Source organism: Saccopteryx leptura, chromosome 3 (genome assembly GCF_036850995.1).
Source record: "Saccopteryx leptura isolate mSacLep1 chromosome 3, mSacLep1_pri_phased_curated, whole genome shotgun sequence".
In the NCBI taxonomy this organism is placed as follows: Eukaryota; Metazoa; Chordata; class Mammalia; order Chiroptera; family Emballonuridae; genus Saccopteryx; species Saccopteryx leptura.
The window spans coordinates 279,762,098-279,871,330 of record NC_089505.1 but is presented as its reverse complement, the minus strand read 5'-3'; the positions used below and the strand labels follow the sequence as shown (position 1 = coordinate 279,871,330).

General features: G+C 39.9%; 2 protein-coding genes across 10 annotated transcripts; one reads left to right on the top strand and one right to left on the bottom strand.

Annotated features, from left to right (window-relative positions):
• Nucleotides 1-10,666: 10,666 nt before the first annotated feature.
• HEATR5B (HEAT repeat containing 5B) lies at nt 10,667-97,951 on the bottom strand. 5 transcript variants are annotated; one of them, XM_066378512.1, is made up of 36 exons: nt 97,875-97,951; nt 96,877-97,024; nt 92,627-92,838; nt 88,480-88,588; nt 85,386-85,535; nt 83,510-83,681; nt 80,836-80,993; nt 79,637-79,886; nt 77,571-77,726; nt 75,479-75,729; nt 73,662-73,773; nt 72,367-72,519; nt 70,831-70,930; nt 70,216-70,325; nt 68,468-68,631; nt 67,254-67,429; nt 64,310-64,415; nt 62,608-62,798; nt 61,071-61,230; nt 57,473-57,662; nt 54,365-54,534; nt 46,852-46,996; nt 44,929-45,168; nt 44,208-44,459; nt 42,415-42,596; nt 40,010-40,078; nt 33,939-34,118; nt 30,680-30,917; nt 29,077-29,331; nt 25,720-25,847; nt 24,325-24,469; nt 23,404-23,670; nt 21,777-22,001; nt 17,218-17,369; nt 15,856-16,069; nt 10,667-11,407 (listed from the first exon to the last, which is right to left on the bottom strand). In XM_066378512.1, the coding sequence occupies exons 2-36, from the start codon at nt 97,000-97,002 to the stop codon at nt 11,103-11,105; spliced, it is 6,213 nt and encodes a 2,070-aa protein (XP_066234609.1). In that variant the 5' UTR covers nt 97,003-97,024; nt 97,875-97,951; the 3' UTR covers nt 10,667-11,102. The 5 variants fall into 5 exon arrangements, with proteins under 5 accessions (XP_066234609.1, XP_066234607.1, XP_066234608.1 ...); XM_066378510.1 differs by having other exon boundaries at nt 17,218-17,393; nt 97,875-97,947; XM_066378511.1 differs by lacking the exon at nt 97,875-97,951 and adding an exon at nt 97,796-97,850 and having other exon boundaries at nt 17,218-17,393.
• An 89-nt stretch (nt 97,952-98,040) lies between these two features.
• On the top strand, nt 98,041-108,675 carry GPATCH11 (G-patch domain containing 11). 5 transcript variants are annotated; one of them, XM_066378504.1, is made up of 10 exons: nt 98,092-98,177; nt 98,822-98,924; nt 100,291-100,362; nt 100,747-100,973; nt 101,780-101,821; nt 104,211-104,331; nt 104,459-104,549; nt 106,048-106,164; nt 107,076-107,157; nt 108,515-108,675. In XM_066378504.1, the coding sequence occupies exons 3-10, from the start codon at nt 100,316-100,318 to the stop codon at nt 108,568-108,570; spliced, it is 783 nt and encodes a 260-aa protein (XP_066234601.1). In that variant the 5' UTR covers nt 98,092-98,177; nt 98,822-98,924; nt 100,291-100,315; the 3' UTR covers nt 108,571-108,675. The 5 variants fall into 5 exon arrangements, with proteins under 5 accessions (XP_066234600.1, XP_066234604.1, XP_066234602.1 ...); XM_066378503.1 differs by lacking the exon at nt 98,822-98,924 and having other exon boundaries at nt 98,041-98,160; XM_066378507.1 differs by lacking the exon at nt 98,822-98,924 and having other exon boundaries at nt 98,041-98,177.
• The last annotated feature ends 558 nt before the right edge of the window (nt 108,676-109,233 follow it).

Here is a 109,233-nt window from a genome sequence, read left to right as displayed (position 1 = left end):
CGCAGTGGATAAAGTACTGTCTCAGTGTGCCAAAGTCCTGGGTTCAATTCCTGGTCAGGGCACATAAGAGAAGCAACCAATGAGTGCACAGCTAAATGGAATAGTTAAGTAGAACAGTGAGTTCTACTTACCCCCCCTCATCCCTCCCTCTCTCCCAAATCAATAAAAAAATTCAAATTTAAAATTTTCATTTTACTTAATCTATTGAAATAAATTTAAGCAAAATTTAATTTTGAAATAAAAATTGATTTTAATATTGTAGTGGCCGAGCCTGACCAGGCAGTGGTGCAGTGGATAGAGCATCAGACTAGGACGCAGAGGACCCAGGTTTGAAACCCCGAGGTTGCTGGCTTGAGCATGGACTCATCCAGCTTGAGCGTGGGGTCACTGGCTTGAGCGTGGGATCATAGACATGATCCCATGATCACTAGCTTGAGCCAAAGGTCACTGGCTTGAAACCTAAGGTCGCTGGCTTGAGCAAGGGGTCACTTGCTCTGCTGTAGCCCCCCAATGAAGGCACATAGGAGAATGCAATCAATAAACAACTAAGAAGCTTTAACGAAGAATTGATGCTTCTCACCTCTCTCTCTTCCTGTCTGTCCCTATCTGTCCCTCTCTCTGACTCTGTCATGCACACAAAAAATATTGTAGTGGTTGATATTTAGAGAAATAAATATTTAATATCTAAAATCAGGATTACTTTAACAAATCTAAACATCTAACACAGGGGGATAGGGCAACAGCTCTGAAGCTTAGCAAGACTTCTCTTCGAAAATTGGTGGCGAACAATTTAAGATTCTGTTTCTGAAAGCAAAGATAAAGCAATTATGAACATATTCTTTTCATTTCTCCCCATTCCACCCCTTGCTTCTTAACTTTGTCTTTTAAAATTCCAAATGAATGAAAGCTCTATTCAACAGGTTGTTTTCTTTTTCTTATTTTTTCTTAAAATAACCATGGTGCCCCCATTTCTAAGGCAGGAACTAAATTTCAAACAATGAACTTGTGGGGTGGGGAAAGAGAACATTGGTAGAAGCTGGCTATTCTTGCCACCTATGCAAGACAGATATTCATTTCCATGTGGAATCTCTTCTCCGCAGCAAACACCCAACTCCATGCTCAGAAGAGCAATCCTCGACTCCTGTCTGATCGTCCTTTAACTCCTGTCTGACAGTCCTTTAACATAAATTAAGTCAGTTCTCAAAAGAATTCAAACATGGCACTTTAAAAAAATAAATAAACATGGCATGTCTGGGGGGAGAAGGTGGGAATCTGGGCTTTGTGCCAGAAAAGCAAGAAAAATGCATCAGGTTAAGGAGTTTCAGTACTTTTTTTTTTTTTTTTTTTTTCTGAAGCTAGAAACGGGAGAGACAGACAGACTCCCGCATGCGCCCGACTGGGAGTGGGGGCGATGCTCTGCCCCTCCGGGGCGTTGCTCTGCGCTACCAGAGCCACTCTAGCGCCTGGGGCAGAGGCCAAGGAGCCATCCCCAGCGCCTGGGCCATCTTTGCTCCAATGGAGCCTCGGCTGCAGGAGGGGAAGAGAGAGACAGAGGAAGGAGAGTGGGAGGGGTGGAGAAGCAGATGGGCGCTTCTCCTGTGTGCACTGGCCGGGAATCGAACCCAGGACTTCTGCACGCCAGGCCGACGCTCTACCACTGAGCCAAATGGCCAGGGCCTCAGTACATTTTTGTTTTAATTTTTGGAGACCCCTGTTTCCTTAACTTTTTTAAAACAAGATTTACCTTATTTTGCCTGTACTGCATTTCCCTCCTTCTCTGCAGTCCCTCAATATCCTACTATTTGTTGTTCAATTCATGTTAATTTTAGCACTTGTTCTCTGTAATGGAAAATTCTACCATTATCCCTGTTATCTCTGTTCCCAGATTTCCCCCCAGCTGCAGGACATGAGGTAACAAGAGGAGTGGTTTGAATCAGCTCACAAACACTTTCACATGAACTCATAATGTGTAATATTATAATCAATGAGTATTCAAGCCTAAGGTGCCAATACATATATTTATAGGAGAAAAGATAAATGAAATAATACAGTTTTTAGTATATGGCAATGACCAAGTTAATGCTGCAACATTTTAATGAGAATATTATCAGATTAAATGTGAAGGAAAAGTATAATTTAGCTAGAAGGCGGCAGAATGGAGCTTTTTAGGCAAACTTCAAACACCTTAGAAAGAAAAGTACATAGTGCATTTGATACCTTGAAAGAAGTCCAGCATACATAGCTAACGATAAAAACAATAGGAAAGTAACAATTATTATTTTTATAGCCATTATTTACTGAGCATTTACTCAATTAAAATAATGCATTTTATATGCATTAATTGGGTCCTAACGATGCCCCGTGAAGTAAGTCTTCCCATGAGGTAAATACTAATCTGGCTAGTTGGCTAAGCAGTAGAATGTCAGCCCTGTGTGTGGAATGGAAGTCCTGGGTTCGATTCCAGGTCAGGGCACATAGGAGAAGTGTCCATCTATTTCTCCATCCTTCCCCTTTCTCCCTCTCTCTTTTGCTCTCTCTCTCTCTACCTCCACCTTTCCCACAGCCATGGCTAAATGGTTAGAGCAATTTGGCCCCAGGCATTGAGGATGGCTCCATAGCCTCACCTCAGGTGCTGAAATAGCTCAGCTGCTGAGCAACAGAGCAGCAGTCCCAGATGAGCAAAGCATCGCCCCCTAGTAGGCTTGCCAGGTGGATCCTGGTTAGGGCGCATGCAGCAGTCTCTCTGCCTTCCAGCCTCCTTGCCTCCCTGCCTCCCCTCCTCTCACTTCATAAAAGAAAAGAAAAAAATAATACTAACATTACCTTCATTTGACGAATAGGGACCATAGGACCAGACGAAATAAAACGAGGAGGTGAAGTAGAGAGGAGCCAAATGATGCAGGCACTTGAAGGTTACCTTAAGGAATTTAGTCTTTATAATAAGGTAACCAACCGAAGATTTTTCAGCAAGGTATCACATTTGAATATGTAAACATCATTTCAGTTTCTGTGTGGGAAATACAGTACTAGTAGACATTTCTAAATTGTTTTCTAAAGGTCAGGAACTATTGTAAGGTCCTTTGCAAGTATTGTCACTTAATTTACAGCTACTATGTAAAATAAGTATTACTACTGTTCCCATTAAAAAAAATTTAATTCTTTTTATTTCAGTGACAGGAGGGGAGGCAGAGACAGACTCCCGCATGCCCCCCAACCAGGATCCACCTGGCAAGCCCTCTAGGGGGTGATGCTCTGCCCATCTGGGGCACTTGCTCTGTTGTAACTGGAGCCATTTTTTAGCACCTGTGGCAGAGGCCAACTCACTCTAATCGAGCCATGGCTGCAGGAGGGGAGGGGGGAGAAAGAGAGAGCAAGAGAGAGAGAAAGAGGAAGGGTGGAGAAGCAGATGGGTGCTTCTCCTGTATGCCCTGATGGGGAATTGAACCCGGGACATCCACATGCCAGGCCAACGCTGTATGACTGAGCAAACCAGTCAGGGCCACTATTGTTGCCATTTTACAGATGCTGAAGCAGGCACAAAGAAGACAAGTGACTTTCCCAAGGTTATACAGCTTTAAATGACAGAGCCAGGCTCCAACCGAGGCAAAATGACCCTACCATGCACACCAACCACTTTGTATTTGGATTAGGATTGGCATAATGGCAATAATAACACATGGAGGGATTTGAGCAGATATGTAGGAAACATGGTGATGCACTAACAGCAAGGGAACCAGTTGGAGAGTCATGGATGAAGCTAAGGCTTCCATATGGCTACCCAAAAGGATAAGAGTTGCATTTTTTACTAGAAGATCATGAGTTGAGAGGCAGATGTTAGATAAGGAGGTGAAAAGTTTAATTGTAAATTGAGTTTGAGGATCTTCTGAGACAACTACAACTAATGGTGGGTAGCCACAGATGCAAGTCTGAAGAGAAGAGCGGCTAGGGCTCCAGACAGCCCTATGAAGGAACCCTTGCCTAGTATTCTCTATCACACCACACTGCATACTATTCCTTCCTACTTATCACAAACCGGGGGTTATTTTCTCTCTCTCTCCAGGCAGAATGTTAACATATCATAGCAGATGTTTTGCTTGACTATTCACTATTGTGGTCCCAATGCCTGGCACACAGTAGCTGTCCCATAAATAACTGTCCAATGAATAAGAGACAGCATTAGAGCATCTTATCACAAAGTCTTTGACAAACAGGAATTCAAGTTCTCCTTGTATGTGTCCAGTGACAAGGAATACACTATTGTAAGGCAATCCTTTTAAAATAACTCTTAGAAAAGTCTTCTTTCACCCTGGCTGATTGGCTCAGTGGTAGAGTGTTGGCCCAGTGTGTGGAAGTCCTGGGTTCGATTCCCAGCCAGGGCACACAGGAAAAGCGCCCATTTGTTTCTCCGCCCTTCCCCGTTTCCTTCCTCTCTTTTTCTCTCTTCCCTTCCCACAGCCAAGGCTCTATTGGAGCAAAGTTGGCCTGGGTGCTGAGAATGGCTCCATGGCCTCCCCCTCAGGCACTAGAATGGCCCTGGTTGCAATGGAGCAACACCTCACATGGACAGAGCATCACCCCTAGTGGGCATGCTGGGTGAATCCCAGTCAGGCATAATGTGAGAGTCTATCTCTCTGCCTCCCTGCTTCTCACATCAGAAAATTACAATAAATAAATAGAAAGCGAAAGAAAGAAAAAAAGAAAGAAAGAAAGAAAGAGAGAGAGAGAGAGAGAGAGAATGAGAGAAAGAAAGTTTTCTTTCAAGTTTGATTGCAAACCACTTATCTGAAACATTGATCTATTGGTGCAGTCTGCTAACTGGTCCTCCTACCTGGAGATTAATGATCAGATTGCCACTTTTTACCCTCAGTTTCTCTATATTACTTCTTAGATACACACCAGTTTGTCCTTGACATGTGGTGTTAAATGGTGATCCTCTAACTCTCTCAGCAGACCCCTACACACACACACTGAGTTCCCACACTATGTAGATTAGGACTGTCACCTTTCTTATTTTAAGTAAGTATATTTTTACTAAAAAAACAGGCCAACTATTAAAGTTTTTCTACTAGCTTGATAATGATTTACAGCAGGGGTCCCCAAACTACGGGCCCGCGGGCCACATGCGGCCCCCTGAAGCCATTTATCCGGCCCCCGCTGCACTTCCGGAAGGAGCACCTCTTTCATTGGTGGTCAGTGAGAGGAGCATAGTTCCCCTTGAAATACTGGTCAGTTTGTTGATTTAAATTTACTTGTTCTTTATTTTAAATATTGTATTTGTTCCCGTTTTGTTTTTTTACTTTAAAATAAGATATGTGCAGTGTGCATAGGGATTTGCTCATAGTTTTTTTTTATAGTCTGGCCCTCCAGTGGTCTGAGGGACAGTGAACTGGCCCCCTGTGTAAAAAGTTTGCGGACCCCTGATTTACAGTCTACTAAAATGCCATTTTAAAAAAAAAGTTGGGGTATATCAAAATATTCGTGGTGATTAAGGGCCCTCTCAGGCATTTTCTTAGAATTTTGAAAACAATGAGCCAGTTTCGTTTCACATTTATTATTTCAAAATGCATCACTTTCTAAGATTCAGCAATGTGTGTCAAAATTTTTTATAACCGTTTTAAGGAACTAACCCAGGAAATAATCTGCAACATTTCCTCTTTAAAAAGTCAAATGCAGCATTATTCATTAAAATATAAAATCTGGAAATCCAGTACCCAAGCATAGAGTAATGGGTAAGTTGATGAATGGTACACCCACCATGAAGTAGCCATCGAAAAAATGAAAGAAGGAAGAGATTTAGAGAGGATAAGTAACCTTAAAAGTTGGAAAAGTAAAGCCCTGGCCGGTTGGCTCAGCGGTAGAGCGTCGGCCTAGCGTGCGGAGGACCCGGGTTCGATTCCCGGCCAGGGCACATAGGAGAAGCGCCCATTTGCTTCTCCACCCCTCCGCTGCGCCTTCCTCTCTGTCTCTCTCTTCCCCTCCCGCAGCCAAGGCTCCATTGGAGCAAAGATGGCCCGGGCGCTGGGGATGGCTCTGTGGCCTCTGCCCCAGGCGCTAGAGTGGCTCTGGTCGCAACATGGCGACGCCCAGGAGGGTCGCAACATGGCGACACCCAGGATGGGCAGATCATCGCCCCCTGGTGGGCAGAGCGCCGCCCCATGGTGGGCGTGCCGGGTGGATCCCGGTCGGGCGCATGCGGGAGTCTGTCTGACTGTCTCTCCCTGTTTCCAGCTTCAGAAAAATGCAAAAATGCAAAAAAAAAAAAAAAAAAAAAAAAAAAAAAAAAGTTGGAAAAGTAAAATAAGCTCACTTCAATCTTTCTGGATTCTTTTTATTTATTTTTATTTATTTATATTTTTTACAGAGACAGAGAATCAGAGAAATGGATAGATAGGGACAAACAGGGACGCAGAGAGATGAGAAGCATCAATCATCAGTTTTTCGTTGTGACACCTTAGTTGTTCATTGATTGCTTTCTCATATGTGCCTTGACCAAGGGCCTTCAGCAGACCGAGTAACCCTTGCTCGAGCCAGCGACCTTGGGTCCAAGCTGGTGAGCTTTGCTCAAGCCAGATGAGCCTGCGCTCAAGCTGGCAACCTCGGGGTCTCGAACCTGGTTCCTTCGGCATCCCAGTCTGACGCTCTATCCACTGCGCCATCGCCTGGTCAGGCTGGATTCTTTTGACTCAGTTGAAAGTCAAGGAGGAAAAGGACAAACAGAAGAATATGTGTATAAGGAAAACAATGCCTGAAATGAAAACCTCTGAGTTCTGATAGCGCAAAAAAAAAAAAAAAAAAAAAAAAAAGACCGATGATTGTAGATAGGGGACCAGGCTGTGAATAAGATCTCCTGAGACAAGAAACAATAATTGTACAGGTCACTTCAGCATGCCTGGTTCTCACATTTGTTTAGTGACAGCAAAAAACAGTTCAGGGTAATTTTTCTAAGTTACGATTAAGACACACAGTTTCCATTTACTTGAGTAAAAGTTCGTGAAGTCCATAAATAATAATTTCAAAAGCTTTTAGAATTATAAATGGGTTTGTTATGATTAAATTAGGTTTTTAAAAGAATCCATCTCATGGAAAGCATTAAGGCAAGAAATGTATTTATAGTTGTGCTCTAGCCATTTCTGGCATCAACCTAAAAATTTCAATTAAGAGTGAAGAAAATGTGAGGCACAGTAATTCATATAATTAAATGCATTTTGAAAACTGGGCTAATTATATCCATCCTTCGGCACTGTTTGAATGAAAGAAAATAAGGGATATAAAGTTCTAGCACAGTGCCTGACGCAACAGAAATGGCAGCTCTTCTTAAAAGTGAAAACCTGCAATATTTCAACTGCTGCCTGGATTTCATGTATTTTATACAGTGATTGCAATTTTATATACATGTAAAAACTACTTATCAGACTAAATAATACAATGTGTCAATATTAAAGGATTGACTAGAGCCATTCCCTTAAAAAAGAAAAAGGCAGGACAAATTGATTGACATACATACTTTTTAGAATTGCAAAAGATCGTTTAAGAGAGAACACCTAGTAAATGTTCCTCTTATTTTATAGATGGGCAAACTGAAGCCCCCAAAAGGGTTAGGTTGTCCAAAGTTCTGGCTGATGGCAGCACCTATTTAGAACAGGGAAACTTGATTTCAGCACTTCCTTCTCTCCAATTAAATTGAGAATTCAAATGTACTATAATATCAATTAACAAGAATTTGGAAAGCAAATAGAGGATACTTTCTCTTATAATATTAAAATTGTTCAGATCAAGCTTCTGAAAGAATCCATGGATTATCATGATGCTTCTCCTTTTAGATTCTTGATACTGGATGTTCTTAGTAAAATAAACAGGATTACCTGGGTTGAGAAAATTTCCTAGGTTGGGCAACAAAATAAATTAAAAATATTTAGTTCTTTAAACAAATCTTTTATATGTAGATATAATCATAAAAAATTAGAAGCTAAGTTGTAAATGGTGCAGAAGAATTTAGAGAAATTATAAAGATGTATTGAGAGAGGGGGAAGAAAGGAAGAAAAAGACTGAGGGAGAGAGGGAGAAGAAAAATGGCAGAACCATTGCTAATGCATGATCCAGCCTCCTGCAAAATGTGAAACAAAACATCTACTGCAAAGTGTGAAATTATGGAAAAAGCCTGGGAGGTACCAAGAACAACAGAAAATAGCCAAGACAGAAATAAACATACTTTATGAATAGGTGAGTGAGAGCCCTGGCCAGTTGGCACAGTGGTAGAGCGTTGGCCCAGTGTGTGGAAGTCCTTGGTTCAATTCCGGGTCAGAGCACACAGGAGAAGCAACCATCTGCTTCTGCACCTCTCCCCCTCTCCTCTCACTCTTCCTTTCCCACAAGCTATGGCTCAAATAGTCTGAGCAATTTAGCTCCAGGCGCTGAGGATGGTTCCATGGCCTCATCTCAGGCGCTAAAGTAGATCCATTGCTGAGCAACAGAGCAACGGCCCTAGATAGACAGAGCATCACCCAGTAGGGGGCTTGCTGGGAGGTATGCGGGAGTCCTGTCTCTCTGCTTCCCCACCTCTCACTTAATAAAAAATATAATAGGTGAGTGAAAAGGGGTAGGTCTGCAAGAAACAGAATGGGAAAACAGTCTGGCAGTTCCCTAAAAGTTGAAAAGAGTTACTACTGAGTAGGCAAGGCCACTCCTAGATACATACCCAAAAGACATAAAAATGTATGTCTACCCAAAATCCTGTAAACAATAGTTCACAGCAGCATTATTTATAACAGGCAAAGGGTGAAAACAACCTAAATGTTCAACTGTTGAATGGATAAACATAATATGGCATTCACACACTGGGATATTATCCAGCAACAAAAAGGGATGACGTACTGATGTATGGTACTACATAGATGAACCTTAAAAATATTGGGTTAACACAAGAGCCAATCACAAAAGACCATATATAATTTCATTTATATGAAATGTTCACAGTAGAACCAATAGAGACAAAAAGTCCATTAGTTCCGCCCTTGCCGGTTAACTCTGTGAAGAGTGTCGGATGTGCATCAAAGTTGCCGTTTCGATCACGGGTCAGGGCACACACAGGAACAGCTCATTGTTTCTGACTCTCTCTCCCTCTCTCTGTCTTTCTTCTCTATTCCCCTTCCTCCTCTCTCTCACTAAAATCAATAAATCTGGTGTGAATAGAAAAAAAAAAAAGTCCATTAGTGGTAACATCAGGTTAAGGAGAAATGGAAAGGTTGTGAAGTGACAGCTCACCGGTACGCATTTCTTTATGGGGCAATGAAAATGTTCCAAATTGTTTCTGGTGAGGGTGGTATTACTCTGTGTATATACTAAAAATCACTGACTTGTGCATTTCAATGAGGATTATATCTCAATAAAACTGGTATCTGCTCCCCAAAAGAAAATCCCTCCAAAACACAAGGAGAATAACGTTTAAAAAACAAATCTGAAATAAAAACTAACCCTGTAGAAATAAACACCAATGAGAAAATCGGTAAGGGAAAGCAACTGTCTGAGGTCTAAAAGACTGAATAAGGAAGAAAGGCTGCCAATTGGTGAGAATCTGAGAGAATGCATAGAAGGTGGCAGATAATAAATGAGTATACATTTAAATTTTTTTAAATTATTTATTTATTTATTCATTTTAGAGAGGAGAGAGAGAGGGAGAGAGAGAGACAGAGAGCAAGAGAGGAGAGAGAGACAGGGGGGAGGAGCTGGAAGCATCAACTCCCATATGTGCCTTGAGCAGGCAAGCCCAGGGTTTCGAACCGGCGACCTCAGCATTTCCAGGTTGATGCATTATCCACTGAGCCACCACAGGTCAGGCAAGTATACATTTAGAATGTTCAGAAAGGTGACTTGCTTTTGATAACATAGTCAATGTAACACTGGTCAAACTTGGTGTTTATAAACTATGCTAAACACTGTGGCAAACACTGATTTTATCAATCATCTATGTGATGTGGTAAAATTCCCACTGCATTTGAGACAGCATGACTATAACTATGACTATTTCATTTTTCTATGCCCTGCAGCACTTAGCTTGATGCTGTATACACAGTAGGCACTCAATAAATATTTGATGAATGAAATTAACCATCGTAGCCAGAGCTCTGTAATTGAAAAACATAACTGAGGCCAAATTTTATCCATTAGAAAAAGGCAGAATATTATTCCACGTTTGAAATATTTTAATGGATTTTAAATAAAAGTTTTGATTTCGTTAACAACTAAAATATAATATATAAAGCATAATTTACTAATCTAATATCAAAGTAGAAAGACATCAGAAGGTTAAGGCCTGACCAGGCGGTGGCGCAGTGGATAGAGCATCGGACTGGGATGTGGAGGACCCAGGTTCAAGACCCCGAGGTCACCAGCTTGAGTGCGGGCTCATCTGGTTTGAGCAGAGCTCACCAGCTTGTACCCAAGGTCGCTGGCTTGAGCAAGGGGTTACTAGGTCTGCTGAAGGCCCATGGTCAAGGCACATATGAGAAAGCAATCAATGAACAACTAAGGTGTCGCAATGAAAGACTGATGATTGATGCTTCTCATTTCTCTCCATTCCTGTCTGTCCCTATCTATCCCTCTCTCTCTGTCTCTGAAAAAAAAAAAAAAAAAGGCAGGACATCTTGAGAAATGCTAAGAAAATGTGACTTTATTCATATTATATATACCACAAAACAGACATTTTACATTATTTTTCTAACTTCAAAATTTAAATTCTCCTGTTTACAATCAAATTTTACCTGACAGATGCTGAATACTGACCTATTTCGTCTGACAGTATCAGTAAGCAGCCCAACTACATGAAACAATTATTTTTTAGCATTTAAATTTAAAAGACTGGCTCAGTGTTTAAAAAATAAATTAATAAAAGAGAAATACTACTAGGAGAAAAATGGAAGCACATTCACCAGATGATTAAAAAAAATCAATCCTTCAAAACCAGGAAGTGACATGAGCATTATTTCACTTAACCTTCCTGGAAGCAACATACAAGTAAAATAAAACCTATAGCCTAGAATGATACAGTGGCTATCACTAATCAGCTTCATGTTGACAATATAAATAACAATAAATGGAAGAGCAGATTAAAAAAAACTTGTTTTTAGTTTAATTGTCGGTGCAGAATGCACGGTAGGGGCTGGCTGCCTGGTGGCTGCTTTAGCTTTGCTGGCTTGGCTTGCTCGAACAGCTGTTTCCAAACGTACTTTCAACTCGGGAGCCGCTCCCATTACTGTCTTGAAAGCATGTGGATACAAAGGTCCAATATGCATTAAATTCTGGAGTGCAAACTCATGAAGATCTTTCGAAGCTGTGTTTGCTGAGGCAAAAGAATTTTCATCCAGCAGGTAAGAGATCAAAGTGGGAACTAAAAGAGCAAGCAACTGGACTCCTGCAAAGAACAAGGTTAGTCTGAAGGTGGTCACAAATCTAAACATCACAGTAAATTTTATTTTTAAAAGTAGGCACAGTAGTCTCAATTACTATAAAATACAAGTAAACATTCATAATCTACTTTAGATCTCAATGATCACTCATAATTAGTATATATTAACTAAATGTCAAAGCTATGTTAGAGGTGGAAATCAGGCTTAAGATAATATATTTTACATGTATTGTTTTATTTAAAAAATAATGTTTAAAAGGTTAAAAAGAAATAAATCCTTTACATTTGCCACCTGGTAGATTGTATTTTAAGAGTAAGATTATGAAATATGGTATTTAAGGGTACTCCAAAATAGGGTAGTAGGAGCATGGAACAGAAACCTGAATAGCATCTTTTTTACTATTATTTAACTAAAACAAGGTATTTTCTTCTTTTTAAAATGGGAATACAACTCTTTCTCATTTCATGATCCCCAATGCCCACAGTAAATGAGGGAAGAAAATCTTTCAAAAATAAAGGAATACACATACTACTTAGGGTTAAAAAACAAGAACCCATGTCTGGCTGACATAAATTCCAAGTCCTAAAAAAAAAGATTTATTGGAGGCTTCATCCCCTTTACTAGTCTCTTTATCTTGCCATATTAACAACTCCATCCTGGAACATAAATTTCATAAAAGCTGATAGTTTTCTAAAAAACATATGTAATAATGTATTTATGTAATCTTATAATCAACATTGAGAATAATTTTTCCACCTTTAATTTACGTTAATTTTTATAGAATGGCAATAGATGAAGTTTAGTCAAGTCTGTCGGGGAACAGGAAACATCTGATGCAGAATGTGGGATGTAACACTCACTGATGTCATCGAAGAGAGTGATAACAATCACTGGGGCCTGTCCAGAACCCCAACCCCACTCTGGCCCTGAACTTCCCTTTTCCCTGTAATAATTTTTTTCTCCATAACATCTATTCATTTCTGCATCTTACTATTATATCTACATCTAAAATATAGTTATAACCACTTTTACCCCTATATAAAATTAGACATGTCTACACAATACATATATATAAATTTTATGTCTATATATGTATAAAATAGATACAGACACATTTAAGAGGGGAAGGTGCTCGCTGTCTGCTTTCCCACTAGAATGTGCACTCCATGAGAGCAAGGACCATTCTGTGTTTTATTTCATGCTGAATCATCAATGTCTAGCACAGCACCTAGAAAATGGTAAGGTGCTCAATAACTATTTGTTGAAAGAGTGAACAAACACATATACACCCTTACCCTTGGAAACTACTCAGAAGTTTGTGTGTGTGTGTGTGTGTGTGTGTGTGTGTGTTTTACAGAGACAGAGAGAGTCAGAGAGAGGGATAGATAGGGATAGATACGGACAGACAGGAACGGAGAGAGATGAGAAGCATCAATCATTAGTTTTTCGTTGCGACACCTTAGTTGTTCAGATTGCTTTCTCATATGTGCTTTGATCGTGGGGCTACAGCAGACCGAGTAACCCCTTGCGCAAGCCAGAGTCCTTGGACTTAAGCTGGTGAGCTTTGCTCAAACCAGATAAGCCTACGTTTAAGCTGGTGACCTCAGAGTCTCGAACCTGGGTCCTCTGCGTCCCAGTCTGACGCTCCATCCACTGCACCACAGCCTGGTCAGGCTACTCAGAAGTTTTTAACTAACTGAATGTTTTTCCATGTTAAAATTTCAGAAGAAAGAAGATAAGCTGGTATTTTAAAAGTCCCAAGTAAATTCTCCAGCTGGCCGGGTTCAACTCATGTTCCCTCCCAAAGAAAAATAACAGAACTGTATAAGAACCAGCTTTCATAATGAAAATATAATATATAAATTATTGAATATATATGTGCTTACTAAAGTAAAAGAGGTTTTCAACAGTAGGTTGAAAGCAGGTTTTAGTTTTAACAGTTAAAATATAATTAATTGGAAAACATCTATTATAAATTACTTAAGTATGCATCAAGTCTCTGGAAATATGCCAAACATTTTAGGGAATACATAATTCATCTATACCTAATGTTTTTATTACCTAGTTGAAAAGCATACATATATTTAACACACAGGATAATTAGAGCACTACATGCTCAAATTCTATAGATAGCATTTGAGACAATAGAAATAGAGTTCATTAAAAGACTCACAAAGCTGAGTAATACTTTAGGATTTTATAGTTTTAGTGATTATTTTAAAATAACAAGGCCATAATAGAAAGTTGATTATAACTGCCAAGGAAATAGTAGGAAGGAAAAAAATCAGAGTGGGCTCAATGACCTGTCAACACTTGAAGAAATAAGACCTGATGCAGGTTTCGTAGAGTTACATAAAAAAGAAGAGAACCCCTGAGGAGAGTGAAACAGAATAAACACTACATAGAGATTAAAATAAGCAGTGAGAAAATTGGACTGGTCTGGTTAGTCAGTACACACACTGGGGAAGAGATAGAAGTTTAGAAAACCAATCTAAAATGTTTTAACTTGATGCAGTAATACAAGAGGAAATTACTCAAAAGTTTTAAATAAGGGAGAGAAAAAAATTTAGATATACTGATGGGAATATCTGCCAGTAAACTATTAATAATTATTTATTTACAAGAATAGGGGGCAGTTTCTCTTGAACCCTAGAGAAGTTTCAAAAAGAGGTAGGTTTTGAAAAATAGATTGGCCTGGCCTGTGGTGGCACAATGCATAAATCCTCAACCTGAAATGCTGAGGTTGCTGATTCAAAACCCTGGGATTGCCCGGTCAAAGCACATACAGCAAGCAACAAGCAAGCAATCAACAGCTAAAGTGAAGCAACTAACATGTCGCTCTCCCCACGCTCTCACTCCTCTCTCTGTAAAATCAACAAATAAAATATTTTTTAAAAAAGGAAACTAGATTGAATAAAGATAATAAAGAAGAGTTAATAATCAAGTCTAATTCAATATTTTTAGTTTGTAATCTTGGTCAAGTTGGGTAAAATATCACTCACAGACTGTTCCTATGGATACTGTAAAGTTAAAAATAAAAATTAACATTTGAAAATACTGAAAAAAACACACCAAGTTCAGTGATAAAACAAATTTAGCGATAGAGACAGCGGGACAGATAGAAACAGACAGGCAGGAAGGGAGAGAGATGAGAAGCATCAGTTCTTCATTGCAGCACCTTAGTTGTTCATTGATTGCTTTCTCATATGTGCCTTGACCGGGGTGCTACAGCTGAGCCAGTGACCCCTTGCTCAAGCCAGTGACTTTGGGCTCAAGCCAGTGAATTTGGGCTTCAAGCCAGCAACCTCTGGGTTCAAGCCAGTGACCTTGGGGTTTCGAACCTGGGTTCTCCATATCCCAGTCTGACATTCTATCCACTTGCCACCGCCTGGTCAGGCTGATAAAACAAATTTGAAAGCTGAAAATTTAACCTCTTGAGTCATATTACTGTATTTTATATAACTACATAATAAGCATCATCAAGGTTTCTTCATTTTTTTAATGAACTGCTTCATTCAGAATACTAATGTTTTTGTTTTTTTGTTTTTTTGTATTTTTCTGAAGCTAGAAACCGGGAGAGACAGTCAGATAGAATCCCGCATGCGCCCGACTGGGATCCACCTGGCACGCCCACCAGGGGGCGATGCTCTGCCCACCAGGGGGCGATGCTCTGCCCCTCCGGGGCGTCGCTCTGCTGCAACCAGAGCCACTCTAGCGCCTGGGGCAGAGGCCAAGGAGCCATCCCCAGCACCCGGGCCATCTTTGCTCCAATAGAGCCTCGGCTGTGGGAGGGGAAGAGAGAGACAGAGAGGAAGGAGAGGGGGAGGGGTGGAGAAGCAGATGGGCGCTTCTCCTGTGTGCCTTGGCCGGGAATCGAACCCGGGACTTCTGCACGCCAGGCCGACACTCTACCACTGAGACAACCGGCCAGGGCCCAGAATACTAATGTTTTATACTACAGAAAGACCGTTAAGAGGTACAGGAAGCAATTATTTCAAAAACTTTAAATATATGTTAATTCATTTATTTATTTGATAGCATCTTCATAATGAATGCTATCATATTCCATTAATATTTACTTTTTACTTTTAGTTAATGTATAGTAAATATTTACCAGTTACCCTTGGTTTTTGCATAGTATTAGCCTTAGATTTAGTTTTACTGTTGCAATGGCCTGTGTTTACTATCATATAAGATTCATATATAATACAGATCTTCATTTAAAAATTTTTTTTATTTATTCATTTTAGAGAGGAGGGAGAGAGAGAAAGAGAGAGAGAGAAGGGGGAGGAGCAGGAAGCATCAACTCCCATATGTGCCTTGACTAGGCAAGCCCAGGGTTTTGAACCGGCAACCTCAGTGTTTCCAGGTTGACGTTTTATCCACTGCGCTACCACAGGTCAGGCAACAGATCTTCATTTTAGACAAGTGGCTTTTAAAAGAAAATACTTACTGTTCTGTTCTTCCCCAAGAGCAACCAGTGTTTCGAGAACTTTGATTCCTTCTTGAACAGCTAAAAGTTCTGTGGTACTGGCTGGTCTGTTTCTTTCAACAGCTTTTAGCTTTTCAACCACTATTGGAGCTAATGAATGGATATAGGGAGTTGACAGGGCACGATTGGAATGCTGGAAGACTGAGAGGAGAAGCTGGTAACATTTGGCTTGAACCTAATAAGAAAATCATTGTATTACTTAACACGTGTGATAGTGCTTACTTGCTGTACAATCACATTGCATTTCAATATATCCTGAAAAGATGTGACACTGCAGAATGAAAACAGAAATGCAAAACAAATGATTGCCATTTACTACTTGTAGAAATGAAGTAGAAAAATGAAACTTCTAATAAGCTAATTAAATATAAGTAACTGAAAATTAAATAAGTACTAACAGGTTAACTGCCAAATTACCATGCTTATATAATCTGTATATTAATGTGAAAGAAGCTAAAAACCAGAAATTTTAATTGGTTTTTAATTCTTTCTTTAATGTACAATTGTCTCTTCCACTTTAACCTACTTAATAAGAAGACGAATATTTGAATGATGTCAAACAAAGCTATAAAAATACATTGCTTAGACACCACAAGTCCATTTGAATTCCCTGAAAATGACTGCTTATGCCAATTTAAGGTTTCCAGGCCTGGAAAGTAAGGTCTCATTGACTCCATTTAGATTAGAAAGACTTCCTATTAATTAAAAAAAAGAAAAGAAAGGAAGTTCCATTAACATGGACAAATAGTGGAATCAAACTCTTTCAGCACTTTGGTAGAAGAGAAGTTTCAAACCTTGCTGAAAATAAATACCCAGGGGATTTTTTCAAACACAGATTTCTGATTCAGGAACACAGTAATAAAGTTTAGGATCATGTTATTGAACCGATTTTTTTTCAGATGTATAGCAGGTTTGAGAAACATGAGTTTAGACTTTGACCTTGTGAAACCATAAAACTTATTTTCTGGAAAAACTAGAGTTTCCAATTGGTTCATTAAAACATGCAATAAAATAAATTTCTCTTTTAATGTCCTTGGTGTCATTAAGTAAACAGTAAGAAGTATAATCATAGACTCATGTAAAGTTTCTACCAATATAAGCCATGGTTAACCAAACATATTAGATATTGGAGAATTTTTGCATATGTAAATAAACATACACATAAGTCCTCTTCCCTAGTGCTTCTATTTGAGTGCTTCTATTTAAAAGCCACAGAGCAAATACTTAGGTTTTCATTTGCTATATCATACATTTTAACGAATCAATCTGAAATTTTACTGAAAAAGCGGATTTCCCTTTATCTTTGTTTTAAGAACAACTTACCCAGGGGTCACATGAATTTAATGCGTTTTTAAATCTGTTCATGCAGCCATTCTGTAATGACTGGACTCCAATGATTTCACTGCTGGCAGACCACAGGAAGAGTGCAATTGCCGTTAGCATGCTTACTTCGTCAGGCAGAGGCTTGGAATCTTCTGAAATAGATGAATAATGAAGTACTGAAATAAATGAAAAATGAAAGCAATGTGCTCTCTCTAAAATGCTTTGGAAGTTCAATCTTGAACAATGACACTCTCTCCCCCACCAGCATTTATAGCAGCTACGCCTCAATCTAATACAGTCCATAAAACACTTTCTGTAGAATGCATCTACTACTGAGAAATAGGGGCTACTTTATTACAGGTTCTATATTTAGGTTTTCTTTCCTTGTTTTTCTGGATGATTCAATAGTAATTTTAAAAAATTCAGGCATAAATCTTAATAAAAACTCTAATATGAAAAGTTTATTTAAATATGCAAGATAACATGGAAATATAAAATTACTTAAAAGTCATTTAACTTTTTTGGAGTTTAGATTAACCAAACATTTCCAAATATTCTCCTTCCAACAGAGTTAAATGATTTTGGTAAGATATTCTAAGTAATTAAAAAATCCAGAGTAGGCTTTTCTTAGTCATATACCCTCCTCTTTAGTAAATGTAAAACATATAAATTCTATAGAACTGTAAATAAAAAAAATCTTGTACAATTTCCTGAAGACAGTATTCCCACAATTTTAAAGAATTTCTTATAATTACAACAATTTATTCAGGAATAAATATAATGAATCCTAATGAAAATATAGTATATAATTAGAAGTATAGGAAATAGTACATTCATTATAAAGAACAATATAACTAAGCATATAAAATAAGAGACAAACTATTTTGTGTTACCATTTCTTTCACAGATAAATTTGTCAACATTCTATATATGTGAATTTGGGCTAATCTGACAACTGCATATACCCAATGATTATCAGTACTTTATCAGAATTATAAACATATATATTTCTTTTTTTTAATTTTTATTTATTCATTTTAGAGAAGAGAGAGAGAGAAGGGGGGCAGGAGCAGGAAGCATCAACTCCCATATGTGCCTTGACCGGGCAGGCCCAAGGTTTTGAACCAGCAACCTCAGCATTCCAGGTCGATGCTTTATCCACTACGCCACCACAGGTCAGGGTAAACATATATATTTCAAACATTATTTCATAATAAGGGTGCAATACAATAGTCAAGAGGTCTATTAATTTAATGTAAATAAAAGGAGGGCAAAAAGAGACTTTGCTTAGAGTGTGGGAGACACGATGTGGTTAGAGATGGAGTTATACTGCCTGACCTGTGGTGGTGAAGTGGATGAATTGTCTTTACCAAGCCACAGTCGCAGAGCTCCAGGGGAAAGCAACCTGGTCTCATCTCTCCAGGCAGAGGAGAACAGAAGCTCCATCCCCACACATGCTGCAGATGGCTTTTCCAGTCTACCTGAATCATTACCAGCTAGAAGCAGTGGTCATTAGGACTTGGACGTGAGCTGCAAAGTGTAGAATTGTGACAACAATTCCAGTTCCATGCAAACTTTTCCTGGATGTGGACCTTTCCTGGACTCCTGCTCCTTGTGACAGCTCCTAACAGACTGAACTGGGGTTGGGTTGCATTTTTCAGGGATTTGGCATGGTGTTGGGGCCAACATGGACTTGGTGAACATGTTAAGGACACTACTCTTTTATGGATTCTTGCTGTATTGGCCAAGAGTTTGCTTAAAGGCTTTAATCACTGTAAAAAATATATATATAGAAGCCTGGATAAAGAAGATGTGGCACATATACACCATGGTATACTATTCAGCCATAAGAAATGATGACATCGGATCACTTACAACAAAATGGTGGGATCTTGATAACATTATATGGAGTGAAATAAGTAAATCAGAAAAAAACAAGAACTACAGGATTCCATACATTGGTGGGATATAAAAACAAGACTAAGAGCCCTGGTTGGTTGGCTCAGTGGTAGAGCGTCGGCCTGGCGTGCAGAAGTCCCAGGTTTGATTCCCGGCCAGGGCACACAGGAGAAGTGCCCATCTGCTTCTCCACCCCTCCCCCTCTCTTTCCTCTCTCTCTCTCTCTCTTCCCCTCCCGCAGCGAGGCTCCATTGGAGCAAAGATGGCCCGGGCGCTGGGGATGGCTTCTTGGCCTCTGCCCCAGGCGCTAGAGTGGCTCTGGTCGCGACAGAGCGACGCCCCAGAGGGGCAGAGCATTGCCCCCTGGTGGGCAGAGCGTTGCCCCCTGGTGGGCGTGCCGGGTGGATCCCGGTTGGGTGCATGCGGGAGTCTGTCTGACTGTCTCTCCCCGTTTCCAGCTTCGGAAAAATACAAAAAACAAACAAACAAAAAAAAAACCGAGACTAAGAGACATGGACAAGAGTGTGGTGGTTACGGGGGTGGGGGTGGGGGTTGGGGGGAGGGAACAAGGGAGAGGGGGAGGGAGAGGGGCACAGGGAAAACTAGATAGAAGGTGACGGAGGACAGTCTGACTTTGGGTGATGGGTATGCAGCAGAATTGAATGACAAGATAACCTGGACATGTTTTCTTTGAATATACATACCCTGATTTATTGATGTCACCCCATTAAAATAAAAATTTATTTATAAAAAAAAAAAAAAAAAAAAAAAAGAGAGATGGCGTTATACTGAGTTGTATACTTGAAATCTGTATGGTTTGGCGAACCATGTCACCCACCAAATTAAAAAATAAATTTTAAAAATAATTTAGCCTGACCGGTGGTGGCTCAGTGAACAGAGCCTTGGCCTGGGATGCTGCAGTCTCAGGTTTGAACCACTAAAGTCACTGGGCTCCTCTGGCGTGAGTGCTGGCTCACCAGCTTGAATGCAGGCTCACCAACTTAAACAGTGGATCATAGACATGATCCCATGTTTGCTGGCATGATCCCAAAGGTCACTAGCTTGAAGCCCAAGGTCGCTGGCTTGAGCAAGGGGTCACTTGCTCTCCTGTAGCCCCCTAGTCAAGGCATGTGTGAGGAGCAATCAATGAACAACTAAGTGCCACAACTATAAGTTGAGGCTTCTCATCTCTCTCGCTTCCTGTCTCTCTCTCAAAAAAAAAATAAATAAATAAAATATGGTCTGACCTGTGATGGCGCAGTGGGATAAAGCGTCGACCTGGAACACTGAGATTGCCAGTTCGAAACCTTGGGCTTGCCTGGTCAAGGCACATATGGGAGTTGATGCTTCCTGCTCCTCCCCCTTCTCTCTCTTTCTCTCTCTATCTCTCTCTTCTCTCTCCCCTCTCTCTAAAAATCAATAAATAAAATATTTTATAAAAAAATAAAAAAATAAAATTTAAATGAAAATACAATAACCTTAGCCATACATGTTTAAAAAACCCAAAAGTGAAATGAGAATAATCTCTAATTCAGAGTTTGGAACATTTCAAGCAATTTTTTTTTTTTTTCAGAGACAGAGAGAGAGTCAGATTGAAGGATAGACAGGGACAGACAGACAGAAAGGGAGAGAGATGAGAAGCATCAATCAGTTTTTCGTTGCGCATTGCGACACCTTAGTTGTTCATTGATTGCTTTCTCATATGTGCCTTGACCGTGGGCCCTCAGCAGACCAAGTAACCCCTTGCTTGAGCCAGCGACCTTGGGTCCAAGCTGGTGAGCTTTTTTTTTTTTCTATTTTTTTTTTTTTTTTCATTTTTCTGAAGCTGGAAACAGGAAGAGACAGTCAGACAGACTCCCGCATGCGCCCGACCGGGATCCACCCGGCACGCCCACCAGGGGCGACGCTCTGCCCACCAGGGGGCGATGCTCTGCCCATCCTGGGCGTCGCCATGTTGCGACCAGAGCCACTCTAGCGCCTGAGGCAGAGGCCACAGAGCCATGCCCAGCATCCGGGCCATCCTTGCTCCAAAGGAGCTTTGGCTGCGGGAGGGGAAGAGAGAGACAGAGAGGAAAGCAAGGCGGAGGGGTGGAGAAGCAAATGGGCACTTCTCCTGTGTGCCCTGGCCGGGAATTGAACCCGGGTCCTCCGCACGCTAGGCCGACGCTCTACCGCTGAGCCAACCGGCCAGGGCGTGAGTTTTTTTTTGCTCAAACCAGATGAGCCTGCATTCAAGCTGGCGACCTCGGGGTCTCGAACCTGGGTCTTCAGCATCCCAGTCCGATGCTCTATCCACTGCACCACCGCCTGGTCAGGCTCAAGCAACTTTTTATCAGAAAATTAACATTTTATTTTAAAATTGTGACTTCAGTAACAGTGATAATACAAGATAGTCTGCTACATCTTGGAGCCATAAAGTAAGGAAGTGCTCAAGAAATAATGGGTTATGTCAAACCTCCCAAAACATATTTAAGTTCTAAGAGCATTTAGAGTCAGTATCCAAAAAAGCATACTAACGTTCATACCTGAAAGATATGACTGAACACCTCTGAGTTAACTCAGTATTATATAGCAGTTTTTTTACAAGCTCATTCAATTAATTAGTTATTAGGGAACAGATACCCTATAGGTTAAAAGTTTTAAAATTCTGATTATTTTACCTGGTTGTGAATATTCCAAGATGCATGCAAGGGTGCTACGTATGAGAGCTGTCCATTGCTTTTGAGTATCCTCAGTTTTGGCCATTGAAAGTGTCACAATATTTTTAATCCCTTGAAGAGCTGCACTAACTGGTGGAGAAACCTGATTATCTGCAGACTTTATTGCTGTGTCTTTCAATATTCTTGCAATTAAAAACAGAATCGTGGGCAGGACTGTCATACATCCTGAAATAACAAATCAGGTTACCTTGTAGCTACTTTAGCTCACATATTACAGTTGTTTAAATTGTTTATATTTTTTTACAATTGACTGTAGTTTAATATTATTTCTTTTCCTTGTTTTTATATAAAATTTATTGCATTACTATGACTATAGTTCAAAGCTTGAAAAAGAAAGTAAAAAAAAATGGCAAATTATTACAAAGAAGACAGAATATTTTCTTTTTTCAACTAGCCTTATTTTTTATTTCCAAAATTTATCTATTTAATATGTCAGATCCTTCATTATAAAAATGAGAAAGGAAGATAGAAAAACAGAAAGAGAACACAACTATATACATACTTTGAGAAATATCTAAGTAACCTAGTGAATCTTATAGCAATTCTAAGACATGTAATCACTCTTCAGTATACAAAAGTCAGCCTAACCATGCCAGGTAAATGAGAAACAGACTATATAGTTAAACAAAGAAAAAATGACAGAATCCATGAATTTGTAGCTGAAAGAGCTTCAAGGTCATGGAATTCAACCTTCCACTTAATAAAAGATCCCTTCTCCCATTCTGTCATTGTAGTCTTCCTGCAAGGCCCTGCAAAGCTCCACTGACAGAAAATCATTTTTTCAATCTGTGGGCTTATGTTGAACTGAAATTTACCCTTATGTCTTCTGATACAGTATTTCTACCTCCTAGATAAATAGAGGAAAGGCTGGTTTCCATTCAGGAGTTCTTCAGGAATCTGCAGACAGCTATTATCTTTTTAGCTACAATTTCTTCACTCCTTAGAGTTGGTTGTCACTCTCCACTGACATTATTTAGTTTGTCAATGTTACTCAAGAGTGGCAACCAGATTAGAAACGGAAGGATTTAGTAATTCTACCTTGTACACCTGAAAACAGTATCTTGGGTTTTAGGTTTTAAAATCTCTATAGCAGGGGTTGGGAAGCTTTTTGGCTGAGAGAGCCATGAACGCCACATATTTTAAAATGTAATTCCGTGAGAGCCATACAACAACCTGTGTACATTAGGCATTATCCAATAAAAATTTGGTGTTGTCCCGGAGGACAGCTGTGATTGGCTCCAGCCACCCGCAACCAAGAACAAGAGCGGTAGGAAAGGAATGAATTGTAATACATGAGAATGTTTTATATTTTTAACGTTATTATTTTTCTTATTAAAGATCTGTCTGCGAGCCAGATGCAGCCATCAAAAGAGCCACATCTGGCTCGCGAGCCATAGGTTCCTGACCCCTGCTCTATAGGTTCCTAAAGATAAACCCTTAAAGAAAAACTTCTTTCACACTTGAGATTTAAGAGGAAAGTAAGTCATAATGGCACTGGAAATAAAAAGCAAGTTCATCTTGGTTTACTGTAATATAATGCATTTCCAAAGAATGATCAATACTGTACCAGCAGGTGAACAAAGGGACGGTAAGTCAGAGAGTATGGTAACAGTGGCTGCCACCAAACGAGCACTTTCTTCTGACAGTCGAGTTTTAGTGGCCATGTGACTTGGGGAGTCTGACATCTTGGTGCTGAGATGTGGCATGTGCCGTACTAAAATGAACATCAACAGCTCCATGGTTGCAAACACAAGAGATTTTCCAGGAATAAGACCACCACTGTCACCTCCTTCTCCTAACACAGGACAGGACTGTTTTTCCATGTCATCTTCATCTTGAGTAAAAGAAAATTTGGTAAAATTATCAGAAAAAAAAATGAAAGAAAGAAAGAAAACAAGATAAAACATACACAATAAGTGTATTTGAGAAATTCTTTCAAAAGAATTTATAACCAAATGTCTAACTGATATGTCTTTCTCAGAATAATTCTCTGCCTTATTAGAATTGTTTATTGACCTCTCCTTAAAAGTAAAGGACAATCCATTTTTACTTGGCATAATTTTATTAGAAATTTTTATTAGAAAAGTACTTCATAATAGCAATAACACATATATTAAGTTCAACCCTACGAAGTTGACACTTTGATGGTGAAAAATAGTTGACTATCAGCAATTGCATTTGGTTCTCGCTAATGAAAGCAAAGTCAATTGTAGATCTTCTCAATGTTTGATTAACTTATTTTATTTAAAAAAGTTTTTGGCATAGCCTGGACTGGATAGCTCAGTTGGTTAGAGCTCTGCCCCAAAGCAGAGGTTGCTGGTTCAGTCCCAGGTCAGGGCATATACAGGAACAGATTGATGTTCCTGTCACTCTCTCTCTCCCCCTTCCTATCTAAAATCAATCAATAAATATTTCCTGGCATTAATAGTTTAAAAGTTAGAGTACAAATAAGATCTACATCAAAGTTAGTGTAATTTCTAGTGCTTACTTAGAGTGTTTCTTTTTTCTTGCAAATAATCCTGAGCAGCTCTCACTATCTGTTGTACAACTCCAGTAACCAGCAGCTGGACAGATGGTGGATTCCAGGTCAGTAAAAGGCGGTGCAAAACATTCAGCAACTCAACACCAATCAGCTGTTATAAATTAATATAGATAAATTTAATTAATTTTACTTTCAAAGGATAAATTTATATTATTAAAATCTAAGAGCCTGACCAGGCAGTGGCGCAGTGGATAGAGCATCACACTGGGATGTGGAAGACCCAGGTTTGAAACCCCGAGGTCACCGGCTTGAGCGAGGGATCATAGACATGACCCCATGGTCACTAGCTTGAGCCTAAAGGTTGCTGGCTCAAAGCCCAAGGTCGCTGGCTTGAGCAAGTGGTTACTCACCCTGCTGCAGGTCAAGGCACATATGAGAAAGCAACCAATGAACAACTAAGGAGACTAAAGAGCCAGAACAAGAATTGATGCCTCTCATCTCTCTCCCTTCCTGTCTGTCCCTATTGATCCCTCTCTCTGACTCCCTCTCTGTCTCTATCAAAAAAAGAAATCTAAGAAAGTATACATGTAAAAATAAATGAATTTGGTAGCTAAAATTAGTATATAGGACTATGTAAACAAATAAAAACATTATTACAATCTTGAGAAATTTTCCCATTTTATCCCAACATACTTCCAGTCAACAAATTACTTTGTTATTTATATATTGAAATAATTTTTATATTAAAAAATTATCAGCCTGACCAGGCAGTGGCGCAGTGGATAGAGCGTCGGACTGGGAATGTGGAGGACCCAGGTTCAAGACCCTGAGATCGCCAGCTTGAGTATGAGCTCATCTGGTTTGAGCAAGGCTCATCAGCTTGAGCCCAAGGTCTGCTGTAGCCCCCTGGTCAAAGCACATATGAGAAATCAATCAATGAACAACTAAGGCACGGCAACAAAGAATTGATGTTTCTCATCTCTCTCCCTTCCTGTCTGTCTGTCCCTATCTGTCCCTCTCTCTCTCTCTCTCCCACAAGAAAAAAAAAACTGCATTAGGTGAGACATAAAACTTCTTCAAACATTTTTAAAAAACATAATTTATTTAACAGCCTTATAAATTACTTTAGCCCTTTATTAGTAGAATCATAAACTGGGGCTGAGGTTAGTTATCCTTTAAATTTTCACTTTTAATTGTTTGCTGATGAACAAATCAAAGAAGGTATAGTGACTATCTCTAGTCTAGTAGTGCCTGGTCATACCACATTCAGTACAGGGTCTCAGATAAAGCCAAAATCCTGAGTAATTACTATAATATTTCATATGTGAGAAAATTCTTTTAAGATAAATATGATAAAAACAAAGCACACAATTAATGATCCACTATAGAAATAGACTGTACCTGATCTTCTGCAATATGGATGCGGGCATAAGGAGAATCTAGCAAGGTATGTAAGGCCTGTAGACATGCTGTAACATGTTCAATAGGCTCCTCAGGCCTGGGGGAACAAAGGAACTGTATACTCACACCTGCGACGTACCAAAAAAAAAAATGAGTTTATTAATATAAAACATGGTTGCTTTGATACTAATATTTTTTCTATTTCAATTTCTTCCTTACAAATTAAGATTATTAATGCCTTGGCCCTGGCCGGTTGGCTCAGTGGTAGAGCGTTGGCCTGGCGTGCAGAAGTCCCGGGTTCGATTCCCGGCCAGGGCACACAGGAGAAGTGCCCATCTGCTTCTCCACCCCTCCCCCCCTCCTTCCTCTCTGTCTCTCTCTTCTCCTCCTGCAGCGAGGCTTCATTGGAGCAAAGTTGGCCCGGGCGCTGGGGATGGCTCTGTGGCCTCTGCCTCAGGTGCTAGAGTGGCTCTGGTCGCAACATGGCGACACCCAGGATGGGCAGAGCATCGCCCCCTGGTGGGCAGAGCATCGCCCCATGGTGGGCGTGCCGGGTGGATCCCGGTCGGGCACATGCGGGAGTCTGTCTGACTGTCTCTCCCTGTTTCCAGCTTCAGAAAAATACAAAAAAAAAAAAAAAAAGATTATTAATGCCTTAAAGTAGAGTTCAAAATGGTTTGCAAAATAAGTAGCCAAACTTCACATAGACTGTAGCTTTTCAATTAGGTTACTAATCAAATTGAAAAGGTGAGGGGTGAGAGTTCTAAGGTCATCAGGCTGATTAAGAAAATATTTCATTTTTGATTTTTAGGACAAAAATAATACATTAATAATAAATTTATGAAAACTATAAAATTACTTTAAATTCAATAGTAGCCAAAAAATTATTCATACCTACACAGTCAGCAAGCTACAGAGGCACAATGGATATCATGGATAACAATGCTCTTGGCCCTGGCCTGTTGGCTCAGTGGTAGAGCGCCGGCCTGGTGTGTGGATGTTTTGGGTTTGATTCCTGGCCAGGGCACACAGGAGGCGTGCCTATCTGCTTCTCCACCCCTCCCCCTCTCTTCTCCCTTTAACTCTCTCTTCCCCTCCTGCAGCCAAAGCTCCACTGGAGCAAAGTTGGCCAGGGCACTGAGGATGGCTCTATGGCCTCCGCCTCAGGCATTGGAATGGTTCCGGTTGCAACAGAGCAATGCCCCAGACAGTCTGAGCATCGCCCCCCCAGTGGGTGTGCCGGATGGATCGCCATCCGGAGCATGCAGGAGTCTGTCTCTCTGCCTCCCTGCTTCTCACTTCAGAAAAATGAAAACAACAAAAACAAAAAACAAATTGCTCTTTTTTTTTTTTTTTTTTTTTTTAATTTTTTAATTTTTCCGAAGCTGGAAATGGGGAGGCAGTCAGACTCCCGCATGCGCCCGCCCGGGATCCACCCGGCATGCCCACCAGGGGGGGATGCTCTGCCCCTCTGGGGCGTCGCTCTGTTGCATTCAGAGCCATTCTAGCGCCTGAGGCAGAGGCCACAGAGCCATCCTCAGCGCCTGGGCCATCTTTGCTCCAAATGGAGCCTCGGCTGCGGGAGGGGAAGAGAGAGACAGAGAGGAAGGAGAGGGGGAGGGGTGGAGGAGCAGATGGGCGCTTCTCCTGTGTGCCCTGGCCAGGAATCGAACCCGGGACTCCTGCACGCCAGGCCGATGCTCTACCGCTGAGCCAACTGGCCAGGGCCAACAAATTGCTCTTAATTTGCATAAAGATAATGTCACTGTTTTGGTAGTCTATCATATTTTCATTTATGAGATCTACTGACAATAAATACCACAATCTCACATTACTGATTGTGCTCCTTTTCCCTCCCAGAAAATATAAGATGGCTAAGAGCTTCATTAGAATGTATAACATTACTAAGCAATTATAAATTAAGACTTATTCCAAATTACTTTAACTTTCATTTTATTATTTCTGCATGCAACAATTTGTTAAGTGTCAAGTTGAAAAATATGTTGTGACCTGTGGTGGTGCAGTGGATAAACACTGACCTGGAATGCTGAGGTCACCAGTTCGAAACCCTGGGCTTGCCAGGTCAAGGCACATATGGGAGTTGATGCTTCCGGCTCCTTTCCCCCTTCTCTCTCTCTCTCTATTCTCTAAAATAAATTTTTTTAAAAAGATTTATTTATTGATTTTACAGAGAGGAGGGGAGGAAAGGAGAAATATCAACTCATAGTTGCTTCACTTTGTTGTTCATTGCTTGCTTCTTGCTTTTTGTATGTGCCATGACGGAGTAAGTCCGGAGTTTCAAACTGGCGACCTCAGCATTCCAGGTCTATGCTCTATCCACTGCGCCACCAAATGCCAGGCTAAAATGAATCAAAAATAAATGTTGTTAGCCCTGGCCGGATAGCTCAGTTGGTTAGAGCATTTGGACCCGGAGTACAGAGGTTGCCTGTTTGATCCCCGGTCAGGGCACAGACAGGAACAGACGTTACTGTCTCTCTCTCCTGCTCTCGTCCTTTCTTTCTCTAAAAAAATCAATAAAATAAAACATTAAAACTAAGAAAGAAAAAATGTTAAAAATATATCTTTTGTTTTATCCACTGCGCCACCACAGGGCAGGCTTGTTTTAAAGATATTATTTATTCATGTTAGTGAGGAGAGAGAGAGAGAAGGGGGATAGGAGTGGGAAAATTTCTCATGATGAAGATGCCTTCCCTATATCAGGAAAAGAACATTCTTATCACCAGAGACTGGAGGTCCATCCATGTCAAAATAGATTTATATAATCAAACCTACTAAAATAACCCTTTTAGTCCATTAGTTTTTCAATGTATTTTCTAGTCACTATTCCACAATTTACAGCCCCTGATCTAAACCCCTTTGTCTTATAAGAGCACCACATTTATAATTCTATGTGTAAAATGGTAGAAGAGAATTTGGGCCTAACAGCTACTTCAGGTCTTCATTTTCTTTCTAAAGACTCCTGTGTGGAGTCTGCACCACCACGGCCTGACCTGTGGTGGCGCAATAGATAAAGCGTCGACCTGGAAATGCTGAGGTCGCCTGTTCAAAACCCTGGGCTTGCCTGGTCAAGGCACATATGGAGTTGATGCTTCCAGCTCCTCCCCCCTTCTCTCTCTCTGTCTCTCCCTCTCCTCTCAAAAAAAAAAAAAAGACTCCTGTGTACATATAAAAATAATAAATTACTTTGTACGCTTTTCTCCTTGTTAATCTGTCCTCTGTGCCTTTAATTCTTGGGCCAGCCACAGAACATAGAGCAGAGAAGGAAGTTTTTTTCCCCTACAGATAGGAATTTCCAGAAGTGATATATCTTGAAATGCATTAGTGTGGCTCACCTACCTAAAATCAGATGCATTCTGTCTTTGTTAACTTCTGGCAAAGACTTAGCAGTAGGCACCGTTCCTGATGCTTGGTTTAAATTGATGGATGCAGAACGTTTTTGTAAACCGGATACGGCTGCTGCTTCTGCTGACTCTGAACATGTAAATCCTGTGCTGTTCAACCAAAGTGCCACTGCATGGAGAATGGGGGCCCAGGAGTTCCGGTAGTGAAGTCGAGCCGTATCAATCGTCTCAGGAGTATAAAATGCTCCACCTGTAAAACAGTCAAATCAACCAATACCAGTACTTTTATTTATTTTTTATTTTTTTAATAATTTTCATTATTTTTTATTTTTTTTATTTATTCATTTTAGAGAGGAGAGAGAGAGAGAGAGAGAGAGAGAGAGAGAGAAGGGGGTGAGGAGTTGGAAGCATCAACTCCCATATGTGCCTTGACCAGGCAAGCAAGCCCAGGGTTTCGAACCAGCGACCTCAGCATTTCCAGGTCGACCCTTTATCCACTGCGCCACCACAGGTCAGGCCAACCAGTACTTTTATTCTAAGTGTTCACTCATTTATGTACAACTAACTTAAAAGTACCCATCATATACTATCTTAGTCCATTCCGGCTGCAACAAAATACCCCACATTGGGTGGTGTATAAACGACAGTTTATTTCTCAGAGTCCTGGGGGCTGGAAGTCTGAGACCAGGGTGCCAGCATGGTCCACTGAGGGCCCTCTTCCTGATTCACCTTTTGGCTGTGTTCTCAACAGTAGGAGAGGCGAGGGAACAATTTGAGGGGGCGGGTCTCTTTTATTGTGGGGTCTCTTTATACAGGCACTAATCCTCCTGATGAGGGCTCCACTCTCATGACCTAAGCAGCTCCCAAAGGCCTCACCACCTAATACCAATACAATGGAGATTAGGAAATCTGAGGAGAAATGAACATTCGGCCCATTGTACATACAAAAGAGCAATATGGCCAAAGAGATTATCCTCATTACAAAGCTACCAAAATGCACATTCTTCCTGCAGCCGCTGGCCTGAAGCACCTGTCTCTTGCTTACTGACACTAGGGCGCCCGGCCCAGCCTGGCGGGTGCTGCGCCACTGAGCAGCGGCTGCCCCTCCCGACCCTGTGCCCACAGGCTCCATCTCCATCCTGCCGGATTCACAAACCCTTAGCACCTTCTCCCTTCTGTTACAGCCAGGGAACTAACTCTGTTGCTTCTTCCTTTTTAACTTTTCTTCTGCCATTCCTGTTTTCAAGACCAAACTGAGGACTTCCTCACCTGTCCTTGCATGCATACTGACGAGCACAGCAACACACTTCATCATGCATAATGACTTCTTTGTTATGCATAGTTAATTAGAGTACCTCACTCATAGTTCATATTAGAACAGTGAGAACATTTTTGCTTCAGCTAACAAATAAATTTAATGCAGTACTTGAATTCACAAATTCAATATGGAAAACACACTATAAGTGAGAGGATGCCAAACTGAATTCCACAAAAATTTAAGATATTCTCATACTGTTGGTTTTAGCCTCCACCAATTTCATTTTGTTTAATTACTACTTAGAATTCCATAGAAGCAAAACTCTGAGGGCAGTACTTACCATCTGGGGGGAGCTGACTTGCAAATTCAGCTGGTAAAGTCAAAAGTGCATAGTCTTTCAGTGCTGCTAACCACAGGCGGCTGAGTGTTGGCAGTTCAGGTTGTACAAGTGTTATTAAACTATCTGGTGGTAGCTCATCTATGGTACCGTAATCATCATCATCATCATCAGTATTTTTAATTGCTCTTTTTGGTTTTGACTCTGCTTCCTTCTTAAAATTCATAGCAACCACATATACCTAGTAAGTTATTTAGGACGAGAAACAGGCGTAATTTTTTAATAACATATTCTAAGTTGTTATGATTATGCAGCGAAATTACTGAAAAGTAACTGAATATAAATACTACAGAGTATACAACCTCATGATTTCCTGATAACCACAAAAGAGTAATTCTATCTGCTTTAGAGGCGATGTTTTTCATTGATCTGACTTCTGACTAATTCCACTAACAGCATATTCCTTGAGTAGGAGCCTCTGAATTTTTTCTGGACTCTCTTGTTTGATTTTACAAAGCCCTCTTTTATATGTGTTTTTTCTTTTACCATAGGGTATAATTTCCTGTTTACTGCTTCCACTTTCATAGACTTATTAGGCAAGCCAGCATTCAAAGAAAAGGATTGAGGGGAAAAGAGGTCAGAGAAAGGATTTCCATAAATATCCTTCCAAACCCCTTGTTACACAGCTCTTAAGTGATATTTAGCAAGCTAGCCTTCACAACAGATACCTTAGCCAAGAGTATAATTTACCAGTCACATATATTATCTGTATCCTTTCTCTCTACTTTTTAAAACCAAAAAGATGTATACTAGCAACTTCCTAAAGCATACTTTTAAAGATTCCTCTTTGTTGAAGTTATTTTTTGTGTGTTTGCTTTCTTTGTTTTGTACTTAAATTTAGGCCTTGGCAACTGGCACAAACAAAGCTGGACTACACATCAATGAAAAAAGCAAAAAAAAGGGGGGAGAACGAGAGTCAGAAAGAAAACTGTACTAGGTCAACATCTTAAGAAAAGTGTGTTCCCTATGCAGTGTTACTTCCATTGTGCCCGGAGAGGAAGCCTGTGTCTGTGTGTGTGGACTGTAAGCTTCTTGATGGCAGGCTCCTATCTCTATTCCCACAGTGAGCGGACAGCTATGGCACAGTCCATCCAAGTTCTAGACAATGATTGCAGGAAACAATTACCAAAATCCTCTCATAAGCACTATAGTATATTTAACCATTCACTCATCAAATCCTTACTAGGGAGTTATTCTTGCCTTGCATTTGCTATTGTACTCACAGACAAATACAATGATAATGGAGTGAGAAAAATGCTGAAAGAGAAATGTTTTTCTATTTTTTTTAGCAAGAAAGAGCGCGAGAGACAGGAAGGGAGAGAGATAAGAAGCATCAACTTGTTGCAGTACCTTAGTTGTTCATTGATTGCTTTCTCATATGTGCCTTGACGGAGTGGGGGTGGGGGGGTGCTCCAGCTGAGCCAGTGACCCCTTGCTCAAGACAGTGACCGTGGGCTCAAGCCAGCAACCCCCTGCTCAAGCTGATGAGCTTGTGCTTAAGCCAGCGACCTCAGGGTTTCAAACCTGGATCCTCCATGTTCCAGTCTGACACTCTACCCACTGTGCCACCTCCTGGTCAGGCTAAATTTTTTTTTTTTAAGATTTATTTATTTATTTATTTATTTAATTTTTACAGAGTCAGAGAGAGGGATAGATAGGGACAGACAGACAGGAACAGAGAGAGATAAGAAGCATCAATGATCAGTTTTTCGTTGCGACACCTTAGATGTTCATTGATTGCTTTCTCACACGTGCCTTGACCGCGGGCCTTCAGCAGACCGAGTAACCCCTTGCTCAAGCCAGCGACCTTGGGTCCAAGCTGGTGAGCCTTGCTCAAACCAGATGAGCCCGCGCTCAAGCTGGCGACCTTGGGGTCTCGAACCTGGGTCCTTCTGCATCCCAGTTCGACGCTCTATCCATTGTGCAACCGCCTGGTCAGGCTAAATTTGTTTTTAATGATCTATTTTTCTCACTTTCCACACCAGTGCCTAGGCCCAGTGCCTGCTACCTAACACTAGACGGCTTCTGTAATAAATGAATGTATCTCACTCAGGTGCAGAATTGTGTGTGGTTTTTATTTTCTTCTTTTTACTTATGCTTCTATTTTTCTCGTGTAAAATCTAACAAGAAAAACAAGCCAAAAAAATGTTTATATCCACTCAATATCATCATCTCTGGCAAAGTCATATGGTCCTAAGATAACCAGCTATTAAAAACACCAAACACAAATATCCCTGCCTGAGGGCGGTGGCACAGTGGATACACCATAGACTTGGGACACTGAGGTCTCAGATTTGAAACCCCAAGGTCACCAGCTTGAGTGTAGGTTTATCTGGCTTGAGTACCAGGTTGCCGACTTGAGCTCAGGATTATCAACATGATCCCAAGGTTGCTGGCTTGAACCCAAAGGTCACTGGGTGGAAGCCCAAGGTTGCTGGCTTGAACAAGGGGTCGCTGGCTCGGCTTGAGCCCACCCCCCCATCAATCAAGGCAGGTATGAGAAGTAATCCATAAATAAGTAAAAAGTGATGCAACTCTGGGCTGATGCTCTGTCTCTCTCCTTTCCTGTCTCTCTTTCTCTCTTGACCTCTCTCGCTCTCAAATAAAAAGGAAAAAATCCCTGCACACTGCAAATTCCGCATAAATGAGCAGTGGCAAGTCTCCTGAAATTTAATCAAACAAAAGATTCTTGGCCTAAATTATTTTCTATTATTCATATTTATATGTTTTCCCTGCCTAATTTCCCAACAGTAAGTAAGGAGAGCCTTTCCTCAATATAGACTTTTTTTTTATTTTTTTTTATTTTTATTTTTTATTTATTCATTTTAGAGAGGAGAGAGGGGGGGGGAGGGGAGGAGCTGGAAGCATCAACTCCCATATGTGCCTTGACCAGGCAAGCCCAGGGTTTCGAACCGGCGACCTCAGCATTTCCAGGTCGACGCTTTATCCACTGCGCCACCACAGGTCAGGCTCAATATAGACGTTTTTTAAAAATTCATTAAAAAATACACTGTCAAAGATTTAATAAGAGTTCTTTGGAAATATAAAATTTTATGTATTTCGGTGAGAAAGAGAAAATATATTTGAATCTAAAGGTCAGTTTAAAAAAAAGAAGAATCAAATAGAAACTTTTTACCTATAAGAACAGACAAGCATTTCTCATGCGTGGGAAAACAGTTCAGAAACAACAGGACACGGTTACCTCTGCCCACGCCTTGAGAACAGCCAGCTTCTCCATGGTGGTGGCGCTTTCTCGGTACAGCTGGCTGGAGGAGCCTTTTCCAGCCTGGACTTTGTCCAGAGAGGAGACAAGCAGATTGTGTACTCGGCGAAGATCGTTGAGATCACTGACTACTCCACTTCCAATCCATGCACTACATACCTAGCCAAAGAAAACATGTAATTTTTATATAGAAACATTCGATGTATAAGAGAATGGAGTAAATATAATTTTTTTCCTTGAGGGAAGATAAAACCAAACAAAAAACCCCGAAGCTATGATTTAATATGTTTTAATAACAAAACAGCAAGTATGGGATTTACAGTACACTTATGTGGGAAACAAAATGATATTTACTTATATCATGTTTCCATTGTCTAATTGGACAAAAGTTATATCAGAAAAAAGTATTTCACCTAAATCAGATCAGTTATGAATAATTCTTACATTCAACAACATTTTTGCTTACTACAAGCAAAGAGTTATTCTGGGTGCTATAGAAGAGACTAAAAATTAAAGGAAAAAATATCTAGTCTCTGTCCTCAAGAAAGAAAATGAACTGAATGAATCCGTAAGAACATTTCAGACTATGATACTACACTTAAAAACTGGGGAGGAGGGACTAATTCTAGCAGGAAAAATGGGTATAGTTAGATATCAGGAAGATATGTGTGTATATAAGGGAGTTACATGAGGGAAGAGATAAAAGTAAGAAAGTTAACTGGGATCAGATTATGGTACATTTGAATTCCATTAGGACTGAATTCAGACTTGTTCTGTAGGAAATCATGAGTTTCCAAGGGTTCTGAACAGGTGGATATTATCAGAATTGTTCTTCAGTAGCAAGACTGCTCCAGTACGTACGCATAGGAAGGAATGTGTACAGACAGTAAGCAGTGTGTTAACTGACTATTACAATACTATAGAACTGAGATGACAGGGACCAAAACTGGAAATGGAACAAAAAGGGAGGTGTATCAGGAGAGACTTGAAAGTATAAATCATAGGGTTTGGAAACCAATTAAGTATTTTTAGTGGTTGGGGTACACAGACATGCAAAAAGTGTGAGGAATAAAAGATTCCAAATTTAGATTGCCAAAGCTGCTAACTTGAATGAATGGAGGAAGGTGATAAGAGAGATAACATAAGAAAATAGAAAAGCCTAGTGGAGATGAGGAGTGGGTGTGATTTTGGTTGTAAACATATTGACATGCTGTGTTTAGAGTACCTGTCAGAGACTAAGGGAACAATACTCAGCAGGCAGCTGGCAACATGGGTCTGGACTTCAGGAGTGAGATTAAAGGTAACTATGTAAACCCAGGAATCCTCCATACAAAGGTGATAACTAAGGTAATGTTACTAGGTGAATTTGTTCAAGGATTGATGGATTTTTTTTAAAAGCCTTAAGGACTAACACAGGGAAAATAATTACTTAAAGGACAAATGGAATCAGAATAAACAACGAACAAAATTGAAAGGCCAGAGACACAAAAGAAAAACCAAGCAAGTGCAGCAACAATTGGGCCAACGGGAAAAAGTCAAGAAGGAAAGCATGGTCTGCTAGGGCCAGCTTTATTCAACAATTACAAGTCCTCACTTTCTTATCTGGACCAAGACATGTTTCACAATTCACAACTTTTTGGTAAAAGGTAACAAGGAACATGAACCTAGTTAAGAAAGGCACCAAGCAAGATGTAAGGCATATTAACACATGGACATTTCTCAAGTGAAGGTGGTATGAATCACAGTAAAAGAGATCAATACTCTAGTCTCACTCAGCTTCATGTCAGGGCCAAATGAGTGGAGTCAGCTCAGGTTTTGCTACCAAATAAATTATGAGAAAGCTTTTGGCTTTCAGAGCGTTTGGATACTGAATCATGTTTAATGGATTGTGTTCTTACATTTAAAACTTTTTTTTTTTTAAATAGTCTTTTTTTTTTTTCCTTTTTTTCCCTTTTTTTCTTTATTCATTTTTAGAGAGGAGAGAGAGAGGGAGAGAGAGACAGAGAGAGAGAGAAGGGGGGAGGAGCTGGAAGCATCAACTCCCATATGTGCCTTGACCAGGCAAGCCCAGGGTTTCAAACCGGCGACCTCAGCATTTCCAGGTCGATGCGTTATCCACTGCGCCACCACAGGTCAGGCTTAAAACTTTTTAAAAATTGAAAATAGGCCCTGTCCAGTTAGCTCAGTGGTAAAGTGTTGACCTGACATGTGGATGTCCCGGGTTCGATTGTTGGTCAGGGTACACAGGAGAGCACCATCTGCTTCTCTACCCCTTCTACCCTCTTGCTTCTCTCTCTCTCTTCCCCTCCTGTAGCCATGACTCAATGGGAGTGAGTTGGCCCAGGGTGCTGAGGATGGCCCCATATTCTCCACCTCAGGTGCTAAAAAGAGCTCAGTTGCTGAGCAATAGAGCAACGCTCCAGATGGTAGAGCATCACCCCCTAGTGGGCTTGCCAGGTGGATCCCAGTCAGGGTGCATGCAGAAGTCTGTCTCTGCCTCCCCTCCTCTCACTGAATTTAAAAAAATGTTGAAAATAAATATTTAAGTAACTATTATTCTCAAAGAATCCAAAACTAAATCAAATAAAAATAAGTGTATTTTAAAATGATCAGTTATAAACATACTGGTGGGAAAATAAAATGCTAGTTGAAACAATGCTGAAAATATGACATTTAAAGTGAAAAAGATTCGCCTGACCAGGCAGTAGCACAGTAGATAGTGTCGGACTAGGACACTGAGGACCCTGGTTTGAAATCCTGAGGTTGCCAACTTGAGCGCAGGCTCATCCGGCTTGAGCGCGGGCTCACCAGCTTGAGTGCTGGGTAGCTGGCTGGAGCATGGGATCAGACATGACCCCATGGTTACTTTTGGGCTTGAGCCCAAAAGTCCTTGGCTTGAAGTCCAAGGTCACTGGCTTAAGCCCTGGGTGATTGGCTTGAGCAAGGGGTCACTCGCTCTGCTGGAGCCGCCTGGTCAAGGCACATATGAAAAAGCAATTAATGAACAACTAAGGTGTTGCAACAAGGAATTGATGCTTCTTGTCTCTCTCCCTTCTTGTCTGTCTGTGTCTGTCCCTCTCTCTGTTTCTGTCACAAAAAAATAAAAATAAAGTGAAAAAGATTCTATATAAATATGAAAATAGAGTTGTAACTCCAAAGGAAATGAAACATTTTGGAGAGATTTGATAAATATTTCTCTGACATTTGGTAAAAATATAACCAAGTTTGGGAAAATAGTGAAGACTGAGATTTGGCACTAAGTTTACTTTGCAAAACTCTAAGTAAATTTCCACTTTAAAGAACATGAAATTAGAAACTGCAGATACTGCAATAGGTTTGGTTTACGTAGAAAGATAAAGTAGCAGTGAATTAGCAATATCCTATTCAGAGAAAAGATCATGACCTTACATGAAAAAAGTAGGGAATGAATGTACATGTATAAGTTTTAAGCTGAAATCAATACTTAAATTATGTGTTAGGTTATGATTTCTACCTTGCCTTTTTTTTTCTAGCGAGAGAAAGAGAACGAAAGACGGACAGACAAGGACAGACAGACAGGAAGGGAGAGAGATGAGAAGCCTCAATTTTTGGTTGCGGTTCCTTACTTATTCATTGATTGCTTTCTCATATTTGCCTTGACAGGGGAATCTAGCATAGTGAGTGACCCCTTGCTCAAACCAATGACCTTGGGCTTCAAGCCAGTGACCTTTGGGCTCCAGCCAGGAACCTTGGGGCTTTGAACTGAGTCCTCAGCATCCCAGAGAGATGGTCTATCCACTGAAATACCACTTTGGTCAGGCTAAGCAATGTTTGATTAATCCACTGATTGCTGTCCCCAATTGTGTTATATCTGAAGGTCTTCGAATAATTTTTAAGAATTACCCTGATTTCCAGGTTTAATGTTATATTTCTCTAGTAAACAAGCTGGGAGCCATGTTTCATGATCTGCCTAAAGCCAGGTCCTTATTTTCCCTTAAGGAAACCACTCCAGCTGTTTCAAAACCAGGTTTTCTCCCAGAAATAAAAGAATGGGAGGTAAAAAATATGCCTGCCACTAGAAAAGAAGAAATTGCTTAACAAAAAAATAGGTAGGAGCCCTGGCCGGTTGGCTCAGTGGTAGAGCGTCGGCCTGGCGTGCAGGAGTCCCAGGTTCGATTCCCAGCCAGAGCACACGGGAGAGGTGCTCATCTGCTTCTCCACCCCTCCCCCTCTCCTTCCTCTCTGTCTCTCTCTTCCCCTCCCGCAGCGAGGCTCCATTGGAGCAAAGTTTGCCCGGGCGGGCGCTGAGGGTGGCTCTGTGGCCTCTGCCTCAGGTGCTAGAGTGGCTCTGGTTGTGGCAGAGCAATGCTCCAGATGGGCAGAGCATCGCCCCCTGGTGGGCGTGCTGGGTGGATCCCGGTTGGGCGCATGCGGGAGTCTGTCTGACTGCCTCCCCATTTCTAGCTTCAGAAAAATACCAAAAAAAAAAAAAAAAAAAAAAAAAAAAAAAAAAAATAGGTAGGGCCACATAAGAAGATGTTTAAGACAAACTCAGTAACATGAAATTCTCACAAAATTCATTCTCAAGATAAAATTCTAATAGATTTTGCTTTTCTAATGATCAGGAGCTTTGTAGGAGGTTTTCTTTACTTAAATAATATGCTCTGAAACATCACGATGATACATTTATTTATATATGACTGTGATTTCTGAGTTTTGTGTGTTGGTATAACAAAGCAAATGACCTACTCTAACTCCAAAATTTGTCCCACAATCCACAAACCTCTTTCCTAAACAACTTCCCTCTTCTCTCTCTGGTTCCTAACAGTGGGAGGAGTTCATTTGAAGGCTGCCATTAAGCTTCAGAGAAGGAAGTCTTAACAACGGCAGGGAGAGGCAAATCCATTCAGCCCCAGAGAAAACACAAGTCAGAATTTCAGATCCTTGCTACAAACAGCAGAACATTCTCTCTCCACAGAGGCCACATGTAGTTTGAGTGTGGACCCTAAGCAGTGATGGCAGACCACCGCTCTGTACTCCAGAAAACCTGGAAGGAGAGAGTTGATTCTCTTCTATATTAAGGTAAGCAGATGAAAAATCTGTTTTCTGAAAAATTAGAGCTTAAGACATGAATCCTTTCTCAGGATGAGCATAAAAAAAGAGGAACTTATTAAAGGTGTAGGAACATATGCTTTTGTGACTGTCTTCAGATACAATAATGTGAAAATACTCCTTGGGATTAATTGTGCAATGAAGCATCCATATTGTGGAATTCTCCTTTGGATAATCTTTTTTTTTTTTTTTTTTTTGTATTTTTCTGAAGTTGGAAACCGGGAGACAGTCAGACTCCCGCATGCGTCCGACCAGGATCCACCCAGCATGCCCACCAGGGGGCAATGCTCTGCCCATCTGGGGTGGTGCTCTGTTGCAACCAGAGCCATTCTAGCGCCTGAGGCAGAGGCCACAGAGCCATCCTCAGCGCCCGGGCCAACTTTTCTCCAATGGAGCCTCCGCTGCAGGAGGGGAAGAGAGACAGAGAGGAAGGAGAGGGGAAGGGGTGGAGAAGCAGATGGGCACTTCTCCTGTGTGCCCTGGCCGGGAATCGAACCCGGGACTCCTGCACGCCAGGCCGATGCTCTATCACTGAGCCAACCGGCCAGGGCCTTTGATAATCATTATAATATCCAGAAACTTGTATAATTTTCACAGCCTATAGTAAAAAAAAAAAAAAATCTCGTTATTAATTATCATTACAATACATTCTTTAATTATTCTATGTTTTGAGACTTGACTTTTATTTTAGTCCCTCTTAAGACTCATATTTCTGTCAGTTCTGGGTTATATAAGAGCTATGTATCCCCAAGTCATTCTCTCAGCTATAACAAAAAAAAAGAGGATGTTATTAACAGTTTCTAGTTCATCATTTGAAACAGAATAAAAAAGGGAACTGTCATTGTATTTCCAAGATAAAATAAATGTTATTTAATTGTTCTATCTTCTTTCCTGGAATGAAATTCTAAGCTATCTATGAATTTATAGACAGTAACAACAGAAATCCCTATTGTTCTTACCTGGCAAGCTTTTGCTATTATGTCTGATGGGGTATCTTGTGAAAAGGCTGGTCTTAGAGCAGCTCCCACCTAAAAAAATAAATACAAGCATTTTATTTTCAATGATAAGTAGTAAACAAAAAGCCTCTTGTCTTTGGAGAGGAAAACACACAAAACGCACCTCGTTCCTCTCCTTTTTTATTATATCTCTCTTATCTTTCTTTCCAGGTGCAATACGCTCAACTGTACCATTTTTCTTTTGTTTTCCAGGTCACCATTATCAAATCTATATGAATACTATACCAAATAGACAATGAATTTCATTTCTTTTTCTTTGTTTTTGTTTAATTGTAACAGGATTTTCTGGCAAAGTCACATGTTCCCAGAGATAACTAAAAACTGCTATCCTTTTATCCCCTACATTTCCCTAAACTTATTTCTAACAGTATTTACTGCATGGGTGACTCTTATGTAACTGGATCAATTACTTTGGACAACTTAGTAATAAAAACTTACAGCCACTAAAAAAACTTGGAAATCATTCCACCTCAAAAAGATTCTTCAACAAATATTACTTTATGTACTATTGTTATTGTAATAAGTAAAGGAATTTGAGCTTTAGATTTAATAAGCAAAAATCAATTACAGATTCTTAAGTATATTAGATTTAATATGTAATAAGTGGGGAAAGGAATCAGACGTAGTCAACTTCTAATTTGAGATCTCCTTCCTTTCACTAGAGTCACCTGCTAAGACACATCAACAGTGGTTTGGAAATGAATCAAGAGCACCTCTCTGTGACTAAAGACACATGGCAACTAACTGCAGTATTGTTATTGCAATAATCAACTAATTGCAAAGCTGGTAATTGGGTCCTGTACTGAAGGAAAATAATACTATAAAAGAGATTATTGGGTCAATTGATAAAACTGGAATATGATAGAGCAGTGGTCCCCAACCTTTTTTGGGCCACAAACCGGTTTAATGTCAAAAAATATTTTCACAGACCAGCCTTTAGGGTGGGACGGATAAATGTATCACGTGACCGAGACTAGCATCAAGAGTGAGTCTTAGACGGATATAACAGAGGGAATCTGGTCATATTTTAAAAATAAAACATTATTCAGACTTAAATATAAATAAAACGGAAATAATGTAAGTTATTTATTCTTTCTCTGCGGACCAGTACCAAATGGCCCACAGACCAGTACCAGTCCACAGCCCAGGGGTTGGGGACCACTGTGATAGAGTATGTAAAAATAGTATAGCAATGTTGAATTTCCTGAAATTAATGACTGTTCCGTGATTATTTAAGACAATGCTCTTGTCCTTTGGAAATACAGACTGAAATGTTTACAGGTAATTGTACATAATTTTAAATAATTTACTTTTAAATGGTTTAGAAATAAGAGTGTGTATGTGTGTGTATGTGTGTGTGTGTGTATCTACAGAGTGAGAAGAGACTGATATTATCAATGTTAAAGCAAATGAGGCAAAATTAACAACTGGCAGATATAAAAAAGGGTATAAGACAGTTTTTTGTACTATTATTGCAACTTCTCTGTTTGAAATTATTTCTAAATAAAAGGCTAAAAAAAGCCTTCATTCTAATAGGTTGGGTATTTGGGAATAAATAATTCATACAGGTTTTTGTTAGCCAGTTGGACAAAAAGCTCTAACTTCCTCACTTGTATTTATGATAGAAAAACAATGGATTATATATTATTCACATTTTATTTTGTTTAAATTTAAGCAGAGCTTTTAGATAAGGCATGAAATGTTTGGAACCAAGATTTTGGTATAATCAAAGCAAAAAAAAAAGTTTATTCTTTCCTTGCTAACGTGTTTGCCTTTACCAAATATACCATTACTAGGCTTACATCTATTGTGACTCATTTGAAGAATATAAGTCAAGAGATAAATCTCAGGAGAATGAAGTGTCTGTTTAGAATAAAATAAAAAATCTTTTGAAAGTATCTAATTCGTTCAGTAATATTTTATCTGCTGTTATTAAGTCAATTTATGCTTCAGCACACAAGGCACAATTGCTTTCTTTTTTTTAAAAATGCTTGTACAATCTTCATATATAAAAATAATGGCAACAAATCCACAATACTCTTTGAATGTTCTTTTTATCTTTTAAGTGGCATGGCTAAATGTGTAAACACAAGACCAGAAAGCCAGGCTGGAATTTCTATTCTAGTTTTATCACTAGCATGCTATCATGACTTAAAAATAGTGACAAGTTTTATACTATTGTTTTGGAACTGTGGGTGGATTCAGACTATGCAACAGACAATGGCTGTAAAGATATGCATTTTACATGAATAAATAGGTTGCAGTTCCAAATACATTCCTCCAGGGAATCTTCATTAATTCTCACACAGAGATCAATTTTAAGTTTTTAAGTAAAGAGAATATCTCACATTAGCTTGATACTGCTCCAGAATCACATGACCTGGAAATTCTGGCTCAGGCACAGACGCAAATTTCTTGATAATGTCTTCCAGTGCTTGCAGCCCAGCCATCCGCAGCTGGTTACTGTGATCAGTTGCAGCCATGAATGCCATGCGAATCAGGTCAGAAAGATGAAGTACTAAAAGGTCATCTAAAAATAAAAATAGGAGGCTAAAGGAAAATTTTTCCAAAAATAAGTATAATAACATAAAAATATAAAATAAATTTATAAAGTACTTATAATCCACATATTTCACCATGTTTAAAAATAAAGATACACTTTGAAGAAAGCTTCCACATCATAATCTCTCAAAAATATTGGTAAACTAATTACCATAACTTTCCCCAAACAAGTCTATAATTCTTTTAGAACAGGGATTGATGAACACTTTCTTTAAGAACTCGATAGTAAATATATATTTTGGCTTGGCCAGCCTCGTAATTTCTATAGCCACTATCCAACTCTGCTGTTGTATAAAGGTATTCACAGTACCTATACAGACAGGTATGTGGTACCTCTACAAAACCGTATTTACAAAAACAGGCTGGGGGCTAAAATTGAACTGCAGGCAGGAATTTGCCAAACCCTATTCTGACTGAAGAAGGATCACAGAGAGAGTCAACCTTGCTGGAATAAAGACAGGGAAAGGGGGCCACAAGCCAAGGAATACAGGTGATCTATAAAAGCAGAGAAAGAAAAGAAAAAGAATTCCACTAGATCAGGGGTCGGGAACCTATGGCTCGCAAGCCAGATGTGGCTCTTTTGATGGCTGCATCTGGCTCGCAGACAAATCTTTAATAATAATAAAAAAATAACGTTAGAAATATAAAACATTCTCATGTATTACAATCCATTCATTTCTTCCCGCTCATGTTCATGGTTGCGGGTGGCTGGAGCCAATCACAGCTGTCCTCCAGGACAACACCAAATTTTTATTGGATAATGCCTAACGTACACGGGTCGTTGTATGGCTCTCATGGAATTACATTTTAAAATATGTGGCATTCATGGCTCTCTCAGCCAAAAAAGGTTCCCGACCCCTGCCCTAGAGCCTCCAGAAAGGAATGCAGCTCAGCCAACACTTTGACTTTAGCCCAGTGAGTTTCATGTTGGACTTTCTGACCTACAGAACTATTATGTCAATATATTCGTATTGTTTTAAGCCACTGAGTTTGTGGTCATTTGTTATATAGCAGCAATAGACAACGAATACAACCAGTCTTTTCTACCTGGAAAACCTTTCCTCTGCCTTTAAAATCTAGCTTTAAACCCCTATCTTCTGTGAGGTATTCCCTGGCTCTTCAGGGTATGAATACTACTTCTTTATGTTTCCAAAGCACTCTATCATACCACTATTGGAACATATAATTATGTGAGAGATAAATCTGTCTCTCTGTCTTCTATTAATATACTAGAAGTTCTTTGAGGATATGGACTACGTTTTTTTCTTTTTTGTATCCCCAATGTGTAGCAAAGAACAGGATTCAGTAAATGTTTGCTGGTACCCTATATTCAGATTCACATTTTATACACGGTATACCATGTTTTACTTCTTGTTCATTTTTTAATCCATTTGTAAGCTCTGAGCTTCTTAAACGTAGTAATTAAACTGAAAGGCACTTTTAATGAATAGACTTGAATACTGTTAGTACGAGGTAAGGAAGGCGGGAAGGAAAGTAGAAAAGGTATGTTACATAGCAGTAAAATATTGCAAACCTATAAAAACACTTTTGGGAAAAGAAGAACTGATTATAAATTTACGTGTAGGGTTTCGGAGTTTAGCAGAACGTGCCATGGCCAGATCAAAGTGAGCCTGGTCCGCATTCTCACACAAATTGATGATCCGACACAGGCAATCGGCAGCAAACACCCGAGTGGCCCACCGAGGTGCCACAAAAGGCTTTGATTTATCGTCTTCGCCTAGAGTGGTGAACATGGTGTCATCATCCATCTCATCTTTCTTCTCAGATTCTTCATCTTTCCCAATACCTAATGGAGTTGCTGTGCTCATATCTGTAACAAAAATAAAAGCATATTATAACAATCTCTCATTTAGCAAAAATACTTTAGAAGATTGTCAGAAGATTGCTAATTTTTAAAAAGGTTAAATTTTCAATCGTTTGAAAGTAGTAGAATTGGCAAGCTTTCTTTTTTATACAATCAATCAAAAACCAAGAAAATGATAACATAACATAAATACTAGTTTAATATACAGTGCTATCGACAAAGTAACCTGGGATTTTTACACAGGAAAATTTAGTTTGCACCTAGTCATTTTCCAAAAAATAAAGTTCACTACTTTGTAATATAATCTTCAACATTTTAAAAGATATTTAGATTAAAAATCATAAATATTTTTAAATGTAAGCTCAAAATTCTATCTCTATCTCTATCTATATGTATATATAGGTACATATCAGAAGCAAAATAATTTTCATTATTTTGAGAACACATTTTATATATGTATATATTTAATACATACCACTAGAAGCTGCCAGGACATCCTTACAAAGCATTAACCAGTGGGACAGTTTTTCTACAGCCAGTGATGAAAGCATATGTCCCAAAGTATCATGAATATCAGAACATAATTTTCTGTCTGTCTCCCGGTCTAGCATTCCAAAAAGAAGTCCCTCAAGACCTGTTTCTGTTATATTAACACCTTGGTGCCGGCAGTGGATATCACTTTGAGAACTGACTCCAGGTGCAAAAGGACTGACATCTGAAAAGCAATTTTGACAGATGAACTTGCATAAGATTTTGTTGTATACTGTAAGTAACGATTATGCTAAGAAATAAGGCTTTTGTGCAAATTCACAACAGCAACAAAACCAGTTAGCCATATATATAATTTATCTGTGGTCTCCAGATAATTCTTTAGGAGCAGAATTTAATCTGACAATTAAAGGTAAAACCTTGATCTTTAAGATTGATATTATGATGTATTTTAAACAAATGTCCAGGGATGCTCCATAAAAATATTTGATTCTAAACAAAGGTGGTAAAGAGACACTTTTTAAATAGATTTAATTTAATGGGCTGAAAAAAGTTATTGCTATATTTGTTGGAAGAACAAATTGAAACTTATTCAGTCTTATAGTTCATATTTTTTGTTAAATCTATAAAGCCAGAACACAAATTATAAATGAACTGTATCCTAAAGTTTATTTAAAATTTTGGAGAACCTTTTCCAAGAAACATATAATCAATAAATAATACAGTTATGAAATAGTGGTACCGTTCTTAATTTATCCAAAAACCCTTTTTATTCTCATAAATAGCAGAAGTAATAAAACTGGCAGCCCTAAGAATGAATACAGTATGTTTGTTAATAGACTCTCTCATTATACTATGCTAAAATTGAAGTTATTTTGATATCTTGCTCCGTAGTCCGCAAGCAAATTCTGTGCATTAGAAAGTCTTATAAGCAAAAGTTTTCTTTCACAATAGGGGAAGAATCTCTGTCAACTGAGCTCCAAAAAAGTTCCTGAACCACCTATCCCTAGAGAATGGAAGACAAGCTATGAATTCAAGCAGTATTAAAAACCCTACCCCAGAGCAGAAAGACCTGAAGAAGGCAAAGATCTACCTTATACTACCAACATTTCATAGAGTATTGGTTACTCTGGCCTTACCTCTTAGAGAGGTTATATCACAAAAAGTGAACTACTGTCAAAGACTGGAAGCTTTCAAAATAGATAATTTCTCTTTTCAGAAGTCTATTAGTGATACAAAGCAATATCTCCAGTGAGTCACCCTTTATATAACTAAATCATTCTCAAGGGAGGACAGAAGTATTCAGATAAATGGTATCTTTTTTAAGTTACAAAATTTTTTAAAAGGCAAATATGTAAAATTACCAAGAAAACTACTCTGAAATTTTTAAGGTAATAATGACTTTATTTTTAAAAATAAGAAAATTGAACATATTTTAACACAAAAAATGTTTTTTCTTTTCTTTTTTTAATTCAGTGAGAGGAGGGGAGGCAGAAAAACAGACTCCTCCTGCATGTGCCCCAACCAGGATCCACCGGCAAGTGCATAGAGGGTGATGCTCTGCCCATCTGGGGCACTGCTCCATTGCTCAGCAACTAAGCTCTTCTTAGCACCTGAAGCAGAGGCCATGGAGCCATGCTCAGTGCCCGAGGCCAACTCGCTCCAACTGAGCCATGGCTGCAGGAGAGGGAGAGAGAGAAAGAAGCTAGAGGGGGAGGGGTAGAGAGGCAGATGAGTCTTTCTCTTGTGTACCCTGACCAAGAATCAAACCCGGACATCCACACACTGGGCCAGCACTCTACCACTGAGCCAACCAGCCAGGGCCCAAAATATGTTATTTAATAAGTAATACTCATTTGATATGTTAACATATTTAAATGAAAAGAAAACTGATTGATGAATGACTTACTAGTACCACTGCTCTCTTTGTCCCCAGCGTTTTTTGCCAGGCTCATGGCATATTCGCACACTTCAGCGGCTTCTCTTTGTGCAAGCTGCCGGAGGCATGCCACAGCAGCTCGTCGGAGTAGCAGATGGGAACTACACAAGTGAACCTGGAAACCATAACAATGTTAGACTTTTTTTTTTTTGAAGCTGTAATTGGCCCTGGCTGGACGGCTCAGTTGGTTAGAGCATCGTCCTGAAGCCCAGAGATTGCCAGCTCAATCCCCAGTCGGGGCACACACAGGAACAGATTGATGTTCTCGTCTCTCTCTCCCTCTTGCCCTTCCTCTCTCTCTAAAATCAATTAAAAAATAAAATGCTGTAATTGTACTTGCCTCATGAAGATATATCAACACCTAATCTGTGAAGAGACTCTTCATTTAATAGCCTCGGTCATTTAAACACTGTCGTCAAATAATGGCCTTTTAGAAAAATAACAATAGCAGTAAAATATATAAAGAATACTTTAGTAGCCAAAATAACTACTCCAAGGCCTGAGCACCAAATATCATACAATGTACTGAATAAAACTGCAGAAGGATCTTTTGCATGTTATCTCATATATGGTCCTAATAAAATCTGTATAAGTACACATAGATTATATGAAGTGAATGAAAAGTTAGGGGGCAGAGTACTCAGTAAAAAAATTTCTTTTTTTTTAAAGATTTTATTTATTGATTTTAGATTGAAAAAAGAGAGAGAGAAGTGGTGGGGGAGGAGCGGGAAGCATCAACTCATAGCTGTTGCTTCTCATATGATCCTTGACAGGGCAAGCCCAGGGTCTCAAACCAGCGACCTCAGCATTCCAGGCTGAGGCTTTATCTACTGCATCACCACAGGTCAGGCTACAGTAAAAATTGAAAGTAAAGGAAGGTATTAATTAAAATAAAATTTAAAAATCAAGAAAACATCTGAGAAGAATTGTAAAACGAAGTCTTTGGTATAGAATTTTTGTTTTCTCAAAAGTTCCTGTGAGAGTCAATATAGCATATACTAACATATGAAGTAAAGGATAAAAGCACAGTACAGCCTAATGATTGAGAGCTCAGGCTTCGGTTGCCAGGCTGGATTTGAATCCTGATTTAGTCACTTACTCCAGAGTAACCTTAGACAAGTTACTTAGTCTCCCTGGGCCTTATTTGCCCAGATGTATAATGGGGAAAATAATTCTTCATAAGAATATAGTGAAAATAAAAATAAGTTCATAGAAGTGGCTGGCACATGGTAATTGCTCAATAAATGTTAGCTATTAGAGCTATTACTATAGCTCTGATTCATCAAGAAAATATTAAACTATCTTTCACATGCTACATTTTTTTTTTAATTTTTAGTGAGAGGAGGGGAGGCAGAGACAGACTCCCACATGCACCCCGACCAGAATCCCCCTGGCAAGCCCACTAGGGGGCACTGCTCTGCCCATCTGGGGCCCTTGCTCCTTTGCAACCAGAGGCATTTTTTAGCACCCGAGGCAGAGGCCAGGAGTCATCCTCAGCGCCTGGGGCTAACTTGCTCCATAGAGCCATAGCTGCAGGAGAGGAGGAGAGGAGAGATATAGAGAATAAGAGAGAGAGAGAAGTGAGGGGGTAGGCGTGGAGAAGCAGATGGATGCTTCTCTTGTGTGCCCTGGCGGGAATCGAACCTGGAACATCCACATGCCAGGCCATGCTCTACCACTGAGCCAACCCACCAGAGCCCACATGCTACTTTTTAAGCACAGAAGTAATACATTTCATATTTTTATTTTTTTGGTAATACAATATATTTTAGAAAGAATCTTATCTACAAATGATGAAGGGTAGAATGATTATGTGGAATCCATCACCCCTTCACAATGTTAGATAGCATATTTTTAGGTGATAAAAATATCATATATTATAGTCCATTTATATTATTAAGATAGCATCTGTAACTCAAGATATATTTGCATAAAATTCATAGCCAATAAAATTTATACCAAATATTAAAAACTATATATAACTGAGGGGAGAAAATGACAAGTATTTTCCAACAAAATTTTATTTACTTCTCATCCTGAATATAACACATTTTGAAACTTTCAAATGTCCTATAATTAAGAAAGCTTAAGTATGGTCACATGAGATGGGCAGGACAAATCACTTAGACTCGCAGTTTCCGCTTTGTTGCCCATACAAAGGGGACAATGTCCACCTGCCGCTCTTACACAACTGCTGTAAGAACCAAATGACTAAATATATTGCTCACAAAAATTAGGAGATTATTTTATAGCTTCATATTCATTTTGAAATTTCCTCTAATTTTTGTGAGCAGTATGTATATGAAGTAGAACATCATAGAAATTTAATTTAATTATAATTAAACAGAACTATAGCTAAGAAAATATACTAAAAAAATGGTGACTGGCAGAGCCAAAGTAAAAGTGAAAGAAAGAAAACATTTTACAATTTATGAAGTGTTTTCAAAACTCTATTTCAATGATTCTGAGGTGATTTCTTTTTTCACTTTAACATCTCTAAAATGAGAGATGATTATAATCTGTGATATCTTGACAGTCACTGTAAACCAGGTGAACGAATAAAACATTAAATTTGATAAAAATATGTGGCTTCCTCATGCCCCTTCCTAGCCCCTCAGAGAAAACTACAATCTGTAGGACATCGATCACCAGGATTTGGTTTAGCCTGTTCTTGACCTTGAGCTAAATGGAACCATACAGTGTGTTCTCTTCTGTGTCTGGCTTCTTATCAGCAATATGTCTGTGAGATTCATCCATCTGATCCCATATAATAGTAGTTCATTAATTTTTATTGCTGTGTAGTTTTCTGTGAAATAATTATATCGCTCTTTACCCACTTTGCTGACTGATGAACATTTAGGTTATTTTTTGGCTACTATGAATAACATGGCAATGAACATTCCTGTCCGTGTCTTTTGGCATACATGTGCATGCATTTCTGTCGGGCATTTACTTAACAGTGGACCTGCTGAGTAAAAATGTATGCATATATTCAACTTTTATAAATTATGCCTAATTGCCTAATTAGAAAAAGCTTCTTTTTTCCCCCCTACATTCCACAAACCTCAAGAACAGGAATGCTGTGGCTCCTACCTCCATCTTCCTATAAAAAACCCTATTATTTTACTTTATGTAATCTTGCTATCTCTTCTTGTGCCTACCATCCTAGACAAATGGACACCCTTGCTCTGTCCTTGACAACGTGGGCATTAAGCCCAAGTCTTCCCTCACAGACTTCTACAATTATCCCAGAGGACATAAATGTCTATGTGCAGAATACTTCTGTCAGGACAGGAGAATGAATAACTGTGGGTCACATGGTACAAAAAGTCAATAACTGAGTAGAACAGAACATGAAATGTATAAAAATCTAAATTGATTTCACTAATATGAATGAACCCATCCATGTGTAGATGATTTTTCAGAGTGTCAAAAGATCTGGTAATGGAAAAGCACAAAGGCCTTCTGTCACTATGGAAACAAGCCATCCACCTGAATGGCCCCTTTTCTCACCTTATCCTGCCATGCCATTTCCTTCCCACCAGCTGCCTGTAATCTCACTATTTAGTCTTTTGGAAGTGGTTCAGGAAAGTGCTCCAATATGCCTTGTAATAAAATCCATGAGGTTCTACTAAGGATATCAGCTTGCAGACATAATCTTGTGTCGACACAAAGGAAACCCATTGCATTCCCTGTGGTTTCCTGATAACTGCCACTGAGATAAAGAAAGTAATGTTATTACTTTCCCAGATCCTCTTATTTAAATGTGCTCTATCTCATAAGGTCAACCTCCACAGCATACTTTCCATTAATGAGGGGAAAAAAGAGAGAGGAACCAGACAGCTTGAGGAGTGTATGCCTGCATCTTCACCACATTCCTCAGGTGCCTATCTAAGCTTCTGTTCTGCAACAAGTCTACCTGGCTCAAGAGTACCATCTATGGCCTCAGAGCTTGGGCATCAGACCATGGCTTTTGCCAGCATCTTACTTATCATATTGCAGAATTCAATCTAGTGTATATTCTTAGTTGACCTTTTTTTTTTGCGGATGTTCTTCGTAAACATTCCACGTGCACCTGCCCTCTGCCTTGTGGCACACTCAAACTCCCTAATGATGTGGGACTAATTCAGTGCCCTATGGTGAAACAGGTGCAATTGTTGTTGAGTAAAGCTAAATACATCACATAAGATCTAGTCTCATGGCCTTTCAGTTCCTTTACCATATCATGGATGACTTTCCATTCCCTTTCCTCAGCAACAGTCTCCCATGGCTACATCTATAGAGCCTTTACTTCTTTCTCCCTAAATATCAGCCCCTCCTGTCTTTTTTTTTTTTTTTGTATTTTTCTGAAGCTGGAAACGGGGAGAGACAGTCAGACAGACTCCCGCATGTGCCCGACCGGGATCCACCTGGCATGCCCACCAGGGGGCAACGCTCTGCCCACCAGGGGGCGATGCTCTGTCCCTCCGGGGAGTCGCTCTGCCACGACCAGAGCCACTCTAGCGCCTGGGGCAGAGGCCAAGGAGCCATCCCCAGCGCCCGGGCCATCTTTGCTCCAATGGAGCCTTGGCTGCGGGAGGGGAAGAGAGAGACAGAGAGGAAGGAGAGGGGGTGGTGGAGAAGCAAATGGGCGCTTCTCCTATGTACCCGCAAATGGGCGCTTCTCCTATGTGCCCTGGCCGGGAAACGAACCCAGGTCCCCCACATGCCAGGCCAACGCTCTACCACTGAGCCAACCGGCCGGGGCCAGCCCCTCCTGTCTTTACCTTTCTCCCTTATTGAGATTTCATAACCCTTCATTTCAGTGCTGTCTTGTTAACTTCCTCACCTCCCTCACCCTGCTTTCATTTAATTAAATCTGCTTGACTAAAGCCCACCTACAAATGTATCAAAGTATCTGGCTCCTCCATGCCCATACCCAAGTTGTTTACAGGTGCTGGAAAAAAATCTCACAACAGATGAATTAGTACCATCATAAATTACAAAATGGAAATAAAGAGGGCCACTGACCTCTAGTGAACCCTCAGTACAACCACAGGATCTTGTAGTTCTCCAGTTACTTCCAAACTCCCACATCCCATTCTACCCAAACTTCTGACCCTACTGCTGGCTCCCTCATTCATAGGACTTGGTCTTCCTTTTTACTTGATCAAGAAAGTAAAGGCCATTAGATGACTCCCAAATCTATAAGCTCCAAATCTATAAGCTCACCTATATCCACAATCATCCTTTCCTCCTTTCTTTATGCTGCACTGGAAGAGATACCCCTTACTTACGCCCTGAAAACTCTACCCCATTAGAAACCTTGGATGATTAAGATTCCCTCACTGCTCTCTACCTTTGACTTGCCCACCCTACTGGCTCCATGTCCTCAGTATTTAAACATGCTCACTTCTCACTACTGTGGAAGGAAAGAGTCTCCCCTGACCCCTTCATCCCCTTGACTCTTTGCACTCTGTCCTCTACTCCACAAACTTCTGGAAAGATGTTTCTGTTTCTATTCCATCTTTTTTTTTTTTTTTTTAAGATTTTATTTACTGCCTGACCAGGCAGTGGCGCAGTAAATAGAGCATCAGACTGGGATGTGGAGGAACCAGGTTCGAGACCCCGAGGTCTCCAGCTTGAGCGCAGGCTCATCTGGTTTGAGCAAGGCTCACCAGCTTGGACCCAAGGTCACTAGCTCGAGCAAGGGGTCACTCAGTCTGCTGTAGCCCCATGGTCAAGGCACATTTGAGAAAGCAATCAACGAAAAACTAAGGTGCCGCAACAAAGAATTGATGTTTCTCATCTCTCTCCCTTCCTGTCTGTCCCTCTCCCTGACTCTGTCATAAGATAAATAAATAAAATTTTAAAAAAAGATTTTATTTACTGATTTTAGAGAGAAGAGAGAGAGAGAAAGATGGGGGGGGGGGCGGAGCAGGATGGATCAACACCTAGTAGTAGCCTTGACTAATAACTAGTATGTTCCTTGACTGGGCAGGTCCTGGTTTTCAAACCTGTGACCTCAGCATTCCAGGTCAATGCTTTATTCACTGCACCATCACAGGTCAGGCAGTTTCTGTTCCATCTTTAATCCAAGTATCTGGGCTTCTATCTGTATCACTCTACCAGATGATTCAACAGTTCCTTAAATACATCCCACTCCATCCTGTCCCAGGGCCTTTCACATATTTTTCTTCTGCCTTAAAAATAAATGCTGCCTACTCCAATACCGTGTTCTTCCCCAAACTGACTCCTATTTATCCTGAAGATCACACCTTCAATTTTATTTTTTCAGGGGAATCTTTTCTGAATGCCTGGATTATGACAGGCTCCATGTTTGATGCTCCCTGTAGCCTTTTCTAGCACTTATTTCTAAATAATCATTGTTAACCAGGTTCCCTTGAAACTATAAACTTCATGATGACAGATGTATCCTCCATACTTTGCATGATGACTGACATATAGCACGCTCTCACTAAGTATTTGTTGAGTGGATAAATTAACCTTTGAGTAGTATGAACATTCACGTACGTCCTCACTCAAAGGATTAACAACGCCTGATCTGTGGTGGCACAGTGCATAAAGTGTAGACCTGAAACGCTGAGGTCGCCGGTTCGAAACCCTGGGCTTGCCTGGTCAAGGCACATATGGGAGTTGATGCTTCCTGCTCCTCCCCCCTTTCTCTCTCTCTCTCTCTCTCTCTCTCTCTCTCTCTCTGTCTCCAATCTAAAATGAATAACTAATAATTTTTAAAAATTATTAAAAAAAAGATGGATTAACAAAAAACTCACGATTCAAAGGGTTAACAACTGTGAGGATAGCAAAGATCCTCAGAAGTGATCAAACTTTAGGAAATAAAATTCTGAGTAGGAAAAACTAAAAATATGATGCATTCTTAGCCAAGAAACATATAATTCATCAAAATACTTTAAAAGACATGAAAAAGAAAATCACACTGGCTGGTTAGCTCAGCAGTAGGTCATTGGCCTGGCATGTAGAGGTCCCAGGTTCGATTCCTGGCAATGGCACACAGGAAAAGCGCCCATCTGCTTCTCCACCTTTCTTCCTCTTCTTTCTCTCTATCTCTCTCTTCCCCTTCACAGCCAAGGCTCCATTGGAGCAAAGTTGGCCTGGGCACTGAGGATGGCTCCATGGCCTCTGCTCAGGTGCTAGAATGGCTCTGATTACAGCAGAGCAACACCCCAGATGGGCAGAGCATCACCCCCTGGTGGGCATGCCAGGTGGATCCCGGTAGGGCACATGCGGGAGTCTGTCTGCCTGCCCTCCCCCCACCCCCTGCTTCTCACTTCAGAAAAATACTTTAAAAAAAAAATCACAAAATAAAATAAATCATCATAAAATGATTATTGAAGCTGAAATCTTAGAATTCATCATCCAGGATAAAAACTTGCATTTTTTTAAATTTGATCTAGTTTGATCTTTTGGGAAACGAATCTGGAGCTCTCTAAATAAATCAATAAATACAGAGCTCTATACTTACACAAAGGCTAGGAACGAGACTAGACAGATTGACATGTCGTGGTGCAAACATGTGAAGCTGCTGAAGGCAGGAGATGGCAGCTGCCTGGACGAGGGAATCTGAATGATCCTGGGTAATAGCACAGCCCACCAAACAAGAAGAACGAATTGTGGAAATTGTTGCTCCATTTCCTAGCAACAAAATAAAAGAAAATGTAAAATAAAACTTTTTTATTAACACCAAAAATATTTCTAGAGAACAATTATCTTCTAAATACCCCTCCTTTTGATTATGATTCAGATAGTTTCAAAACAAAGGTATGGCCTGACCAGATGGTGGCGCAGTGGATAGAGCCTTGGACTGGGACATGGAGAACCTAGGTTCGAAACCCCAGGGTTGCTGGCTTGAGCATGGGCTCATCCAGCTTGAGCGTGGGAGTCGCTAGCTTGAGCATGGGATCATAGACATGACCCCATGGTTGCTGGCTTGAGCCCAAGGATGCTGGCTTGAGCAAGGGGTCACTCGATCTGCTGTAGCCCCCTGGTCAAGGCACATGTAAGAAAGCAATCAATGAATAACTAAGGTGCCACAACAAAGAACTAATGCTTCTCATCTCTTTCCCTTCCTGTCTATCCGTCTCTTTCTGTCCCTCTCTCTGTCTCTGTTACAAAAAAAAACACCCAAAAAAACAAAACAAAGGCCTGGCCTGACCAGGTGGTTTTGCAGTTGATAGAGTATCGGCCTGGGATGCAGTGGGCCCAGGTTTGAAACCCCAAGGTCGCTGGCTTGAGCATGGACTCATCCAGCTTGAGTGTGGGCTCACCAGCTGGAGCGCAGGGTCGCTGGGCTTGAGTGTGGGATCATAGACATGATCCCATGGTCACTGGCTTGAGCCCAAAGGTGGCTGGCTTGAAGCCCAAGGTGGCTGGCTTGAGCAAGTAAGTGGTCACTTGCTCTGCTGGAGCCCCCTCATATGGTCAATCAAGGCACATAAGAGAAAGCAATCAATGAACAACTAAGGTGCCACAATGAAGAAATGATGCTTCTCATCTCTCTCCCTCCTGTCTGTCTGTCCCTGTCTGTTCCTCTGTCTCTCTCGCTAAAAAAAAAAAAAAAGTCTGCAAAGCCCATGAAAATGATTTAAACACAACAGTATATAGATGACAATGTACCTCTATTAGATTTAGCTAGGTTTATATTTATTTCCTGAAAATTATATTGTTTTTTAAACCCATTAATTTTATTTGAAAAAAACAAAAGAGTCCTCATCTCAGGCTCCCTGTTCAACCAACATTAACACCTCTATTATATAATTTGAAATCCCATTTTCCTAGTAAGAGTAATGGCAACTTTTACAGAGATAGGAAAAATAAATTGTAGTATCATGTGCTGTCTACATAACACGGTCTTAATTGCCAAATATACTATTATCAGCACAGGCCTGAGAAAATATAAGGTCTTTAAAACTGCCCAAACATAGCTGTGAACTTATCTTTTATTTCTAAAGATGAAATAAAATTTTTATAAATATAAAAGTTTCATGTACACATAAAGACTAAACAAGGAAATCAGAGTCAGGTAGGAGCCACATTCTAATTTGAAATAAGTATTGCCTCATCACCATCACATCAGAAAGCACTTGGTAAACACATATACTTAATCAAAGGCACCTGTTTTTTCTCTCCTTACCCTTCTGATATTCACTGAAGAAAGAACTGTCAACTTTCTCAAAGAAGACTCTGCGTCCAAGAAAGGGACATGTCTAAATCACAAATTTTCTCAATCCCTAGCATTTTTCTTTAATATCCTTTGTTTCCACCTCCTTCTTTTTAGAAATGTCTGTCCACAGTGGTGAAGAATGCAAGCAGAGGATACTGGTCTGGGTGTCATCTCTGACCCAACCACTCACTGGTGGTCCATATGTAACCTCTCTCAGCCTGGGTTTCTTCTGTGAAATGGAGACGTATGTCTGTCTCAGGGTTGTTGTCAGAAATGAGATGTTTGTTATAAAAAGCTTGACCCACTGAAAACATTTAATAAATGCTAAAATAAAACTCTGAAAATAGCTTATATATTCAGGATAAATTAGCAGTAATTTGTTGACCTGAGTGTTTAACCATTAGTGTTATTATTTCAGCGTAATTGAGTGGTAAGAACATGGACCTTAGAATCATAAATCTGCTACTTATTAGTTCAGTAACTCTAGGCAAGCTACTTATCTTCTCTAAGCTTACTTCCTCAGGGAAAAATGAGATAATATTATCTACCTTATGGCAGTGATTTTTCAAAACTATGTTCCTAATCCTGAAAGTTCAAAGAAAACAGCAAAGTGAAAGTCCATAAGGACAAGTGAATGGTTTTCCAGGCCAAAGGAATTCTACTTCTATCTTTTTTTTATTTATTTATTCATTTTAGAGAGGTGAGAGAGAGGAAGAGAGAGAAATGAGGGGAGGAGCAGGAAGCATCAACTCCCATATGTGTCTTGACCAGGCAAACCCAGGGTTTCGAACCGGCGACCTCAGCGTTTCCAGGATAATGCTTTATCCACTGCGCCACCACAGGTCAGGCAATTGGTTGCTTCTTTTAATACTTTTTATTTATTCATTTTAGAAAGGAGAGAGAGAGGAAGAGAGAGAAATGAAGGGAGGAGTAGGAAGCATCAACTCCCATATGTGCCTTGACCAGGCAAACACAGGGTTCTGAACCAGCGACCTCAGCATTTCCAGGTCAATGCTTTATCCACTGCGCCACCACAGGTCAGGCTTATTCTACTTCTATCTTTATCTTCATGTGGCCCCAAGTAAAATTTCATTTAGAAATATTTTCTCTGTTCAGAATTTCAAAAAATGCTACAAGCTACAGGTTTGTTGTAGAGATTAAATAATACATGTAAAAAGCAGAGTTCCAGGTCTTCCATAATTTGCAAGAATTTAGTGCCTAGGATTGATGATGATGATGATGATTTTTACTACAAAATTTCTTTAAATGATTGAAAAATTTTTTTAGATTAAAAAATAAATGTAAAAAGGAACATCTAAAAAAAATTCTTTAAGCAACATGATGATCACATTCAGGAAATTGAAAGAAAGTAATGATCTGTCTAGTTTCTCTAATTTAAGATGAACTTACCTTGTAGTTCAGGGCCAACAGTAGTGATTATAGCACCCAAGCATCTACCCAAACACTGATGAACTTCCGTATGGGAGGGTGGAACTGTCAACAGCAAGGTAAGAACTAGAGACAATGTAGGTTCCACATACCCACGATACATTGGGCCACTCGAATCCACTATCAAAGCCAGTGAATGCAGAGACCAAGTCTGGAATAAAATAAAATTTTATTTCAGTTGTAAAAAATAGAGTATACTAAATTCATTTTTAAGGTAAATTTTAGTAAATACTATCATCTTAGTTTTTAACTAATTATCTAGAAATACTAATAACAATATTCCTTAAGATATAAAAGGTAGCACGTAAGTTACCAACAGCTAATAACCAAAGCAACTGATAACAAATGCTATGTTTAAAACTTCTCTGCAGTGTGGCTTTGAGTGTCAGAAAAAAAATTTTAATGATGAAAAAAAATTTTAATGATGAACTATTTTTCTTCTACAATGTGTATATATTTTACACTTTTTTTGTGACAGAGACAGAGAGAGGGACAGATAGAGACAGACAGAGAAGAAGGGAGAGAGATGAAAAGCATCAGTTCTTTGTTGCAGCACCTTAGTTGTTCATTGATTGCTTTCTCATATGTGCCTTGATGGGGGGGGGGGAGGCGCTAGAGTAGACCAAGTAACCCCTTGCTCAAGCCAGCGACCTTGGGCTCAAGCTGGTGAGCCTTGATCAAACCAGATGAGCCTGAGCTCAACCTGGGCAACCTTAGGGTTTCGAACCTGGGTCCTCTGCATCCCAGTCCGACGCGCTATCCACTGCGCCATGCCTGGTCAGGAGTATTTTATACTTCTAAAAGACAATGACCTATGTAATAAATGCTTGATTAAGTGATGCTTATGGACAGTATCTTTATTATCTGTATTGCTAGCATTTTGTTAAGAAACTTGCCTGAAATAAAACAGTGATCATGGCAATATTCTGTCTTCAGATATATGTCTGGAACCATTATAGGTACACAGAGTTCTTCAAGTGCACGGAGCCAGTTCATGCCCCTATTTATGTTTCTAAGTACAAAGTAATCTAATCGCCTAATGATAGTTACAAAACTAACCCCAGGGCAATATACTATTATCAGCACAAGCCTGAGAAAATACAAGGTCCTTAAAACTGCCCAAACATAGCTGTGAACTTATCTTTTATTTCTACTGTCAGCAGTGCTAAAGGAGAGCTCGACCGCTTGACCAGATGGTGGTGCAGTGGATAGAGAGTCAGCCTGGGACACTGAAGAATCAGGTTCAAAACCCCGAGGTGGTGGCTTGAGCACAGGCTCACCAGCTTGAGCATGGAATCACAGACATAACCCCATGGTGGCTGGCTTGAGCCCAAAGGTCACTGGCTTGAAACCCAAGGTCACGGGCTTGAGCCCAGAGTAACTAGCTTGAGCAAGGGGTCACAGGCTAGGCTGGAGTCCCTGGTCAAGGCACATATGAGAAAGTCATCAATGAACAACTAAAGTGCCACAGCTACGAGTTGATGCTTCTCATCTCTTGCCCTTTCTATCTGTCTCTCTCTCTCTCTCTCTTTCTCTCTTGGTAAGAAAAAAAGAAAAAGTTCATACTAACTAAAACAAAAAGAATATTCTAGAAATATTTTTTAAAACCCACCCAATTTTATATTAAAAATTTATTTGAAAATTGGAAAAAAAGAAAGAATAGTTACTGCTAAAATCAAGCTACTATTATCCTCTGATGTATTAGAAAACAGAAATACTGAAACATTTATGAATAACAAAGGAAAGAACAGTGTGCCAGGAATAGTATAACCAACTAAAACATAATCCAAGTATGAAAACAACAGAAGCTACCTTTTAGTTATACAAGGATTCCAAAAGCAAACCGTTCAAGACCCTTCCTAAAATAATTATTGCTAGAGGAAGTGTTCCTAAGAACAAAGATCTCAAGATAAGAGTTAAGGATACAAAAAAGAAAATATCAAATAGTAAGTCTACAATAATTATAAACACATGTAACAATAATGCAATTGTAAAGTATGGTTTTTGAGTTAGGATTCTCAACACAGAAGAAACAGTAGGGGAAACTTAAGAATAACTACTACTACTAAAAAAAAAAAGAATAACTACTGTACTATTCTGTGAAGATATAAATTGAAATATTACCTTTGGGGGAATGAAACTGATCCAAATTATAGTAAAATGTCCTGTCATAAAAAACCATGTAGGGAGGTCACTTAGAGGAGTTTGGTATTGACAAATTAAAGCAAAAGAGGGGGGTAAGAAAATGTGAAGATCAAAGAAGAAAGAAAAGTAGTAGCTATTCTTTGACACACACAAAAAAGCAGTAACGTCTTGGATAAAATAATTTCATAATTTTTTTTTCTCCCAAACTAGTATAAAAAGACATAAAAAAAGCAGTGGAGCATCTCTTGAGGAATAAGATTACTTGATTTTTTTTTTTTTTTTTTCCTGAAGCTGGAAACGGGGAGAGACAGTCAGACAGACTCCTGCATGCGCCCAACCGGGATCCACCCGGCACGCCCACCAGGGGCGATGCTCTGCCCACCAGGGGGCGATGCTCTGCCCACCAGGGGGCGATGCTCTGCCCCTCCGGGGCATCGCTCTGTTGCGCCAGAGCCACTCTAGCGCCTAGGGCAGAGGCCAAGGAGCTATCCCCAGCGCCTGGGCCATCTTTGCTCCAAAGAAGCCTGGGGGAGGGGAAGAGAGAGACAGAGAGGAAGGAGGGGGGGGGGGGTGGAGAAGCAAATGGGCGCTTCTCCTATGTGCCCTGGCCGGTAATCGAACCCGGGTCCCCCGCACGCCAGGCCGACGCTCTACTGCTGAGCCAACCGGCCAGGGCCAAGATTACTTGATTTTTATTTTAATGCTTTTAGGAACTCTGTGCTTTATATAAAGGAAAGCTTTACAAAGAAGTCAGACAAACTAAACTTGTTTACTAGAAGCCTTTTTATTTAATCCTGAAGGAACTCATCCAACAAACTAATGGCAAGTAGTAATGGAAATTAAACTTGTGAGTCCCAATATGAGGTTGGGGAGTTAGATGCTATTGCATTCACAGATTAGTATTTTTGCATGCTTCAATGTGAAGTGGTAAATAAAGAATGTAGTACATTTTTACATATAGGAAGCTCTTGACTCTCAATGTAGTTATTTCTATTTGTATTTAAGGAGAAACAAACAAAAAAATTCAGAGTATACCTGAAAATTCAATCAGTGACCCTGGACTAGAAGATGGGAGAGAAAGAGGTTGGTCAATAATAAAAATTGATAAATCTAACAAAGGTAAAAAAATGCAAAAACAAGGAAATAAGCAAAGGATAATAAATAATTAAAAGAAAATATGCTTCAAGGAATATACATGAAATGGGTTAAATTCCCAGAATAAGACAGATTTAAGATTAGTTTAAAAAACAAAATCCTTGTTATATAATACTAAAAATAAACCATAGAACAAAATGACAAAGACCCTCACACATTTTTTCCTACCAACCTAGCAGAATCATTACAATTTTGTATAGCAAATAATTTTCCTAAAAATATTATTTAAATATTTCATAATAAAAAATTAATATTACACCTGGACTTCAGAGGATGTCCCATCTTGTGCTAGAGCCAATAAAATGCTGACACTGGTCTTTAGATGTTGTCCTGATCCAATACCACCAACATAACGATGCAAACAGCCCAAAGCCAATGAATGCCCAGTTCTGGATACAACATCTCGAGCTGATTTCAACCTGGAAAAAATAAGTATTCTTAAGAGATTTCTTTTTTATTTCCCTATGGCAATAACAAGCTCATAAGCCACATGATAAAAGGGAATTATTCGGGAAATCACAAAGACTACAATCATGATTACTTCTTTCACCACTCCCAAACAAGAGTTATTTAATTTAAAATGGTTGGCTTAGCCTGACCAGGCAGTGACGCAGTGGACAGAGCATCGGACTGGGATGCAGAGGACTCCAGATTAGAAACCCTGAGGTCACTGGCTTGAGTGCGGGCTCATCAACTTGAGTGCAGGCTCACCAACTTGAGCATAGGACCATAGACATGACCCCATGGTCAATGGCTTGAGCCCAAAGGTCGCTGGCTTGAAGCCCAAGGTCGCTGGCTTGAGCCCAAAGTCACTCAGTCTGCTGTAGCTCTGTGGTCAAGGCACATATGAGAAAGCAATCAGTGAACAACTAAAGAGCCATAACTAAGAATTGATGTTTCTCATCTCTCTCCCTTCCTGTCTGTCTATCCCTAGCTCTGTCTCTGTCACTAAATAAATAAATAAATAAATAAATAAATAAATAAATAAATAAATATGGTTGGCTTATTCTTGTGTATTGTGAAGAAGGGGGTCTGGTTTCATTAAAGTGGTACATTTCACTGAAAAGAAAATGTAAAGAGGTACCACAAAATCTCAGAACCACTGCCTCCCCCATCTCCCTCTCTGGTTAATGATTAGGATGTGTTTGATATAATTAGTACTCAAAATACAGTAATAGTTAAAAATGCTTAATTTATCTAACTCAAGTATTGGTTCTTGACCACTCTTGATTTCAACTTCTCTACTTAACAACCAACAGTCACTAATAATTGCATGTTACCATCTTAATCATACTTATTTGGAATCAGATCACTCTTTTTAATTAATATTAAAGGAAATCCTTAACACCGAATGTTAACTTTATCCTCCATATCAGGGATAATTGAAGAGATGATACATTTAGCAGCAGTTAGAAAAATAATGACTTATTTTAAAAAGTGAATAATTAACAGAAAGAATAATGGAGGGGGGTTGAGATAAAAGGATTTTAGAGCAGAGTACATATAACTGAGAGAAGCCCTATTAACAATCTTCTTGATTCCCTTATGTAATATTCAAAAGCGGAAACCAAAGCCCTCACCACACTGAAAGTACCTACCATATTACAACTTAGCCAGATTCTAGAGTTTAATCAATTGTTGAAATAAAAATTCAGGCCATTATGAAAAAAAGCACAAAATATTGTCACATGCTATACCATTTGGAAAACACACAGTCCAGTTAATCAATACTGATTACTAAAAAGACATCTTTGCCTATATGAAAAACTGACTTGTTTGTAAAGAGACCCACTTACTTGTCAAAGCTATATTGGGCCATTCTAGCAATAAAAGATGCTTCTCCAACCACCTGAGCCATTCTTCCAAGAGCTTCCCCTGCTGCACATCGTAAGATGGGATTTGGGTTGTCAAGAGCGCCCATAACCAGTGTCAGAGCGGATTTACGTACTTCTTCAGGTCCTAAAGTACTTTTGTTTTCAGCCAGGCCCTACAGTTATTATTTTTTTTAAAGGCAAGTCAAAATTCACATTAAATAACAGAAAAAAAATGTGCCACAATCTTTGTAAATATACATATATCTTAATATACATATTACTTTCTTAAGTCATCTTTTACAGGCATATACTATGACTAGAATCATCACCTGTTAAATTGATGGCAATCACTTTCCTAAACATGATTCAGAACATGATACATAACATAGTAATAGTTCAATTGACCCTAAAACCAACAATCCTTAGGAATGTCTCTATCCAAAGACTAATAATTAAAAATTGTTCTTATATATAAAGAACACTGTATTAGTAAGTCAGCTGTTATTCAACTGACTGAAATTTATCATCATAACTTTATGGATGGCTTGAGAAGTATGAAACTTTGATTCATTCATATAAAAATTCCAGAGAAGATAATTATGTCACAAAGAATATATCCAATATATACCTACAGGCTAAAATGAGATAACAATAATCAGTAACTGAATGTTGATATAATTTGTTCACCATTCTAACTGTTAATACCTCTGCTCTAGCTATACCTACTGTCCTGGAACTTCATTTACTCATTTGAGACCAAAACTCCAAGTACCGGTGCTTGAGGAAAACGTTCACTACAGCAGAGGCATTAGTACGCATACCCATGAGAAAAGTACACTGTACAGCAATTTTACAGTTGGTTCACTAGCTTTCCAACCACTGAGGAAGACCATGGCCACCCCACTTCCTTTTTTAAAAAAACTCTGATGTTGGTGTTGGTCGGTGGTCTCTAAATAAGTAATATACTAATAGTTATGTAAAAGCTACAAACCTACATTTCTATCAATGCCTATATACCCCTTCCCTGATGTTTACAAAACATGATTTAATTCATGCCTATTTAAATACTTGAACTTGTTGCCATTTTACTTTAAAACAGTACACCTTACAATAAATTTAGGGCTGAATAATATAAAAAGTTTTCAAATACATCACGAGAGGCTGCAGGCTGCATAGTAGCACATGAACTCTGAGAGAGGCAAAATAGTTATTATTTCACTTTATACGTGTAGGAACTGAGATTCAAAAAGGTTAAAAAAAACTGCACAAGATTTAAACCAAGTGAGTAGCAAAACCAGAACACAATCTCTAAACGCAGAATTCTTTCAACTGTATAATATGGCCTCTCCTGATTTATGGTCAAAACCACAAATCAAATTTAAGCTTTATCTCATTAACCTTCTATAAAATATCAGATTTCATTAGTCAGACATTTTTGAAAATTCTGAAAGAACTACTGGCGTTTGTAAAACATCTGTGGGCTCAAATTGAAAGATTATCATTACTAAAATATAAAATATTTAATTACAATGAGCTGAATAAAATTTCTAGTAATTTAAACATAAAAACACAGGTATCCAATGATATACATTTAAACATCATAATAGTCTAGATATGCCTGCCTTGTTAAGGAATTAATTAAAATCTTAGTTCAAAATATTTCATATGTTTTAAAAGTAAATACCTTTAAGGCACTAAGAACAGCAGTAAAAATATTAAGCTGCACAGCCTGTTGGCGGACACCTTTGGCTTGTTTAACACATTCAGCAAAGTGATCCAACATCTGCAGTCTATAAAAGTAGAATGAAGATCCCGTTAACAAAACTTTTAATTCAAATATGGCTCAAAAATTAGAGGTAAGAAGAGTAGGAGCTAATTGTTCAACAAATAATGCCTCAAGTTATTTCATTTCTAGCTCATTCCCCCAGCTGGTCCAAACCAGATGTTCTCCTCCTGAATTAATCTATGGACACATGGTTGTCAACTAGAACAAGAAAAGAGATAGAATATTATGTTTCAATTAGGAAAATAAGGTCATAATTTCAGTGGCCTTTATCATTAACACCAGCATCCAACAAAGTTTCTGGCATATAGAAAGTGCTCAAGGTTTTCTTGAATAGAATAACAATCATTAATTATACATCTGTGTGGAAGACTTTTAAGTTGGAAATAAAAGATTGTGGCAATAATCTTTTAAAAACATTCTCAAATAGAAGAAAACAGTACCTCATGTCCTATCCTTGAAAATTCATAGGCACCTTTTTTAAAAGATGTACTTTGGTCAATTTTTTTTAAATGTAAAAAACAGTCATTAGAGAGTCTTCTGATAAAAGAGAATGAGATCACTTCAGATTCTTCTAAAAAGAAATGGGTTTGGGCAAAGACACCTAGGGAAGTTGGATTTAGTCCTAAAGTAACTATGACCTAAAGTAGGAAATCAAAATTGCCCTAAGGTCACTAGAAAGATTTAAGATTAATTTACTACAGGACATGGGTCTCAGGTCATTGCTTCCAGTACATAGATTAAGAAGACACACAGGGTATCCAACATTATTGTTAAGCATCAAATGCATAACTTTTTTTAAAAGCTTATTAAAAACGTTTTTCTTACAAAATACTCATTTAATATAAATTGAAAGCTATTAACAAAAAGTCATTACCCAGAAATAATCAGTTACCCTTGGGTACATTCATTTTCTTCTAAGTCTTTTTCTTATGTATACACACATGTACTTGTATGCACATGTACATTTGTATGTATTTCACAATACCAAACTTGCCCTTTATTTTTTAAATATTGCATAATGAGCATTTTCTGATATCAAAATATCATCTCTGTAAAAAAGTATTTCATGGCCTTGGCCAGTTGGCTTAGTGGTAGAGCATCAGCCCTGCGTTGGAAATCCCAGGTTCGATTCCCAGTCAGGGCACACAGGAGAAGCGCCCACCTGCTTCTCCACCTCTCCCCCTCTCCTTCCTTTATGTCTCTCTCTTCCCCTCCCGCAGCCAAGGCTCCCACTGGAGCAAAGTTGGCCTGGGCACTGAGGATGGCTCCATGGCCTCTGCCTCAGGCGCTACAATGCTTCCTGTTGCAACGCCCCAGATGGGCAGAGCATCGGCCCCTAGGGGGCATGCCAGGTGGATCCCGGTCAGGCACTTGCAGGAGTTTGTCTTTCTGCTTCCCCACTTCTTACTTCAAAAAAAAAAAAAAAGGTATTTCAGCCTGTAAACCTGCCATAATGTATTCCTCATTCCTCCACCACTGATATTTGTTACTTATTATAATTTAATAGAATTTATTTATGTACATATCTCCTTGTTCCACAAAGGTGATTGACTAAAATTAAGATATTCCTGGGATCTAATTATTGCTCTTATAGCTAGCTGCATTACTTCAGGCAAATCATAAAGTCTTAGACCTGGATTTCCTTAGATTTACAACAGGAACCTTAAAGCAGATACTTCATAAGATTTCTTCACATTTAATGTTCTTTTTTTAAAATTTGTATCTTTTTTTTTTATTATTATTATTTATGTATTCATTTTAGAGAGAAGAGAGACAGAGAGAGAGAAGGGGGGAGGAGCAGAAAGCATCAACTCCCATATATGCCTTGACCGGGCAAGCCCAGGGCCTTGAACCGGTGACCTCAGCATTCCAGATCGACGCCTGATCCACTGTGCCACCACAGGTCAGGCACATTTAATGTTCTTTAACATTTATATGACAAGCAAATGTTCTTTAAGATATCTGTGTAAAGGCCTAACCTGTGGTGGCGCAGTGGATAAAGCGTCGACCTGGAAATGCTGAGGTCGCCGGTTCAAAACCCTGGGCTTGCCTGGTCAAGGCACATATGGGAGTTGATGCTTCCAGCTCCTCCCCTCTCCTCTTTCTCCCTCTCTGTCTCTCTCTCTCTCCCTCTCTCCTCTCTAAAAATGAATAAAAAAAAAAAAAAAAAAAAGATATCTGTGTAAAATGGTATTTCATATTTAAAAATTTCTACTGAAATTAAAAAGCAATTAACCAAGTAACCTACACATTTAAAAATATAACATTTGTGTAATCTCTTACATATTATGTTTTTAAGGCGTATTTTATAAAATAAGTTATCTGTGAAAACCTTGCATTAATTCATTTTCCGTCTTCTTTTTGGAAAAATGACCATATATATTTTTTTAAATGCCTAATAAATTTAGGGATAGCATCTGTGGACGTAGCTTAAAGCTAACTAAAAAGGTCCTATTAGAAAAAGAACCAGTTACCTTAGTCTCCTAAGTCCTTAGACTTGGATCATCTGACTGACAAATGTAATTGGGGAGCAGTTCTTCAGTAACAAAAACAAGACTTATCAAGTTGATGTCCCTAATTAAAGAACGCTATAGTCAAAGCCTACTTATAAAATGGCAAACAAACTTGTATTATAACAGATACCAGATACTAGTCCACAGGGCCAAATCTTTAAAAAAGTTTCAAATTATGTAGAATTTTTTGCATGAAATTTTTTTATCATGTATGTGACCTTCTTTTATTAAATGTATAAAGCTTATTGTTCAAGTAGTAATATACCTTATTGTAGAGCTAATTGGGGTGGAAAAATCTACCATGTGGATATTGTTTATATTTAACTAACCGGTGTTTATAAGAAACATGAGGAAACACTACACCAAAAAGAGCCACGGAAGCATCAATGACAGAAACTCCAAGAGGGAGGGGACCAGGCACAGCTTCGCCAGCAGGTATCCGTAAGTAAATGGAGGACGGGTCATGCTCCAGAGCCCCACTCCCAGACGCACTGTTTGGCTGCAGCTGCAAAATAACAACAGAAAGATCATACAAAATCTACTTTAGGAAATTCACGTACTAAAAATTGGGCGTGAAGAATAGAACAGGTGAGGAAGGAGAAAACAAACAAACAAAAAAAAACCCAGAACGACTGAATCTAAAAAATTTTAGACAGATAAAAATGTAATTTGGCCATTAAAAAAAGCCAACAATAACACCTTATGTAATTTTAAGAAAATGATTGTCCATTCTAAAACAGTATTATGTTAGCCATCTTTAAATGTGTAAGCAAAGTAATATCAGAAAAAACTTAAACCCACCAATATTTATTTAAAAGAGGCTTTAGTAACTCTTTTTTAAAAGTACATAAGAGGTAACGTATTCAGTGGCCAAAAGGTTCTAAATGCTCAACCTACTAACACCCATTCCTCTCCAAAAAGCCAGCTGAAAGTGGTATTTGCCACAGACACCACTGGGTATCTAAATACAAAGAATACTGAATAAAGAGAATTAGCCAGATTCTAACTATTGCTATTTACCTGTTTTCACTATTTATCCATCAGCAGGAAGCCATCTTTATTTATTTTTTAAATTTCTTTTACAGAGAGAGAGAGTCAGAGAGAGGGATAGATAGGGACAGACAGGCAGGAACGAAGAGAGATGAGAAGCATCAATCATCATTTTTTTGTTGCAATACCTTAGTTGTTCACTGATTGCTTTCTCATTATGTGCCTTGACCGCGGGCCTTCGGCAGACCAAGTGACCCCTTGCTCAAGCCAGTGACCTTGGGTCCAAGCTGGTGAGCTTTGCTCAAACCAGATGAGCCCGCACTCAAGCTGGCAACCTCAGGGTCTCGAACCTGGGTCCTACGCATCCCAGTCCGATGCTCTATCTACTGTGCCACCGCCTGGTCAGGCAGGAAGCCATCTTTAAAAGTCTAAGAAAGCTCAATGAAAATTAAACCTTGGTCTACTACATTTCCTTTTTAAAAAATAATATGTAATAGTATCATGGTTTTCAATTAAGCAAGTATTTCAGTTCCCTGCATGGTTTATTTACTACCTGGTCTTCAATTGACTTATGATCAGTTTCTTGAAGCCAGGAGCCAAGAAGAACACTGTCATCATAATGACAGAGGGACCTGAGAAGGGAAGTGGTTGTATTGGCTGAATTGTCTGTCAAAGTGAATTCTGCCACCAGTTCTCTAAGAAGTGCGTTGAAAGATCCTAAAAAACAGAACTTCAGATCAGATTAAGAAGAATAATTTTTATGTAAATTACAATCAGTGTCCACAAAGAGCAGCAACAAGTTCAACAGAAATAAAATAATTGAGTTATTTCCTATGAAAATGTATATTAAATATTTCATTGCTGTTTAATATATAATAAGGGCACTTCATTTTTTACTGTTGTATTGTGCCTTTTAGCCCAATTATTTAAAGTAACCAAAAACCTGAAATAAAATAAAAATTATTTGTTTTAAATATATTAAATAGGACATGATTATCATTTTATTAATTACCTAATGATATACAAACACTGAACCAGAGCATATCAAAATTCTTGGGCATGGTTGATCTGGAAACAAATCAATGACTTATTTTAACATTAACATTTATATAATACTTATATTTAATTTCTGCAAAGTTCATTACTCTTCTACCTCCAGGTTCCTAAATTATTGGCTATATTTAATGCATATAAAGCAGTTTAGGATAGTTATTAAAAGCACAGACTTTAAAGATGAACCAGCTGGATTTAAATCTAATCTCTCACTTACTAGCTTTCAGACTTGGGCAAGTTCCATTATCTATCTGTACCCAATTCTTCATTTATTAAATACAGCTCATCACCTCATAAGGTCAGAGTCAAAGATGTTAATACATATAAAGGGTTTAGAAGGGCCAGGTCCTTGCCAGACAGCTCAGTTGATTAGACTGATTTTCAACCTTTATTTCTCATGCACTCGTAAACTAATTACTAAAGAAAAAGGGGGGCCCTGGCCGGTTGGCTCAGTGGTAGAGCGTCGGCCTGGCGTGCAGAAGTCCCGGGTTCAATTCCCGGTCAGGGCACACAGGAGAAGCGCCCATCTGCTTCTCCACCCCTCCCTCTCTCCTTCCTCTCTGTCTCTCTCTTCCCCTCCACAGCGAGGCTCCATTGGAGCAAAGATGGCCCGGGCGCTGGGGATGGCTCCTTGGCCTCTGCCCCAGGTGCTGGAGTGGCTCTGGTCGCAACAGAGCGACGCCCCAGAGGGGCAGAGCGTCGCCCCCTGGTGGGCGTGCCGGGTGGATCTGGGTCGGGCGCATGCGGGAGTCTGTCTGACTGTCTCTCCCCGTTTCTGGCTTCAGAAAAATACAAAAAAAAAAAAAAAAAAAAAAAAAGAAGAAGAAAAGAAAAAGGGGCCCTGATCTCTTCTTCTTTAGTAACTAATTAATTTGTGCCATGAGATGAAAATGGTTGTATTTAGTCAGGGGCACTGACCTTAGTAATTAGTGTGTGTTTGTGCCATGAAAAAAAAAGGTTGAAAATATGCAAAGGTTGCTAGTTTGATCCCCGATCAGGGCATAAATAGAAAGAGATTGATACTTCCCTCTTTCTCTCTCATATCAGTAAATAAAATTTTTTTTAAAGAAAAAAAAGAAAGGGGCCTGGAACACAGTAAGTGCTATGTTCACAGCACAGGGAAGGAAAATGGCTGCCTCCCTTTTCAGAGCGAGTCAGTTGGAGAGCCGCGGTGAAAGCTCTGTAATAGTGTTAAGAACTGAAAAGGCACATTGAAACTCTTCTATCAGTATCGTAAATTTTATTTACCTTCATAAGTTTTTGGAGGTAATAAAGCCAAGATATCGTAAAGTCTTAAACGGACCATTGCGGCACTGGCTTTCAGGTGAGCTCCATGAGCTTTAATTACAGATGGAATGCTGAAATACCAAAAACATGGTTAGTTATCACCTGGTTAGGATAAGTATTACTTATAACCATTTTTTTCAGCGATGTATCAATGTAATGACAAATTGACAATACTTCGTTAAGTATTATAATTTCATTTTAATTCACTTTGTGACCTTTACTAGTAACAGAAACACTATAAAGTACAATTTTATCTCAATACATATCATTACTGCATTTTTAATTTATTTTTTTTCTTTTTATTGAATTTATTGGGGTAACACTGGTTAACAAAAATATACAGGTTTCAGGTGCAAAATTCTACAACACATCTCTGTACACCGTATTGTGTGTTCACCACCCCAAGCCAAGTCTCTATGTTACCATTTAACTCTCCCATACCCTCTCTCACTTAAAAAAAGTCACTTGATAAAAATAAAATTTTATGTTTCCTATATGATACTAGAGGGAAATACAAACTATAACCATTTATCAATATATAAAATTTGATAGTGTTTGTCCTAATTGCTTACTTACTGTGACATCATAGTCATGGCACATTCAATAGGGGTCATCAATTTTCTAATCACATCTTCTGTTAGGAGTTCAGGACAGTGGGCAACAAAACTTCTCATTGCTAGATAAAAATTGTAAAAGGACAAATTTGGAGCAGTCTTTGTGAGGATGAATAAATTATAAAAGGGATCTACAATTCTTATTATAAAATATAAGGTTCTAAAACCAGGACAAATAGAAAGAAGAACCAATTGCAACTGTAGAGAGAAGTCATTAGGAAAGGCTAGAAGAAGGGTGGGCAGCAGAAATGGAGGGAGGAAAGCTGTCTGTTAGGGAGACTTCCATGAGTAGGAATTTAGAGATCTATCACACTACATGAACCTAAATGACTACAAAGCAAGCAGTCTCAAGACAGAACCAAGAGCGGACACAATGGCCCAGTGAAAAGGAGTACTTTTATTGTCTCTTTAGCAATAGAGCTAAGACTAAAACAGCTCTTAGAGGTGCAGGAACAAACTGCCACCTTGCCCTGCCACTCTTATGGTTACAATTGACTCCCATGGTTCAAAAAAGAAGCACTGTTCACCCTAAGATAAAGCAAGAAAGAACAGGGTCACCCAGTGAAATTATAGTTCCCAAGTGAAATAAAACTTGAGCCATTCCTGTAAGTTTCTGACTCCTGAACAAAAAATAACTTTATTCATAATTTTTGTAATGCCGATGTCTGAAAAATGTATCAACGTTTGTAGATTTGACAATGATGGGAGGAAATGTCTGTTTGTGCATTATAGAAAGATGAAGTGCAAATTCAATAAACCTGGTAATCCTGAGTTTCTTTTTCCTTTAAATACCCACTGGGTTTTTTACATGGTGATCCAATGCTCCCCTGACAGGTGGAAGAAGACAAAAACTGGGAAGAGGCCTGTGTTTTAGCTCCTAACTCACCCTCCTTCTCAGTCTGTTTCATTTTTATTACATAATTAACAAACTGGTGTAGATGATAAAGTTTCTTTCTAAATCTACAATTAAAAGGTCTACAAACTTTTAATCTATATTCAGCTTATACATAAGTTTATATTATAAACTCATCACTATTTTTAAAAATTTGAGGTCCTGGCCGGTTGTCTCAGTAGTAGAGTGTCAGCCTGGCATGTGGAAGTCCCAGGTTCGATTCCTGGATTCCTGTTCAGGGTACACAGGAGAAGTGACCATCTGCTTCTCCAGCCTTCCCTTTTCTCTCTATCTCCCACCCCCCCTAGTCATAGCTCATTTGAGCAAGTTGACCCTGAGCACTGAGGATGGCACCATGGCCTCACCTCAGGTGCTAAAATAGCTTGGTTGCTGAGCAACAGAGCAACGGCCCCAGATGGGCAGAGCATCGCCCCTAGTGGACTTGCCAGGTGGATCCTGGTCAGGGTGCATGTGGGAATCTGTCATTCTGCCTCCTTGCCTCTCACTTAATAAATAAATATATATATATTTGAAGTAGTTATTTTTCTTCACAAAAATTTTAGTAATAAAATAATATTCCAAAAGTGCATCCCTTTTAGTTATTACCACATAAAGCTCCAGCACGGCCTTCCAATGTAACCTGCCAGGTAAAAGAATCGCCTCGGGCCTTCTCAGCCTCCAACTCCTTCAAAGAACGAGGGAAAACATTTCGCCACAGTAACAACATCTTTGGCAGATGGTAGCGAACGACAGATGGTCCTAACCAAGAAAAGGGGAATGTAAAACCATAAAACCATACATATATACATGTATACATACATTACAATACAAAATTTTTAAAAAGAGCCCCACACAAGCTTTAACAATAGCTAACATTTCACTCTATCTTTACCTCTAATATTAACATTTTCAAAATGTTTCTTATTCGGAAGGTAAAATGTATATCTATTAAAGCATAAAAACATCACCTAATAAGTGCCAATATTTTTAGCATATAAATATAAAACAAATCCATGAAAAGTAGTCTAAAACAAATCACCCAAATATACTCAGAATGGTGAATTACTATCAATGAAAAAATATATCTGGAACACATTTTATGTCTTTTCTATAAATATATGTACATAAACATATATACACACTCCTACACATATACATATTTGATATATAAATTCCTCTTCGGTGGGGGGGCAATTTATATGGTTTAGTTTCATAGAGGAGTGATATATTTAGAACTAGGAACCTATATCACTTAATATACTTAACATAAATTTCTAGAAAAGAGTTACCACCTTTTATTTTCTTTAGAAAACTAGGTCAAAGCATAATTCAAAAAGGCAGATGTTTAAAGTGGGAAGTCTGTACACACACAAACTGTAAACATATTTTTTACAGAAGTTAAACATGTGAACTTAAAGGTGGACACACCTCATCACAATAACATGTCTTTCCATTCTATGTACAATGCTATACTTTCCCTACCTCTCAGATTTATCACAGCTCTTCAGAAAGTGAAGCACATAAGAATACCTGCAAGAAAGTATCACCAACAATACCATTTAAATGTGACTAAATTATGTCACTGCCCTTTCCTTTGGGGAAGAAATGTGCCCACCATACTCTTACCTCTTTTGAGTAACAGTAAGCTAATCACTTAGACCTTGGCTATCCTTCTGATGACAAAGGTAAAACTTTGTTACCAATTTTCTCATTAAATGCTCTCAAGCAGAAATTGTGAAAAAAGAGAATGCATGCCCAAGTGATAGGAAAAACATCTTTACCATTCTATAATCTCATTCAAGGTCTAGAATGTGAAGTTTAATACATTTAAATTACATTTTCTTTATTGTCTACCAACAGTAATAGAATAAGACAAAAATCCTACTCTAATATAATTATACCTAAAGTCATAAGTGCTCCAAGTAAAAGCCATCCAGCTTGGGTGCGCTGTAAAGACAGCCTGCTATTTTGGGCAGCAGTTCGTAAAAGATCTTCAGCAATACTAACTACCATCTGCAAAAAAAAGTGGAAAAAATCAAAATAGAAAATACATAGCTAATATACTTTATTAAAACACAAGTTGTCCTTTTCTGTAGTTGCTGTTAATATGCTTTTAAAGAGCTAAGACCCAGAGCAGCACAGTGGTTAAGAGTGAGCTCTAGGGCCAGACTGCCTGGGTTCTTATCCCAACTTTGTTGTTTCCTGTTTTCTGACCTGGGACAAGCTAACCTCCGTGCCTCAGGTCGCTCACTGAAAAAACAGGGATAAGAGAAGTATCTACTTCACTCTTCCAGGGATGAAATAAGTAAATGTAGCAAAGTGTTCAGAACAGTGTTAGTCCATGTAGCTCTGTAACAAACACGATTATTATTGGCACTATTATTCTATATTCATTTGTTGAAGTCCTATTATGCAACTGCTGCTAAGCTAATATTACGTATTTATAGTCTTAGAGAAGACACAGAAAAAATGGGAAGCAACAAGCAGCACATAAATAAATGACAAATAGTAGTAGAGAGGTGCTAGTGCTCAGAAAGGCTATCAAAGACTGTACAGTTTCTTTTTAAAATTTTTCTTTATTGATTTTAGAGGGAAAAAGGAGAGAGAGAGAGAAGCATTGAATTGTTGTTGCATTTATTTACGCATTTATTGCTTGATTCTTGTATGTGCCTGACCAGGGATTAAATCCACAACCTTAGTGTATCGGATGCCCCTCTAATCAGTTCAACTACCCAGCCAGGTCCAAGACTGAATAGTTTTGAAGAGATTTCATGAAAGTGATGGAACTTGAATTGGTGAACAAACAAGAAGGAAATGAGATTCTATTGTACGAGATTAGCATGAGGAAAGGCATGGGGGCTGAAGAAAGCAGGACAACTGGTTTGACTTTAGAGCAGTGAGAAATTAGAATGACCGAGTAGAATGAATGTAAATTATGAAGGTACCAGCTTACCAGACAAAGGCAATTATATTTTATTCTGTTGAGTACCAGGTAGCTCCTAAGGGTCTCTGAATAAATGTGAAATATGACAGTTGTATGGAAGAGACAGGAGAAAAGATTTCAAGGACAATCAGAGAGGAGACAAGTGTATGACACAGGGAGCTGGAAGCCCAGACACAAGTGGCAGCTATGGAATTCTCAGGAATGAATGAACATGGGCCTAATGACCCAGAAAAAAAAGGAAGTTAAAATCTAGCCCTAATCTGCCTATGTAAAGTATCAAATAATATTTATAGATTTATTCAATATTCTGAGAAGAAAACCATGATGGTAGTAGGAGTGCAGTAGAAAGAAAATGAAAGAAAAGTAACTGACTCATAAAAACTTCAACTTTAATTATCAAAATGCTAAATATGGGCAATAGCTTATTCTCCTGACATTTTTAATATATACATAGCAGTGTGAATTTTTATTTCTAAAAGCTGATAGAAAAGCTCTGATTTCTAAATAACAGTAATTAGGTTTTTTTCCCTCTGAAATCAATTATAAAGTGATACTATGCCTAAACAAAATCTATTTATTACTCTTATGTCAGAATTAAATACCAAATTTTAATTAGGGTCTGTCAACTCCATATTATCAGAACACTTTCATATTACCATAGTAAAAGTGGTGTCTGTCTTCTGATCACCAAGTTCAACTTTAAAAACAGAAGGTGTACCAATAAAAACTAAAGCACTAATGATAACATTTGCAATTTTAGGATCTCTGTCATACCTTTCCCTTGGCATGAGGAATGCCCAATGGACACTGATGAACTCCACCTAACAAGGCAGCCATTGCAAAACTGTATCCACTAACAGCTTCCGGTGAAGTTTTCAAGTTGTTGAGTCGTTCTGCACACCTGTCTAGGAATGGTGTCAGCTGGAAAGGTAACGCCACAGCCACGCAGCGCAGACACCACGCAGCAGCAAGCCGCGCAGCCATACTCGGATGAAGAAGCACAGAAGTCACAGTCTCCAAAAGTCCTAAAAAAGTAATACTCAAAATATTACTCTGTGATGCCTAACCTGTGGTAGCGCAGTGGCTAGTGCATCCACCTGGAATGCTGAGGCTGTTGTTTTGAAACCCCAGGCTTGCCCTGTCAAGGCACATATGAGAAGCAATACTTCTCGCTTCCCTCCTACTCTCTCTCCTCTCTCTGTAAATTCAAGAAATAAAATATAAAAAATAAAATTACACTTTAATGTGGCCAAACGATTTCATGAACTAAAAGACTATGTACAACATAATCAGTAAAATTGTGATCATTATGCCCTGGCCAGATAGCTTGGTTGGTTAGATCATTCCAGAGCACAGAGGTTGCCAATTTGCCAGTTCGATCTCCGGTTGGGACACTTACAGGAACAAATAGGATTCTTATCTCTTTCTCTCTCTCTCTCTCTCTCTCTCTCTCTCTCTCTCTCCCATCTTCTCTCATTAAAATCAGTAAATAAATGTTTAAAAAAATAGGCCCTAGCCGGTTGGCTCAGCGGTAGAGTGTCAGCCCAGCATGTGGAAGTCCCAAGTTCGATTCCCGGCCAGGGCACACAGGAGAAGCACCCATCTGCTTCTCCACCCTTCCCCCTCTCTTTCCTCTCTCTCGCTCCCCCTCCCGCAGCCAAAACTCCATTGGAGCAAAGTTGGCCCGGGCGCTAAAATAAAATCAAGTCATGATAATTATGGTTTCACAAAGACACTTTCAGAACTTGCCCAAAACAGATGTGTTGCCTCAAATAGCAGGATATTCTAAATGAACACTTCCTACAAAGAACATAGTATTACTATATTCAATAAAATATAACTGCCTGACCAGGCAGTGGCGCAGTGGATAGAGCGTTGGACTGGGATGCAGAGGACCCAGGTTTGAGACCCCAAGGTCGCCAGCTTGAGTGCGGGCTCATCTGGTCTGAGGCAAAAAAAAGCCCTCACAGTTTGAACCCAAGGTCGCTGGCTCCAGCAAGGGGTTACTCGGTCTGCTGAAGGCCCACGGTCAAGGCTCATATGAGAAAGCAATCAATGAACAACTAAAGTATTGCAACGCACAATGAAAAACTAATGATTGATGCTTCTCATCTCTCTCCGTTCCTGTCTGTCCCTGTCTATCCCTCGCTCAGACTCTGTCTCTGTAAAAAAATAAAATAAAATAAAATAAAAAAATAAAATATAACTATTGATGTAAAATTAAATGAAAGTAGTCAACAAATTTTAGTCCAAAACTACTGTGACTTTTTTTATTTGTCTCCCAAAACTGTATTTCACCATTTAATTCAAGACTATCAAAGTGATTTTAACAAAACTCACCTTTTTTTTTTTGTATTTTTCTGAAGCTGGAAACGGGGAGAGATAGTCAGACAGACTCCCACATGCGCCCGACCAGGATCCACCCGGCACGCCCACCAGGGGCGACACTCTGCCCACCAGGGGGCGATGCTCTGCCCCTCTGGGGCATCGCTCTGCCTAGACCAGAGCCACTCTAGCGCCTGGGGCAGAGGCCAAGGAGCCATCCCCAGCGCCCGGGCCATCTTTGCTCCAATGGAGCCTTGGCTGCGGGAGGGGAAGAGAGAGACAGAGAGGAAGGAGGGGGGGGTGGAGAAACAAATAGGCACTTCTCCTATGTGCCCTGGCCGGGAATTGAACCCGGGTCCCCCTCACGCCAGGCCGACGCTCTACTGCTGAGCCAACCGGCCAGGGCCCAAAACTCAACTTTAACAAATGATCTTAACTGCTAATTTGATGACCAGCAACTAATTGGGACTTAAATAACAATGACACCTATGACTTTGAAAAATAGTGAAGAAACATTTCAGCAAGTAAGGGGATATCATACCTATGGACGCTTCCTGAATAAGCGGGGACGCCGTGGCGTTCAGGCTCTGCACCAGGCTCCCGAGCTCCTGGAGGGCGCAGACCATCACGTGCTGGCTGGCGGCGATGTCTGCTGCTCCAGATTTGTTCTCACCACTGGTATCGTTCACTACTGCTTCTGCGAACACAAAGTCATGTACTTGGTGAGCGTGGATTAAACTGTGATGTAATTTGCTTACTCTACACAATTATGTTCTTAAGTCATCCCAGTTGATGCCTGAGTGTTGAAATTCTGTCGGCAGTTATTTCTCAGCAGAAAACCTGTGTAACTAGTGAAGGAACCTAAAAACAGTTGAATGACTTCATGCATGTAGCTCATTATTCTAGTCCCACCGTTTGGCAGTGTTTCTGTCACTCAAACATTTCTCCACTGAACCAGTGTATAAATATTCCCTAAATTGTAACCCCAGGCTATATTGCTATTTTAACATATCTCAAGACCTATTCCTCATTAATGTAAACACCTTTTAATTCACAATTTATCATTTTCAATTAGACCTGTATATTTAGAAAAAGGTTCACTAAATTAGGTATAAACAACAAAAACTATAACTACCATATTTCCCCATGTATTGATATAAGACACTCCCATGTATAAGATGTACCTTAATTTTGGAGCCCAAAATTTTAAAAACAGACAAGTGAGAAAAAGTGGGAAATGAATGTAAAACAATCTACAACCACTGTATAAGATGCACTCAGTTTTTAGATCCCAAATTTTTCAAAAAAGGGCGCATCTTATACATGGGGAAATACGGTAAACTGTTTATAAATGTATTTTTATTAAATTTATAAAACAATACATATTCTCTAAATATAAATTACTAATTATTATACATTCATTATATTCTTATTTCTAAAGACCTCTATTAGGCAATATAATTTGCCTGATTGAAGTTAATGTAATTTCCAAAAGTGATAAAACTAAACTGTCTTATAGAATTTACATCTTGCTTTGTTTTAATTTCCTAATTGGACTGTAAGCTCCATGAAGCTGGGAACTTTTATCTCACTCATTACTCAAATCTTAAATTATTGCTTTCGAATCTCGATTCCCAATAACTATTTGTTAAACTAAAATATTTTAAAAATTGATACTTCTTAGAAAAGGATTTTTTAAAATTATGAATTACTGAAGTTTCACAATGTATCCTATAGTGAGCTAATAGCCACCTGTAATTGTTCTACTCTAGGTCTTCATATTAAGCCTATTACGGGAGAAAAAATCCCCAACACCACATATACGGTATATATAAAACAACAGACTCCAAGCACAAAAATCACATTAATTATTCCTTAAAGAGAGCAAATCAATGCTGCTGCATACCAGAAGAACTATAAACTCAGTACTGAATAGGTATTTGAAATAAAATAGAAAACCTAATTTTATAAACATGCTACCAGTATCTTTAAAACACTATTTCACTAGCCTGACCAGGCAGTGGCGCAGTGGATAGAGCGTCAAACTGGGATGCAGAGGACCTAGGTTCAAAACCCCAAGGTTGCAGGCTTGAGCACAGGCTCATTGGCTTGAGCACAGGCTCATTGGCTTGAGCGTGGGCTCACCAGCTTGACTGCAGGGTCTCTGGCTTGAGTGTGAGATCATAAATATATCCCATGGTTGTCGGCTTGAGCCCAAAGATCGCTGGCTTGAAGCCCAAGGTTACTACTGGCTTGATCAAGGGGTCACTCAGTCTGCTGAAGCCCACCCCAGTCAAGGCACATATGAGAAAGCAATCAATGAACAACTAAGGTGCCTCAAGGAGGAACTGTTGCTTCTCATTTCTCTCCCTTCCTGTCTGTCTGTCCCTATCTGTCCCTCTGTCACACACACAAAAAAATAACAAAACAGTATTTCACTAAAATTATATGTTGCTTTACTATTAAATAAGAGTACTAAAAAAATCACTTTTAAAACACAACCCAGAAAAATATATAAACCAGTCAGATCTGTTAGAATTTATTAAGAATAATAATAAAGAACTAAATGACCAAGGTAATCAGCAGCATTATCACGTCAATCCTTACCTACGGCTTTCATTTGTTTTCCAATAGCTTGGCATATTTCTTTGGCGGCTGCAATCTGGGCTTTTTCACCTAGCAAACTGCCCACAGTAGCTCTCAGAATAAAGGAGACACATCGTCTTGAGTACACGGCCTCCACATGTGTTTGCGTTGCCCGAGGATGGGAAACCAGATCAAGGACGTGGGACAAGAATGTAGCAAAGCTACGCTCCAACCACTGACCACCCAGTGTTGTGACAAAAACAACGTATGCCTATAAGCAGATTAAGATACAATTTCAAATAAATGTACGGTATATCAATGAACTAAAATCACAGATAAAGCAACCACAGAAATAACTGATATCAGCATTAAAATAAATTATATTTGAGATTAAAATAGAGAAAATTTAAAACATGAGACCTTTTTAGTACTTCTGGCATAGGAATTACTGGCAGAATTCTCTTTCACTAAATAGTTAACACAGAGAATGGTAAAGGAGGAAAGGAAAGCTGAACTCATCCTGGTATGAAAAAAGGTAATGGGCTATCGGAATAACAAAACCCTAACATCCTAATAAATACAGACCTAGAGCTACCTAATAAATACAGACCTAGAGCTACAAATCACTTGCTTTTTTACTTTAAGATAAAAATGGTTACTTTTATTTATACTTGTTTCAGGAATAAGAAATAGTTAAAGTGATTTTTTACTAAAATTACAAAGAAACCTTTCATCTTATTAGACATTAATTATTATTAGATCTATAAAAATAACATCTTATTTGGTCTCAATTATTATTTTAAATTTATAATTCTAAGTCAGATTTAATCTCAGAGTTATCTTGGTGATTAACCATTTACAGAAATCCAAGTACTAACCAGTATTTTTAGCTACAGGGTTATTGAACAAAATTAAAATATAAATGCTTCAAGCTACCTAAATAAAATTTCAATCACAACTGAATTATTTCACATCTGATGTTCTAAAAAGTAAATTTTGTTAGACATTTATATAAATATAGTAGACACAGGCTTATTTATACATATTAAGCATGTAATTTAAAATTTAATTTTAACTCATTCATTTGGTAAAATAAATGTTTTGAAAGAAACCAGACAATATGAAGAATCTCTCTGTGAGTACTGGTATTTAGTAAGAGTCTTCCATGAATTTTCACAAGTGATTTGAACAGAATTCTTTTATACATCTGTATTACAAACCTGTGTGACTCCAACTCTCACTTCACGATTAACAGACCCTCCAACTTTTAACATTTCTCCACCACTCTTCAAGAAACCTGACCCTCCACGCAGAAATCCTGTGGCCATGAGTTCTAAGACTTCATCAAATGTTGCTCGCTTCACATTCTGGCGCATTACTTTCAGGGAGAAGAGTAAATTTATAAGCACATATATTTTGCTATTAGTTAAATAATATTTTCTAATAATCTAGCTTTAAAATTCAAGTAATTATTTTTAAGCATACTAAATTACCACAAAAGATGTAAGGTCTATAGTTTCCCTATGATCTTAAAATTTATGATGTGCTTGCAGAAATAAATTCAATTTGAAGCAAAAATGCTAAGAAGACTAGAAGGAACTAGAAGTTAAAATCAATTCCATAAATCTATGACAAAATAGTCTAATGATGTAACGTTGATATGTACACATGACAAGAACACACACCCACAGCAGACACTGCTAACTGATCACAGATGGCCTCATTCCCAGCACTGAGATGGACATAAAAATACCGAGGCACTAAAATATCACTGGACTACAACTGACTTGCCATCCCTGGTATACAGGTTCATATTTTATGACTTCCTTTCACATACAGTAGCAAACATAATCCTCACAAAGACTCTATAGGAGAGGCATAAAGCTCATGATTAAGTTTGTAGGCTTTAGAATCTGATCGTCTGAGTTTTAATTTCACCTCTGATTCTTAATAGAATATTTAGTAGAGTACAAATTATGCAATCTCTCTAAACTTATTTTCTTTTTTTAATTTATTCATTTTTTAGAGAGGAGAGAGAGAAAAAGGGGGGAGGAGCAGGAAGCATCAACTCCCATATGTGCCCTGACCAGACAAGTGCAGGTTTCGAACCGGCAACCTCAGCATTCCAGGTTGACGCTCTATCCACTGCGCCACCACAGGTCAGGCTAAACTTATTTTCTTCTTTATAAAATGGTAGCAACAACAGAACTTACAATTTATAGGGCTTTTGTGAGGATTAAATAAACAATTCTGTTATATGATTAATTCAGTGCCTGAAACACAGCACTTTATTATGTTTCCTGTCATCATCTAATTCAGTGGTCCCCAGCCCCCGGGCCCCGGACCGGTCCCGGTCCGCAGAGAAAGAATAAATAATTTACATTATTTCCGTTTTATTTATATTTAAGTCTGAACGATGTTTTATTTTTTAAAAATGACCAGATTCCCTCTGTTACATCTGTCTAAGACTCACTCTTGACGCTTGTCTCAGTCACATGATACATTTATCCGTCCCACCCTAAAGGCCGGTCCGTGAAAATATTTTCTGACATTAAACCGGTCCGTGGCCCAGAAAAGGTTGGGGACCACTAATCTAATTCATAGATTCAAATACTTATTATTATAGATGGAAGAGAACAAAGTTCAAGGGGTTTCGCAGCTAATAAACATAAGAGCTAGGATTTTATAACAGCTGATTCTCTTTCTACTATACAGAGATGGAGTAGGGGTGGGGACAATAGCAGAGCTAGGTTTGCAACATCTAAGCACAACTGTCCTTGAAGCATCTCCATAAAACTGTGGAGTATAGAAGTCACATCAACAGTCAGTGCTTCCTGATTGACTACGACAGTCAAGAAAAAAATGAAAAATAATACGGTGCCACTGTCCTGGCCAGCTGGCTCAATGAATAGAGTATTAGCCTGGTGTGCAGACATCCTGGGATCAATCCCCAGTCAGGGCACACACGAGAAGCCACTATCTGCTTCTCTTCTTCTCTCTTACACCCTTTTCTCTCTCTTCCTCCTTTTTTTAAAAATTTATTTTATTTATTTATTTATAGAGAGAGGGATAGATAGGAACAGACAGACAGGAATGGAGAGAGATGAGAAGCATCAATCATCAGTTTTTCATTGCAACACCTTAGCTGTTCATTGATTGCTTTCTCATATGTGCCTTGACTGCGGGCCTTCAGCAGACTGAATAACCCCTTGCTCGAGCCAGTGACTTTGGGTCCAAGCTGGTGAGCTTTTTGCTCAAGCCAGATAAGCCCGCGCTCAAGCTGGCGACCTCGGGGTCTCGAACCTGGGTCCTTCTGCATTCCAGTCCGACGCTCTAACCACTGCACCACCGCCTGGTCAGACTCTCTTCCCCTCTTGCAGCCAGTGGCTTGACTAGTTCGAGTGCCGGCCCCAGGCACTGAAGATAGCTTGGTTGATTAGAGCATCAAGCCCAGACATGGGCTGCAGGTTAGATCCCGGTCAGGGCGCATGCAGGAGTATATTTCTCTATCTCCCCTCCTCTCACTTATAAACAATAATAATAATCATAACAATAATACTGTGCTACAAATGGAGATCTAGTCATCAGAGATTTAAATTAAGAAAGCACATGAAGAGCCAGATTTAAATTCCTTGAACAGTATACAAAATTTCATAAATATTTGCTTGTATGATCAAACACATTCCTACATACTATTTTATACATTATCATTATTATAAAAAATGTCTTAACTACCAAGAAAGATGGCATTTGGGCATTTTAATTTTATGAAAAAGTAGACTAATACTTAACAATTTAGATTTGCCAGTAAGGAAAACTCATCTAGAAGGAAGTATTCCATATATCTTCAAATGTCTGTAACAGTCTAGATCAGGGCCTGGCAAACAACGGTACCTGTTGCTTGTTTTGGCATCAGTGCTGTAGCCATGACTGTTCCTAAGAGTTTAGACACTGCCACTCGTACTCCATAATTTGAGTTTTCCAAAGCCTTGAAGCAGAGAGTAGCTATATTTTCCAGTTCGGCAGTCCACATGAACACAGCTTCATTCTGTAGTTCTAGTAGACACTATAATTTTAAAAAAAATACAAAGTTAATTATATCCTAAAACTTCTACTTCCAGAGATAGAAAAACAAGAACCAGATTTACTCTACTGAAATAACCAAAATATTGGATAAAATATATGAAACCACAGCTTTCAAGACCTGGACATCAGGAGATAAAAGATAGTGATCCTTAAGCAACTCACAATGGATCTCATATATATATATATATATATATATATATATATATATATATATATATTTTTTTTTTTTTTTGTATTTTTCTGAAGCTGGAAACGGGGAGAGACAGTCAGACAGACATTTTTTTTTGTTTTTGTATTTTTCTGAAGCTGGAAACGGGGAGAGACAGTCAGACAGACATTTTTTTTTGTTTTTGTATTTTTCTGAAGCTGGAAACGGGGAGAGACAGTCAGACAGACTCCCGCATGCGCCCGACCGGGATCCACCCGGCACGCCCACCAGGGGCAAAGCTCTGCCCACCAGGGGGCGATGTTCTGCCCCTCTGGGGAGTCGCTCTGCCTAGACCAGAGCCACTCTAGCGCCTGGGGCAGAGGCCAAGGAGCCATCCCCAGTGCCTGGGCCATCTTTGCTCCAATGGAGCCTTGGCTGCGGGAGGGGAAGAGAGAGACAGAGAGGAAGGGGGGGGTGGAGAAGCAAATGGGCGCTTCTCCTATGTGCCCTGGCCGGGAATCGAACCCGGGTCCCCCGCACGCCAGGCCGACGCTCTACCGCTGAGCCAACCGGCCAGGGCACAATGGATCATATATTAAGTGAAAAACCATGCAACTTAAAGAAGGAAACCCAGGGGAAACTGTGGGTTAGGAAAAGTTTTCTTAGTTACAACACCAAAAGCACAATCTGATAAATTGGACCTGAACAAAATTCAAAACTTCTTAGAAAGGCACTATTCAGAGAATGAAAAGATAAGCCACAGACTGAAAGAAAATATTTGCAAATAATGTATCTCACACAAGAATATATAAAGAATCTATAATGTACCCTCAAAACTTAGTAAGAAAACAAACCAATGCACAAAAGTTTTGAACAGACTCCGCATCAAATCAATGGCAAATAAGCACCTAAAAATATGCTCTTCATTAGTCATTAGGGAATTGTAAATTAAAGCCACGATGACATACCTGTACATATCTATAAAAAAGGCTAGAATTAAAATGACTGGCAATGCCAAATGTTGGTGGAGATGTGAAGAAAATGGAATGGTATGAGTATTTTGAAAAATACTAGCAATTTTCTGAAAGTTAAATATAAATCTAGCATATAATCCAGTCATTCCACTCCTAGGTATTTACCCAAGGGTAATGGAAACATGTGTCCACACAAAAACTCATATACTCATCACTCATGTGATAATCACATCAGCTGTTGTTGCAACAGCCCAAACTGCAAGCAACCCAAATGTTCATTATAGGTGAAGGAATGAACCATTTGTGGTAGAGCAATATAATGAAATACTACTCAGCAATAAACTACTAAATAAACATGTAACAACATGGGTGCATTTCAAAATAATTATATTCAGTGAAAGAAGTCGAAACTCCCTCCCCAAAAAAAGATCACATACCACATGATTCTATTTATATAGCATGAAACTAATTCATGGGGGACAAAAAGTATTCGACCATATTTTAAAACTTTAAAAGAACAAGCAGGATAAGGAGCAGCATCATAAATTGGTCTGGTACTAACCTTGGCAACTGCACACCGAACAGCCATTGACCTGTCAGTCAAGAGGGACCTAGCATTCTTGTAAATATCACGATGAGAAGAAGCTGCTGCTCCACCCAGTCCATTGAGAACTTTCTGTAGACTCATTAAGATTTCACTTCGCCCTTGAGACTAGAGTCAAACATAAAGAAAACTTAAAAACCATGTTGTAAAGCAAATTCCACATTTAAGAACATACCAAAATACAAAAGTTCTCTGGGCCTAATGGTCTTACCTTTAAACTCTAAAGAGTAAGAAATAAGAAATGAAGTAGGTATTTTAGAAAGTACCTGAAAGGTAAAAATAATTACTAACTTCAATTAAATAGCATCTCTCTGAGAAATTAGGTTACAGCAAGTGAATACATTCCAAAGTTTCCCTGACCTGCTCAAGTACAATATAATAAGAATATAAAGACAATTTCAAAAGCTTTAGTATCATATCTCAAGATCCCAAATTTTTGGGATGTGAAAGGTTAGATAAAAAGCAGTTAAGAAGTAAGATAAGCCATCTGCCTGACCAGGCGGTGGCGCAGTGGATAGAGCATCGGACTGGGATGGGAAAGGACCCAGGTTCGAGACCCCGAGGTTGCCAGCTTGAGCGTGGGCTCATCTGGTTTGAGCAAAAAGCTCACCAGCTTGGACCCAAGGTCACTGGCTCGAGCGGGGGTTACTCAGTCTGCTGAAGGCCCGTGGTCATGGCACATATGAGAAAGCAATCAATGAACAACTATGGTGTCGCAACGAAAAACTGATGATTGATGCTTCTCATCTCTCTCCATTCCTGTCTGTCTGTCCCTGTCTATCCCTCTGACTCTCTCTGTCCCTATATAAAAATTAAAAAAAAAAAAAAAAAAAAGGTAAGCCATCTAAAAGAAAACATCTGCATATTTTAAAAGCTTGTCAGAGATACGCCAAATTCCCATTTTCTTGTGACAAATTCAAATTCTTTGTTTTCATACTCTTATGGTGCTTGATTTATGTTTTTTGTGACAGAGACAGTCAGAGAGAGGGACAGAAAGGGAAAGACAGGAAAGGAGAGAGATGAGAAGCACCAATTCTTCGTTGTAGCACCTTAGTTGTTCATTGATTGCTTTCTCACATGTGCCTTGACTGGGGGGCTACAGCAGACCGAGTGACCCCTTCCTTGAGCCAGCAACCTTGGGCTCAAGCTGCTGAGCTTTGCTCAAACCAGATGAGCGCGTGCTCAAGCCGGCGACCTCGCAGTTTCAAACCTGAGTCCTCCACATCCCAGTCTGACGCTCTATCCACTGTACCACCGCCTAGTCAGGCCTGTAAGCTTTTTGATGTCAGGAACCATGTCTTATTCATCTTTATACCTAATGCCTGACAATATGTCCTCAATTTTTATTTAATAAATAAACGGACAAATAGTTCCCAGAAGAGATTGTCCCAGAGATCTTTAGCTTTCTTAAAGGGAGTTAGACTATGGGAGTACAGCACTTACTCAATTTTTAGTTAACTTCAAGTTGACAAGGAATTAACTTCAAACTGACATAACAAAACAGAACTATTTTTACTTAATATTATCTGCTGTAGATCAGTAGATCAAATAGTGTTTCCCCCACCCAAAAGAGTAGTTCAATTCCTAAGTGCTAGTATAATTCCTAAGTGCTGCTGATATGACTTTCTTTGGAAATAAGGTCTTTGTGGGTGAAATAAAATAAAAATAAGGTTATCCTGGATTAGGGTGGTCCTAATCCATTGTCTGGCATCTTTACAAGAGAAGACTTTGGCCTGACCAGGTGGTGGCGCAGTGGATAGAGCGCTGGACTGGGATGTGGAGGACCCAGGTTTGAAACTGTAAGGTCACCAGATTGAGGGCAGGCTCATCTGGTTTAAGCAAGGCTCACCAGCTTGAGCCCAAGGTCACTGGCTCGAGCAAGGGGGTCACTCCCTCGGCTGTAGCCCCCCGGTCAAGGCACATATTAGAAATCAACCAATGAACAACTAAGGAGCCACAATGAAGAATTGATGCTTCACGTCTCTCTCCCTTCCTGTCTGTCCGTCCCTATCTGTCCCTCACTCTGTCTCTCTGTCTCTGTTACACAAAAAAAGAGAAGACTTTGGACACAGAACACAGATGCATGGGGAGAACACCACGTGACAAGGAAGGAAAGGCTGGAGATGCACCTCCACACCAAGGACAGCCAATAACCACTAGAAGCTCCAGGCAAGGAAGGATTCTTCCCAAGAGGCTTCAGAGGAAACACGGCCCTGCTAACTCCTTGATTTCCAACTTCTGGTCTCCAAAATTGTATGACAATAAATTTCTGTTGTTTTAAGCCACCCAGTCTGTGATAATTTATTATGGCACCCCTATAAAACTCATGATACAAAAAAAAAAAATGGCAATGCAAAAATATCCATAGGGTTAAATAAAAAATGATAGGAAAAACTATTATTTGTCAAAGAAAAGCAATCTTTCCCTTCTCCCCAAATATGAGATAACGTACATTAAAAAAAAAGGGCAAGTGGCCCTGGCTGATTGGCTCAGTCGTAGAGCATCGGCCCAGTGTGTGGAAGTCCCAGGTTAGATTCTCGGCCAGGGCACACAGGAGAAGCGACCATCTGCTTCTCCACCCTTCCCCCTCTCCTTCCTCTCTATCTCTCTCTTCCCCTCCTGCAGCCAAGGCTCCATTGGAGCAAAGTTGGCCCCGGCGCTGAGGATGGCTCCATGGCCTCTGCCTCAGGCGCTAGAATGGCTCTGGCCACAATGGAGCAATGGCCCAGAAGGGCAGAGCATCACCCCCTAATGGGCAAACTGGGTGGATCCCAAACGGGCGCATGTGGGAGTCTATCTGACTGCCTCTCCACTTTAACTTTGGAAAAATGCAAAAAAAAAGGGCAAATAATTTTTTTGCAAGTAATAATTTTAACTTACCTTACTGCTAAACAGTATGAGTACCTCAGTAACAGAAAATAGGCAAACATATATTTTGTTTGTTTTCTTTTTTTGTTTGCTTTTATTTTTTATTTGCAAACATATATATATCTGTGACATTTAACTCCTGCCACAAGCAAAACATTTAAATAATATTTGTTGTAAAACTTACCTCTGCACTTTTCAGAGATTTCAAAAGATTATTTACTGTTTCTGGAAATGCACTGCCTAGCATTCGCCCCATTTTTTCATAAAATGCTCCAACACAAGTCACTGCAGCCCTGTAAGAAGTAGTATTTGCACTAGTTATTGATTGTTCAGGTTAGTAATATAACTTTATCATTACTTTTCTCGTTTTCAGAAATCAATTTATATTTGTGCAGGACGCTTTTGGCTGATAATCCTTAATTTTCAAAAACATCTTGTTTATTCTTTATAACTACACCAAACACTGTGGTTAATCAAATTGTAATCTTGTTAGAAAAATAAGAGAATAAGTATATATTTACATAACAAATCATACCCATCCTTTGGAAAGATACCCACGTATTTTTTTTTCCTTTTATGAAGACTTCTCAAATTATATCAATCTACAAAGATCCTTCTCCTCTCTCAAATATAATGTCAACCACTCATTTTCACAAAATGGTCACTGTGTTGTGACTTGACAATTTTATTCAGCTCTCTTACCTTGCCAATGGAAATGTAAACTCTGGAAACAGAAAATCTAGCATATATTTTTATACTGTTCACAGTATCTGTCTCTTAGTATACAAATAATAGTAAATAGTTACTTGCAAAATTTAATCTAAATGGTTTTTTTTTTTCTTCTATTTTTCTGAAGCTGGAAACGGGGAGAGACAGTCAGACAGACTCCCGCATGCGCCCGACCCGGGATCCACCCGGCACGCCCACCAGGGGGCGACGCTCTGCCCACCAGGGGGCATGCTCTGCCCCTCCGGGGCATTGCTCTGTTGCGACCAGAGCCACTCTAGCGCCTGGGGCAGAGGCCAAGGAGCCATCCCCAGTGCCCGGGCCATCTTTGCTCTAATGGAGCCTCGCTGCGGGAGGGGAAGAGAGAGACAGAATCTAAATGGTTTTAATGGAACATTTGGCTACACAGAAGAAATGTAACAGCTGCCCATCTCTTCAGGGCAGGGAAGACCACCTGACCTTCCTTCACTCATGTAAACAGTAAATAAGTGAATAACTGAGCTCAGCTGAGAGGCTGGAGTAATGAAGAGGTGAAGAGCATATACTTGGGAGTCTGGCAGGCATGTGCCTGAATCCTAGAACCTGCCACTTAATAGCTGTGTGTCCTGAGCAAGTTACTCAGGCTGAGAGGATGTAAATTTAGCTTACCATCACATGTATAATAAATAGTAAAATCAGGGATGCAGCCTTTACCTCTTTGACTCCAAATCCCTCTTTTTCCAATACCCTTCAGGCTGATAACAAAGCTAAAGATGACCGAGGTCACATGCCAGAATATATTAGGAAATTCTTAAACAGAAACCATGAATCATTGGAAGTACATATAAATAGCATATAATATATGTAATAAATCATACTTATGTAGAAGTACATAATGTGTGGATTTGCTAAGTGGGAAAGAACTAAATCATCAAAATCATTAACATAACCCCATATTCCAAAATAAACTGGAAAGCACTAATACTCACTAATCTCTTCTAAAACTTTGGTGATCTACATCTATTTCACACAACACAAAATGTAATCATAACTTATCTATGCAGTTGGAAACAAGATTGAAGAATCAGTGTTCACAAAAATTTCCCCATTTCCTCTGTAAACTATTATATTGGCCTTGGCCCCTTGAATGTTGGTATTCTAGAGTTGTATCCTTGGCACCCTCTGTCCTCAAACAGATGTACATTCTTCCAGGGTAACTTTCTCCATACCAAAGGGTTCAGCTACACCCTAACGTCCATTCTCTACCCACCAAAACTACCATATTTCCCCATGTATAAGAAGCACATTTTGGCCCTGGCCGCTTGGCTCAGTGGTAGAGCGTCGGCCTGGCATGCAGGCGTCCTGGGTTCGATTCCCAGCCAGGGCACACAGGAGAAGCGCCCATCTGCTTCTCCACCCCTCCCCCTCTCCTTCCTCTCTGTCTCTCTCTTCCCCTCCCGCAGCGAGGCTCCATTGGAGCAAAGATGGCCCTGGCGCTGGTGATGGCGCCTTGGCCTCTGCCCCAGGCGCTGGAGTGGCTCTGGTCGTGACAGAGCGATGCCCCAGAGGGGGGGCAGAGCATCGCCCCCTGGTGGACAGAGCGTCGCCCCCTGGTGGGCATGCCGGGTGGATCCTGGTCGGGCGCATGCGGGAGTCTGTCTGACTGTCTCTCCATTTCCAGCTTCGGAAAAATACAAAAAAAAAAAAAAAAAAAGAAGCACATTTTTTCGAAAAATCTGTGGTCTAAAATTACTGGGTGCGTCTTATACAGTGATTGTAGTTTTACTTGCATTTCCCGCTTTTCCATGCTTGTTTTTTGCACTCATGTTGAAGACAGTGATTCATCATCAGACACAGATGAGGACAAGCTAATGGATGGGAGTTTTGACAGTGATGAAGAGTTGCATGAATTTTATGATGAATAAAACTTGAGTTCAATAACTTTATGTAATATATTTTTTTAAAAAGTCGGGCTCCAAAATTAAGGTATATCTTATACATGGGCGTGTCTTATACTTGGGGACATACGGTATATTCTCAACTCAGATCTCTAAAATCCAAACCAGGATTTCCACCTGCCTACTACACACAGTCACTTGGCTATTCCCACTTACACTCCAAAATCAGCATGCCCAGAATGAACTCATCACCTTTCCTTTACCATGTGTTTCCTCCCCTAATTTGTATCTTTCTGAAAAACACTATATATAAGGTATAAATAAGCCATTTCTGTTTCCAATGAGAAGTTTCCTTTGCCTAGAAAGTAGGTTAGCCAATGTCAGCCCGTAGACCAAATCTGGCCCATCATCCAGCCTGCCACCTGTTTTTTTTTTTTGTTGTTTTGTTTTTTTTCTTTTTTGTATTTCTCTGAAGTTGGAAACGGGAGGCAGTACGACAGACTCCCGCATGCGCCCGACCGGGATCCACCTGGCACGCCCACCAGGGGGCGTTGCTCTGCCGCAATCAGAGCCATTCCAGCGCCTGAGGCAGAGGCCACAGAGCCATCCTCAGCGCCAGGGCAATGGCTTCTCCAATGGAGTCTTGACTGCGGGAGGGGAGGGAGACAGAGAGGAAGGAGAGGGGGAGGGGTGGAGAAGCAGATGGGCGCTTCTCCTGTGTGCCCTGGTCGGGAATCGAACCCGGGACTCCCGTATGCCAGGCCGACTCTCTACCACTTAGCCAACCGGCCAGGGCCTGCCACCTGTTTTTAAATAAAGTTTTTAAGAACACAGCCATACTCATTTATTTACATACCGTCTATGGCAGAGGTGTATAGCTGTGGCAGAGATGTATAGCCTACAAAGTCAAAAATATTTATTATCCGGCCCTTTTCATAAAGTTGGCCAATCCCTGGGCCTATCACATCCATTTTACCCTCTTCCGATCTTAACCCCTTACTTGGGTCAATTCCATGTTTCCTTCTTGATGGCTGATCTTTGGCTGATGCTTCTTTGAGACGTCTTCTTTAACACTGCCCTTCTCTTACATCACAACCAACCTTATTTAGGTGTTGTTTTTCTCTCCCATGGCACTCCTCACAGTACTATAACTGCTGTGTTTCTTATTTAACTTGTTCACAGGATGTGTCCCTATAGCCATTATCTTCAAGACTTGCTCCAAACCACAGGTATGGGCTAGGAATTGGATTAAGCTCTTAATCTAAGGGTCAGCAAATTTGCAGGCAAAGGGGTCTCTGTCCCAGGTACTCAACACTGTCACCACAGCCATGAAAGCAGCTACCTCCTAAATGAACAGACACATCTGCATCCCAACAAAACAGGCAGCAGGCTGCATTTGGCCGAGGGCTATAGTTTTCCTATTCCTGCCTCAATTTCATCATCTGTTTCTATCCATCCCAGCCAAGAATATCATCTCCAAAAAATCCCTGTGCAAATTGCTGCCATTATACCAAACTTCCACAGTTTGCTGAAGGTCCCAGTGGTAATGAGGCAAATGTTGAAATAGAACCCCTTCCCCAGACCTACTCAGGGAGCTTTTATTGTCAACAGCATGCCTCAGGTTCCAACTACATGGAGGTCTTTACAATCAGCAGGCCCTTATTAAGACAAGACACTCTGAAAAAAACAACAAAAAAACCCGTTCAAGATCTCAAAGTAAGTACTTACAGTTTCGTTGGTAAATACGCTGCAGTGTCATCTTTACTCCTGATAATGTCATTACATTTTTCAAGTGTTTGAAAAACAGTGAAAGTATCCCCAATGCTATAGAGGGCTGCGAGATTTTTTGCTAACAATTTTCGTGTAGGTGGTCCAGGTGAACTACTTATTAATCCAGTTAATTGTTCAACAAGTTTTTTCTGTTTCTCCTTAACATCAGTCTGTTATAAAAAATAAATAACATAACCAGTTTTTTTCTTATTTTTATTTTTATAGCCTTTTAGTCAAAATAAAAAATACTTAACAGTTAAAGCACTCTATTAATTAAACTTAGTATTATATTAGGCATAAAACCAGAAATTAGAATTTTCAAGATAAGGAAGAGTTCAGTAGGAAATAAATCATTCTTTACTAGATTATATAGTCTCCTTCATTCCCCTGCAAAGCCAAAAGTTAGCTGCCAATAAAAGTACTGTAGACCCAAAAGATTCCATGCCAATTTACTAAGAAATAAACCAATAATGTAAGGATGTAAAATATTGGGCATATGGAGATTAGCTCCCATTTTAACAGCAAAGTCAGTAGTCCAAAAGTTGTATGTCAGTGAAGGAAATCAAAAGAAACTCTGAAGGAGCTCTAGGCAACAGAAACAATATTCAGATCTACCCATAATTAATACTAAAAACTACTTCATTCATTCAAGAAATATGTATTTTGCACTTATTATATGCCATGCACTATTTTAGGCATGAATACTCTAAGGCGGTGAACACAACAGATAAAGTCTATGCCCTCATGAATTTACATTCTAGAGAGGATACAGAATTTACCACAAAAACAAACGAATAGTGTGAGTTCTTCTTACCTATACTGCTCACAAACATTAGGGGATATTTTATCCCTTCATGTTCATTTTGAAATATCCCTGTTTGTGAGTAGTATATTTTACATAGATAAGTGAGGAAAGGCCTTTCTGAAAAGAAGTAAAGGTGTGAGATATGCAGCTATCCGGGAGGGGAACATTCCGGGCAGAGGGAACTCTGGAGGCCTGGAGGAGGGAGCATGGCAACCTGCTTGAGGACAGAGAGGGCCCGCGGGGGGAGCAGAGGAAGAGACAGGCAGTGGAAGATGAACTCAGAAGGGTAAAGGGACCTGATTGTGTCATGCCTTACATACATCATCATAAGAACTTTGAATTTTATTCTGAGAGTTGGAAGCAGAGGGCCATGATCTAAATGTTTAAACAAACACATTCTGACTGCTGAACTAAGAATACTCTACAAGTGCTTCTCAACCTTTCTAATGCCATGACCCCGCAATACAGTTCCCCATGTTGCGGTGACCTCAAACCAAAAAATAATTTTGGTGGCTACTTCATAACTGTAATTTTGCTACAGTTATGATTCGGAATGTAAATACCTGATATGCATTATGTATTTTCCAATGGCTTTAGGCGACCCCGCCGGGGTCACGACCCACAGGTTGAGAACCGCTGCTCTACAAGGTACACATCTGAAGCACTGTGAGCACTCAGGAAGCTTTCTGCAATATTGTTAGTAACAATAGAGATGATGAAAAGAAACTTAATTCTGGATATAGTTAGTGGATAGATCCAATAGGATTTGCTGATGAATATAATGTGAAATTTGAGGGAAAAATTCAAGAATGTCTCTAAGGTTTATGACCTGAGCAACAGAAGGATGAAAGGTCATTTCCTGAATGAAGACCACAGGGGAAGGGCAGGTTTGGAAGGGCGAAATCAAGAATTCGTTAACTTTGAGATGCTGTTTAGGTGTCAAGAGAAAGAGGTAGTGTCTCATTGGACATTGGGAAGTCATTACTATATAGATGGTAGTAAAAATCTGAGACTAAAGGATACCACTGGAAGCATTTATATAAGTGTAATAGATTAAACAAGAAGAAAACGGAGGCTCCCCAGGACTGAGAAAGAGCCATCTAAAGGAATGAGGAGTAATTAGTGAAGTAGGAAGAAAACTAAAAGAAAATAGTGTCCTGAAAACCACAAATAGGACTTCACACAGTGTGCATCCACAGGATCAATAACAATCTATTGTTAGATTTGAATAGAGTATATGCAGATGTTCATATTACTATACTTCATAATTAAGATAACTTTGTATACACTCTTTTGTACTTTTTCATTTCAAAACAAAAAAAATTTTAAGTGTTTCACATAGAAAATCAACTACATCAATTAATACAGAATACTGACCCATTGATTTTTTTTTTTTTTTTGTATTTTTCTGAAGCTGGAAATGGGGACAGTCAGACAGACTCCCGCATGCGCCCAACCGGGATCCACCCGGCACGCCCACCAGGGGCGATGCGATGCTCTGCCCCTTCGAGGTGTGGCTCTGCCGCTACCAGAGCCACTCTAGCGCCTGGGGCAGAGGCCAAGGAGCCATCCCCAGCGCCCGGGCCATCTTTGCTCCGATGGAGCCTTGGCTGCGGGAGGGGAAGAGAGAGACAGAGAGGAAGGGGGGGTGTGTGGAGAAGCAAATGGGCGCTTCTCCTGTGTGCCCTGGCCGGGAATCGAACCCGGGTCCCCCCGCACGCCAGGCCGACGCTCTACCGCTGACCCAACCGGCCAGTGCCTAACCCATTGATTTGAGCAATTTGAGATCACTAATGACTGCACAGTAGCTGTTTCAGGGGAGCAGAGCTGGAGAGGGTTTCAGAGAAAATAGAAATGTCTAGTTAAAGAAACCTTACTAAAACTATACTAAAGGCAACCAAAAAAAGAAGCCCGAATCCACAAGAGTAAGAAAAACAGGAAAAGAATCAATGCAATATATGGAAGCCAGGTATCCCTTATAGGGAAAACTAAGAAGAAAACCAACTTACAAACAAAAAGGTCCCCTAAAACTGATGTTCACAGTTGTTTCAAGGATCTAGGCACTTATGGAAAACTTAAGTTGTGCCTAGAAATGGAGGGAATGCTTGAGAATCCAAGAAGTTGTAAGACTCTCATATCTCTCTCCTCTACTCTGGAGCCCAGGCACACTGTGGGCTGGGGAAATGGCACTGAAAACAGAGGGATTAAGTGAAAGTTTACACACTGACTGTTGAAGTCCCTAGCTTTCTCTCTGAATTCCTAGAACCTAGACAACTAGTCATACAACCTAAACCCGAGAGTAGAAGAGTCTCTCTGAGGAATGACTAGCCAAGAGGAACCTATGATACTCACGTCAAGGGTTCCTCAAAGAACTGGGCTAGCCTACGACGAAGTGCAGTTAAAAAACTTTACCCTGCCCAGAAAATGTTTTCCTACTCACTATAAATTTGAACAGAGAGCCAAAAAGCATCAGATGTTTGAGGAAAGCACATAATTTTTAAAAAATATTTTTTTCTTTATTGATTTTTGAGAGAGAGAGAGAGACAGAAACACCAATCTGTTCCTGTATGTACCCTGACCAGGGACTGAACCTGCAGCCTTTGCATCTCTGGACAATGCTCTAACCCAGTGGTCCCCAACCCCTGGGCTGCGGACCGGGACCAGTCTATGGGCCATTTGGTACCAGTCCGCAGAGAAAGAATAAATAACTTACATTATTTCCGTTTTATTTATATTTAAGTCTGAACGATGTTTTATTTTTTAAAAAAGACCAGATTCCCTCTGTTACATCCGTCTAAGACTCACTCTTGACGCTTGTCTTGGTCACATGATACATTTATCCGTCCCACCCTAAAGGCTGGTCTGTGAAAATATTTTCTGACATTAAACCAGTCCGTGGCCCAAAAAAGGTTGGGGTCCACTGCTCTAACCAACTGAGCTATCCAGCCAGGGCATGAAAAGCATCTAATTTTCAAAACAGAAAATAAAACACACACATAATGAAAACCAACACAAATAATGAAATACACTACTCAGGATAAATAAAACAGAAGTCTGTTATTAACTCCTCAGAGGGATAAATGAAGATATTGGGATTGCTAGAAAGCATTGAGGGGCCACAGGAAGTCGGACAGCAGTCTAATAGTCATGTTTTTCTACAGTAGCACTCAGCTGTCCAGGTAGAGACATGACGTAGGCAACAAAGTGGGTTTAAAGGAGGTGTGGGTCTTGCCACAGAATAGACAAGTACAGACAAGAAATTCCTATTACAGTATATTATCCTCAAGTACCATAAGTGACCTACAACCTTTCCAAAAATGTCTTCTCACAAATCATGAGCACAAAATACTTTTGATTATGTTAATGCAACTGGGAAAATAAAAGAAAGAAAGCAATTTCATACCTTGTTGGCAGCAACCAAGACTTTATCAAGAAATCGCAACCATTCAAAGATGAAAACTGGCCTTTTTGCTTCAGTGATTTGAGCCAAGGCTTCTTCATTTAGCAACAAACTGTGAGCTAGCTCCATTACTGAAGTTTTAAATTCACACCTTAAAGTAACAAATTAAAAAATACTTGTAAGGATGTTTTCACTGTTAAAAGTGCAGCTTAATGATTGGAACCCACTAAGAAATGAAAAGTCAGGCTTTACTTCTCATTTCATTTGGAGGAAACTTACATAATTTCTTTGAGGCAAAACCTGAGAACTAAATTCTAAAAAAAAGGGTACAAACAATTAATGATCAGTGAGGGGAAAAAATGGGGTAAAAAAATTGCAATAAATACCGCAAATAAGGCACTTGTCCAGGAAATAATATGCCTAGAAAAACACATGTCATTAACTCATTCATTCCATACACTGGAAAACTGAAGCACTAAGATCAAACACCAGCCAGGTCTGACAACCCAGCCTTCTTTCTTCTTGTCCACTGCGGGGTGCACAGCACCCGTACTCCCCCTCGCTGCACCTCGCCCAGGGCTGTGTCAACACGTCCCAGCAAGAAGAACCCACATGGAAGTCTCCCACGGTCTTCCTACAGGGAAGGGATGGGGCGGCCTGGTCCCCTCGGCCGAAGCATCGGTGACATCCCCGGGCGGTCCGAGCCCGCAGCGAGCAGAAGCTGCGCGCGCTGCGGGTCTGGGTTCACACGGCTCGTCCGCGGACCTCCGCGCAGCGCCGGGCCCAGGGAAAATGCAAGAGGACGCCGCAGGCCTAGGCACGGTCACTTGGGCTGTCAACCCCAATAGGCGCGGGCTCGGAATCGAGTCCGGCCCTGGAAAAGGGAAAAAAGTCAATTACGAACTCAAATGTCTTCCCCTACCCTCCCAAAACGTGCGGGGGGCCAGGGCTGTGCTTGCGCGTCAATGTGCATGCTTTGCCGCCAGATGCGGCGGCCTCACCTCCTACTCTGGCAGGGGCCGATCAGCTGAGCGCCGGGGCCAGAAGCAACAGCCTTGGGACCCGGATGCCCCGCCTTCCGCACGGCGGCCAGCAGGAAATGAGGGGAGAGCGCCTGCGCAGAATGTTGGTCTGGCGCAAGCGCGCTAATCACGTCCTCCTAGCCCCGCCTGGCGCAAGTTTCTAATAGAGTCTGCTCACGGAAACTCAGGAGTGGGCTGGACCTTAGACGTCCTTCGCTGGTGGGGGAGCTTGTGCGCAGCTCGCGCTGTTGTAAACTGGCCTCAGGCAAGTAGAGCTGCCAGGTAAGGGGCTGGAGGTCCGGGATAGAATGGTATAGGGCAGTAATCAGTGTGCTGGTTGTGACTAGCCCATCGCACCATCCCCCACATTCCCACTCGTAGTGGTCGCGTCTGTGGAATGCTTGCAGCCAGGAGGGACGTGAGAGGGTGGGGATCAGTGGTCCTGGAGGGAGTTTGAGACAGGTGGGGTTTTTTACATCTTTCTGCTGTACATCCAACTACTTAGCCCATATTTCCACCAGGATGTGTAGTGGGACTTAAGAGAAGCACTGTTGTTGCTGCCACCCTGCCCTCTTTTCTGTAACCACTCTCGAAAACTAACTCCATTCCTCCAGATATTCAGGCCAAAACCTTTGAGGTACTGATTAATGCTTGACATCACCTCCAGTCCGTCAGAAAATCTTGTTAGCTCTATCTTCAGAATACACCCAAAATGTGACCACTTCCACTGCTGTGACTGTGGTCCAAGCCACTGTCTCATCTCTGCCTGGGTTATTGCCTTGTGAAGTTTATCGTTATACTTGATGGGAAAGGAGGGTACATTGTACCCATAAAAAGGGAGTTTTTAAAAGAATCTGTAACCCCTATTCAGGTCTGCATGGCACTTTGCAGCTCAGTGGGTCCCTTAAAAATAATTGGTTACACAGGTCAATTCTGTTTACTGTGGAAGGTGACTGCACAAGGACGTTGAAAACCAAGAGTCAGGAATCACTGGGGGCCAACCAAGAAATGCATAACCTCAGGCTCCAGGTCAGAATCAGACTCGGCTGCATTTTAAGAAGATCCTGATGCAATTTATATATACAATAAAGTTTGAGATACATTTTTCTGGATAATTATTTTACCCCTTTATGCATCAATAATTACATTATTTTAGCATTTGTGATGGAGACTCTCCTCAAAAATGTTTCTATATAGGTGAGGTGTTAACTATATCAAGTTCCAAATGAGCAGCTTGGGTATAAAGTGCTGTAGAGAGAGGCGAGGACAGGTTTTTGTGTGGGAGGGCAGCCTAGATCTAGGAGGAAGGGAATGTCAATGGTATGTTCAGAGCTTAATGAGAAGCCCATGTGGCTTGAATAATAAATCTTAAAGAGTCAGTGGTCAGATTTTGGAGGATTGCTTCTCGGTCTTTTGGCTAAGATCAAGTGTAGATTTTGGAGGACTTCTGCTACGTGTTAAAGTGACTGGTTCTTTACTGCCTACAGGGTAAAGTTTATTAAAGGATGTGAAACAGCAAGTAATGTGACTAATTTTTCTAAGTGGTTAGTAACAATCAAAAGCAAAGCTAAATAGCAGCTAGAAGAGACAATAAGATGATGTTTTAAAAACTTAGGTTTTTATTTTTATTTTATTTTTATTTTTATTTTTTTTGCATTTTTCTGAAGCTGGAAACAGGGAGAGACAGTCAGACAGACTCCCGCATGCGCCCGACCGGGATCCACCCGGCACGCCCACCAGGGGCGACGCTCTGCCCACCAGGGGGCGATGCTCTGCCCATCCTGGGCGTCGCCATGTTGCGACCAGAGCCACTCTAGCGCCTGAGGCAGAGGCCACAGAGCCATCCCCAGTGCCCGGACCATCTTTGCTCCAATGGAGCCTTGGCTGCAGGAGGGGAAGAGAGAGACAGAGAGGAAGGCGCGTCGGAGGGGTGGAGAAGCAAATGGGCGCTTCTCCTGTGTTCCCTGGCCAGGAATCGAACCCGGGTCCTCCGTAAAACTTAGGTTTTAAAAACACCATTATGGAGAGGGTATGTAGAGGATGGATTGGAAGAAGGAAAAGCCAAAAGCAATGAGACCGATTAGGAAGCGGTTGTAGTATTTCAGGTAAGAAAGAAATGCCTGAGCTAAAGCATTGGTCACAACGATAGGGAAAAGTGCCTATGAGGGATATTCTAGAGGAGGAAGTGACAGAGGTTTATAAGAGGTCAGGAATGGGAAGATAGTAGTGACTTTAATTTAGAAATATAGGAGATGAAAGAAGTTTAGGGTAGAAGGGTACTTGGATGTGGAGTAGAGTTCTGGAGAAAGGTCAAGGCTGGGAATACAGAAAAGTTTATTTCCATTTTGATAAACTAAAAAGTCAGTACTGTTATTTTATCCTGTTTGATCTGCAGGTACTTTTGTCATGTGAAGTTGAACATGGAAGAGGAGGAAGATTATATGTCTGATTCCTTCATTAATGTCCAGTAAGTAAATGTGTACGCCTCATATAATGATATGTATAAGACATTAATGTAGACTCTTAAGCAATGTCATTGACGTTAAATGTGAGGTTGGAAAGTTAGTCTTTCTATTCTATGGGAACACCATCTACCTGTCCACCTAGAAAAATTAGTCAAAAATTACTTTCTTCTTACTTCTTCAACCGTATACTTTCTTTAGTTTCCCACACTCTGGCACCAACCATCATCAGTTTTACTAAAAGTCACTGATTACGTTCTCATATTGATGATAACAAAGATAGTCAGAGAGGTAACACTGAAATACGAAGTAGTGTCAAGTGAGTAAGTATCAAAGTCATGAGAAAACTTCATGTACTCTTCTCAAACAACCATGTCTCTATTCTTCAGGGAAGATATCAGACCAGGATTGCCAATGCTGAGGCAAATCCGAGAAGCCCGTCGAAAAGAAGAAAAACAACAAGAAGCTAATTTGAAAAACAGGCAGAAGAGTTTAAAAGAAGAAGAACAAGAGAGACGTGACATTGGGTTGAAGAATGCACTAGGCTGTGAAAACAAAGGGTTTGCTTTGCTCCAGAAGATGGGATATAAAAGTGGTCAGGCCCTTGGCAAGAGTGGTAAGTCATGTCTAGAAATAAAAAGGCATTCCTAACCACCACATGGTGATTTATCCATGAGTATAGAAATGCCTCTTTAATCTTGTTTATTGATAGAAATTAAAGCAATGTAAGCATCTTAGAGTATCTTATGTGCTAACGAGCATCATGGAGAACTTTCATCTTCCCACATCTACTTTTGACAACCATGGACCATTGAAGACTGCCAATGGGCCTAGCTCAGCCTTGAAGGCACTAACAGCTGGGATGAACTAAGCTTACAATGGAGGCAAGAGCTAAGAAAGGTGACAAGAGAAGGGTTGAGAAGTACCATTGCCAAAGGATAGTGAAGCAACATTGAGGATGATGGCAGGACTCGGCCCTGTTTGCTCTGCACCTGGAGCTGCTGCCTGAGTGACCACGCAGTAGGAGAAGCTCTATTCCCACCTCTCTTTTTAGGAAGTGAGACTGCTTATTAGGTAGAGAGGCTGTATATTTCAAGCAGCTTTTGTAAGCTGTTTTTCTTTTCTTCTCTCCTTTATTGTAATTGCTTTGATCTTCATCTAGCAAGGCTGCCACCCTCTTGGATGTTTAATATCAATCTTTCACCTCTTACAACCCTAAAGAGAAGCTTTGGGTTAGCCTTTTTGAGGACTTAGGTATTCAAAAGGTGGTAATTGATTATAGAGTATTAATGCTCAGATTTCAGTTTGAATATCAGTGAAACAGGAGGAGCTCTGTTTGGAATATTGTAAAGGTGCATACTATGCTTACCTGCAGTTTGAGGAAGAATTTCTAAAGTAATTTGTGTTTTGTTCTTTTTTTAGGAGCTGGTATTGTTGAACCAATTCCTCTCAATGTCAAAACAGGTATGTAATTATTATTAAGGACATTTCCCAGTAATAATAACATATGCTTATATCTAGCACAAATGTTTGCTTAATAAATTCTTCTTTATGTGGTACTGTTACAGTTCTCATCATAGGAAGCCCTCAGTAAAATATTTCTTTTTTTTTATTTTATTTATTTTTTTCATTTTTCTGAAGCTGGAAACAGGGAGAGACAGTCAGACAAACTCCCGCATGCGCCCGACCGGGATCCACCCGGCACGCCCACCATGGGGTGACGCTCTGCCCACCAGGGGGCGATGCTCTGCCCCTCCAGGGCGTCGCCATGTTGCGACCAGAGCCACTCTAGCGCCTGAGGCAGAGGCCACAGAGCCATCCCCAGCGCCCGGGCCATCTTTGCTCCAATGGAGCCTTAGCTGCGGGAGGGGAAGAGAGAGACAGAGAGGAAAGCGCGTCGGAGGGGTGGAGAAGCAAATGGGCGCTTCTCCTGTGTGCCCTGGCCGGGAATCGAACCCGGGTCCTCCGCACGCTAGGCCGACGCTCTACCGCTGAGCCAACCGGCCAGGGCCAGTAAAATATTTCTTAATTAAACTTCTAAACCTTTTAGACTAAAAAGTAAGTTTTGGTGAGTTTAAAATAAAGTTTAAATAAAAAAATTTGGAGGGCCTGACCTGTGGTGGCGCAGTGGATAAAGCGTCAACCTGGAAATGCTGAGGTTGCTGGTTCGAAACCCTGGGCTTGACTGGTCAAGGCACATATGGGAGTTGATGCTTCCAGCTCCTCCCCCCTTCTCCCTCTCTGTCTTTCTCCTCTCTAAAAATGAATAAATAAAATTAAAAAAAAAAATTTGGAGGAAAATTGTCGTAATGAAAATACAAAGTGATCTTTACCTATTGAAATGTTCTAAAAGTATTTTGAGACAGTGCCTGACCTGTGGTGGAGCAGTGGATAAGGTGTTGACCTGGAGCTCTAAGGTTGCTGGTTTAAGACACTGGGCTTGCCTGGTCAAGGCACATGTGGGAGTAAATGCTTCATGCCCCTTCCCTCTTCTCTCTCTCTCTCTCTCTCTCTCTTTCTCTCTCTGCTCTCTTCTCTCTAAACTGAATAAAATCATTAAAAAATGTATTTTGAGACAGATTTATCCATTAAAAGTTTTTTGGTTTTTTTTTTTATTAAGTGAAAGGTAAGGAGGCAGAGAGATAGACTCCCGCATACGCCCTGACTGGATCTACCTGACAAGCCCCTTGTGGGGCAATGTTCTGCCCATCTGGGGCTGTTGCAGTGGTGCTCAGCAACCAAGCTATTTTAGAGCTTGAGGTGAGGTCATAGTGCCATCCTCAGCACCGGAGCCAACTTGCTCGAATGAGCCATGGCTGTGGAAGGGGTGAGAGAGAAAGAAGGGGGAGGCCCTGGCCGGTTGGCTCAGTGGTAGAGCGTCAGCCTGGCGTGCAGAGGTCCCAGGTTCGATTCCCGGCCAGGGCACACAGGAGAAGCGCCCATCTGCTTCTCCACCCCTCCCCCTCTCCTTCCTCTCTGTCTTTCTCTTCCCCTCCCGCAGCTAAGGCTCCATTGGAGCAAAGATGGCCCGGGCGCTGGGGATGGCTCCTTGGCCTCTGCCCCAGGCGCTGGAGTGGCTCTGGTCGCAACAGAGCGATGCCCCGGAGGGGCAGAGCATCGCCCCCTGGTGGGCAGAGCGTCGCCCCCTGGTGGGCATGCCGGGTGGATCCCGGTCGGGCGCATGCGGGAGTCTGTCTGACTGTCTCTCCCCGTTTCCAGCTTCAGAAAAATACAAAAAAAAAAAAAAAAAAAAGGGGGGGGAAAGGTAGAGAAGCAGATGATCACTTCTCCTGTGTACCCTACCCAGAAATCAAACCCAGGACTTCCACACGCCAGGCCAAAACTACCACTGAGCCAACTGACCAGGGCCAAAAGTTTTTCTTAAATATCGGGTGGATCACTTTATAAAATATATAACTCTCTAAACATTATGCTCTACACCTAAAATTAATACAAAATAATATTGACTGTAAACTGTAGTTGAAAAATAAAATTAAAAAATAAATAAATGTTTTTTAATACTTTGAATGAATTAAATGTTTTTTGTTCATCGTATTTGTTTTATTTGTTAATCATATTTATATGAAAATATGACTATTATGTTCTCCCAATTTAAAAAAATTTGTATACTATGACTATCACCTTAGCTCAGACTAATAATGATCCTTATAAGAATCAAATTGTGTGTTTGGGGTTCTAAAAAAATATCTCCAGTGTTTTCTTCTGTCATTCTTGTCAAATAATTTTGAGTGATTATATTTAAGTTACAATTGCATTTAATTTGCAAATGTTTATATTGTCATGGTTTGAAGTATAAAGTCAGTAAGCTCATCAGAGTTGTCTGTGTGAACAGGAAAAAGTGGCATTGGTCACGAGGCACTATTAAAACGAAAAGCGGAGGAAAAATTAGAAAGCTACAGAAGAAAGATTCACATGAAAAACCAAGCTGCAGAAGAAGCTGCAGAACAGTTTCGGTAAAACTTAGTCTTTGTGCTGCTTTTGGTGCCACATTTTCTTGGTGTGGTACATTTTCTGGTCCTTGGACGTAGTAAATGGACAGAGGGAGTACAGACCTGTACTGTGCTCTTTTCTTTCAATTAGAATGCGACTTAGGAACAAGCAAGACGAAATGAAGCTGGAAGGAGATCTCAGAAGAAGCCAGCGAGCCTGCCAGCAGTTGGATACACAGAAGGCAAGCCTTTCACCTGCTTTCAGATTGGCAGTGACGTGCTTCGGCACCCAGTATGATTGGCCATGAATTTGTATTTTTTAAAAAAACAGAACAAAACAAAACACTCTAAGTCTGGTACACCTAGTCTTCTGTGGATTAAAGTAGCAATTTTTAACCTTTTCATCTCGTGTCTGTCACACAAACTAATTTACTGAAATTCTGCAGCACACCACAATATATATTTTTTGCCAATCTGACAAAACAAAATAGGTGTGATTTTGATTTATTCACACTGGACGGCTATTGTGTTGGCTGTCGTCATTTTTTTATTTGACACTAAGGGAAAAGAAGTCAGTGCCCCTGACTAGGTATTGCATGGTTTAAAAATTCTCGTGGTGCAAAAAAAAAAAAAATTTCTTGTGGCACACCTGTTGAAAATCACTGGATTCAAGCTTTTGTTTAACATTTACTAATGATCTATAGTAATTGACTCTCACAATAATGACTTGTTCATGGCAGGAATCTGAGTAATCTGGATTATCTAATAAGGGTTAAGTAACATTTTTACATTTAATTATTCTCTGCTTATTTAAATGTTGGTTACTCAGAGCTACTTTGTGTGGAAATTCTGTGCCCCTGAATATCAGACTAACCAGAATAGCCTATTTTTAGTCCATTTTCAATACCTCACTGTCTCTAGCTAGTATGATCATGGTAGAATACCGACTGTTTCAGATATGAATAATTTCTTAAGTGTGTCTCTGCTTTTATTTTCTACTTTGATAGTTCAAAATAAAATGACTTCATTTAAACTCTCAAAAATTTTATAATATTTTTATCATCTTTAAATAGCTTGCTAGAAGCAACCTCTCATTTTCATATATTTCCCTAGCACTTTATTTCTTTTTTGTTTGTTTGTTTTAATCAAGTAATAGGCAGGGAGGTGGAGAGACAGACTCCTGCATGCAACTGGGAACCTGGGAACCCCCTGTCTGGGTCTGCCCATTTGGGGCCGCTGCCCCAATCCTCGGCAACCGAGCTATTTTAGCACCTGAGGTGAGGCCATCCTTAGCACCTGAGGCCAACTTGCTCATACAAGCCATTGCTGCAGGAGGGTAAGAGGTGGGGTCAGAGAAGCAGATGGTTGCTTCTTCTGTGTGCCCTGACCAGGAATCAAACCCAGGACTTTCACACACTAGGGCAACTCTCTACCAACTGGCTAGGGCACACTTTATTTTCAATGTGTGTTAGGAATCTTTGATTTCCTAGCTTGTCTGTATATTTTATACCCATTAAGCTATTTATATTTATAGCTTATTTTCCTTACTAGATTGTCAGCAGCTTGGAGACCACATTCTCAGTGGGTTCTGCATCCCCAGAGTTCATAGCACAGTGCTTTACTCCTGAAGCTGCGCTCAGTAAATGTTTAATTGAAAGAATGAATTCATGTTGACCTGAACATACTGGTGATAGTCTCATGTTTAGCTATGTTTAATTGGGAATAATTCTACATTTTCAGAATATTCAAGTTCCCAGGGAGGCCTGGTACTGGCTGAGACTTGAAGAAGAGACTGAAGAAGAGGAAGAGGAAGAAAAAGAACAAGATGAAGATGAATATGAGAGTGAAGATTTAAGTGTATGTTTTGGTACCATTTCCTTGAGCACTATTAACATTCTGAGCAGGGTAGTCGAGTGTTATGGGGTGCTGTTCTGGGCACTGTGAGGTATCTAGCAGCATCCCGGGTCTCTGCCCACTGGCTGCATGTTGCACTTCCGCCTTATGACAACCAAAACTATCTCCGGGCATTGGTACATGTCCTCCGAGGGAAAATCGCCCCTGCTTGAGAACTACTGCACTATAGGTTTATTAGCCCCAAATGAAACTTCATGTAATTTTTCTGTTTAGCTTCAGTTTGCCCTTTCACCTCTGCTTCAGTTCAGATGATGCATTAGCTGCAAATGTAAATTATTTTCACTTCTACCTTGTTTCTTGTTACACTTGTGGAAGTGATTCTGAGTACCTCTCTCTTCCACCCATAAACAAAACAAAGTAAAAAAACTCAATTCAGAGGAAGTGGAGATTATTTAAGAAATGAATACACATTTCTGTGGTTACATGTATATAAGAGTTGTGTAGGGAACATTCAAATTTGAAAAATCTTTGTACCACTTAACTTCAGGACCACTGATTAGACCTTTAATGGTAAAGGGAGTCAGTGTTCACCCTCATCCCACTGGGGAAAGTATCAATAGATTCTTGGAAAGTAGAGTGGTCTCTAAAGGCTCCTGATCCTGAAAGAGCCACCCAAACTATTTTCTGAATGTTAACAAGTGGTCTCTGTTGTGTCCAGCAGACCTGTGAAAATACCAGGGTGGCTGGTAAACTGGAACACGTTCTAAAATATTCTGCCTTTGATAGCTCTCCTAACTGGTTGAGAGTGTGGAGGAAGATTTATAGCATTGGGCTAATTCAGCATGATCCTAGAGACCGGAAGCCCAGGATTCTGTTCAGTGGGAACCATTAACGTTCTTGTGCCCTGTATCTAGGTAGTGGACAAATTACAAATACTGACCAGTTACTTAAGAGAAGAACATCTGTATTGTATTTGGTGTGGAACAGCCTATGAAGGTAAGAAAAAACTTTAAACTTTTTTAAAATATTGAACATAGGCCTTGTCATGTAGCTCAGTGTATAGAGTGTCCCAGCACACCTGGGTCATGGGTTTGATCCCTGGTCAGGGCATGTATGAGAAGCAACCAGTGAGTGCACAACTAAATGAAACAACTGAGAACAATGAATTGATGCTTCTCCCTCTCCCTCTCTCTCTCTCTCTCCTCCCCCCCACTTCCTTCCTTTCTCTCTCAAATCAATGGAAAATTTAGAAAATATTGAATGCAAATGCTGTCTGATTTTTAACTTCATTTTTTTCTATAAAAGTCACATTTTCAAAAACCAATGTACATTTCTTATTATCCAAATGGTAATATGGAATCAATATCTTGAAAAAATAGTGGATAGGACTGGCCAGTTACCTCAGTCAGTTAGAGTGTCATCCCAAAACACCAAGTTGCAGGTTCAATCTCCAGTCAGGGCACATTGGGGAAGCAACCAATGAATACTTAAATAAATGGAATAAATGAATCCTTCTCTCTCTCTTCTCTCCCTTCCTCTCTCTGACTCTCTAAAATCAATAATTTTAAAAAGAAAGAAATAGTGGATATAGAAATAATAGACCTTATTAAAGGTATTTTTAACTATTTGGAAACTGAATGTACAAGGGAATTTTTCAGTCTTATTTCGAAAGAAAGAATTTTGAATCATATAAGGATAAGTTTTTCTCATGCTTTATTTTTAGAATCTTTAGCTACAGATACTTGAAAGCTATATTAAATTTTTAGAACTAATTTTTTATATACTGTAGTTAGCTAGAATATTGTCCCAAAAGCATAAGAATTAGCATGTTGAGATCCACTCCATTTCTTTCTTATTGTAAGAAAGAAATGACTGACCTGTAGTACCACGGTAAAGAAAGTGTCGACCTGGAACGCTGAGGTCGCCGGTTCGAAACTTTAGGCTTGCCTGGTCAAGGCACATATAGGAGTTGATGCTTCCTGTTGCTTCCTGTTCCTGCCCCCTTCTCTCTCTCTTTCTCTCTCTCTCTCTTCCTCCCTCCATATATATAAGGATATATATATATATATCCTTCTCCCTCCTCTCTAAAAAATGAATAAAAATCTTTTTAAAAAAGACATTAAATAAAAAGAAAGAAATAGTTAAAATTTTACCATCTGTCATATTAGAGCCAGTTGTTTTCCCTTTAACACATTTTTCTGTTCTGGCTTTACTAACTTGAATTTAATGACTTTGTACTTGAAAGCAAATAGCAAACACAGCTACAAAATCCAAGTTATATTGAAATAATTTTCTAGAGTAGTCTATTAATACAAGTTGTAGTAATCTTTTATTTTCCTCATGTCATTTACAGATAAAGAAGACCTGTCCTCAAATTGCCCAGGACCAACTGCTGCCGATCATGACTAAAATTATTCTTCATAAAGTAGGAACTTGGAAAAGGCCGTTGTTTTCTAGACAGTTGAGCAGTTAGAATCGCCAGACTTTTTGATGCCAGTAAAGAAAGAGGGTTTTTATTATGTTTTGCTCTTTTTGTACTTTAGAGTATAATTGTTCACTGACTTCAATAAAATAATGGAATGCTATTTCAGAACATTATTATAGACATGACCATTACAATGTATTACTCTATTCTGATGCTTAGGGGGTTTAAGGACACCAACAGGGAACTCTCTTATTCACCTCTTCACTTTGGAACAAACTGAGAAATAAGGGGAGTCAGGAGATATCAAAATACCCGCTTTATTGTCAGTGGAGCTGAAACAGAGAGCAAGGCTGACTTGTTCTTCAGTCAGGTTCCCTAGTAAATCTCATTGATTGAAGACAACCACAGATCTCTGCCTTGCAGGGACACTGCCCATCTTGCATCCTGAGACCAGTTAGCTTTCAAGGTGAGCATCTCCACCAGGAGCTAGGCCACACATGCTAAGTTCCTTCTCCCAAAATCATTCATCAGATAAGACCTGTCTGTTGAAAGGGAATGAATGAGGTTTCACAGAGTTTGTTCCCACATTTCTCAGAGCTCAGTGCCTTAAAACTGATTGTTCCATACCTGGGTAGCTCTAAGCAATT

Bases quoted from the DNA above. Each gene is read 5' to 3' on its own strand.
- HEATR5B (XM_066378508.1), bottom strand. The intron at 75,730-77,570 runs GTATGATATCCC...TTACTTTTTTAG, and splicing joins TATTCAGGAAGCGTCCATAG to GACTTTTGGAGACTGTGACT. The intron at 23,671-24,324 runs GTAAGCACTAGA...CTTTTACTCAAG, and splicing joins AGAAAAAAGAAACACTCTAA to ATGAAGATGACATGGAAAAA.
- GPATCH11 (XM_066378503.1), top strand. From the start codon at position 100,316: ATGGAAGAGGAGGAAGATTATATGTCTGATTCCTTCATTAATGTCCA. The intron at 100,974-101,779 runs GTAAGTCATGTC...TTCTTTTTTTAG, and splicing joins TCAGGCCCTTGGCAAGAGTG to GAGCTGGTATTGTTGAACCA. The intron at 104,550-106,047 runs GCAAGCCTTTCA...CTACATTTTCAG, and splicing joins AGCAGTTGGATACACAGAAG to AATATTCAAGTTCCCAGGGA.